Source organism: Populus nigra, chromosome 16, assembly GCF_951802175.1.
Source record: "Populus nigra chromosome 16, ddPopNigr1.1, whole genome shotgun sequence".
In the NCBI taxonomy this organism is placed as follows: domain Eukaryota; kingdom Viridiplantae; phylum Streptophyta; class Magnoliopsida; order Malpighiales; family Salicaceae; genus Populus; species Populus nigra.
The window spans coordinates 13413673-13521579 of record NC_084867.1 but is presented as its reverse complement, the minus strand read 5'-3'; the positions used below and the strand labels follow the sequence as shown (position 1 = coordinate 13521579).

At 32.8% G+C, this 107907-nt stretch overlaps 13 protein-coding genes, 1 long non-coding RNA gene and 1 pseudogene across 18 annotated transcripts; 8 read left to right on the top strand and 7 right to left on the bottom strand.

Annotated features, from left to right (window-relative positions):
* Positions 1–13083: 13083 nt before the first annotated feature.
* Positions 13084–14459, top strand: LOC133675008 (protein EXORDIUM-like 3). Its single transcript, XM_062096271.1, has one exon. It carries the CDS (start codon positions 13239–13241, stop codon positions 14265–14267), a length of 1029 nt encoding a protein of 342 aa, XP_061952255.1. The 5' UTR covers positions 13084–13238; the 3' UTR covers positions 14268–14459.
* Positions 14460–21203: 6744 nt separating this feature from the next.
* LOC133675546 (protein LPA2) lies at positions 21204–23003 on the bottom strand. The gene is made up of 2 exons (XM_062096959.1): positions 22528–23003; positions 21204–21504 (listed from the first exon to the last, which is right to left on the bottom strand). The coding sequence occupies exons 1-2, from the start codon at positions 22955–22957 to the stop codon at positions 21359–21361; spliced, it is 576 nt and encodes a 191-aa protein (XP_061952943.1). The 5' UTR covers positions 22958–23003; the 3' UTR covers positions 21204–21358.
* Positions 23004–23910: 907 nt separating this feature from the next.
* Positions 23911–28663, top strand: LOC133675145 (uncharacterized). The gene is made up of 14 exons (XM_062096433.1): positions 23911–24317; positions 24553–24686; positions 24841–24990; positions 25087–25198; positions 25306–25609; positions 25904–26117; positions 26278–26367; positions 26534–26789; positions 26922–27034; positions 27632–27730; positions 27813–27860; positions 27949–28059; positions 28184–28274; positions 28367–28663. The coding sequence occupies exons 1-14, from the start codon at positions 24068–24070 to the stop codon at positions 28465–28467; spliced, it is 2073 nt and encodes a 690-aa protein (XP_061952417.1). The 5' UTR covers positions 23911–24067; the 3' UTR covers positions 28468–28663.
* A 1512-nt stretch (positions 28664–30175) lies between these two features.
* On the bottom strand, positions 30176–31255 carry LOC133675146 (fasciclin-like arabinogalactan protein 12). Its single transcript, XM_062096434.1, has one exon. It carries the CDS (start codon positions 31180–31182, stop codon positions 30460–30462), a length of 723 nt encoding a protein of 240 aa, XP_061952418.1. The 5' UTR covers positions 31183–31255; the 3' UTR covers positions 30176–30459.
* Positions 31256–32130: 875 nt separating this feature from the next.
* Positions 32131–32942, top strand: LOC133675147 (uncharacterized). Its single transcript, XR_009835349.1, has 2 exons — positions 32131–32458; positions 32547–32942. It is a non-coding gene; the product is annotated as an uncharacterized LOC133675147 (long non-coding RNA).
* A 59-nt stretch (positions 32943–33001) lies between these two features.
* On the bottom strand, positions 33002–40986 carry LOC133675144 (mitochondrial intermediate peptidase, mitochondrial). Of its 2 annotated transcripts, XR_009835348.1 has the most exons (18): positions 40688–40986; positions 40130–40211; positions 39990–40042; positions 39839–39893; positions 39575–39713; positions 39331–39385; positions 38986–39208; positions 38596–38691; positions 38066–38185; positions 37832–37957; positions 37463–37618; positions 36372–36488; positions 35659–35784; positions 35505–35572; positions 34678–34813; positions 34417–34582; positions 33713–34127; positions 33002–33236 (listed from the first exon to the last, which is right to left on the bottom strand). XR_009835348.1 is itself a non-coding variant. In XM_062096431.1 (17 exons), exons 1-17 carry the CDS (start codon positions 40894–40896, stop codon positions 33874–33876), a joined length of 2181 nt encoding a protein of 726 aa, XP_061952415.1. In that variant the 5' UTR covers positions 40897–40986; the 3' UTR covers positions 33449–33873. The 2 variants fall into 2 exon arrangements, 1 of the variants encoding a protein (XP_061952415.1); XM_062096431.1 differs by lacking the exon at positions 33002–33236 and having other exon boundaries at positions 33449–34127.
* Positions 40987–43856: 2870 nt separating this feature from the next.
* On the top strand, positions 43857–54966 carry LOC133675616 (probable serine/threonine protein kinase IRE). The gene is made up of 17 exons (XM_062097045.1): positions 43857–44545; positions 44956–45023; positions 45133–45312; positions 45433–46767; positions 47741–47913; positions 48448–48697; positions 49843–49935; positions 50023–50163; positions 50268–50360; positions 51273–51474; positions 51588–51673; positions 52134–52222; positions 52487–52538; positions 52619–52675; positions 52784–52942; positions 53798–53878; positions 54253–54966. The coding sequence occupies exons 1-17, from the start codon at positions 44065–44067 to the stop codon at positions 54340–54342; spliced, it is 3630 nt and encodes a 1209-aa protein (XP_061953029.1). The 5' UTR covers positions 43857–44064; the 3' UTR covers positions 54343–54966.
* Positions 54967–60936: 5970 nt separating this feature from the next.
* LOC133675630 (MYB-like transcription factor ODO1) lies at positions 60937–63581 on the bottom strand. The gene is made up of 2 exons (XM_062097060.1): positions 63250–63581; positions 60937–62085 (listed from the first exon to the last, which is right to left on the bottom strand). The coding sequence occupies exons 1-2, from the start codon at positions 63510–63512 to the stop codon at positions 61524–61526; spliced, it is 825 nt and encodes a 274-aa protein (XP_061953044.1). The 5' UTR covers positions 63513–63581; the 3' UTR covers positions 60937–61523.
* Positions 63582–70381: 6800 nt separating this feature from the next.
* Positions 70382–73496, top strand: LOC133675156 (UMP-CMP kinase). 4 transcript variants are annotated; one of them, XR_009835352.1, is made up of 10 exons: positions 70382–70767; positions 70888–70944; positions 71188–71245; positions 71427–71544; positions 71642–71798; positions 72128–72208; positions 72284–72391; positions 72591–72654; positions 73022–73118; positions 73189–73496. XR_009835352.1 is itself a non-coding variant. In XM_062096446.1 (9 exons), the coding sequence occupies exons 1-9, from the start codon at positions 70702–70704 to the stop codon at positions 73030–73032; spliced, it is 720 nt and encodes a 239-aa protein (XP_061952430.1). In that variant the 5' UTR covers positions 70382–70701; the 3' UTR covers positions 73033–73496. The 4 variants fall into 4 exon arrangements, 2 of the variants coding, with proteins under 2 accessions (XP_061952430.1, XP_061952429.1); XR_009835351.1 differs by having other exon boundaries at positions 72591–73118; XM_062096446.1 differs by having other exon boundaries at positions 73022–73496.
* Positions 73108–78619, top strand: LOC133675373 (protein RMD5 homolog; annotated as a pseudogene).
* A 7166-nt stretch (positions 78620–85785) lies between these two features.
* On the top strand, positions 85786–87922 carry LOC133675564 (pentatricopeptide repeat-containing protein At4g25270, chloroplastic). The gene has a single exon (XM_062096987.1). The coding sequence runs from the start codon at positions 85948–85950 to the stop codon at positions 87538–87540; it is 1593 nt and encodes a 530-aa protein (XP_061952971.1). The 5' UTR covers positions 85786–85947; the 3' UTR covers positions 87541–87922.
* A 3299-nt stretch (positions 87923–91221) lies between these two features.
* On the top strand, positions 91222–92055 carry LOC133675659 (21 kDa protein-like). Its single transcript, XM_062097110.1, has one exon. It carries the CDS (start codon positions 91291–91293, stop codon positions 91888–91890), a length of 600 nt encoding a protein of 199 aa, XP_061953094.1. The 5' UTR covers positions 91222–91290; the 3' UTR covers positions 91891–92055.
* Positions 92056–96704: 4649 nt separating this feature from the next.
* LOC133676155 (protein RMD5 homolog) lies at positions 96705–99284 on the bottom strand. Its single transcript, XM_062097762.1, has 2 exons — positions 99116–99284; positions 96705–98142 (listed from the first exon to the last, which is right to left on the bottom strand). Exon 2 carries the CDS (start codon positions 98090–98092, stop codon positions 96935–96937), a length of 1158 nt encoding a protein of 385 aa, XP_061953746.1. The 5' UTR covers positions 98093–98142; positions 99116–99284; the 3' UTR covers positions 96705–96934.
* A 1593-nt stretch (positions 99285–100877) lies between these two features.
* Positions 100878–101684, bottom strand: LOC133676249 (21 kDa protein-like). Its single transcript, XM_062097894.1, has one exon. It carries the CDS (start codon positions 101602–101604, stop codon positions 100978–100980), a length of 627 nt encoding a protein of 208 aa, XP_061953878.1. The 5' UTR covers positions 101605–101684; the 3' UTR covers positions 100878–100977.
* Positions 101685–106308: 4624 nt separating this feature from the next.
* LOC133675588 (21 kDa protein-like) lies at positions 106309–107196 on the bottom strand. Its single transcript, XM_062097013.1, has one exon. It carries the CDS (start codon positions 107125–107127, stop codon positions 106513–106515), a length of 615 nt encoding a protein of 204 aa, XP_061952997.1. The 5' UTR covers positions 107128–107196; the 3' UTR covers positions 106309–106512.
* Between the last annotated feature and the right edge of the window lie 711 nt (positions 107197–107907).

Sequence of the window (107907 nt, the reverse complement as noted above, 5' to 3'; positions counted from 1 at the left end):
AGAAATTTGTCCCGTTTTTCCCCTTATGCTGGCTATATAAGAACCTACGATTTTGCAGGTGCTGCGGCTATCTTCTGCCAAGCAATCTGTATCCATCCAGGTGATTTAATTGTCATGGAATTGATGAACAGTTGGGTGCATAGCAGAGGAGCTTGCCATTCAGAAAGAAAACTGTGCTCACCTCCGATGCCCGTCGAGGCCAGACTTTCTTCACATCCTGACCCACCTTGAACATGAAAGTCCAACCTTCCAGGCCTTAACCCATTAATACTCAATCTGTCAGTTGTGTATCTGTGTTGAATTTCAAACCTAGATATTTTTAACAAAGTAGCTCAGTAATAAAAAATTAAAACTAGAAAGTTTGTTTTTCTTGCATTTTTAAGTTTGAATTCTGTGGTTATTAATATAATGACAATTAAAAGCTTGCATAGTCATTAACTTCAGAGCTCGTGAAATTAGTCAAGATACACACAACCCGAATCCTTTTCAATTGAGTGGAAATTGAAGAACATAAAATGAGTTTTTTGTAATTAGATTATAGAAATGTGGTAGAGATTGTTTTTCAAGGTGTTTTTTTATGTAAAAATATATTAACATAATATTTTTTAAAATTTAAAATTTATTTTTATATATAAATACATTAAAACAATTAAAAAAATTCAAAAATATTATTCAATCGCACGACCACAATTCAGAAAAGAGCAAAGAAATGAACGCAGTAGAAGGACCCGTGATGAGATGATCAAGGCAACATGATTGCTATGGTCTAAAAAAAAAACTAGGACAGGATATGAATTGCCATCTTCTAATTCCTGTTTTTTTTATATATATAAAAAATGGCATCCTGTTTTTTAAAAGTTGCAATTATTAAGTCTGATATTTTAAATAAATAGTTAAAACGGACAATATAAATTCTTAAAAAAAAATATGATTGAGACTTTAGTGTCACATTAAAGTTTTAATAACAATACTAATGATTTTATTTTTTTAAACAGCATACTCTAAAAGATCTGCATTATTTTTAAAAGTTGCAATTATTAAGTTCCATATTTTAAACAAATAGTTAAAACGGATAAATATAAATTTCAAAAAAAATATATGAACAAGACTCTTGCGTCACACTGAAATTCTAATGATGGAACTCGTGGTTTAATTTTTTTAAATAGCAAAGATCCATGTGATTTGTAAAAATTACAATTATTAAGTTAGATATTTTAAATAAATAGTTAAAACGGACCGATATAAATTCTAATAAAAATAGTATGATGGAAACTTTAGTGTCACTTTAAAGCTCTAATAATAACACTTATTTTATCATGAAAAAATCTCGATGAATTGAATCCAATAAAAACGCCACAAAACATGTACTGCTAACCACCCGCCATCCACGGTGGCCCACAATGTCTGAGAGGAAAAACACCCCTAATTCCAAGAATTTCCAAACACATATTCAACCAACTAGGCAACGTGTGCCGGGTTGTTTTTGTTTTGGCCCTTGAATAATTCACGCAGAAACAGGAACACTGACTGGACTCAAAGCCACGATTTGTTTGGTGTTCTTTCGGTTCCTTTTCAGTCACAGAATTCCAGTCCCTTTTGTCAATTCATGTCACACAGCATCATTATTTGCAGTTAAATCACACTGTCACAATTGTCATCTCTTTTTTCCAGTAAAGACGACTACGTTGAATGTCGTTTTAGCCTGTCAAGAAAAAGAAATCATTGAAGCTTTGCAATAATTCTCATCACAAACAACTCTGTAACCTGAAGTCCAGCAATGAAGACTCTCATCCTGCTATCATCATTACATCTTCGCCAACTTTTTATCATTTTATTAAAATAAAAACAAGTTATTTACTTTTATTATTTATTTAGAACACGCTAATCTTATTTTAATATTGTTTTTTTATAGGTGTGTATATATATATATATATATATTGTGTTTAGTTTAACGTGGTTTCGGTTATTTTTTAAAATATTTTTTTATTAAAATATATATTTAATTACATTTTATTTTTAGAATTTTAGCTAACGGGGATTAATTTGGATTTTTCAATGATGATATTTGATTTGTACATCTTTAAACGCGTGCACTGCCTTAACCCTCACGTTTAACATTTAAGTTGTACTTGGTAGGAGAAATACATTTTTTTTTTATCTTTTATCATATAATTAAAATAAAATCATATTATTAAATCTGATTCTTTTGACTTTTGAGAACGATGACATTTTATCTTTGTTTTTTATCAAATTATATTTTACATGCCAGATCATTATATAATTTAAATTTTGATGACCATTCTAAACCAAAATTATAATACTGACGGTGATAAAGATAGCAGATACTTGTAATTTAATCATTAGGCCAATATTCATAATTATTGAAGGTTAAAATGTATACTTTTTACTGACCTTACAAGGGAAAATTATTGACATGTCTGTTGATGACTGGCTAATTTAGCTAGGTTAATAATTAGTGATTACACAATCAATGCGTGATGAAGGCATTCAATTTTCATAGTAGGAGGAATTACTTTTTTTTTTCCTTCGTTATTTTGCCCCCTCTGTGTTGAATGTGCACCTTCATAGCTCATAAACATGGCAAATAATTATCCAACCACCATACCAATGAGTACAACTAGGGAATATTGATCCAGACATCCTTCTTGGTACATTTTTAAAAAATGAATTTGAAATAGGAGTTATTGCTTTCATCAACCATGCACTAAAATTATATTTAGTTAATGTTCAGCGGCAAATTAAAAAAAAATATAAAAAATATATGTAGATGATAAAAACATGTTTAATTAAAAAAAACAAAAAAGAAACACATAAAAATATATATATATATATATATATATATATCCTCTATCTTTGCCCTTTGTCATTTTTCTTTTTAAATTATTTTTTATATTAGTACATTCAAATAACAAAAAAAATTAAAACAATTTTTAAAAAAAATTCTGCCTACCCTCCGGTTTGGAACACAATGGCAAACGAGGGTCAGTAATCTCTCAACTGTTTTTTTATTTTTTATTTTATTTTCCAATTAAGTTCATCTTTATGTGTTTCTTTTTAATATAAAAAGATCATCCATAAATTCTATGATTATTAATAAAGAGGTCCATTTGTCTGCTACTAGAGATATAAGATATAGTGTTACTAAATTTTATTTATTTTCATGTTTAAAATATTATCATTTTTTAAAAGGACTTGATAAAATTATCCCAAGATTAATCGAAGACAATGTATTTCACCGGGACCTCGTTCTTGTAGTGATCATGGCGAGCACACTAACACAACAAAAGAGAAAAGGACGGTACTATAGGGATCGCAGTAGAAAAATATCAAGTGAGCGGGGATAAAACCGACTTTAAACGGTTTAAAACTTTAAATCCCACCAGAAAGTTATCGACTCACCAGCAGCATCTATGCATTTGAATGTGGGGCCCAGAACACTGACAAAAGTAACCAAAAATCAGTTGGTCGAGCCGACCTCAACTTGCCAAGCCTCTGCAAATTAACTGTGACTAGAATGGCTTCAAATCTCCATGGAACTCCTTTACTGCACTAAACTTGGCGTGTGATCGCTTTTACGGTTACATTTTAAAAAAATTAAATAAAAAATATATAAAAGGCAGCATTTTTATGAAATTGTGAAATTGTGATGCGTTTGGATTATAATAGTGATTGAAATTATAGTAATGGACCAGTAATGAACTGGTGGTTATTTTTTAAAATATTTTTTTATTTAAAAATACATTAGCTTTTTTATATATTTTAAAATTTATTTTTGACACCATTATGCTAAAAATAAAAAAAATCAAATTTCTTGAAAAGTGTGTTTGTATTAAAAAAAATATTAGCACGTCAAAATAATTAAAAAACACTAAAAAAACATTAATTTTATATTTTTTTAAGATAAATATACTTTTAAAAATATCAAAAAAAATAAAAACTACCTCACTTTCTAACAATATCCAACCAAATATTTTCAAAACTACAATTAAAATAAAATAAAATTCCAATAAAATCTCATCACAAAGCAAAGCAATGTCCCTTAAAGCTTGTTTATTTTTGTATTTTAAAAATATTTTAAAAAAATTAAATATTTTTATTTTTTTCTTCTCATAATATTAATTTTCTTTGTGTTTTTAATGATTTTTTACACACTAATGTAAAAATATATAGTATTTTAATAAAATAAAATAAAAAAACCCACCAGCCATCCAATACAAAACGAGTTATGCTACCCCCTCCTCAAATCCATATTTTGAGGACAAAACTGACGGGTACACCCTCCAATAGACGTCTCCCGCCGACCATGGAGACCGACCTTTCTTGCCCTTCCGCACAACCCAGTTGTTCCTGGTGGTTTTAAATGTTCCATGCCTGAAACAACGAGTCCTTGCACTGTGGCCTGCGGTGCTGGTACAGAGTTCTCATTTATGCTACTGTGTAAATTCGGTGGAAAAGAGTGGATGCCTGTGGCCATCATTGTGGGAATGCATTTCTTTCATGAGCTAGAGCTGCTAACCTCAATGATGGCATTTCATCACTGGTGGGCCATTTCTACATAACTGTTCTTCCTCACCTAAATTAAACAGTTTGGAGACTTTTCTTCAATACTTCACTGATTTGTCAATTAAAATTAAATACTCTCTTTGAATGATTTTAATAATTTTCTTCAATAGAAACTAAACTTTTCTCCTGTCACATCTTAATTTTTTTTTATTTTAATTGATTAAAAATTTAGCTTTTTGATAAAATTCAGATCTAAAATTTCACTAATTACAAATTTTAATGATTAGCTTAATATTAAAAAGTTTGTCTTGGTTTATTTATTTTTATTTTTTAAACTCATGTTTTTGATAAAATTCAAATTTAGTTTTTTTTTTTATTTTAATTGGTTGAGAATTGAGATTTTTGATAAAATTAAAGTTTAAAAATTTACAAATTACAAGTTTTAATAATTAACTTAATATTAAAAGGTTTGTCTTGCTTGGTTTATTTTTTCTATTTTATAAATTCATGTTTTTTAATTTTATTATTAATTTAATTAAAAATTAGGCTTTCTTTATTTTTTTTATTTGCTTTCTATATATATATATATTTGTTTATTGCAAGTATAAGATGTTCACTCTATATTTTTTTTAAAAAAATATTTTTATTGGATAGACATCTCCATATTAACATGAATAACTGTTCAATTGAAAAAAAAAATATTTTAAAAAACAAAATTATTAGACAAAATTTGTTACATGTTCGTGTTGGTTTTACTTATTATTAATAATTTTTTTCTTAAATTTACTTACACAAATAATGTCATTTTTTATTTACCTAAAACAATCTTTTTTAACATGTGATCTAAATATTGGATCAGTTCATATACCCGAGCAAGTTTAAAAACTTTGCATTAACACTAATCTCGTAAATATATATAGTGGGCCATTGAATAAATCGAAGTAGGCCCCGTTATCACCAAAATAGAGCTTTAAACTCATACTTCTCCTTGACACGTGTCGACTCACTTCCCCACGTAGACCCCAAAGTTTCCGCTGCAATGTCTCATCCTAATCGGGATACATGTCAGTGACATGCACGCGTAATATAATTCGATTTAAAGACAACGCGTATTATAGGAAGAAACCAGTTAAAAAAATAATCCATAGAGTTGTTTTCCGATTTCTTTTTTTTAAAAAAATAAAAATAAATAAACAAACGTGGAAGACTAGTTATAAGAAAAGGCTCAGTCTGCGCAAAGTTAGTAGAATTAGATTAACCTAGAGATGCTCCTGACATCCTCTGGGTCGAATCATATTGGGTATTGTATTTTACAATATACTAAAATAAAAACGATAAAAACATTGTAAAAATTATAGTTTCACGTTTTTTTTATACTGTAACTGTAACAAAGTTATAACTTTTTATTTTTTTACTGTAGCATGTACTGATAACATATTATTTATTTTTCATTAGAATTTCATTTTATTTTTTTTTACACTTGGCATATCTATTCTTCTACCCTTAACATTTTTATCACTATTTTTTTCACTCTTCGTTGTATTTTAAACTTTTTTTATTTTTGTTTCTTAAACAATTTTTTAGAATAAAATATTATTTTTTATTCTTGACGTATTGAATATTTACCACCCTATACTTGAAGGTTCACGTGCATGAATTTTTGTTTTTATTAATTGGATAAACAACATGTTATCCATTTATTTTTAAAATTACTTAGGTGTGTATGTTTGATTTGTCATGCTTAGTAGCGCTAAATATTTTTTTTTCTAATAAATAACTTTATTTTTTTAAATAATTTTAAAATTTATATCTATATTAATATTCATTCTCTTTGTTTTCTTATATTATTTGTTTAACCTTTTTTAAATATAAATTATTTTTTGATTAATTTGTATGTATTTAACGTATTTGACAGATTATTCACAAATTTTGAGATTTATCTTATTTTGAGTGAACAACATCTTTCCATTTCTTAGTAATAGAATTAGGACACAGTGAATCGACTGTGAATACGTGTGAAGGTGACTACGCGTTTAACAAGAAAGGGGGGTGGGGTCCCAGTTTAAAGCCTCCTTCATGGTTTTCTCAGATTTGTGGACCCCACAAAACTCATATCTCTTTCAATCTCAGCTGTGCGATTGACACCCTCTTGTCTTGATATCTCATTGATATATATATATTTCATTTAGAGCCGCGCAATTTACTCCGTGATTAGAAGTATCCATCTGCTGTTCTTACATTCCTTCCAAAAGTTTGCCTGTTTTTATACGCTACCTGTCCTTGTATTGTTACATGGTACAGCAAAAAGTCTTGCGCTTCCTTAGGCCATGTTTGTTTTCTGGAATTCATTTTTCAGGAAATCATTTTCCAAACTTTCCTGTGTTTGTTTGCTATTAAAAAAGTTGGTCAATGGAAAACACTTTCCGATCAACAGAAAACACTTTCTGGTCAACGGAAAACACTTTCCAGTCAAAGAAAAATTTGGTTTGATTTCTAGGAAAGTGTTTTCCCTTTTGGCTGTGTTTGTTTTCCGGAAAGTGGTTTCCGGGAAACCACTTTCCAAACTTTCTTGTGTTTGTTTACTATTGAAAAAGTTGATCAACAGAAAACACTTTTCAGTCAAAGGAAAATTTGGCTTGGTTTTCAGGAAAGTGTTTTCCTGAAAAATTTGGGCGGAAAACACTTTCCGGAAGTTGTGAAAAATTTAGAAATGTCATTATTTGCTAATTATATCAAATTTAATCCTCAAACTTTTGATTGTTATATATAATTTGTTTTGAATATTTATTTTTTAATTTCATCTCTTAAAATTTAATTTTTATATTAATTTTGGTCTTTATTTTTATAATTGCTATTTGCTTTTTTCTTATCATTTTTTTATTGAAATTTTTTATCTATCAAATTTGGTCCTCATTCTTTTGATTTTTACTTATTTTATTTGAAATAATTTATAAAATGTTAATTATTATTATTTTAATTTCTTCACCTTTCATTTTTTTTAATTTTTTAGATTTGATCTCTATTATTTTGATTATTATTTATTTTATTTGAGATAATTTATGAAATTATATTTTTTTTTTCAATTTCATTCTCATTCAACTTTTTAATTTGTAAGATTTGTTCCTCATTATTTTAATAAACTTGAAAAAATAAAATATTAATAAGTTATTTTCCAGCTCATTTTCCATAACATAACCAAACACTGGAAAGTATTTTCCAACTTATTTTCCATTACACTACCAAACATCGGAAAATACTTTCCCGGAATTCACTTTCCCCGGAATTCACTTTCCAAAAGGAAACTACTTTCCTGCAAACAAACGGAGCCTTAATCTTCCTTCACGTGGTGCTCTTTTTATTATAGCCTAGCCTCGTTGGTCTACGTCGAGTTTTTGTGGTTGGTTGTAATATATTTTGTTTTCAAATATATTAATATAAAACGTGTTTTTTTAAAAAAAATTATTTTTGATATTAATACAATAAAATAATATATAAAAAATATATATATATAAAATAATACGGAAAAAAAAATCAATTTTTAATAGAAAACATATTCAACCTCAATACCAAACAAGTATAAAAAATATAAAATTTATTTTCTCATGCTTGACTATAATTTAAAACACAATTACTCACAAATATTTACTAAAAATGTAATGATTTTTCTTTTTTAAATTATTCAAGTTTTTAGGCTAGTTCTTAAAGAGTAATATAAATTTATTTTTAAAATCTCACTTAACAACTTAAATTATTAAGTTGAAACTATTTTTTTATAAGATACCAAAACTTTAATGATTGTCATGAGTTCAAATCTCATTACTCACATTTTAATTGATTAAAAAATTAAGTATGATGTGGTACGAGCCTCTGCAAATTTTAAGTTTAAAAGACTTTCATTTGAAATAGTGTTTTATACAGTAATATAAATTATGTATTAAAGTCTCACGTAACAATTTAAATTTCTTGGTTGAAATAATTCATTGACATGATATTAGAAACTTATTAACTAAAATGGTTACAAATTCAAATCTTATCACCTTTATTTTACTTGATAAAAATTAAAAACAATATCGTGTAAATTTGTACAGTCACGAATTCAAATTCTTATCACCTTTAAATATTTAAATGATTATTTGACATCAAATAACCAAGAGTACATGCAATAAACCTTCTCACGTGTCTTCTAGCATTAATTATATTAAGCTTTTATTTGCTGCTTGAATGGCTAGTGCCATTGAACAGGAGAAGCTAGAAGTTATATGAAAAATTAAAATGATTATTTGACACCAATAACCAAGAGGACATTTAATAAACCTTATCGTGTGTCTTCTAGCATTAATTAGATTAAGCTCTTATTTGCTGCATGAATTGATAATGCAATTGAACAGGAGAAGCTAGAAGTTATCAGAAAATTTAAATTTAAAGTTATATTTTAAAAATTTTTAAATTTTAATTCCACAGACTTTGAAATTAATGACCATATAAGTTTCTGGTGGCTATTATATTAGCAATCATAGAACTCGAACCTCAGATTACAGGAAAATAAATCTTTTAGTGCCAAATTTTTATTACTAGACCACCTAATAGATAGTTAAAAATAAAAAATAATAATCTTACTTGAGTTTACTGTACATTGACTACAGGATCTTATTTAAATTATTATTTAACTAGACATAACAATGAATTATATTATTTCAATTTCACAAGGTTATAATACAAATAAATCAGATTTATAATATTAAAAACCAGAAGCGACAATTTTTCTAAACAGGCACGAGTTACAGAGCAACAGTGTTGTACATCCGTGTACAAAAATTGGGAAAGTAGAGCACGAAAGCAAAAAAATAATCCAAAATAATAATAAAAATTGAATCTGCAAGAATGCCCTCATTTTAAGGAGTGTCCGGAAACAAGAGGACAGCACTAAGGTCCCATCCTTGTCACCATTCTTACAGTACAAAAGGACAAAAAGGTTATTACCGTAAATCAGCTTACGGCGCCATTTGGTCCGGCAACATGGACCAGTTCCAAAGATCCTCTGTTTCACGGAGCCTCCTAGCTTTTTCTTGATTAGCCATTTCATTTCAACTATTTTAATTACTTTTTTATAGCTTGGCTAAGAGTTATTTATTTAAATATTAATTAGTGAATTTATTAAAATTATATTTCTTGCATCATTGATTATTTTTATGAGAAAAAGAAATATACCCCTTGATCATTTGATTCATCTCTCGTGTTATAATTTAATACATATTCCCTGCTTGGATCAAACTTGGAGGTGAATTTTATTAGAATATATATTTTGACCACCGAGCTTCAAAACCCACGTCAAGTAATATAAATGAGATAGGTAGAACATAAATTGCCTCCAACAAGTAGATTAATTTTCCAAACATGCCTTCACTCCACGCTATTAATTGTCACATTTAAATATCGGTTCAAAAGAAAAAAAATGTCACATAATTCTTCTGGATGATATAACAACTAAGAAACTATACAATCATTATAGTTTATTTATTTATTGCGCCGTTCAAATTTAAAACCATCATCTTATTCATTTATTATAAACTAATAAAAAACTATTTCATTAAAAAAAAATCATCAAGTACATAAAAAAAATTATTTTTAGCCAAATAAAGAACAAAAAGATCTATGAAGTAGAAAAGTATAACATAAGTGATATCATAAATTTAGTGAGTATAACATGAGAGTAAAGTGTAAATACCTAAAGGATGATAAGCTCAAATTAGTCGAGCATGGAAAATGGTATCTGAGGTACTAGGAACCTGTGATGATATACTATCAGAATCCTTACAAAAAGTATATGTACGAATAATATCAGGTTTAGTCAAGTTATGAGTAGTTGATGGAATAGAAAAGAAAGATATATGCTCAAGAAAGACAACATGATAAGACACATAAAATTTATGAGTTATTGGATCAAAACAACGATACTTCCTTTAACATTCACCATAACCCATAAAGATACAAATAGCAGAACGAGAGGACAACTTACTGCGTTCTGCATGAGGACAAAGAATAAAACAAATACAACAAAAAACTCTAACAAACCTGAACTATGAGAAGATGATATTGTATTAATCAAACTGACAGCAGGAGTGACAGCGGTAGCAACTGACACTTTTAACTCATCCAAAATATATAGTCCATTCTCCCTACGACCTGTCCCCATCAACTTCTGAGACTACATATCCTGTACACAACAAAAAGAATCAGAAAACATGACTAAATAATCACTAGAATCACATATTTGACCAACATAAGCAAAATTCAATTTGAGGTTTGGAATAAGATAAACATTAGATAGAGACAAATGAGGTGTGACAACAGAACCAAAACCTGCTAAAGACATGAGAGTGCCATCAACAGTCATAACAGAAATGGAGGATGAAGGGGACACAAAGGTAAAAGATGAAGAATCTTGAGACATATGACGGGAAGTACCAGAATCTAAGACCCATTCAGAATGTGACATATTTGAGGAGCTATGAGGCAACTGACCTATGGAAGAAGAAGCAAACATTGCTTGTGGTTATAAAGAGAGAAACTTCTGAAATTGCTCAGCAAGAGTACTAGGATCGGTGATGAAGCTACTGCTGCAATATTACGGTATGGTGGTTTATAACCCCGAGGTGGTCTATGAGCATTAGATTGTGACTGACTACCATGCTTCAAAGCTTGATTCTGTTGTCTCAATTTGGGATACTGAGCTTTCCAATGACCTTTTTACTTGTAGAAACTACATTCATCAAAGCCAACTCTCGTGCAAGGCTTATTCAAATTATTATAGTATGGCTTAGAGGGTACTGCTAATACAGAAGTATTTGAAGCAGAAAGAATTTTATTTTTAGAATTAGACTGAAGTCGTATTTCTTCAGCCAATAACTCACTAACAATAGAGTCAACAGAAAGCAGTGGAGAATGATGCAGAATTGAACTTCTAATTAAGTCCTTCAAAATCATTGCGAAGTGTTGTTAAAAACTATATCAAACGTTGCTGATTTCTACGCTGAATGTAAACGTCACATGCCTTTAATTATGTCAATTCTGTAAAAGCCAATTGATCCCAAAGATATGTCATAGCATAATAAAACTCTTGAATACTCATATTCTTATAATGAAGAGCTTCCATGTCATTTTCTAATTGATACTGTTTTGCAAAATTTGATTGTGTGAATAACTTTTGGAGATGATTCCAAACCTCCTTTGCTGTCTCATACTTAGCCAACTGCGTACCTATAAAATGCTCAACAGAATTGTTGATCAAAGTAATGATCATTGCATTGTTTGCTTCCCATGTATCTATCAAAACAACATCCCCCCTCAACATTTTTAGGTATCACAAAAGTTTTATAACATACCTCCACATCTTCTTACCCTTGAGAAAATTTATCATTACATAACTCCAATATGAATAATTCTTTCCATCCAACCTCACACTTACAGATTGAAGTGAATCATTTCTTTCAGTAGCCATAATTAACAAACAAACAGAACCAGAATGCAAAAGTAACGAAGAACAAAATACCAGATTACAAAAACTAATAGATATCACAGATACTCGACAAATATCCTCTTGAAATTATACGATTACTCCAAAACACAACACAAATTGCAGAAGATGAAATACTAAAACAATTGCAGAGACAGAACAAAAATACCAAATTGCAGAAACTGAAGAAAAGTCGAAATACTAGATTTTGTAGAAGCTTCACCCCGAACCTCGGCAGGGGTGCACTACCCCGTGCAAACCCCCAGCCAACTCACCGCAGGGTTGGATCCACGAAAGTTGTGTTTAGAATTAAGCCTCGTTCCATAAAACCAGCTCTGATACCATGTTAAAACAATTCAATTAACACAAAAATAAATACGAACATGAAAGGGAAGAAGGCTATAATTCTCCTTAGTTGATTTGTATTGTTGTTCTTACTTTAACATAAATACAAAGAGTTTATATATAGGTTAAGCTGAAAATACTATTCTACCATTAATAAATAAAACAAGATAAATATATTATTTAACAAAAATATATTTTAAAATATATTAAAATATTTTTTTTATATCAACATATCAAAACTTTAAAATAACACTAAAAATTATATCATTTTAATGTTTTTATATATGAAATATATTTTTAAAACAAGAATAGAAATAAAAATTACCAAAATTATTTTATTTTATTTTTAAAAACCGGGAATACAGAAACGCTATCGATCATGCCACACCCCTGAATTTTCGTTGTGAGAAGAAGTATAATTCTTCTTGAAAGTACTCTTTCCCGAGAAGGAATATAGAATCCTCACCGTCCGCCATGGTCCGTACAAAAATCTGTCAAATCCCAAGAATACCCCTCACCACAATTTTCCCGCGCAATCAGAAACAAAAAGTGTGATGAGATAATATATGATCAGATGACGATCACCATCATGATCACATGATGTCCCCACCCATCTCTGACCTGCAGGCCCCACTCCCTCCCATTTCACTTTTAAGAACCCACCTGTCTTCCATTACCGCAAATCAATGCAACCCTCTATAATTTTTGATCAATCTTACAGCACAAGCCCTCCCTCCGTTCCCCCCTTCCTCTATATAAGCACAAAAATCACCTCGTGCCCCAATCTGCCTCTCCTCGAACACCATGCCCTTGTAATATAACCCACCCTTCATAGTCCATCCCTTCTTCCTCTACAATGGCACCGAGTACATCTCGTACTTCAGTGTTCATCACCGCCGCCATACTTACCCTACTCTTTGCCATCACCCCCATCACCTGCTGGCGTCCATGGCCGCACCTAAACCCCAACAGCTCAGACCTCCTCTATGATTCCTCCAAAAAATTTGAAGGGTCATCAGAATTTGTTCACCTACGTTATCACATGGGCCCAGTACTAACTGGGAACATAACGGTCCACACAATCTGGTACGGTAGATGGCAAAAGTCCCAGAAAAAAATCATTCGAGGGTTCATCAACTCAATCTCAGATGTCCATGCACGGCATCCATCAGTTGCTGGTTGGTGGAGAACTGTGCAACTCTACACAGACCAAACTGGAGCCAACATCTCACATACTGTCCAATTAGGACAAGAAAAAAACGACAGGTTTTATTCTCATGGGAAGTCGTTAACAAGGTTGTCTATACAGTCGGTGATCAGGAGTGCTGTGACTGCAAGAACTAAGCCGCTGCCTATCAATCCAAGAAATGGGTTGTATCTTCTGTTGACTTCTGATGATGTGTACGTCCAGGATTTTTGTGGGCAGGTTTGTGGGTTTCATTATTTTACGTTCCCTTCAATTGTAGGGTACACCTTGCCTTATGCCTGGGTTGGTAACAGTGCAAAGCAGTGCCCTGGTGTGTGTGCTTATCCTTTTGCCGTGCCGGAGTTCAGGCCAGGGTGGAAGGCACTAAAATCACCTAACGGTGACGTGGGCGTTGAAGGAATGATCAGTGTGATTGCTCATGAGATTGCTGAATTGGCAACAAATCCATTGGTGAATGCTTGGTATGCAGGACAGGATCCGAGTGCTCCTGTGGAGATAGCCGATTTGTGTGAGGGTATTTATGGAACTGGGGGTGGTGGGTCCTATACTGGACAAATGCTGACGGACCACGATGGTGCCACTTATAATATGAACGGGATCAGACGGAAGTTTTTGGTTCAGTGGGTTTGGAACCATTTGGTCAGTTATTGTACTGGCCCTAATGCCCTCGATCAGTAGCGGTATTTATTATCCTATTTTGATTTTGTTTTTTGTAATTTTGGGTTTCAATGCTTCTTCTTTGTTTTTTTTACCGTTTGTTGGTTTTTGAATTTGGGGTTTGGGAGGTTGGTAATTAATGCATATGTTAATTAAGGTAGTTAAGGTTGTTAAAATCTGTAATAATTCCTATTATACTATTTTTGTATACCACCTTCTTGTCTTCTTCCCACCTTAAAAATAGGTAGCAGCCTGGCTGGAGATATTTTATCATCTTTAATGGTGATTTAACGGTTTAGCGAATGTTTTTAACCGCTTTTTAAGTTGTCGCATGAGCCTCTTTTTTTTTTTTTTTTTTTTTAATGGCCCCTATTTAGCACACTTGTCATCCTGTTTGAAAATTTTTAATTTTTCTAGTTTTAAATTGATTTTTTGATTTTTTTATTATTTGAATATGCTGATATAAAAAATATTATTTTAATATTAATTAATAAAACCTAGAATTTAGATTCTGGCAAAGTAGTTAAGCTGAATTGAATTTGATAGAGAAAATTAATTAGACATAGTTAATTTCTAGTGTCCCAAGTTGTCTAATTAAATGCAATATAAAATCTGGAATCAAACTCGATATAAAATTTGATATAAACATGGTCGGATCAATCATTGAATAAGAAAGAAAAAACGAAACGCTGTCGTTCAAGATCTCGTTGTTTTATTCATCCCCATTCGCCGTCCAGAGTCCTAAATTGTAAAATCAAAATCCTTAAACCTCGCAGCTACTTGCTAGGGAAGGAGGTACGCGAACTGTTGCCTAGAAATTGAAGCATTGTAGGATGGTAAACAGTAAGCTTCTGTTCTTTCAATTAAAATTGAAATAAATAAATAAATTTGAAGGAAAGGGAGAGCTTCGTGTGCTTAGGAAGGTGGGGGCTGACGAACAGAGATTTCAAGACGAAAGGTGACATCATTTCGCCATTGCTGTTCCATGCACTTCCTTATGAGAGAGTTTGATTTTGTGTTTTTATGTGCGTATGATAAAAATATATCTGGCTTGAAAAAAAAATTAGACTATTACTTTCTTTATAGACCAATCATCCATTAACTGGTCTATACTAACATATTAAAAATATTATTGATGCTATTAAATTATCTAGAATAACATGCGAGGAATTATAAGGAAAACTTACTCTTTGTTTTTTAGATTGCTATGGATTCTGTTCTGGGTGCTTTTTTTAAGTATGTTTGTCTTAAAAAATTCATTAAATTAGATTTTCTAATGTTTTTTAATAATTTTAATATGTTGATATAAAAAATAAAATAAAAATAATTTTAAATAAAAAATACTATTAAAAAATTAAATACACCATGTCAAATTAACTGATTTCTTAGATTTAGAACACAACTTCCATGTTAATTTTTTTAGATTAATATAGATATTCGGTTTGTTTGTATATATTTTAAATAATCTTATAAGATTTAAACTCGAAATTAAAAAAAAAAATATTTAATCTCAAGTTTTCCTCGCTGACCACCACTGTAGTTCAACTGCCATGTTAATTAACAAAGACGAGAGAGAGAGAGAGAGAGAGAGAGAGAGATTGTTTGGAGACTTGAGTGCTATAAAATCCAAGCTAATACAAGAGTAATAATGGTGAAGTAGAGACAATAGAGTTGCTGCTGCTTCCATGTTTCCTGTGGGGATTGAATGGAGGAGGGCTGGTTACACGGCCTAGTTACTTGGAAAAACGTGCGCAACCTTTCAAAGAAAAGAAGCTGTCGTTGGAAGTCGGAAAATATGGTACCATGCATCATATCAAAGCCTCGCAGCTCAAGTCCCAACAAAGTTTTCTTGGCTAGCTCTTGAAAAAGATACTCACAGGGGGGTCCTTGAGATAGGCTAAGCTCAGTGGCTTTAGCTAATACCATAGGTGCGCAGGTTCTTTTGGGAGTGACGAAGTGTAAACCTAAAAACTTGGCAAATCAACTTGCTGGGAGTTGCATGTCCTGGTGGCTCTAGCATCTTCATGTAGCCATGGACAGTCCAAGATATGCTAGAGGGCAGCGTCGATTTGCAATTACCATTTACATGGGTTGGAAATTCGATTGGTTTTTATTCTTCAATTACTTGACATATTTCTCACAAAATCATGATTTGAGTGGGAACAGCAACGTTCATATAAAAGTGTATTACATTGTTGTAAAATGTTTCTTTTCTCAGAGATAAATATATATTTACACTATTTTTCATAGCGGTCTAATCAAAGGATGGAAACCTAGAAAGAGATAAAAGTGATTGAGTCATCGGATTATAATAGGTTATTGGGTCATCTTGGTGGGTTTGCAGTATATTACATTAAAAATAATTTAACATATTGAATTTGGACATTTCTCAATCTCAACACGGCATTTAATTAATAAAAAAGAAATACAATTTAAGAAGTTAAAAGTTTGAATTAACTAACATAATTCAATATATAAAATACAAACCAAACTTAAACTCTCAAAATTGAAAGAAATATCCAAGTGACAACAATTATAGATATAATTTAAATATCAAACTTAGCTTTAACGTTATTGACATTTAGCTTATATATTAAAAAATCAATATTAATCAAGTCTATAGTGAAAATACAACAAATAAATATATATTATTTATTGAAAAATAATTTATTTTAAATATCAAATCTATGTATTTTTTATGTACTAATTTAAAAAAATAATAATAAATATTTTAATAAATTTTAAAATAAAAATCACTCTAAAAAACAATCTCGTCATATTTCCATATAGGCCTAAAATAGAGTGCTATCACCATATCCAGAGCCTAAAAATTCAATGAATTGATTTTCAAGGGTACATTTGAAGATATTAGTTGAAATTGTGTTTTGCTCCCTTATAGTTTTGAAAATACTGATTAATCAACACAAATTATAATTTTGTACAAGTTCCACCAGAAACTCTCTCTTAAAACATTAATTACATATATATACACCAGAAACTCTCTCTTAAAACATTAATTACATATATATACACCAGAAACTCTCTCTTAAAACATTAATTACATATATATATATATATATATATATATATATATATATATAAACAGTAACAACCAAAGCTATTATAGTGCCACAGTATCTAGCTAACAGCTCTATGGTCTTTACCTGGTGCCTAAGATTCCTATATGTTCCATCCACCTTTTTAATCAGATAGGCCAAGCAGCAATCAGATTAAATTTTGGGAACCAGCTGGCTGTGGGAATCAAGTGGGGCATCAAAGAACAAATCTTTTTCCCTTTCAAATGAAATAAAAACCAATACTTTTGACTTAGGTAGGAAGGTTGGAACTCCTTAGAGTAGGTAAGGTTCGATGAAGTCACGCTAAAGAACAAAAGAAGAATGAAATATTTAGCATTGCATTATCTTAATCATGATTACCAGAAGAAAATTATATACTAATCAGATTCTTGAAACCTGAATAGCAAGTAATGGAGATAGTCATGAGTAGCAGCACTCAGACAGCGGTGGAAAAGTGGTAGCCGCGCCTGAACCCTGATCTTTGACCTACAAGAACACAAGTCATGCCCCCTGTCTTCCTTTACCATAATCTATTACCAAAAAGTCAGCCCTAAGCAAAGAATCCTGAAACCTATTTATACTTTCTTCTTAGCAAAGTTGTTTAATCCCGCGTGCGAATTAACCCTCGTCGATTAGAATGATGAAAAATCAATCCAGGTTTTAACTATTATAATCGGGTCATGGGTTGAGCCATTAAGTCTCTACCAAATCAACCATGAATTGAATTTTTTTTGAAACCCGACCTAGGGACTGTCGAGTCCTGGTTTGACTAGCTAGATAGGGCCGTTGTTGTGCTGTGTTTAATGCACCTATCAACCAAGCTGGTTCTTACCAAAACGAAGAGCTAATTACACTGCGTACGAGTTTATCATCCTGCTGTGGTAACATTGCTACGGACTTAGCTGTATTCTCAACAGCCCCAGAAAGAGGGCAATGATGTTTACAGCAGCTAGCTGCCAGTTCTAAATCTTGGGATTGAGGGTAAAGCTTGTAGCAACCACCTCTCGCTTTCTCTACATGCTGTAAAATTAGCTAAAAGCAAGCATTTCATTATCAATATCACCATAAAGGAATAAATGATGATCAAAAAAGAAGAAAAAGAAAAGAGAAAAAGAAACAAATTCCTTGAAGACTGTCCATATCATAGTCCAGCTCTTTTGATTTCAATGCAATAACTTCTAAACAACCTATTAAAAGAAGGGAAAAGAAATGGAGGAAAGCCATAAAGAACTATGGTGCAGATTGATTAGAGCATTAAAAAGAAAGGAGGTGCGAAGGAAGAGCAAGCAATAATTAGAAGAGCGGGGGACCTCTGAGAATCATGTCATCTAATTTTCACGCAACTTTGTTGAAGAAGTGACACAAAGAGAACTTGCAATGAATGGAATGAAAATCTGAAACCAACTGATATGCGGGGGGGACTAGTGATTCGGTGACGCATTGGCGATGACCCTGAGATCTTCTTGAGGGACACCAAATGCATGATATTCGATTAACAAGTATAGAGCTGTGGGGATACATAATGGTCCAACCATACGGACTACAACAATCCCCGGAGCACGGAGGTAAACAAGATGGGGTCATCATGCAGCATATGCAAATGCACATACTCTTCAATCGAGCACACTGCAAGGATATTATTAGCCCCACATAGTAGACTGTATATGCAAATATAATCATAGCATTGAATTCCCAACTCATAAATCTCACCTTTCTTAAAAGCATCTACAATTGCCTGCAACTTCAATTAATCTTTCCCTTTTATATACTCACTCGTTGATCTTTACTGCACATGATCAAACTACTCTATTAGCTAGAATTGAAACCTTACAACCTTGTTTCCTTGATGGCATATCAAGAACAAGAAGGTACATGTACAGATACACCTAGATAAGGACAAAGTATGAAACCCACAATTGACATCTAACAGCGAAAATCACTGTTTTGCAATCAATTACTAATTTTGAGTAGAAAATACTGTACTGCCATTTATGAATTGCATGCATGTACAAGCGTCTCAATACAAGGTTGAATGACACCAAAAAAAAGAAGGGGGGGGGGGGTTCCTTTGGTAACAAAACCATCCATCATGACAGCTAGTATTGCACAATAAACATTTATGAGACTACGTAACTGTCTGGGAAATTCATTCATTGAACGATTACGGTTCTGGAAATTTTTTTCACTCTGCCTTTATAGTACTTAAATATGGAAGAATGATCTCATTACTCGAATTTCCAGTCTAATCAATCATTAGCTTGTTATTATTTAACATAGAGTATATATCATTCAATACTAACCTCACTGCCAAATTGAAGCTCATACCTGGCGGCAAAAGTACAACCCTCCACGAGATCAACATCAATAAGGTGTCAGTAAGATTTTCTACAACTTCTGCAGTCTGCAAACAGATGACGTTTACTAGAAAGACAGACTTCAAGACAGTCGCTTATACTTGATAGTGGCGGATTCAACCAACAAACAAGGCAAAATGCGAGCTGAGGTACTACTGCAACACGACAGTAGGAGTATCAAGAGCATCATGGTTCTCAGAAACTACAAAACTGTCTGCTCTAGTATCTTCTACGCCCTTTCCTTGAGGGAAAAGGAGAATGAAGATCATTGAAGTGTTCATATTCAACGAGAAATATTTGCAAGAAACAGACTTAAAAGTAGGCACAGTACCCAAATCGAAAGAAATAGTTTGATAAACGACACCAGTACACCACTGCATCATCCATAAAATTGTTGAGAAATACCACCGTATCAAGTTTGCTTCAATCCCTGCACTAGTAACTAATAATAACACAAGTCGTTCTAATTCCAGAAACAGATGATGTGAAAATCCAAGGAAGTGTGAAGTAGACAAATTAAGACCACAGTTGACCAATTACTAGGGTTCCTGCCATCTTTAGTGTTTGGTGCAAGATTGCTGTCTTCCTTTATCTAATAGGCAAAAATAAGCTAGCCAGTGCTGCAGTACCTTATAAATCGTGATGGTAACAGAAGACAGTAAATCTATTAAGAAATTCGAGAAATTAACCAAATCCGACATCATAACATAAGAAGCAATACTCACACAATCACACAATCAGTAGTGTTTAATTAAGTTTTCATAGAAGAAATTCGGGACTGCAGTTTTCAACAGCCATATCAGTTACAAGTAGCCTATCTATCTTTCATGAAAAATAAACTTATTTTATTCATTAAGAACAAAATTTTTAATCCTCAAAAGAGCAAATTTTTATTGTTCATGAATCACAAGACCATCTCATTAGGTATGCATTATGAATAGGCCATGTGAGTTTTTCTTGTCACAAACCTCATGTCCAAGATTGCAGCAATTGACAATGCCTATTTCTGAAGTTATACCACATTTGGTTTTTCTAATTTGTACGACCACCATCCAGATATCTTGTAATGCTGAGACCCCTCAGTCAGAATGGGTTATAAAGAATCAATATGCTGATAATATTCTTAATATTTACCCTACTTGTTTGGAGAAAACTATCGATCAGAAGCAGGTCCAAATGAAACCAGCACAACAAAGGATGGATTCCAACTCTCAAGCTTTGAACATAGAACTGCAAGCATTGATTCACAATGCTGGCAGCACTACCACGGGAAAGTGACAATTAAATTTCAAATTAGACTATCATGGCTTTAGAAAGTTGAAGCAAAAAATCTGGTCCATGGAATAGAAAACTTGTCAATCATTCTCAGTCTCAAATTTCAACTTAACTTACACAGAGAGCAATAACTGATTACACCTTACCCTATTATCTAGATCACAGAAGCCAAATGCTAGACAATATGACGAGCAGCAGAATATGACATGCAGCGGAACTCAAATAATCTACTGCAGGTGGCTATCATTCCCTTGCAGAAAGATAAAATTTTATCTTATTCGATGTATCTTCATCAACTCATTAAAATACGTCAAAATACAGCCTAAAGAAACAACATATAACAATCACCCATAATAGGTAGATTGCTCCTCATACAATATGGAGATATTAGTTTGTATTCCCAAAATCATTTTAGGTCTTTAAGATTCTCATTCTGCAGGTACTTCGAAACTCCATACGCAACAGTTCCAGCGACAAACAAGCCAACTGTAGGGGTGAAAGATGGGTATAGATACTTCACAAAAAATTTATCCCATTCTTCTGGTAGGAAGCCTGTTGAAGGAAAATGCTGAGTTATTTTTTTTTTATATAGGAGCTAAGAGGTTAGTATTCATATACAATATGAGTAATAACTATAAAAACAAAGTAGAATCATTGCCTCATTTTCTTTATAATAGGAACAAGCTTTAGACAAGCATGTTAATGCTAGGAGGCATTATGCCTTCTTTTTGGTTGTTTTTCAAAATGGCACCAATTTCCTAAAGCATCCAGTCAGGCTAAGGGGAGTCTTAGGACGCATTGCACCGTTTCCTATACGTTGAATAATTTCCAAGTGAAAAAAGGAGAGAATAAAACAGAGGAAATTGCATCAACCTAGTAGCAAAACAAGCTCCTTTGTGAAAGAAATAAATTCCATTAACTGTACAGTCACCCTCTTATGGAGGACTAGCATAATCGTTTGGTTATGAACTAGCTATGCCAAAGTCATATTCATTGCTAAACAAATCAGGCAGCTAAAATTAGGCTATTGGATACTTTGTTTTATTCTTTCAATGAAATATATTGCTAATCAAGCCATGGTTTGACAAAGTTTAAGAATGTAAGAAAAACATCATCATTTTTCTTGTGGTGAAACTAAATTCGTTCATAGTAATCATCGCCATAAGGAGACACGATACCAAGCATAAACATTGAACACCAAAAAAGTACCAATACTAAATACGGATGATTATACACTATCTATAATTAAATAGAAATTGCAAACAAATTAGCAAAGCAATTTGATTTTGAGAAAATTGGCCATGCCAGTAGATAATCAATAATTTCAACAAAACATTGTCTAACACTATTGAATCAAAGAAGGTCAGTATCCAAATTGATTTGAATAATCTAAAAACACTTTTGCTTTCAGAAAATTTTCAAATCAGAGACTTTAAACTCAATCTAATCTCGAAATTCTCCAAGATTTTAACCAGATTTTGACATTTCTAGCTTCTTTCAATTCATCCAAATATAACCAAATTCCATAAAAATAAAATAAAAAAATAAAGAAAAATCCCATAAATTCAGACATACCTGAAGCAGCAAGCAGAATGCCCTCAACAAGAATGATCCCACCAAGTCCTAACCAAGCAAGAAGAAAAGCAGTCTCATTTCTACCCTGTTCTTTAACTTTAACCTCATTTTCTTGGCTTATAAAAGCTGGTTTCTCAGCTGGAGCCCTTCTAATTATTGATGCTCTCTCTCTTCTATTACCCTTTGGTTTATTTTTACTCTCGCTTCCACTGGTTGTCTTGCTTGTAGTAGCTGCTGCTGCTGATTGTGAGCCAAACCCTTGACCAGGTGAGACTGTGGAGGGTTTTTTCTCCGGTGGGGTTGGGTTATTTGTGGAGGTCTGGGCTATGACTTTGAGTTTGGTGGGTTTTGTCAATGGTGAGAGAAGCAGAAGATGAGAGGGTTTTTTGAAGAGAGAAGAAGATGAGGGCGAGTGGATTTGTAGCGCCATTTTCAGTTTTGTTGGTTAACTATGATATCTGTTTTGCTGTTTTAACTGCCTTTTAGCTTTTTGGCCATGTAATTTGCCTCCCCTGTAAACTTGAAAATTGTACTGGCCTCCCCCAATTATACCATGGGTTTTCTCCCCCCCCCCCCCCTCTTTGTTTTTTTGTTTTTCAAAATCAAGCAACGAAAAACACAAGATTTAACATGATAGTCAATAAATATGTGGAAATCACAGTCAGCAAGATCCTCGTTATAGCATGATACTCAATATATTAGCATGCAATATCTGTAATATAGCCAATTAGGAACTCAATTATACAATATTGTCCAATTTTAGAAGCAGTATCATACTGCACCTAGGTAGAGATTTCACCTGGAAAATAGCTCAGATTATTCTATTACCGGATCAATTCATCGAGTCGGATTTATCAAGAAAACATGTTTTTAATTTTTTATATAAAAAATTCATTGATGTTTATCTAAAGAGTTTAAATTAAATTTAATCAAATTTTTATCTAAAATTTAATTGAGTAATCGAAACTCAACTCAAGTTAATATGTATATGATATTATAATAATTTTTATTGTTGTGATTAAAAAATATAATTTAAAAAATTTTGGTTACATTTTTAAAAATATAGATTTAAAAAAATATTTTGTTAAAATTATTATGAGATGGATTTTTTATGAGAAATAAATAAAAATTAAATCTTCAAAAATAAAAAATAGACTATTCGAGCAAAAATTATATAAGAGATATAACACAAAAATTAAAAATTATTTCACTAGTTAAATATATTTTTTTCTATGATTGAATAAAAAACACAATACCAGCCAAAAACAATTTGAAGGGTTTTTTTTTTGGATCAATCCGGTTTTAAAAATAAACTGGATATAAATTAATAATAAATTCACCTGTCAATTCCCGCCCACAAAACCAGACAAGAAAAAAAAGAGTAGTTTTCTCACTCTCGTGGCTCCCTCCTCTGCCCAGCCAAAAAAATAAAGAAATCCCCAATTTCTCTACTCCACAACTCCACGCTCTCTCCTCTCCCATGTCGCCTTAAACTTCCACCCTATCCATTACTTTATGGACCTTTTCCCTCCTCCTCCTCATGTCTCTCCTTTCTCTCCCTCGCTCTTTCTTCTCCCTCTCCCTCTCTTCGCCGTCTCACGCGATCACTTCCCGCAGAAACCGATGCTTCAGCTGCTCTCTCTCTGTTTCTAAAACAAGCAACGCCACCTCGCCTGCGATTCTCTGGTTGAAGCAGGATCTTCGTCTCGATGACCACCCTGGCCTTCTACAAGCTTCCAAGTTTCCTGCTTTACTCCCTCTTTACGTTTTCGATCACCGTATTCTCTCCCGTACGTCGTCGTTTTTCATCTTTCCTCTCTTTCAAATTGCTGCCTCTTTTCTGACTCCTTTCCTTTTAGTTCTTAGCAAATGAAAATTGGAGTTCCAGATAAAAAATTTAAAAAATCATGACTCGTCGTCTTAGGACAGTAAAAACGACTTGTCGGTTAGAATTTTGTGTGCATGTGTGTTGATTTATATTAAGGGTTATATTTATATATATATTTTGGTGGTAATGTTGCGCAGGTTACAATGATGAGAAGCTAGAACTGGTTCTTTTTGCGTTGGAAGATTTAAGAAAGTCACTAAAGAAGCAAGGGTCTAATTTGATTATCAGGTTTGGGAATGCAGAAAATGTGATAAAAGAGCTTGTACTAGAGGTAGGTAGTTTGGTTGCTGTTATAGTTGTTACTACATTTTGTGCTTGCTCTGTAGATGTTATGATTTATAGTTGTAGTTTAGGCACTTTGAGCTGAAACCTCAAGAGCCCATTTGGTTATTTTGTTGATTTATAGAGTAGGATTGTTGGAACAGGTGAAAGCTGCCAATGTGTTTGCGGAAGTGGAGGTGGAGTATCACTTGCGTGAGATAATACATGTTGTGGAAGAGACATTAGTGAGGATGCCTTCGTTTGATAGGAGCCCGGAGATTGTGTTGTGGCAGACTCCGTTTTATGATATTAAGGTAGTCATCTTTGTCATTGATTAAGTGATGTTTTCATTCGAGGTTGTGTTTTATTGTCGGTTTTCTTTTTGGTTTTGTGGTTTGTTTTGTTTGTAGAATCTGAAGGACTTCCCTGCTTCGTACGATGAGTTTGAGAAGCTTCAATTGGCTGTAACTTCACCTCTTCTGCCATCAAGATTGCCTAGTGCAGAAATGGAACTGGACTGGGGTAAGTTTCTTTGTTCAAAAAATGGAAGAGAATGGTTGTTTTGTAGAAGTGTTTGATTTACAATTGTGATTAAAGTAAGGGGAGATGATGACTAAACCGTGGATCAGGTTTGCTACCCACTTTGGATAACTTGAAGAAGTTTGTGAATGAAAGTCCTTCCAAATTGAATGAAAGTTGGGCTTTGCTCAAGGAGATGTCAATTGAAACCATATTGCAGAAGCAATTATCAAAGTCAGGGAAAGGAAGTTTGAATAATTCAAATTTTAAGCATACCAAGAGGAAGAGACTGGATAAATCTGTTTTTGTTACACAAAAGCAAAATGTTGTGGGTGGTGGGACAAACAGTGTGCTTAATGCATTGGCTGCATACTTGAGATATTTGGAGGGAACTGCTCGGGATGACTGGCAAGAGTATGTGCTGATAATGTGCATCATTAATTTGTGAACAATGATTTAGGAAGTTATGCTCCGTATTTGAGTTTATCTATTTGACTTTATGGTTTCTTTATTGTATTAAGAAATTACAAATGCTAACTGGATGGAAAAGTATTAGTCAAATTGATGCATAGAATGTGGAAAAAAGAATAGCCTTAACGTAGAGCCCTGTTCACCTTTTACTTGTTATGTTCTGTAAAATGTGTTACATTTGTTGTTTCTGATTTGAAACTTCAAAAAACACAATTGTTTGACTTGATTTGATGCCAGGGTACATGAGAAATTGCGAACTGCTGAAATTCGTGATGGAGCTTCATTTTTTGCGCTCTTTGGCCCTGCCCTTTGTCTTGGTATCATATCTAGAAGGAGAGTTTATTATGAATCAATTAAATACGAGAAAGAACGAAATGCTGGGTTTCTATCACCCTTTGGATATTCAACTGCCACAGTTTCTGCTTCAACTGCCACAGTGTGCTCAATGGAGGTAGGGTGCTTTAGATCTACTATGCCCATGTCATTAAATGTTTTCTAGATGTGCATTCTATATTATCTACTTTGTTTTTCTTTCTTTCTTTTTCCCAGTTTTGGAATAACTTGTTTGATTTAGATAAGCTTTTGATGGATTCTAGTGAAATTTTGCGCAGTGGTATTTTCTTCGGCTTTTAAAAAGTCAATTCAGTGATGAAGGAGCATATCCTATTCGGATATGGAGATGGAATGGTTATCTAATTCAGGTTTGCAGCTGAAAACTGATCTATACATTTAATTGCTTTTCTTTGAATCTCTTCCTGCTGATAGCAGTTCATTTTATGCATTTTATACTGGAAAATATGTTAGCCAAGATTAGTAAAGGATTTTTGTAATTTTTGCTTAAGAATTTTTTTTTTAATGTAATTTCAGTATACAGTTGTTGGCAATAGAGGCCCTGCTGTTCTTCTTGTTCATGGTTTTGGTGCATTTTTGGAGCACTTTCGTGACAATATAAGTAGTATATCTAATGATGGGAACCGAGTTTGGGCTGTCACGGTTCTAGGATTTGGCAAATCAGAGAAACCAAATGTTGTGTATACTGAACTTATGTGGGCTGAATTGGTGAGAGATTTTATAATTGAAGTTGTTGGTGAACCAGTGCATCTCATGGGAAACTCTATTGGTGGTATGTTACATGTTCTAATCTCTTGCTTTCATGTCTAATTTCACTGTTTACTTATCTAAAAGCTCATATATTTAATTGTCATCAGTTGCTGCTCTCCAATACTTGCTAATTGTTATTGCTCTCTATCTCCAGGCTATTTTGTAGCTCTTGTCGCCTACTTTTGGCCTGCTTTAGCCCAGTCTGTTGTCCTTATCAATAGTGCTGGGGATATTATTCCAGCATATACTTCTCCGCAATTCTCCAAAGTGAGTTTTAAATAAAGATTTATGCAAATGTCATCCTTGACTCATAACGCATATCACATTTGTCTTTTATTTCTTTGTTTTGCTCTTAAAAAGTGCCATCTTGATCAATTGAGCTGTTTATGAAATAGTGTTCATTGATGAATCTCACCATTTTCAATTTTTTTTGGCCGTGTTTAACCATCAAGTTGTACAGCCTATTTGTCTATCAAATAGAATGTCATCCTGAGGCTGTCCACACTGTCTATCCACTTGAATAAATTATCCATATGGTGTTATTTGGATAGGAGTTTAGTAGAATAATAACTAGAAGATGCTCACATGATTTGGGGTCCAAAATGATCATTGGATGCTGTGAAGTTTGTGCATTCTCTGTATCAATATCAATGGACATGTACACGAACACACATGCACCTTATCAATCTGCTTCAATATTAGGAGTAATGGCACAATGGGAGTTTTTCTGGAAACTATGTTCCTTGCACGCCTTTCACATGTCCTCCATGTTCTCTGTTTGAGTACTGTTCAGCCTGAAATACTCAGTAAGCAGTAATTTCGTCTGTGATCTCCTTATTTGCTTGTAATCTAATAATGTTCCAGGTGAGAGCGACTTCAGGGGCTACGTGGCTTGGTGCTCGACTCCTTTTGTTTTACTTGAGGCTGGGTTTGGGAAGCATAGTAAAGAATTGCTACCCAACTGTTAGTGATATCTGTTTCCGCATTTGGTCTTACTATTCACATCCAAATGTTGCATCTTATTTCGCTGCATCTTGCCTTGCAGAAAACTGAGAGAGTTGATGATTGGCTTATTAATGAAATGCTAAGAGCTGTATCCTTGTCATTAGTGAAAGCAAGCCTTTTTGTATTCATTCTGCAGAATTTAATTTGACTTTGTTAGGCCTTAACACACACAAAAGTCTTATGATCCTGGTGTCCTAGTGGTACTAGAAAGTATTTTCAGTTTCAATCTTTCACTTGCTCTTAATTATCTCTTGGAAGGCTTCGAAGGCAAGGTTCTAATCATACAGGTAAGATCTCAATATAGTGGAAATATTACAATTTTGTGTTTTCGCTTTCTTTTCCTACTTTGCATGGCTTGATAGTCCAATTGAAATGCTGCGTATAAGCTATGGGTTGATCTATTTGCTGTAGGGAATGAAAGATCCTATAACTGACTCCAAGTCTAAAGTGGCTATGCTCACAGAACACTGTCCTGGGGTCGTCATCAGGGAATTGGATGCTGGTAATTTTATCACCCTGTCATCAAGTTGATGCTTATTTCAATCTTTTCTGCGAACCACTAACCAGAGGTCCTTAATTTGATTGTCATTTCAGGCCACTGTCCTCACGATGAGAAACCAGAAGAGGTAAATTCTATAATTTCTCAATGGATATGGACAATAGAAAGTAGAGTTCTCTCTCAAGCCTGTTCATAGTTTTTACATAGCTGCGTAGCCCAAAGGAGACATCATTTTCTTTCCCACGTCATTGCTTTCTTACTCGATTCTTTTGATTCTTTGGCCTCATCCCTGAATGCAGGGCCATTTATTTGCATGATGTAATGAATACTGTAAATCACACATGCTTGAGTTTAGGATTTGATTAACAACTTCTGATTCCAGAATTAGATCACTGAAGTGTTTTTTGTTTCATTTGGAAGTTAATTATTCAAGTTTTTGTAATTTATATCTTCAAAAGACATGGTACTCGCCAATTTTCTCAAAAAATACGTTTCCGATTTTTGGGCACCATTGACTTGGCCCCGCCATTGACAATATAAAAAGAAGAGTAGCGCTACGTGGCACGAAGCCAGCCGTTAACAAGTGTCATGCCATGAAAACGGAACGAAACTATACAGATTGTTGTCTATTTTCCTGTAGTTACCATAAAATATGCTGTTTTGAGTTTTTTTTTTAATTTATTTTTTATAAAACAATGTCGCGGAAAAACTTTTGAAGTGATTTCCCTAGAAATGATTTCAGTTTAGTCCTTAACATTCTAGGTTTGTACAAAATAATTCCTTTTAACTTCAGTTTGTGTTAGATCTGGTCCTTGAATATAGAGAGAGGAGATAGAAGGCAAGGTTTATTTTTTCGAGAAAAGGATGCTATGTCACAAAATCTTAAGGGCTTGTTTGTAAATATAATAGAAGTTGTTTTTTAAATTATTTTTTAAATTTTTTAAATTTATTTTTGATTTCATCATAACATCATTTTTCAAAGTATAATTGGATTGCAAAACCAAGTGAGGTTTTAAGTGATGTTTTGAAAATGATTTCAGTTTAGTCCTTGACATTCTAGGTTTGTACAAAATAATTCTTTAAATTCACTTGTGTTAGATGTAGGTCCTTGAATGTAGAGAGGGGAGAGAAGGAGGGAGGGGCTAAGATGAATATCAGAGTTCAAAATGAGTTTTTACATTATTTTAGAGTATTTTTAGATGAAAATAATGTATAAATTGTGTGCGCTTATATGATCTCTCTTCAATGTTGCAATGGTTCAGGAAGCAACTATGGGTTTGCACAGTGCATAAAGAGTGATTAAACCGTTCTTTCTGGTGAGGACATGATTCTGCTGAAAGGAGTTTCATCAAGCAATGATTATTAATTAAGAAAATTTCTACTAACCATCACCAAGGTCCCCAAAAATAAAGCTTTTCTTATTAAATCTGACTCGGCTTAGAACTTTAATTAAAACTGATTGATTTTTTTAAAAAACTTTTTTAAAACAAAGTTGTTTTTCTACTGTTTTAATTTTTCTTTTTTAGAATTAACCCACCGGACTTGTCAATTGTGCCTGGTAGACCCCCTATAACTATGCATAGAATTTGGAAAACAGAATTGGTATAGCATGGAGACTTTCCACCTTCTACACCTTATGCATTGTAAAATGTTCTCTTGTTTCTTATTCTAAGCTTCAAAGCGCATTTGTTTGACTTGGTATCATATCTTGAAGGAGAGTGCATTATGAAGCAATCAAATATGAGAAAGAACGAAATGATGGATTCATCTCACCATTTTGGTATCGCTGTTGGCCTGCAGCTGATGCTGTCTGCTCAATGGAGGTACTGTGGTGTTTTACAATTAGCTGCTCTGGAATTCATGGCCATAAATTTATTGTGGTACTAGAGAAACAAGGAAAAGGATCAGAGAAAGTACAATTGATACATAACCTTGAATTTCAAAAATGTTACAAAATTCCAACATACATGAAAGCTGCAAACCGGCCCCCCCCCCAAAAAAAAAAAGAAAAAAGAAAAAAAAAAGAAAACCCTCAAAATTCAATCTTAAGCATAAACTTGAATGGTACAATGAGACCATAACAACAATTATTCACACAAATCATTGGATTCGATCCGACTCTACAAAATCATAGCCCACTTAAAAAACGAGAGCAATCCATGCAATAACCTCATCAAAACCTTCTGTGTCACAAAGAATATATTGCTGCAACCATGCAAACTCCAAAGAACACAACATTGTTCAGAACAGTAAAGCTTACTGCCTCAGAAGTATCCGCAGGAGATTCTGGACTCGCTGCAGCTTTAGATCTCTTCTTTGGCTTTTCAGGTGCTGGTGCTGGAGTAGGAGGTTTAGGTGTAAAAATATCAAGAGGAAGAAGCACCTTGTCAACCTGATAAACAGCTAACTGGTTATCAGTGTAGATAGTGCCGGATACGCTTGTATTTGTAAGCCCTGTGGTTATATTCACAGAGTTTCCTGTGGTGGTTACATTAAGCTCTAACCTGCCACCTGATCCTGCCTGTGTGGTCAGAGGGTTGCTCACAGTCTGGAACTGGGAACTTGATAGAAATTGTGGTATAATGTGAAACTGTACTAGCTCAGCCTTTTCTTGATCGCTTAGGGAGTTGAGGGTGCCTGATTTGAGACTTGAAAATGCGTTATCGCTAGGTGCAAAGATGGTTATAGCATTGTTTGTGTTGTTGAGCTGGCCATTCAATGTGACATCCTCTTGAGTGGCTTTCAAAAGCCTGATAAAAACGCTAAACTGACCACCTTTTTCTAGGACTTTGGTGACATTGGTTGGACCAGGTGGTGCTGGGGCTGCAGCTGGTGACTGAGCTAGGGTTGGAGAGCTATGAAGAAGGAAGAATAGAATAAAAGAAGCTGAGAACAGAAATTGTGGCACCATTTTAGTGGTTTTTGGATGAGGTGGGCTATATTGCTGCTACTAGCTACAAGTGTTTGATGCATAGAGAGGGGACGGAGAGGGTTTTTATAATTATAGCGGTGGAAGATTAGAGTTAGGTGTAATGTACAATTTTAGTTCAGAAACTTAGCTGTTAAATGGCTTATCTTACTTCGAAGGTAAAGGGAAATCAGTGGAGAGAGAGGAACAAACACTGTTGCAACAACTAGTTTGCTTGAAAACACAGAAAACAGGAAGGAAAGAAATAGCAAGTGGGTGTCTTGACAATAAGGGTGTGCATTATTTCCTTTGCTTTTACCTGTGAACGTATTTTGGGTGAAAATTGATAATATTGCTTGCCACAATCTTAAGAAAGATTGATGGTGGCATGGTGTACCGACCACATCAATGTCATCCTCTGACCATAAATTATATGTTCTCTACAACTCTGATTGCATCTTGTGGGTTCCCTCTCCGTTGACTTACATTTCTTTTGCCTTCTTAGGTAAGCTAAACATGAAATCCCACCAAAGCTAACAGTACGTAGAAACATGATCAGATTTGCAGCTGAAAACTGATTCAATCATGTTGATTTTCTCTAACTCCCTTTGCAGCTCGTTTTTATGCATTTTATTCTGGAGAATATGTTAGCCAAGATCAGATAATAGATTTCTGCATTCTTTTTAAGATAATGTTCCTATTTCAGTACAGTTTTTGGCCATCTAGGTCCTGCAAATCTTCTTATTCATGTATCTCGGTGCATTTTTGGAGCACTACTGTGACAATATACACAGTTTGTCGAAAATGAGAACTGAGTTAGGCTATCACAGTTCTAGGATTTGAAAAAAAATCAGAGAAGGCATATATACTGAACTTTTGCAGGCTGAATTTACGAGAGATTTTTATAATCGAAGTTCTTGGTGAACCGATGCATCTCTATTGGTGGTATGTTCCTGTTCTAATTTCGCCGTTTACTCATCCGAAAACTCATCTACTTGACTATTAGTTGCCGTTTAACGCTCATCTAATGGTTGTTGCTCTTTTGCCTGCTTTAGCTCAGTCTGCTGTCCTTACCAACGGTGCTGGACTTTTCAGTGTCCTCCAAGTTGCCTCTTTGAGTTCTGTTCATCCTGAAATATTTGCACTGCACAGTAATTTCTTCAGAGATCTTGATGTTTGTTAGTAATGTAAAGATGTTCCATGAGAGACCGAATTCAGGGGCAACATGGCTGGGTTGAACACTGGAACCGGAAGGATAACAAAGAATTGTTATCCAACTGTAAGTATCCATCTATTTCCACACTGTTCTTCCAGTTCACATCCAAATGTTGCAGGGATTTCCTTTTTTACTGCCGTTCGCCTTGCAGAAAACTCAGTGAAATGCTAAGAGCTATATCCTTGTTTCTAGCGACGCATGCCTAGTAGAGATGTCTCTCAAGACTGTTCATAGTTTGTACATAGCTGCCTAGCACAGAGGAGACATCATTTTCTTTCCCTCGTTATTACATTCTTCCTTGATTCTTTGACCCCATCCCTGAATGCGGGTATATTTGATATCATAACAAATAGTGTAAATAATACATGCTTGGATTCAGTACCTAGATAACATTTTTTGTTTCTAAAATCGGGTAACTGAAGTGATATTTGTTCCATTGCAAGTAGGCTATGGATACAGGCACCAATGACTTGGTTATAGGCAGTGCCTGGTTTAGTGATTTGTGATGACACCGTGTTTTTTTTTTTAAATAAATTTTTTTCTTTAATATTTTTTTAATTTTTTCAAATTTTTTAATCTTAAAAATATTTTTTTAAATAAAAAATATTTTAAAAAATAACTACTATTATAATCTCAAACAATATCCAAAACAAACAAATGCCTGTGTAAAGAACATCAGTCCTTTTGACAAGCTCTTACCATCCGTCCTTAAAAAAATTAAGTCCAATTCTGACACCAACTCTCTTCATTGTTGCGATGGTTCAAAAAGTAGGGGATGGGAAGAAGCATTTAAGAAAAATCGAGAACTTCAATCCTCTTTTTGGGAGCAGACATAGTTCTTCTGAAAGGATGTGTACCATCACCATGCAAAACCATTGAACATGAAAAATATCAGCCAAGTATCAAAAACCAAGATGAAGAATTTAAATGCTATATCTTTGTTTTTTTTAATGAATTAAGAAAGATAAGTAATTGGAAAGAGATGAAGGCTATATAAAAAACCATGCTCTACAGAAAGAAATCAGCTAGGAGCCAAAGGAGCAGAAGGCTATATCAAGTTAATCCACTCGAATTTTTTTAGTTAATATTATTCAAAAAATCAGTGAAATTCCGTCTCTTTGTTTGCAATTACAACAAAAAATTACATCAAATAGCTAACATCTACGAACACTCTAATCTGTTTGTCAGATGAGATCGAAGCAAGGATTAAAAAAGAGCTGCGCTCATTCACATCTCAGTCCATGCCAGGTATTAGTGAGTGCTTAAATGATTGTGCTATTTTTCTCAAATTCAACAGGACTGCCAGGACAGGCTTACCTTGACAACTTCTGGTGATTGGTTGGTCGCAATTACCCTGCCATTCCTGGCTCTATCATCTTCCACATGACATAACATCTTGTTCTTCCATACACAACTATTCTCTTCCCATGCTTCCCTTGAGATTTATTTTGGTTGGTTACAAGCAGAATAGCTCCTACTCATCTCCTACCAACTACCAACCTTGATTCTTCCAAGAAACATGTAATGTCAGGAACGATCCCTCCATCACAATGCTTTAAAATCCCTTCCCCTACCAGATCGTTTAATAATTCAGCTGGTTCTTTGGATCCACCATGCTGCAACACTTTTGTTCGAAGAGCAGTTCCTGCAGTTAATGAAAGTGGATCCTCTTGGCATAACTTTTTCCATATGGTTGCAGCAAAACATTTTGCATACAAGTAGCTATAATAACCTGCACAGATCAAACAAAAATCATCTCAGAACTGCATCAACTGATATTAAACTTTGCTCGAGAAGCATCTTTGAAGTATTATATTGTTTACTCCTTATCGTGTGTTTTGGGTTGGGGGATGGCGCTTGAGCCAAGCCTAATGGCTTGTTATTCTCAAGTAATTTATGACTTCGGATCACATTGATGCACAAAAACTTTTCGCACACAGTGTATGTCCATGCACATGGAAGCAAACAAATTCAAACACATAATTATCAACACAGAAAATTCGTGTGCTCAAAGATCACACCTGCACCATAATTTACAAGATGGCTGAATCTGATCTGCCAATTTGTACCCTCCACATGTTTCCAGCTGGTGTGCTGCTTTTTGAATTCAGCAAGAATAGAGCTCATATCATTGGGTGAAGCTGGTTGTTCTCCAAAAAGTGTTTGGTCAGCCAATGCGTAAAAAACCTATTTAACACCATGAGCAAACAAAATTTGGTAAAACTTTTTTCTTTGCTTGTATATAAAATGTGCTAACAGGAACCGTTCTTAGGAAAATAAACCTGGCGTTGGAGTTCAGTTGCAGCAAACATATCTCTGGCACCTTGCATGGACTTCACCAACTTCTCAGGTATTATTTCACCAGTTGAGTAGTGCTTTGCAAATGTCCTTAATACTCTGTAGTCCCAGGCATAGTACCTAGGAATGACACCAAGAGAAATTTCAGGTTCATTACCACAAACACAATAAACTCACTCTCAGTGCTCACACACATAAATATAAGCATCTCAGTGCTCACACACATAAATATAAGCATGGGACAGGTTATTTCCAGCCATGTTAGAGCTTTGAATGGGATAGAGGTGGTGGTGAGTATGAGGTGCACCAACTTAGGAAGTTAAGAGTTATATAAGTGTGATATTCTCCAATATATTGGAGTGCAAATGGATTACTTCAAGAAGGAAGTTAGAAGAGATTCATTAAAAATCTTGGAATATTTATTATGATGCATATGAAATGACACAATCACGAAATTCTAAGATATCTGAAAGCAATTATAACTGTGAGAAAGAGGGGGAAGGGTGGATGCAAATGATGACGGGAAACATAATTATTCTTATTATACTTTCATGTCACACGCTGCTGAGCCAAATTGAGACAACAAACAGTTTCTTTCGGGACGAACTCTTGATAGAGCATTCTTATTGGCTAAAAATGATTTCAGGACACCCATATATGATCAAATCACCTAAAAACATGAACTATCCAACCAATTTTTATTTAATGTATCAACAGTATTATAATCTCCGAAAGCAATGGAGATAATCCAAACAACAAAAACAAGAAGACAAGGTGGATGGCAATTAAGAAATTGCAATATTCTACTCACTCAAAGAGGTTTGAAGGCATTTCAGCAAAGTCAAGAGCCACCCTGGTGCCTGAGAAATGTTGGTAATCCTACAACAATAATCAAGAGATGATTGTAATTGAGCATAAATCGATGGCCATATTACTTCACTTTGCAGTAAGCTACAACAATATACCGTTCTCGAGAACAATGAATGGAGAGCATGTCCAAACTCATGGAATAGAGTTTCTACATCACCATGATTAAGTCTCACGGTTGATGAGCCAGGTGAACCAGAAAAATTGCAAAGAAGGGCCACAACCTGCAGTATAACCAATACTAAGCTAAATGAGAAGGGGAAAAAACTGAATCAATCTTCAGTGAATCTATGGAAAAATTCTCTCTAAAATTTACAGTTTAGGTGTAAAACATAATTTCATGCTTAAATCTTTTAGCAAATGAACAAAACCACAGCTCTACATAATTAACTAACTAACCACTTTTAGTTACAAAAATTCACCCAAGAGTTTATACTTTAAAAGTTTACATAATTATCACAAACCACCAACCTACGTGCTCCAGGTAAAAAAGTGAATATTGAAGAATGATACCTATTAACTGAACATTCAACAGCCCTAGCATGATGGACCAGATACTAAAAAAAAAAGCTTCATCAAGGGAATATTTAGGGAAAGCCAGGGTGAGTTATAAGTTCATCTTTCTCTGGTCTTAATAAAATTCCAACACAAGAGAACATTCTTATTTATGTACTCAGGTAGAACTTTCCAATTGAAAAAGTCGGAATTCCAAATTAAAATTAATTGCCAAACTATGAAAGCACTACATTCTATGATATTTGGAAAAACAAAAGAATGCTTTGACCAAGGATGACAAAATCTATTAGCATACAGGAAGTTGGTATTCTGTCTCAGAAATGCGGCAGCCTCCTTTAACTGCAAAGTTAGCACAACCTGGATATTTTCCTTTCCTGGAGTACAAATCAAGGTATAGATATCCCAAGTCACCCTGAAACAAAAATATAATGCCTCAGCTATATTCGACAATGTCAAATCACATGAGCATAAATAAAAACTGTATTTTATGCCTACAGAAATGGTAAAAAAAAGCTGCCTGTGGATGTTGCCAGAAAGTAAGGATTTATTGAGAAGTTAATGAAATTTGGCAGTAAAAAGTAACTGATCAACTTTTTAATCATTTTACTGAAATGGCAGATCAATGGCAGCATCTAAAATAACATGAAATGATCTGAACGATTGTATGAACATCAGACAGAGTCAAGGCAGCAAGAGTTCAAACTTCAAGACATTTAGCCACGTGAAGAGAGTACAGAAACTGGCCTGGTTGCATATGAGAAGTAGCATTTTATTTACTGATACTAAAGAATGTGTTTGTTTCAACTCCACTGACTCAAACAAGTCCAACATGGGTTAACCATAAAACTGAATGGTTTTTGTATCCCTTTGGGTGCTGTTACCAAAGATTCGAAATGGAGCTTAATTTAAAGAAGGTTTAGTAATCCAATTATGATGGGTTATGCATGAATTTTCTTAATTCTGGAGAGGGGGAACTGATGTTTTGACAATAGTAGGATATATTGTCATCATGGACTCACCAGGAATAAGCGTGGAAACATGCTAACCGGTCGAACTCATGTATAATTCGATGTACTAGACACACACACACATGAGAACAGGGCAAGAGAAAATATGAATTATATATACACCTACAGAATTATCATTACTTTTGTTAGAATGGTTTACAATATTCATAAATCTGGACTTAAAATCTTCCATGTTGAAACATGTTAACCGGTCGAACTCATGTATAATTCGATGTACTAGACACACACACACACACACGCATGAGAACAAGGCAAGAGAAAATATGAATTATATATACACCTACAGAATTATCATTACTTTTGTTAGAATGGTTTACAATATTCATAAATCTGGACTTAAAATCTTCCATGTATATACCTCTTCAGGATGATGAAGAGACATTTTAAGCACATCAGGGTGCCACGATTCACCTGGTGCCATGGGGACGTTGCGAAGCATTGCACCAAATAATGAGTTGACCAGCACTTTCAAACCTTCAATACATTGTGGCAGAGGAAAATACGAGGCTACAATCTGCATCAAATAGGAAAAAATATCAAGATACAAAACCTGTCACTTGAAAGAGTGACGGAGAAGGATATCAGAAAACAGGCTCTATACTGGAAATATAAAGGTCAAATACTTCAACTTTGGAAAGTTACCACTCTGCATTCACAATGGCAACCATGAGGATATCTATTCATGAAAAAGAATTACATAAATAAAAATCAGATGGGTATGACTTACAGAAGAATCCAAATTATGAGCAGAGGATTTCATCATTGCTGTATAGTACGTCTCATCCCAGGGCTCCAAATCAATACATCTTTGACCACATTTCTCTCTCTTAAAATTCCTAATTGCCTCAAACTCCTACAGGGAGATCGACTATTCATTTGAGTGCAAAAAATGTGACTCCAACCACAATGACAAAGTATTCTAATCCACTCTTCACCATTATAACTATAGAGAACAGAATACCTCATCAGCCCTTGGCCTAACCATCTTGCTCATTTCATGCAGAAATGAAATCACAACCTCAGGTGATGAAGCCAAGTTTGGTTTCACAACAAATTCAGCATAAGATCTGTATCCCATCATCTGCATTGACCAAGTAAAAATTTAACTAATTTTGAACTGCAGGATTAACGTCAAAATTCAAAACAATAACATAGATTTCTAAAGTTTTAATTGCTAAAGTATCACCATTTTTGGTAAAACAAAATGCATGCTGATTAGAGACACAAAATTCTGAACTGAGTATATATCCTCAAGAAGCCTTTATGCCATGCCCTATTTGGGGTTCACACTGAACATAAAAAGACTGAAGAAACAACCCAATCTTGGAGGGATGACTTCTCCAAGACAGTAAATCCAAGGTCTTCACATAGATGCCAGAATAAGAAAATCAAATGCTTAAAATTACTTTTCAAATGCAACCACTTGTGTAGATGATCAGTGCCTGATTACATCATACATGATTTTCAAACACTTCAGAAACTGATAACAACCTGGGCCAGTTCATGACGAGCTGCAGCAAGCTTATCAAGTACTTCAAGGTTTGCATGTGGTACAGAGTTTCCTTGGATATATGCCATCTTCCTAACCTGAAAATAAAATTAAAAAAAATAAGGAAAAGAACTATGAAATTTAGCAATAGCAATGGAGAAGCATGTACATCACACACTTATATAGATATGTTAACAAGTCAAGATATGTCAATTTTCTTCTATTCTGTAACCTAACCGGTCTGAGAAATTTCATTTGTACAATAATGACTAGAATATCAAAGCAACAAATAGTAAAATCCAGGAGCAAGAAGACACATCACACAAACTCAACTTTCCAAACAGGAAGAAAACAAGACTGCCAAATATTTGTAACCAACAAGATGAAAGTACCTCTTCATCTGAGACCCAATGCATCACAGAAACTAGCGTACGATGATCTGTTGTTATTCGCAGTCCTTTTTCTTTCATGTTATTCCATGACCCTAATGATCCCGAGGAACTTCCAGAAGTAAAACGGTGAACGGGTTTTAGGAGATGGTGTATGTGTTTTGGGATGCGAGATGCTGGAAATATATCCACATAACCTGGATCAATAGTAATATTTTCACCAAACCTGACAGAATATGCACAAAAGGTATAAAACAGGATAAATAACCAAAGTAAATAGATGTAACAAATCAATGAGCTGATTGAGTTATAGAAGAGCCAATTGAGCAAAAGTGATGCTACACTTACTCTCTACTTAGCTGAAGGATGCTTAAATGGAGCTGATTCACTCTAGCTAACTTCTCTGCAAAGCAAAATTAATATGTTCATGATCTGTGGAAGTAAAATTTTATAAGTGGAAAATTTGACCACAACATAACTTAAAGTCAACAGCTAATAACTCTATCTAACTTAAATTTATATGTTTATCTTCTATAGAAGAAAATGTTTTACAGGCAGTGGTACAGAAAGTCAACAAAAAAAGGGTATATACCAGGAGGGAGATGAATCCCGCCCTTTTCAAAATCAATACGTAATTGATTGGCAGCCCTATGAGCCTCTTTTGTGAGCAAATGTCCATCTTTCTCTGCTCTTTTCACCGCAGCATATAACGTATGATTCGTATTGAGGTACTGTCAGAGGAGAGCATGCCAAAGTCAAGAAATAGCTAATCGACTTACTAGACAAGAATAGAACCAAATTACAAGGCAAGCTGTTAAAGCAATTCAAATACCAAATACATAATTGGTCACCTCACATGTAGATATTCATTAATCCTCATCGATGCCTTACCAGCTGCCTCAACAAATTCCCTGACACATATCAGTGAATAACAAATATTAAGCACATCTACTACATGAGACACATGTTCTGATAAAAGTTAATACTCAAGTCACAGAAAAAAAAACCTGTCTGGATGAGTATTTCTACAAAGTTCCGCAGAATCCACAACACAACATACCTTTCAAATAAAAACACAATCATTCCAATAACTAATAACACGAACAACATAACAAGGATGCAATAATGCACTGAGCGACGAGATTACCGTGTTAGAAATCTCATCCATAGCTCGTAAAACTTCAGCCGAGGAAGGCATACTGGAAATATAATTAACCAGCTCCCCTGACCTAACAAACATGAAATTCAACTTAAAACATTCTCCAAAACTCAATTTAAATTCGAGGTCAAAACTTCAAAATAAAATAAAATTGTATGATATAAAACTAAATGATATCTCAAACCCTTCTTCTCAACTGCCAAGAAATAAAAAAACTTGAAAATTTCATGCTTTACAACCTCATCATTGTATAATATACGTATTAAACCCCCATTATACACAACCAGAATTCAGACTAAAAAAAGGTCTTAAAGTTCAATAAAGAAACCGAAAGAAAGCAACTTTACATACAATACCCAATTTTCATTACCATTTAAACCTTCACCTAACCCATTTCAGCTTTAGCATCAAATTACACTAATCACATAACAAAAGCTTTCAAATCCCTTCAATTTCTCACATTTTCTCAGTAACCAAACACATGCAAGAAAATATAAAGTTCAAAACTTGTCTTATAATTTTGAACTTTCTAATGTTTTTGGTTACCTTTCAATGGCATCATCAACAAAACGTTGAAACCCTTTAGGGGTTTTTAAGTGATCAAAACCGTAGAGTCCCGTGGTGGCGGCAGCTCCGTTTAGTTGAGGGGCGACCCGGGTGCTGACGTGGCAGGTCAAGACAAGAGTCGGATAGTTTGGTTTGAGCATGCGTTTGTGACAGAGCACCGCCGCATACCGGCGGATTAGGGCGGACATTGCTTGGTCGTGGTGGTGGTGGGGAGGAGAGGCTTTCAAGAGTGGTTGTTGAGGTCTCGAGTTTTTGAATTGTGAAATTTAGAAGTTACGCCGTCGTATGAGGGAGGGTGCAGGAATTCATTTTTCGGATAACCTCAAATGAATCCCTGTTCTATAACACAGTTTCCAATTAGGTCCCCAATCTATATTATTTTCTAATTTTGTCTCAAGATAACCAGGAATTCTCATTTTGATCCTCTCATCAACACACGTGCCTAGGGTTGTCTATATAAAGCCAATTGAGAAACTGCTGTGTCTAACTGCCGACAAAAGAATCCACTTAAGATTCTTCGAGGTACATTAAGGACCTAATTAGTTTAGTTCTAATTTTACGAGATGTATCTGAACAGACCGACATAGATACGAATGGGCAGGGCTTTTTTTTTATAATCCAACCTGTTTTTCAAGTTATTTTTCATATGAAAAAACACCAAATTGTTTGAAAAGTGTTTGTTGATAGATTAAGTATGCTAATATTAAAATTAAAAAAATATTATTTTATAATTTTAAATAAAAAAAAACACTTTTAAAAAAGATTGAGGATACATTTCCAGACAAACACTTTGTTAGTTAAAAGTATAAATTAGGAGAATTCTACAGCACATATGCCAGGAGACTCGGCAGAGAGCATGGCCATCTGATCCTACAGACAGCTCCTACAAAGGGCAGAGGTGATGACTTGGAGAGAGAACTGAGAGCATTCTTTCTGTTACCTGATCATAGCTTGGAAGAAAATGCATTTAAGAGGGAATAGCAAATCCTAGATCTCGATCTGTAGCCACAGTCAACAGAAAGAAACAATCTTGCAGCCATAAACGAGAAGTGAATGCAACTGGAGATTTATTTTGGTTGCTGTAACTCATGAATCGATAAAAATATTCAACCTCCTTGTTTGAATTTACAGCTGTAGGATCAACTAGAATAATGTGACCTGGTTTTCTACTTTCTCAACCTTTTCCTTCCTAGGGCTTCCCACTTTTCCCACAGATTTCTTCGATCTTTTTGCTTCTTTTGGTCATAAGAAGCAGCAGAACTTTTCTTGCTTACAGATGTTGATGTTTTTCTTACTTTTGGATCAGTACGATCGATGTGCAGTATCTCCACTCATTTTCCACTTTGAATCCTCAAAAAGACGTCACGTCAGGAACTATTCCTCCATTGCATATTCCCTCACAATCCCTTCCCCTGCTAGATCCTTCCAACAATTCAGCTGCGTTTTTGGCTCCACCAGGCTGCAACAGTTTAGAGTTCTAAGAGCAGTTCCCGTGGCCAGTACTGAAAGTGGACCCTCCTTGCATATCTTTTCCCATATAGCTGCAGCAAAACATGCACCATACAAGTATATATATATATCCACACGACCCAGATCATTCCTAATATTTTCATCGAACCTGAGAGAGTGCTTACAAAAGTTATAAAAAAGATGAAATAAGATGAAAATCCCATGAAGATATAAAAAAGCTGATTGAGGATCGAAAAAACTTTTGCTATACTTAAATCCCAACACAGTCGATCACATTCTGATTCTAGTTGTTGCAGCTTCTCTAAAAAAAAAGGAAGAAGAAGAAGCAAAATGGCTTGTTTGTTTTTCATCAGAAAGCCAACTATGACAAGGAATATACCAGGATGGAGATCAGGTCCGTCAAGAGAGTCATTTCAGAAGCGTTTGCAGCCCCGAGAGCCTCCCTTGGGAGTAAATGTCCCTCTTGTTCTACCTTTTTAACCGCAGCATATGTAGCACGACTGCCATCAAGATGCTGTATGCCGACGAGTGAGCCTGCACAGCAAAAGTAGTTACAGGAAATAGCTGATGAAACTGATATATGTTTTAATTAAAATAATTGCTTCAACTACTCATGTGGAGTAAGCTAGTGTTAAAATGCAACTTCATACAACTAAATAGATCACTCACATCTGCATATTCCCCAACCCTTGCGAATGCCTTGTGAGCTTCCTCAACAAATTTCCGGGCACACATTACAGTATAACAAAAACAGATATTACTACAGAATCACACACATATACAGGAGGAAAAAAGCAAATTCATGGGTTATAAGAAAATGGAAAACTTGGGTGGATGAGTTTCTACACAGAGTGGAGTACTAGAACGGCGAACAGAAGTAACCTATCAAATCAAACACCATAATTGCTCCAAGAATTAATGAGGTTGAAATTAACTGATAAAGTAGTGCAGAACAATAGAACAACAATGAAAAATTACAATATGATCAAGAACCTACCGTGCCTAAAATCTCTTCTACGGCTCGTATAATTTCAACCGATGAAGGCATTTTGGAGATATAATTAATCAATTCCCCGCACCTAACACAACATAAATTTGAAAAATTAACCTAAACCTTTCATAAATCAAACCTAAACTTAAGCTTTGACATAAGATATAGATGACTTGAACTAAAACCATGTCAATACAAAAGAACCATAAGAACATCACATCACACGTAAAAAATCTTCAAATCCCCTGGTTCTGTCACAGTTTCTCAGCACCCAAACATATGATATAAAATATACAACAATCAAGGTGAAAATGAGTTGGAAAATGAATTCCCAACCCCAAAACCCCTGCTCCTATTTTCCTGGGCATCGCATGCAGTGGTGGCCGGATCTGGATTCTAAGAACCAGATGAAATGTCGTGCACTTTCGTTACGTCAAGAATTTTTTCTCCAGCATAGAATGAGAAGTAAAGCTAGTCTCCTACAAAGAATTCTCATAAACGTTATAACATTTCATAAAAAAACTTAAAAGCCTAAAAAAGAAAAAAGAAAATAAAAGGTAGTACCGTTGAAGTTTTTTTAGAGAAACTAGAAGGGCAATATTGAAAATTCCAAACTATAGGGGTAAAACAGAAGTGTAGCCTATTAAAAGAAAAATTCTCTTCGCGGCAAGTACGTACAAAATTAACAGAAAACCTCCCAGCATCGTGTCACCCTCTGTAGCTCCATTTCCCGCAAAAATCTCCTCTCTTTCTCTATCTTTCAAATCCTCTCGCTCTCTCTTTCTACGTTTTCTCTCTCTGTCAAATCCTCTCGCTTTATCTCCTTAACATTCTCACTCTACACTCACAATGCAATGAAGAACCTGATCGATTCAATCAGTACCGATTTACATCCATGTCGACAACCAATCACCATCATGAAGCTCCTTCATCGTCGTCGTCGTTAAAAACGATGCCATTTCCTTCACCATCGACTCTCAATTCCTCCTCCTCCTCATCTCCTTCCTCTTTCAAACTCCGAAAAATCCCTCCCATTCCAATCCGCCGAATCCAGAAACCCGAGGCTCCACTGATCGACACCGAATCAATCAACAATGACGACGGCGACGACACAGATTGCGGTGATAAAAATGACGACAAGGAGAAATTGGAGAAGAAAATTTATAAAGCGGACGAGAATTCGCCGATAATTATGGCGTCGGCGCTCGGGTTGAATCATATAAGGACACGTTCCCTTCCGATTCCTTCTCCGCTTAGGTTTTCGTCGTCAGCTGCTACGCCGTCGTATTTAGGGAATGCTCAGGTTAATAATAATAATGATGATGAGGTTAAAACTGGAGTCGACACGAGGCTTAATGGATCGTCCTTTGAACAAGGTAACTAACTAACTAATTATGTGATTTTGAATTTTTTTTACATGATTAACTCAGATTTCAATTATTGTTTGCTAATTTTTGCATGGTACCCATCCCATGTATTCATGTGTAGTTGCATCCATCACGACTTTTATATACCTTCATGTGGGACCCACGTACCATGAGTTCAGGAGTTAGGTTCGTGTGGGATTCACGAAAAATTATTAGATATATCAGAAATTGTAATTTGTTTTTTACAAAATTCACTATGAAATTTATTTATGAATGTTAATTTTATGCAAGAACTCAATGCTATATTTAATAATTCTTTTTTTAACAACTGTAGATTAGTAAAGGGAATAAATTGTAATGTGTTTGTTAGTGGAGGATTTATGGTAGTTTAATTAAGTTCTTTTTTGGTTTAAATACAGGGAAAAGGATTTCATGGGGTGAAGCGAAACCATTCAGAGCTCATTCGCAACTCAATCCAGCAATGGAGGTAATGAATTTGGTCATGCTAGTTGTAGTTTGATATGTGTGATGAGAGTGTGTATATGTTCATGTTAAGTGGCTAAGCAAAATTAAATTTGTGTTTTCTTTTTGGGCAGAGTAATCATGCAGCATTTTTTGCAAAGGAAATCCAGTCTCCGCGTTTTCAAGCTATATTGCGTGTTACAAGCGGTAGGATGAAGAAGAGTCCGGATATTAAGAGCTTCTCTCATGAGCTTAATTCCAAAGGGGTTAGGGCTTTTCCAGTTTGGAAGTCCCGCGCATTTGGTCATATGGAGGTGCATTGGCTTTGTGCTTTCTGTTCCTATTTTTTTTTTGTGTTTGTATTTGCTGTCCATTTGCCTTCCTTTGAAAATTTGATTGTTTGGTAGAAATAACTTGATTTGTGACAATACTAGGAAGTTATGGTGGCAATCAGGATGAAATTCATCAGGTTAAAAGAGGAAGTTGATTCTGATTTAGGTATATTTGCTGGGGATTTGGTGGGTATACTTGAAAAGACCTCAGACACTCACCCCAAATGGAGAGAGAGTTTGGAGGACTTGTTGGTTGTAGCTCGACAATGTGCAAAGATGTCTTCTAACGAATTCTGGGTGAAAGGTGAGGGTATCGTCCAGAACCTAGACGATAAGCGTCAAGAGCTTCCAATGGGGATTGTCAAACAAGCACACACTCGGCTTTTATTTATCCTCACTCGATGCACTAGGCTTGTGCAGTTCCAAAAAGAGAGTGGTTATGATGAAGACAAAATTCTGGGCATTCATCAATGTAGTGATCTTGGAGTTTATCGTGAACAGATTATTGAAATTGCACAACAGGACTTTAGCGGTCCATTGGTGGGTTGGAAGACAGCGGGTGAGAAGCAGAGAAAGAAATCCCGTGGTATTGAACAAGACACTCAAGTTACAAAGCAGGATCAAGTAGATCAGTCTTTGGAGGTTGGCACTGCAAAAAGTGTTGATTCAACTGCAAGCAGCTTTAGGATGTCATCTTGGAGGAAACTTCCATCCGCTGCTGAGAAAAATCGGAAGGACACTGATGTTGTTCAAACACCTTTCAAGGATAAATCAGAACCACTACTTGATAGAGATGATTATTCTGAAAATCTTGAAACTCCAGACCATCCTCCATCCCCAGGAACAAAAAGAGTTTCTTGGGGACTCTGGGTGGATCAACACAATGTTGCATATGAAAATTCTATGATATGCCGGATCTGTGAGGTTGAAATACCGATTGTACATGTAGAGGAACACTCTCTAATTTGTACTATTGCCGACAGATGTGACTTGAAAGGCTTTACTGTAAATGAAAGACTTCAAAGAGTTGCAGAAACTCTTGAAAAGATACTGCGCTCATGGTCACAAAAAACCACACCAAAAAGTACACCAAAAAGATGTGATACTCCAAGAGTAAGTCCTGAGGTTGAAAGAGTGCCCACATCAGGTATTCATGAGGTGTCAGATGGGTTATCACCAAAACGAAACAACTTTTCTTCTTTCTGCTCTGAAGAGATGCTTGATGTTGTGCCTGATTCTTTTGTGATGGAAGATCTCAATGTTTTTCCAGAAATTTCATGTGAAGCACGTTCCACTCAAACACCTGATGCAGACAAAATAACCTCATCAAGAGAAAGCTTGACACCTCGATCACCATTATTAACTCCACGGACTAGCCAAATTGGTTTGCTATTGAGTGGACAGAGGACAATAACAGAACTTGAGGGTTGTCATCAGGTACGTAGTTGTGTTAAACTGTTGTTCTGGATGATTCACCCTGGTTAGGGATTGATCTTCTTCTGAACATATATTGGTTATCTTTGTTAGTATGGTATCTGCCATAATCATTTTCATTACTAGCCTTGCTTTTTTTTGTTGTCATATTCTTTTAGTTGTTTCATGGTAGAAAGATTAAAATCTCGTGAACTCGAATTAGATGGCTTCAGCTCTAAAGTACTTTATCACTAGAATTGTGCATTGGTTCTACCTTCAGCCTCTCACTCAAGATTGCTCCATCCTTTTCCAAGTAAATTTTGTGCAGCATCAGGCTAGTTGTAGTTTGTTTGTTTGTTTTTTCCTTTCCTTTTCTGACAAATACTATAATTCAAATTTGACTATTTAAAGTTTCTACCACATGGTTCTTTTCCTATATTAGACAAATAAACCCATTAATACATTTAGTAATTTATCTTTTTCATCACTGAAAAAACAGATGTTCTTGGTAGTTTCCAATCCATAAAGAATTAGACAATTTGGCAGTTTGGTTTTCTGTGGTTTCCTTGATGCTTGATGAAAAAAGATTTCTTGATGTAAATTGAAGTATATGCATGTGTGCAATGACAAGAAAGCATTTAAATTAAAAAAATTGTTATCACATCTAGGTCGTACAGCCTACAGATCCAGTTGTATTCTACCTTTGATATCTCCTTTCTATAATAACCAATAACAAATGACAAATGCAGATAATTTTGGTGTCATAAGCAGCAGATCATAATTTCATGTTACCTGCTGTTCAATATACCTTGTATTTAAGTGAAAGTAAATCTGAACACTTATGGCTCATTCAGTTTACTTCTCACTGCAAATCTTCATTCTAGGTTGTGAAATTGAGCACACAATGAAATTTCAGTGAATATGGTCATTTGACTGACTGTTGTTATTTCATTGAGCTCTTTGTTTCTATTTCCTAAAATTTACTCTTGCATGACAGATAAGCAAGCTACTGGATATTGCTCGCTCTGTTGCAAGTCTAAATGACAATGACTATAGTGCACTAGAGAGCATGCTGGACTGTCTGGAAGACCTAAAATATTCTGTTCAGGACAGGAAGGTGGATGCCCTCATTGTAGAGACTTTTGGAAGACGCATAGAGAAATTACTTCTGTAAGTCAGTTTTCAAGTTCAAGCCTTGTTATCTATATGAAGCTTCAGGAAGTTTTCTTTTTAATAATTCAACTTAGCATCTTATCCTAAAAGAATCCTACTTTTAGCTCTAGTTACCCTATTGCTTCATCTTCTGTTTGTGTGTTCTGGTTGGTTTTTAGTCCGGACTCTATTAATTTTTCTGATTATTAAGATATTAATTACTCAAAAGTCCACTAAAATATAAAACAGATTGATGGATAGCTTTCACATAATAATTTATAATGGTTGTTTTCTTGCCATGTGAAGATTTCTTAAAAATGTCATCTTTTGACACACATTCAACAATTGATTAATTTGCTTATCATTAGCATCCTTTTGAATTCATTTGTGTATTTATTTTGATTAACCAAACTTTAAAATTTTAAAACTAATCAAATAATTTTAGTAATAGAATCAGTAAAAATAACCTTAAACAACCACCACTTCGAAGTTGTTTACCGAGTACTTCACCAGTGAAAAATTTATTATATTTCTTTTTCTTCAAATCTACAGGGAGAAATATGTGCATCTCTGTACCCAAATAGATGATGAGAAATCGGACCCATCAAATCAGATGGCTGATGAAGACAGTTCTGAGGAAAATGATGCAGTTCGCAGTTTGCGTACAAGTCCTGTTAACATGTCTTCCAAAGACCGAACCTCTATAGATGATTTTGAAATAATAAAACCAATCAGTAGAGGGGCCTTTGGAAGGGTTTTCCTTGCCAGAAAAAGAGCTACTGGAGATTTGTTTGCTATAAAGGTTAGCATCTAACAACACCATGAAATTGGCTGTCATAAATACATAAATGCATAGAACATGCTTTCTTAATCTTTATGATTGAACATGTGAAATTGACTATTGTCCTCTTGGTAGATATGATATCAGATGGCCAGGGATTTGCATTCCTCCATTTTCTTAAAGAATATTGCAAATTCTGATTCAATTCTTAAGAGTCTATATTGTTACATGGTTTTTATTTATCTATCTTTGAAGAGCCAAATTTCTGTATGATGAGATTGGGGATTAGATAGGGTATAGAAAGTTAGAGGGACGGATGGTACTATGTCTGATTCATGCTTGACTGTTCACTACCAAGATGAGGACAAAAGCAAGGAAGCTTGGATGATAGGCTGTTCCAGCAAAGATTTGCAGGAGAAAAGGTTTCAATCAAGAGAAAAGCTGTCTGAATAGCTATAAATTATAAGAATTAAATACTGTTTTCTTTTCTTTCACTGCTATATTGCAAAGTAATATAGGTTTGTCTTTTGTTTCTAAGAAGGAAGAACTGATATCGAAACAAAACTGCATTGCCTTTAGATTTGGCTTTCCAGTTTTGCTAGCCTATCTTTTTTATTTTTCTAATTCCATTATTTTGTATCCCTTATCTTTTTTATCCCTTATCTTTTTCCTCTTGAGAAAACACATGGATCTCCAATTCTTCCTTTTTCCCTGAATCAATTTGTTTTTTCTTTACTACCTTTGTTTATCAGTAGATCTGCTCTCCTAACCAATTTGGAAAGAGACATACTCAGTCAATTCAAACCAAGAGATCATATTATGTATCTTAAATTTGTTAATAATTTCCATCTTGGATTTTTATTATGTTTCAATTTTGTGTGGTGATGCATGGTCGTTGTTGGAGACTATTAATGGCGATTTACCACCCATTTTTTCATCAGCCTCTTGTTTCATTGGGGAAACCCAGTTTTGCTGATGAAATTGAATGCTGAAAAGTAAATTTGAGCTACTGCTTTCAGATTACCATTACAATTATACATAACTGCATGCCAGCCTGCTTGTAAATGTATACGCATCTTTGCAAGCTTGGGAGAATTAAATGCCTGTAAAAGGTTAAATGTGGTCTTTTCTTGATGTAATGATTATTTACTGAATACTTTTTCCAGGTCCTGAGGAAGGCTGATATGATTTGTAAAAATGCAGTCGAAAGTATTTTGGAAGAGCGTAAAATCCTCATATCAGTGTGCAATCCTTTTGTGGTGAGCATGCGTCATATCATATATACCCATTTTATGGGAGTATTGCATGTGAAAGCGTGTTATTCTAATGTCTATGTGATTGTACAGGTTCGATTTTTCTACTCCTTCACATGCAGTGAAAATCTTTATCTGGTCATGGAATATCTAAATGGTGGAGATCTGTACTCTTTATTGAGAAACTTGGGCTGCTTGGATGAAGACATGGCCCGTATGTATATTGCAGAAGTTGTAAGGGCTTCTTTGCATACCTGTATCTATGGCCTTTTCGTTCAAATATCAATTTATAAAACTTTCTAACAAATGGTACAAATAGTTGGTTTTCTATTTCCCAGGTTCTTGCTTTGGAGTATTTGCATTCTTCAAATGTCATTCATAGAGACTTGAAGCCGGACAACTTGTTGATTAATCAAGATGGTCACATCAAGGTTGATATTTTGAAAATTTGAAGTTTTTTTTTTATTTCCCATCACCTAGGTGGAAAAGGGAACTTCTTCAAAAGTCATATGTGTCTGTCTTTGTGCACACATCTCTATATTAGAAACACATGGGCATGCATGTAGAGAGAAGTTTTCTTGGCTCAATGTTTCATTTAGAAAATAGAAATGCTGAAGAAAGTTCTGTCTTCATATTCTACCTCCCAGAATCTTACATTCCATTAGGACCATAACTGGGTATTACAGGCTTCATATTCCATTAGGACCATTATATTCATTTAATATAAGAATATTTTTGTATGGTTTTCAAAATAATAGCTGTATGCCACTGCTTATGAGAGATCCATAGAAAGAGCAAAGGTAACAAGAGTTTCATTCTGTGGCATGATGAAGTGTCGGACAAATATTCAAGTTTATATAGAAGGCTAAAATGGATTTGCCTAATCTGTCATGACCGTGATTAGTGTTCAAGGGATACTGTATTGGAGTCTTCGGTTGAGGTTAAAGGTATATAGTATGTTCAAGAGAATAGGCATGCAGTAGACCAGATGAGAATCATCTCTTCATGCTAGGTCCACTACTAAAATATGTTTAATTGGTGTTGTTAGTTTGGATGCAATTATTATTTTGTAAATTAAATTTTATTTGAATTATTCCATATAGTTATTCAATTTGCCATCTAGTTTTTCTATGTTTCTTCTTTGTGTTCCTTTAACAAATACTTTCAAGAATGCTGAATTATCATCCTGTATTTTACTGCAAAGAACATTAAAACAATGCCTTCACTATTTGGACTAGAGTGTTTAATAGATTATTACATCTATGAAGAACACTCACTGTGCTTTAAAAGATGTTTTATATAGTATTTTAATTGTTTTCTTCTAAATGCCCATTCTGCTACAGTTGACAGATTTTGGGCTATCAAAAGTTGGTCTTATCAACAGTACAGATGACTTATCTGTTCCGTTAGTCAGTAGTTCTGGTTTTCTTGATGATGATGAACTAAAGGGTCAATCGTCATCCAATAGAGAAGAGCGTCAAAAGCATTCAGTTGCTGGCACTCCTGATTATTTGGCACCTGAGATACTTCTCGGCATGGGCCATGGTTAGCAATTTTCTTTTCTTAACTTTGATAGTGCATGTATGATGCATGGTTCTGTTTTATTTACTTATTTATTTGTTATATGTTTTTCATCATCGGACATTACCTTCTTGCAGGTGCAACTGCTGATTGGTGGTCTGTGGGTATTATTCTTTTTGAGCTGCTTGTTGGTATACCTCCATTCAATGCAGATACTCCACAGGTAGGTCATCCGAACCTTATGAATGGTTTTGGTCAGCAGACTGAATTTGGTTATTCTCCTTTTTAATTCTTCTATTTAGTTCGAGTTGTTGATGTTGGTTAAGTTACTAACTTGGTTGTAGTTACTTTCCTAACATTTTGCTGTGCTTCTAACCATTTGTCTATTCCTATTTTGTTAAAATGGAATATGGACTGTACCTTTTATACACCACTGTGGAGCATGTTATGTCATAAGTTACCATTTCTAATATATTTAGTCCTAAGTTGTATGCATGCAAAGAGTGTTAGATGGATATGGCATAGAGATCTTTAATATATTGTTTTTTAAACTATCTTTGGCTTTTTTATCCTTCAAATTGGAACATAATATGTTGACCTTCTTGGAGAAACTGTTCCTTTTAGTTTCAGAACATTTTATGCGAGTAGCTTGATGTCATACTAATGGGCCATATTTCTTGCAGAAAATATTTGACAACGTAATGAATAGAGATATACCCTGGCCCAGGGTTCCTGAAGAGATGAGCTTTGATGCCTGTGATTTGATTGACAAGTAAGATTGTGTGAAATCCCTAGATGTAACTTGTGCTACTTCTTTCAAGATATAATGGTCTTTGAAGCATATGATTGCATTCACAAGATTTTTTGTGTTTCCTACAAGCATAAGCGAGGACAGTTGGCTTCTCTCTGTATCATAAGCTCTTTCATAAATTGGAATCAATTCCATTGGTACCTTATGTAAATTATGTTTTTGGTACTATCAAGGTCCTCCTTTAATTTATAAACCATTAAATTTCTAACTTAATGTCACTTTCAGATTGTTGACAGAAAATCCACTTCAAAGGCTAGGAGCAATAGGAGCTAGAGAGGTAAACTCTTTATGGTCACTGATGAGACTTATTTGCAAGCAGAAATGATTTGAAAATTAAACAGGTCAATTTTCCGGCAGGTTAAGAATCATTCTTTCTTTAGAGACATAAATTGGGAAACGCTTGCAAGGCAAAAGGTTGTCTCAGTTTTATTTTTTAAATATCTCGAAGTCATGTTTTTTTTTTTTTTTAATAGTAGTTATCATCATATCTGAACACTTAGTAAGTTCTCTTATTCTCTCCAGGCTATGTTCATTCCATCGGGAGAAGCACATGACACGAGTTATTTTTTGAGCCGTTATATATGGAATCCAGAAGGTGAAAATGTTCATGGAGGCAGTGACTTTGAGGACTTGACAGACACATGCAGCAGTGGTTCATTCAGCAATACACATGATGACGATGTAAGTACATATTGCAGTTGAAAATTGCTCCTATCTCTTTGCATATATTGCTTTCAGTTCATTGTCACTTGAACATGGCTCTAATCTCACTAGATTATAGTGGTTCCAGCTGCCAACAACAATTATGATTTTGAAATTATTGCTTTTATTGACTTGGTTTAGAAAACCATTATTTTCTATATGATGATTTTTTTTTAGCAACAAGGTGCTGGGAATTGATTTATAGAAAAAGGTTAAATTCTGAATTCAAATTAAAGCTTAATTTATAGAAACATCTTGGATTAATGGAAAGAGATCGAAATTATTTGGGATGGGAACTCATACTTAAAGCTTACCATTGGTGATTGTAGAATGGTTTAAGAAATCTTCCATTTGAAGTCGATTCAAATTGATGCAGGTGATCTAGTACAAGGGTTAATGACCCAATTTATCCTTATATAATAAGGTAATTCTCCAATATGTTCTTATATTTCTAAGTGAGGCAATTTTATCCTTGAATACACGTTAAGTTTCTAATCTATCATTTTGGCAAGATTTTCAGGTCAAACCACTAGAATTAGTCACTTGATTTACACATGATTATTTTTATTTTCAAAATGCTCTTGTAAGCCAGAAAAAATGAAAGGCTTTTATGTGCAAATCACCTGATTAATTGTAGTGGTTTAGTCTGAAAATCTTGCCAAAAGATAGATTAGAAACTTAATGTATATTCAAGGATGCAATTGACTCAACTAGGGATATAAGGACATATTTGAGAATTACCCCATTACATAAAGACAGATTGAGCCGTTAACCCCTGATACAATCATCAGCGCTATGGGTGCATTGTCTTCTGATTTTACTCTTTTATGCCAGGTGGATGGATGTGGTACCATGACAGGGTTTGGTGCTCCAACTCTTGATGTGAAGTATTCTTTTAGTAATTTCTCATTTAAGGTGAGTCATGCTAAATTTTATTCAACAAGATTAGATGTTGCATGAAATTGAAATCATCTCTCTGTTTTTTTTTTAATGAAATATTCTTCAATGTCCCTACATGCTTGCACAATGTATCGATGCACTTTTCTATAAATTTCTGCTAATAAAGTTCTATTATGGTGTTTTAGAAAAATTTCCATTAATCTCCACAATCATTCTTGCCAAATGAGTTTTGACCTTCCCCATTAAAGTTATTGTTATCGAGTACAAACTGTATAGCAGCAGTAATTGAATGATGAGAAATAATTCTTCACGTTATGTCCAAGCTCCTAACGCCTGCTTACTGAGTTAATGTTTTTGCATTTTGAATAAGAATATACTTCTATTTTCAGAATTTGTCTCAGCTGGCATCCATCAATCATGATCTAGTTGTTAAGAGCACCAAGGAAGCAGCAGATGCTTCCAAACCACCAGTTCAATGACATTTTTACGCGGTCGTTTTGGTGAATATATGTGCTTCCACGACCCACACCAATTCTTCATTTGCTACCTGCTGAAGTTCCTTCCTAAAAATTTTACACAGTAGCTTTACATGGTCACTTTCATTTTCAATTCTTTCATCTGAAAATTTCAGAAAGAGGCTTTCCTTGAACAGGAGCAGAGTTTGAAGAAGTAGCCTACTAGGAATGCTACATGCCCCACTTTACAGGTAGGTATGTAGCAGCCAAACAAAATGATAGTTCTGCTTTTCCTTATCTCATGGCATATAAGCTTCAGCACAAGAAAGTGGAGTTTTATTGCTGCACCAAACAACAGGTCATGGACATTTTTTATATCTCCACTTGTCTTTTGTATATACATAGATCTTCCTGCTTAGAGAATGAAATTATTTGGCACATATTTTTTCACAAGCTCTCCACGATACTAGGTAAGCTAGACAAAGAGGGACTGAGAGTTTGGAGTTTCCTGAGAAAGAGGAATTCAGTCGACTGGATAGCGCATTTCTCCTTCTGGACACGATAATTATTTTTTTGAAGTTGTGTGGTGCGTCTTTAGATAATACAAAAATTAATTTTTATCTTGTTCAAGTTGTTTTAGTGGCGAAATTCTTGTCTCACTAGAGAGGATAGGATAAGCTTGTTTAATTCTCTGTATAAGGGTTAATCGGTTTGATGGAAGAATAAAATGATTATTATCATAATTTTAAAACCTGATTAGAGGGTTGACTCGGGATAAGGCCTGAGTCACAGGTCGGTTTGACCATTGACCCGGTCAACATCAGGATAAAAATAATTATTATCATAGTTTTAAAATTTGACTTAGGGTCGATTCTGGGTAAGGTTTGGGTCATGAGCCTAGTTAACCATTGACCCGAGTCAACGTAAGAATAAAAACGATTATGATCATAGTTTTAAAACTAGACTCGAGGGTCAACCCGGGTTGACCATTGACCCGAGTCAAGTAAAGATAAAAATGATTATTATCATAGTTTTAAAACCTGACTCAGGGGTTGACCTAAGGCAGACCCGAGTCATGGGTCAAGATGGTCAGCTCGGGTTGGCTCGAGACAATATAAGAATAAAAATGATTATTATCATAATTTTAAAACCCGTCTTGGTGGTCGAACCAAGAGAAGACATGGGATGGGTCACGAATTGAGAAGGTCAACTTAGATTGATCCAAGTTAATATAAGAATAAAAATAATAATTATTATAGTTTTAAAACTCAACTTAGAGGTTAATCCGGGACAAAATCTAGGTTTTTGGTTGAAAATATTAGTTCAAGTTAACTCAAATTAATAATTACATAAATAATAATAATTATTATAATTTTAAAACTTAACTTAAAAAATCAATTTACATCAAAATCTAGACCAAAAGTCGAGGGTTACACAAGACAAGACAAGAGGGTCATTTGTGTAGTGCACTCGTGTTTAGTCTATATTCCATTCAATATTCATCAGCATTCCAAAAACTGCCTTAAGAATTTGAAAAGACTTGTTGGGATCCTACCCACAGCTTTCCCAACAGCTGCACGCTCTTGCTTTCTGCAATTAGTATGATCGCACTATACCCAAGGGATATACTTTTGGAACTTTTTTTCCACCAACTATTGAGAACCACTACAGTGCTTTTGCAAGAGTGCAGTTGAAAAGCTCCCGAAGGGATCACCGGGTACAGTTCCTATCTTCCCTCACATGTGACGTGAGGATTGCCTTTTATGAGTCACACTCCAAAAAACACACAGAAATGTTTATACTTGAATTTGATGGTGACACCACTGCACTAAACGGACAGTAGGTGAGACAAATACATGATAGTTTCAGGCTGGATCTCAACTTTTTGAAAGTAGGTAGGTAAGGTCTTTCCCCCCCCCCCCTGAAATCCATAAAAGCTTGTATTAGATAGTGACAGAAAAGAAAGTGGCATTTGCTCTTCCTTTGTCAGCTTGTATGAACAACAAATTTTGCATTTATTTCTTCATTTTCTTCAGATGGTGGTTGGCACAGTATCTCTTTCGGTTTATAAAAGCTTTTCAACCATTTTTTTTGTTTTTAAAAAATATTAAATTAATAATTTTTTTCCATGATTTTCATGTCATATATAAAAATTCTAAAAAGTAATTATTTTTAGATTTTTTCAAAAACTATTTTTAAAAGCACTGTCTGCATTCCATGATTATAATCTCACTAGCAATTTGTTAAACTCAAGAGGAAATCATGATTATTTTTTAACTGCTTTCATTATTTTTTTATTTGTTTGACGTGGGTGTTCAGGTCAACTTGTACGCACCTCGATTAATTCCATGGACCTTGAAATTAACGACCATGTAAACCTCTAGTGGCTATCATATGAACAACCACATGGTTCAAACCTGAAACCATAGAGAAAACAAACCTCTTGATCCTAAACTTTATATCACTAGACCATCACTTTTAATCTTACTTCAAGTGGATTTGGCAATATGGATATTCCCTTTTCTAGTTGATTTGGAATGGCTCCAAGTTTCTTGTAACAGACCATTACTCTTTACGCATATGCCAATAATAATTTCACGAAATATCTAGTGTAAAAGTTGATGAATTAGAGCATTAATGTTCATCTTATGTGGGATTCATTCATTCAATACATGATGTATTTTATGACGTGATTCTGAGAAGAATATATATTAGGAGAGATTAATATTTTATTTTGAGTGGATTTAACTGATGCCTTGCAATTAAAAGCTCAAGCTTAGTGTCTTAAATATGCTTCTACTAGGAAGTTTTTCTTTCTTCTTTTTATTTTTTCCACTTGTGTGTACATAGTATAGAATTCGAGAATTAATACGGTCCAAGATAATCCGTGAGTTAATACGTGAATCTAAAATGTAATAAAAAAACTCATGAAATAACATCATTTTAGGTTTTTTTATTTAATATTAAAATGATATTATTTTAATAAAAAAATCAATTTAATATAAAACTTAACTCATGTTAAATTTGAAGTTGATGAATCATAGAGTTTACCCATCAATCTTGGTTTTATATCCATTACATACTATCATAGACAATGAATACATACATAGTTTTGAAATCCGGTCAGGTTGGTCAACTCGAGGCTAAAACCGGGCCGAGTTCATAAAAAAATAGAAAAAATCATGATCTGGTTGTAATTCATTGATTGTTTTTGTTTTTTTTATTAAAACAATATTATTTTAAATTTTTTAAAAATAAAAATTAATTCAATTAAAACTTGAAATTCAAATCTTGAATAGACTGGATTTGAAAACCATGAATACATATATAAAATCAAAAAGTAACGAGTCAAGTTGCACGGCAAGGAATAAGATGGTCTCAGAATAATTGATGATCCAATCTACATTTTATATCACCCTGCTAGCTAGCCATAGCCTGCACCACTGGTATCTCGTCCTTTGCGACACGATCGATCTCACTCTCATGCCAATGATAACACACTCAAATTCCACAGCCAAAAGGAGGCCATCTGATTTAGAGTTCCACTTAATTTGGTTATCCTTTTGACATTAACGTTTGAAGATTAAGGCCACCACTAGCTAGCTAGCTAGCCAAGATTCTAATTTACGTAACCATCATATATAAACAATTAATTCTAGCTAGCTTTACTCTTGGATATAACCTTTTAGACTAAGTTATATATATACCAGCTGATCTTTGAGGTGTTACTCAAATAATTAATATATTGCATTTGCTTCCTCAACTTAATTTCAATATATATAGGCCAAGCATGTCGTCTTAGTTCATCATAAAATCTGCAGAATGTTGATTCCCTTCACGAGGAGAAACGGACAATGTCGAATACCCTAAGGGTTAAAACAAATAAAATGGATATCCCATGTAGTGTTATAAAAATAGCAAGCTGGAATGTTATTTTTATAATTTTAAAACTCGGTTTGGATCGACCTGGAGCAAAACCTAGGTTATGAGTCGGAAAGGTCCATTCTAAAAATTTATATATTTTTTTTTAAAAAAATTGAAATGATATTGTATTGAAAAAAAATAAAAATAAAAGGTCAACGGATTGATGACTGAGTTTTGATCGGGCCAACTAAATTTTTTATTTTTCTTCAATCTGGATCGATTTAGATCCCGAATCGACCTATTAGACCTCTCCAGGTTTTAAAATAATAGCTTTTGACATATACATGTGTTTAGTTTTTAGTTTAAGAAAATTTTTTATTTTTTTGTTTTAAATTAATTATTTTTATGAATTTAGATAATTTTAATATATTGATATTAAAAATAAATTTTAAAAAATAAAAAAATATTATTTTTATATTTTAAATAAAAAATATTTTAAAAAACAACCCATCTATATCAAATACAAAAATTTATTTTTAATAAAATCGGCTACTTCTATTGACGCAATGTGGTGATCCCTTGGAATAAACTCTAGCAGTCGACGGTCGTCTCTTCCCAAGCAAGGAAGGTGATTTTTTTTCAAGTCGTGCTTTCATAAGCAATACTGTTTACAGTATTCCCTAGCTGGCCAGTACACGCATAGCAAATGCTAATGATAACCTCCTTTCTTTATATATATATATATATATATATATATATATATATATATATATATATATATATATTTGTGTCATCATGGGTTTTAGAATCTTGGAAGTTCTTTTTACACGGTTGAAAAGAAAGCATTTCTTTATTGTAAGGAGATAAATATTTCATCTAATTTCTCTGAAGTGACATGTATTTTTGTCTTTAGTTATTGTGCAATTTTGTCTTGCAATAATTATTTTGAAAAAAAAGTAATTAAGTTATCCAACCTGATTCCTTATACAACTTTTATTTTAGAATGGTTTATATATAGAACAATTAATTTTGTAAGCCCGTGTATTTTTCATTCCCCATGGTCCAAAAAGTTTTTTTTTTAAAAAAAAAACAACAATTATTAAACCTGGCCAATCTACTAGGTTAATAACATGATTAAAATTGTGATTCTAGTTGAAAATATTTTTTATTTAGAATATTTAAAAATTTATTTTTGAAATCAGTACAATATCAAAATGATAAAAAATATATAAAAAAATATTTTTTAATAAATAAAAATAATCTTTTTAAAAATATGAATTTTACCGTATTTCCAAACAATCCTAACTCTGAAGTCTAAACCTGATTCCTAGCTTAGAGTGAGTTTTTAATTTGTTCAGTTCAAAACTTTGAAAAAAAACGCGTACAAGAAGCAATTAAGCTTCATTGATATAATACTATTATTTTTGTAGGTTTGACCCAGATATAATATATACAGTCATGATCTATATTATCATTTTAGGTTCAAAATCAAGAAGAAATAAATAAAAATATTTCTTGTGAAATGCATCAACGTGGCTATACGTACACTAGAGCTTATATATATAGATTATGAAAAAAAATGAAGGTATAATATTCTGTAATCATGACGAGCATGCTGATATTGATATGCAATGATACAGTTGTTGACATGTCCAGTTTGAGTAAGCTATGTGATAAATTGTAATACACACACACACACACACACACATATATATTAGTATATATAATATGATCTGGACGTCGATCGTTTTCCACCTTTCAATGGAGTTTGAATTCAGGACCCTTTATTTTAATAATGATGGCGTTAGCAATGATGCTTTCTAGTATTTTTTTTTCAATATTCATACATCAACATATTTATCATTTTATATATATATATATATATATGCTCGTTGATAAACCCTGTGTTGATGAGCTATATATGCTCGTTGATAAACCCTGTGTTGATGAGCTATTTCTTATGATTTGAATTTAAAGAATGACGTACTACTTCTCAGGCATGTGGTGTCCAGAAATATATAAGCAGTATATATATATATATATATATATATATATATATATATATATATATATAGAGAGAGAGAGAGAGGTTGGGTTGAAAATATTACAACAGATATGATTCGAATCAGGAATTTCCTTGCATCCGGCCCAGAGTGCCTCATCACTATTGTATAAGTATACTTTTCAAATATAAAATAAACCATTTAACTTTCTAATGATACTTTTAGAAAAAGTTTTTTGTTTTTTTATTTGATTCTCAATTTTGATTCGAACTATAGTTAATTTTATTAATTTCATTAGTAATTATTGTCAAAGAATCATTTCAATTTAATATCTTAAGCTATTAGGTGAGACCCCAAGATATGATTTATATTATTCTCTAACACACCCCCCTTAAATGAAAGCCATTTGGACTTGAAACTTGCACAGACCAATATTACATTGTGCTTATTTTTTATTAAATAAATAGGGATAGTGAGATTCGAACTCGTGACCGTTTAGTCATCAAAGTTTTGATACCATATTAAAGAATCATCTCAATCCAATAGTTTAAGCTGTTAGGTGAGACCCTAAAATATAATTTATATTATTCTCTAACAAATTATAATATTATGCCTCTCTATAGCTGAAATACATGATAAAAATACTAAGTTTTCCTTGACAGGGGCGCAAACTTGTCTAATTATATCAAATAGGATTTGGATGAATCATATAAAATGAAAAAATCAATTGTTTTTTTAAAGAAATCGAGAATTGGTACGTAAAATGTTAGGGATGAAGACGAGGCTTCCCCATATTTGTATTATCACATATAAAGAGTGTTCCTTCTTCAACCACCCATCTATCTCTTTTATCATATGCAATTACAAGTGGTAGCCATGAAGTTTCTGGCTCCAATCAGTCAGCTATTACATGCTAGATTTAGTACACATAATGTTGTCTTAAAATACAACCATTCATGGTAAAAGTTGTAGCCACAAGTATTCTAGTGTAATATTGGGCTACATGACACAGCACCAATCCATCAACGTCGTCCTTCCTCTAAAGGAACTAGGTAACCGAAATTTTGGGAGTTTTCTCTAATGTTATAAGGGTTTTGAAACTCTTATTGGAATATTTGGATAAACGAAAGGAAAATCATTATTAAACACTTTCAATATCTTCCTTTCCCTTGTTCTTTTCCAATATTTGAATGGTGGGATGGGAAAAAAAAAAAAAACTAAGTGCAAGACTATATAGAAACTAAAATTCAGGAAGCTTGAGCCTTCAATAATCCTTGTGCTTCCATTCTTGTTACTTAGAGATACCTTGTGATCACTCTACGTACGAGGCAGTGCATTTTAATGCTTGCCACCCATGTCTAGGATACTCAAGTCCATGTCACTGAAGCAACTAAGCCCAAAGAATTCATCTCCAAGATCCTTGCAGTCTAAAAACCATGTAGAGTTACTATCCTGATCTGATGAAGAGTTAGATACCCCAAATTCACTATAATCTTCTCTCGTGGCTTGGAAGTTCCAAGATGAGTCATCAAGAAATGCCTCTGACCATATGAAACTCATTGTTGGATCAGTGTCATTATTAGGTTCTGATGACCCTACGTATTCATCCACTGAGGAATTTTCTGTCGGTGTAGTCGTAGTGCTTGAATTATCAGTACGAGAGGAGGCATGGGCGCAAATTTTGGGAAGAACCTGCTGATTATCAGCATTAATAATGGGTTGATCATAATTAGTGTGACAAGATACTGTACTTTCTTGTGGGCTCACTTGTTTAATGAGAGACCCATGTGTAACAGGATCAATTCCCATCTTAATAAGCTTTTTCTTAATGTGAGTATTCCAATGATTCTTGATCTCATTATCTGTTCTTCCCGGCAATCTTGCAGCGATTTTGGACCACCTAAAGCAAATGAAAAGTGTCAGCAAAAAGACAAGGAGCTTTCATTCTATTTAATCTCAACTTTCATAATATTGGTATGAGCTAAATATTAGTTAATAGTATTAAATGGAAATCTTTTATTTATGATTAAAATGTTAGTTAATTCACGCACTTTGTGCACTCATAAAGTTAAAGATTTAAACTGTGCGTCACCACTTAGAAACCCTAATTTTCTACAGGCCAAGACGATTCTAGGCATTAATTAGAAGAAGCAAAAGCAATGTCCATGGGAGACGATCGACGACTACTCCTCAACTTATCACATCCCACCTTGGCATGTGATGATGCAAGATGAATGCTCTAAAAAGTAACTCTGCCTAGCACTTTTGAATATTAGGCCTTTCTTCTTAAAATAAATTAATAAATTGTGTTAAATACCTAATCATTACATACTTAGTATACTTGTTTAATAATAGCTTGCATCATAAATAAAAAAGAAAAAAAAGAGTTAAAAAGCTTTATTATTATTATTGTTATTGTATATTTTTTTTTATATATTTTTTTAGATTATTTATTTATTTATTATATTAGTATCAAAACCATCAAAAATTACTTAAAAAACATTAATTTAATGTTATTTTCAGATGAAAAACACCAAAGAGATGTAACTACTACTTATAAAATCATTTGGTCTAATGTTATTTGTGTTAATAAAGTTTTTATTTGTAACTTCTTTGCTTATATAGCTATATTCTTAGATTGTATCTTGCTATGAACACACCAAGTTTAAATTTTGATGGTCTTTGAACTTGAAATATGTCTTACAAAATTGTGATTTCATCTTGTTGTATGTATATATATATAGAAAAAACATCAAAATTAAGTCATTTTAATCATGTGAATTGTAAAATGAATGGGAAAGAAACAAGAAGCATAGTGTAAAAAAGAAGTTAAACATGCTTGGTTGGACGCAATATTTAAACTAAAATGTTGAAAACTATGACAGCTATAATAGAGAGAGAGTTTTTGATGTTGAAATTTCTTAGATGCAGAAAATGATCCTCCCCAAGCATATATGCTCCACCAACCATGAAAAGTTAATGGTAATGGAAAGGTAATAAAAAATGAGACATGAAGTATATAACAATGAAATGGCTTGATGATAGCTAGATAATATATAGTTACCTATTGCCAAGGCGGGCATGGAGATCAATGACAAGTTTTTCCTCATCCTCATTAAGAAGGCCTCTCTTCAAGTCAGGCCGGAGGTAATTAGTCCAGCGAAGACGGCAGCTCTTGCCACATCGGCGGAGTCCGGCGAGCTTTGGTACAGCACGCCAACAACATTGGCCGTGTGAGAGAATAAAACTGACCAACTTCTTGTCTTCCTCAGCTGTCCAAGGCCCCTTCTTCACACCAAGTTTGTCGCAACAAGGTTGTCTACCCATCACTATAGTTCAAGTCACTAGTTGCTATATGATCACTTCCGAAAAAAAAATACTACTGGAGAGCCAAGCTCCACGCACCACCTTTATATACTTGTGATTTCCCTTGCTTCAGGAGAAATCAAAATGTTAATTTGGAGTTGAACATGTCCACACGCTTGTTGTGTATGTGAGTCACACTTACTTTGTATGAAAGTCAACTAACTTCTTCTTTTTTTAACATTCCATACTTATTAAACATGATATTAACTTGAAATGAGAGTTGACCAGATTGCAAGATTAGGATTGTGAGTTGATTGGGTTAATTTATTTTAAAAAATTTAAACAAATTTATTTTAATTTTTTTAAAAAAATCAAGTAAGGATTTAAGTAAAATATAAATAAATATATGAAATAACGAATCCGAGTTAAATGATAAGTTAATTAACTCCAGAGTTACCTATTGAACCGAGTTGAACATAAGGATGGCATAGCACATTAGTAATAACTATATCATGTCAAAGACATGCATGGAAGACATTTTAAATAATGAGTTTGATTTTTTCAATGACTATATTTTTCTCGACTTACAGAATCTTTTCTTTTAATAGAAGACTAATATGAGTCACAAATCTAATATAATCATCACCCAGAAACAATTCACTTGTAAAATATATAGTTTTTAATTATTATATATATAGTAGTTATTTCTTCATTGTCGAAGATGAAGTGTAAACACTTGGACATTCAGAATTGGGTCAAAACAAAAATTTGAAAGATGAATATTTTATATTCTGAGTAAGGAGAGCAGGAAAATATTATTGGCTAGAGCTTTTTGCGTGAAGTTACATCCTAACAAGCACATAAAAATCAATATATTGTTTATTTATTTTTTCTAATATGACTAACGAGGATTTGACCTTCATAATCAAAACCATGTCATCAATCATGAAGGAAAAAAAATATTAAAAAGATGAAATATCACATATTTTTATATGAAGCATTCTAAAGCTCGTTATTCAAGATTTTATGAAGATAAGTTAAAAAAAAATAGACTATTGTATTTAATACATGCATCATTATCTTCGTTATTATTTTTATTATTATTAAGATTTTTTTATAAACTCTTGTATATCTAGATTAAATTCATCTTTTTTAATTCATTTTAAAATATATTATTTATACTAAAATATTAGAATTCCTGACAATTCAACTCTTCATGATTGTTATCAAATTAAAAAAATAAATGTTTTAAAAAAGGTTATAAAATTTGATTTTAAAAAGAAAAACATATTCTTTTAATTTATCATATCAATATCATGTAGCGGCATCAATTATAAAATGGTGTTTAATATTGTTTGTTTAAAAATTTATTAAAATTAATATTTTTATAATTATTTTTATTTTTGATATTAATACATTAAAATCATTGAAAAATACTAAAAAATTATTAATTTAATATTTTTTAAATTTAAACATACTTTTAAATACAAATCCAAACATAAATGGTGTCTTAATACATGGTGGTCCAAATTATGTTGTGAGCAAGTCCACCGTATTCTAGATTAACCTATGGAGTCTACAAGATCTAACCAGGATAATTCCAAGTCAAGAACTAGATCAGCACACGAAACCGGGTTTAATAAATATGTGCAACCTTACCTTAGATATGGGAAAGATCAGCATTTGATTATAGCGTGAGACTCACTTGCCTAATAAATGCATGGAGGATGGAAGATAATGGACCCACCATAAGTTTTATGAAAGGAGCCCGGGACCTAAAACTTGATATGCTCCCATGGTTTAGCTCCAATGGTAGTAGGGTCCATGATTGTGACGGGACCCAACTAGATGGGCCAATAAGAAGTCGACACATTGGCATTCAAATTTTTGCCTTTCCCATTTTCTTACACCACCTCTCAACGTCCTTATTTATGATTTGAGCATTGCATCATCCCTGTCGTCATCGCAATTCAACAGAGCTGTATTCCCCATAGCACAATGTGTACTCAACAAAGTAATAGCACCAACCCATGGTTGTCAAATGACAGCAACAGCGCAGGCACATTTTGCCCAGGGCTACCAAATGACAGCAACGCCACTAGCACGTTTTGCTCACGGTTGTGAGGTTAGGACTTGGGAGGGCCGGCTTCAAGTTTTCCGGCACCAAACAGGATCGGAATCCTGTTCAAGGGGGGCACAGTACTAGACTGCTGCTGGTACAAGACTATGAATAAACCAAGGTATGAATTTGCGTATTGTGTACTGTGTAGTGAAAGATTTTAGGTTGTGTTTAGGAATGAGTTACAAATTATATATTATTAAATTTTAAAATTTTTTTTATGTTTTTAAATCGTTTAAGTTAAAAATAATTTTTTTTATTTTAATATTTTTCTAAATAAAAAATAATTTCAACAATCATTACTGTTATAATTCTAAACACATTGGATTTCTCAAGCTTAAAAATTACAATCTTAAATTAAAGAAAACTAGAGTTTCTAGTGTCTTAAAATTATATTTAGTCCTGAACTATGGAGAAAGTTTTGAATTGAAAAGTTTCGAATAATTAATTTTAAAATTATTTTAAAAAATAAACTAGATAATTAAAACTATATCTTTATAGAAAAATAATTTAGAAAGGTCAGGTCAAAAGTTGTTTGTTTTTTTAATTTTTGTTAGAAAGTTCACTCGACACGTCTTGGGTTTTTAATACATGTTTCACATTACACTCCTCATACGATAAAAAATTATGCTTGAATTCATGATAAAAAATCGAATTCTTCCATTTCAAAGGAATATGCATTTGAAATTGAACATTAATTGTAGTTAGCTTACTTGAAACCATTGACAAAATGCAATAGTCAAACTTCTATCAAATTCAACATCATAAATTGAATTAAGAAATAACGCTTGAAATTACAGGCATGAACTCCATCTTATAGAATATTGTACACAAATATTCAACATCAAAAGCAAGTTTACGTATTGTTTCTGTCATTTGGTAACTACCATACAGTAATTTTTTTTTTCATTTTGAGATATCTCATAAAAAAAAATATTCATTAAAATTAAGAATGCTTTTGTGAAAATGTTGATTTTGATCTTCTCTGAGATAAAATATGTTTAGAAACGTGGTGTAAACTGCGTTCCACTAAAATTTAATTTTTTTTATTAAAAATTAATTTTTTATATGTTTTGGATCGTTTTGATATACTGATCTCAAAAATCATTTTTAAAAATAAAAAAATATTATTTTAATGTATTTCGGCACAAAAAATACTTTAAAAAGCAACATAATCACACTAAGAAACACGCTCAAGTCTCCCAACAATTCCATCTTCTCGTCATGATTCTTATTTGCGTCTCCTTTTAATAGTTGATCTAACCAACCTTTTATGATGAAGTTTCACGTGCTATCTATAGAACTCTTATACTATCCTAAATGACCTCCACTTATTTACTGCATGATGTTGCCAATATTTATGTTCATTTAATAAGCTAATTTACTCTGCTACATATTGATGTAGAGTATATATATCGAAAGATAGAACTAGAGTTTTAATTTAAAGCTTTAAAAATTACAATCTTAAACTTTATAAAATACTCCAAACTGAAAAGGTTTTGAATAATTAATTTTAAAATTGTTATAAGAAATAAGAAATAATTCTTTATTGAAAGTTACATGGTTAATAGAATTCAAGTGGCATTAAGATTTTTAAACTAAATAAAAAAGGTAAAATAAAGAGAAATGTTGAGCATCATATATATTTTGGTCTAATTTGTACATAGATATACCTGATTTCAGTTGGTGTTGGCTTGCTTAGCTTATAAGAAATAACGCTTTTAAAATGCAACGATTGGATCACAAATTATTCTCTCTCTCTTCTTCTTTTTATCAAATAGCTCCATTGATGTGTTCATACTATATCTTGAACTTGGGTTTTTATTACACATCATGTAATCCATCTAATGAGTCAATGTGATTAATTAGACAGCTAAAATAAAAAAAAAACTATTTATTATATTATTATTTCACAAAAAAATTCTTATAATTATGCGAGCTAGAAACGAGGGATATATATATATATAAAGTGTTTTTTAATAGAGTTTAAGAATATGATTAAGGTGTATACATGCATGAACATGCTTACCATTTATTTATTTCTAAAACGTGCATGCCAACGAGAAGAGAGAAATTATAATTAAGGGTCTGGTCTGGTGGATATACACCTATATATGATCTTCTTAATATATGCTAGAAATAAAGAAATAGCTGAGCAGATGCCATCCGCCATATATAATTGATAAATTAACTTCGTATGTCTTATTTTATTTATCAAGATATGCATTGTTCAGAACCTAGCTACTCATAAATATTTAAAACATTGTTAGGCAGCGTTGCTGCTGCTGCTGCAGATTCCAGGCAAGAATTCGCTCTGGTTCTTGGTTTTTCCCCATGGTTTTTAATCAATACGAAGAGAAGCTGAACATGATCATACCAAAACTTAAGATTCCATTGAACAGATGTTTCTTAATTCTCACCTCCTATATCCCCCATGGGTTATATTAAATATTTAATCTTAGTGATTAATGATGTAATGTTAGGGTATTGAAATCGTCACAAAAGAAACTAACTATCCATTACAACGAACAAGAACAAAGATTAAAAATAATAATAATAAATAATTATTATCCTTTCAACTTGTGGAAGCTCACACATATGCAATCAAGGTTTTATGGGATGTCTCCGCTGGTTAAACTGTGGAAGAAATAAAAAGTAGAGTTGTCGTATCCTTTTGAGTGTTATGTTGGCAACACCTTTAAAATTTTCTCCATGCAATCCATAATTTCTTGTATGGGCAGAGGTTAGCCTCCCTCGTGCTAAAATGCCGTGGACCTACTGCTAGAGATAATAAATTTTAATGCTGAATCAAGGGAAAAAGATGCTGAACCAACCAACCCAAAAAAAATAATAAAAAAAAAGTAAAGAAAAAGGTCTCAATGATTAACCTTGGAATAATTGGTAAAATGTGTAGTTTTTTTTTTTGGGCTCAAATGAATATGAATTGATTGATTGTGTGATCAAAAGTGGTTGATTCTTTTTTGACTTTGTGATTTGGTTAGGATTGGATGGTTAAATCAACTAATGGAATGTCTAATGTAAGTTCAGCAATCTTACTTCATTATAGACAATAATGGTATACGAAATTTCACGTTTTATTTAGGCTCGGGTGTTCGGGAATGTAATAGTTAGTGTTTTTTGAAATATTTTTTATTTTTAAATATATTAAAATAATATTTTTTTAAAAAAAATTATTTTTAACATCAACACATTAAAATAATTTTAAAATATTAAAAATATATTAATTTTAAAAAAAATAAAAAATAATTTTTTTAAATTTTTTTCAAAAACACTTTTAAAATACAGTGCCAACCCTATTAAATGTAATTATTAAATGTGATTTAGTTCTATTCAAGACTTGATTGAATATTTCTTAAATTGAGTCGACAAATTGCCCTGTTTGAACATATTAATCTGAAAAATCAACACATGTGAAAATTAAAGTTAATATCTTTTTTAATTTTTCTCAAAACAAAAACAAAAACAAAGTTGTTATTTTTTTTAAAACTTTTTCTTGACTAATTCAACTTAACCCACTTTATCTTATCTGTGACTTGTAATTGGATGAACCTGTAGATTGGGTTTAATAACTATGGGCTTGCTATCACCGAGATTGGGCCTCCAATGGTAAATTGGCAAGGCAGCCCAGTCTGCCTTCAGGCCTTAACCAGTAAAATGGGCAAAGGACCAGTACGGACATGGGAAATTTGCTCAACAAATTCTCATGTCTGACCTTTGAGAATTGAGAGTCCAATCCATATGGAGCCTTATGGACTTCTGGGCCATTGGGTCTTGGGCCTATTACAGACAGACAGCCTGAGGGAAAACGCTCTCCCTTTCTTGATTTTTTTACCATTAATCACTACACGAGTATCATCAAATTCAGATGATTTAATTTACGAAAAACTAATAATTTAAGATCATATCAAGTAATTTTACAAAATAAACTAAACCAGTATCCTTAAATCCTAAACAATAAACATCGACATTACCAAATCTTATTTTTTAAAAAAATTATTAAATTCAGCTTGATGCATAATCCAATTTAAGTTATAAATTAAATAGATTAATTCAGATTAATTTAAAATATTATGATTTCAAGATTATTTTTTTTAAAATATCAAAATAATTTTTTCAACTCTAAATCTTAATTATAAACCCTATCCTAATAGTCTAATAGAATCTTGAATTGATAAATAACAAAGCCGATTCATTAGTTATAAACTTGTTTAGAAGTATGGTTATGATTGTTTTTTAAAGTATTTTTCATTTAGAAATGTATTAAAATAATACTTTTTATTTTTAAAAAATTATTTTTAATATCAGTGCATCAAAATGATTAAAAAATACTAAAAACATATTAATTTAAAATAAAAAAATAAAAAATAAAAAAAATTTAAACACATTTTAAAAACACAATAGCTTATTTTCGGCTGAATGATTCAAGGAGTTGTACTGTGTGAGACCAATTAATGAAAATAATAAACCTACGCTACGTGTTCGGCGTTCTTACAGATCGGTGGATGATTCTATCCAATCCATGAGCCTCCTCAAAAAATCTTGGCCAGATATTTAATTAAATCAGAGGGTTTCGGTATCAAATTTCAATCCATTTCTTTTTAATTAATGCAGGCCAGTCCATCTTTCAAAATGGCAGGTGGGATTTATTGCTGACCTTTTCTGAAATTAAAGAATTAATTATTTTTTTCATAATTTCGTTTAATTCAAAACATTATATATTCCTCAAAGGACAATTTTTTTTAATTATTCGGTGAGGAATTTGAACCAGACGCTCCAATTAATCAGACTCATTCCAAGTGCCAAATTCAATTAGCTTGCTTAATTAGACCAATTTGCCATGGGTTACTTGTACACGATTAGCACATTATTATCTTTCTGATTAGAATCCTAGTAAGCTTATATCGTAACTTGGACCCAACCAACCGCAAGTTGCCAGACCGAAAACCCCGCGACCAGTCTGTCTTTGCCTTGAGCATTAACAATTGCGCGTTACTTATTCGACGATATACCGCAATGAAACCAAACAAAAACGCTTCAACCAGAGCTAGAGATTGAAGGAAACAAAGAGACATGTGGCGGCGCGTGACTTCACTTTCTCCAGTGATCTCCACCTCAAAACCAACCTCACTTGATCAGGTGCCAAACCCACTTCTTGAATTGACAAAAAAGATATCATCTTTATAAATCTAGCAATACTCATTTTTGTCTCGTTTTGTTTTGTCTTGCTCTCTGCTTTCTTTGTTGGGTTTCTTACAGGCAGCTTCTGGCTTCAATATATGGAGATCCTCATTTAGTACGGAGACACTGACTATGGTATTGCTCTCATATCTTGTTTGGTTTCCTTGTAACTGAGCTAATGATGCATCAGATTTTTAGGCAGTTTGTGTTTACATGAATTGTGAAAGATTTTTGTTGTTTTTAACTTGTGATTATCCTTGTCTAATAGTGATGGGCAATTTTGTCAATTGCTATTGCTTATCTACAGTGTTTGATTTGTTCATGACTTTATGTTGGGAATAATTTGCTTCCTAATTGTTGCTTATTCGCATGCTGAAGGTAAAAGATGGAACTACTTCGTTCAAAGAGAGAAACCCATTTATTACTTTTGTCCTAGGTAGGTAATTAAGAATCTTGCATTTATAATACTAGTTGTTGTGTTTGTGCGCGCGCGCACGTGCCTGTTTTTTTACTTTGCCCTTTTTGTTAATTAGTTGTTGGTGAATTGTTCATATCTGATTTCCTCCCTTTCTTCTAATAGTTATGCATGAAAATTAAATTAATTCCTTAACTTTCAGGTGGTCCTGGTAGTGGAAAAGGCACACAATGCCAAAAGATTGTTGAAACATTTGGATTCAAACATCTGAGTGCAGGAGAGTTGTTAAGGAGAGAAATAGAGTCTAACAGTGAACATTGGTAATAATTTTAAGTGAAACAGAGTTGTTGAGAATCTTTTATTAGCACATTCTGAAATTAAATACATTTCCACTGATGAAGGAAATCAAATTTCCAGGTCCCAGATGCTTAACACAATTAAAGAAGGCAGGATTGTTCCTTCAGAAGTGACTGTCAGACTGATCCAGCAAGAGATGGAATCAAGTGACAACAAGAAATTTCTCATTGATGGTTTCCCACGAACTGAGGAGAATCGAATAGCATTTGAACAATTAGTGAGTTTCCTCTTTTTTTTCACAACTTTCATGAAAGATGTAGTTTCTCATCCTGATGTTTGCACTGATATTCAAAGGATCTGGTTAGTTTTCCTATCAATTTGATTATGATCTCCAGTTACGTTAAAGCTCACCAGGTAGAGTAATGGTTTAGCAGACTATCATATAAATGTTAAAGGAAACTGAGCAGTGTGATAATGAAAGGAAAACAGTGGAGAAATCAAACTGATTGGAATTTGAAGCTTGATTTGGTCAATGGATGATTTTCATTGAGTCAAATGATTTTTGTGCTGGCTGTGGAGCGTATAATCATGATGGTATTGATGCAGATTGGGCTTGAACCAAATGTTGTGCTTTTCTTTGACTGTCCTGAAGAAGAGATGGTAAAACGAGTGCTAAACCGCAATCAGGTGCATATACATTATATAGTTTTTCCCCATTCAAATATGTAAGAGCCATTGTTGAAGTATATTGTTTCATTGCAGGGCCGAGTTGATGACAACATAGATACAGTCAAGAAACGTCTTAAAGTGTTTGAAATCCTAAATCTTCCTGTTATTGACTACTACTCCAAGAGAGGGAAACTTTGTAAGGTAAGTATCTGGAAACTTAACTACCTTATAACTCGGTGTCTATAACTATCTTGTTTCTATCCTTCAAGCTTGCATTTCTGTTAGATTCTTTATGCATATTTGTCATGATTTATGTTAAATAGCAGTTCACTTCTGTTTCCGGTTACATATGAAGTAAATGAACTCTGAGACTTATAGTGGTAAATATAAATGTGTGCAGATCAATGCAGTGGGAACAGAAGATGAGATTTTTGAAAAAGTCCGCCCTATTTTTTCTGCTTGTGGTATGATGTCTCATTATTTCGCATTTTAACATGCCTTGCCATTCCGTGATTACTTTCAAATCCTATCTGCTCTATATTAATGGCCACATTTATATTAGCTTTCTCAATGTTGACTGTAATATAGGATTACTTTGAATCTGATTTTTACTGGAGGAAACACTGCAAGTCTTTTGCTCCACACTTTTAAACACTAATATGAGATATTAGGTTATCAATTCCTCTATGCTTTTGATTCTAACACAGATTCTGTGAAGCTGAAAAGGTATGTAAAAACCTCAAGGCATTTACATCCATGGAAAATTCTGCCTATCCTGTATGTTAGTCAAAGCATTAGTGTATGTCAATGATGGAGTTAATCTTTCTGCAGCTGGAAAATGAACTGAAAATTGTCAGTCAAGGCTGAGCATCAAAAGGTTCCAGTATTTAGTTGGACTTGCAACCTTTTGGACTGCAATGACTCTTAAGTAAGTTGGCAAACCTCAGTTTTCTCAAAGGAGTGAAATTATCAGCCAAATGATTATTTGAACTCCACAGTGACAAACATTTCTCAGCCTCGAGGATTAAGCTTCTTTTCAGTGTCTAGTGGTTTCACGGGTGCGTGTACATTGTTCAAGGTGCAAGAAACCCTTGAAGCCAACCTGTTTCAATAAGTGGAATAAAGAGGGTGCAGGTAAACTCCAATATTTGAATGATCAACAGAAAACAAAATCAGCTTTATACAAAGTTGTATGCTTCTAGATGCTCTCTTTTCTTATTATAAAGTTTCTGAATGGAATGTTCCAAATTATATGATCTTATTTTTCACAGCTAATGAGTAGAAAGGCATCTAGTATTTTACTTCAGACTTCTTGTATGTTATTTAATTGTGGTTGAATGTAAGATATATCGTTTTATTGCCAAAAAAAAAATCATCCTAGGGGAATCCATGGGGGCTGAATCAAGGGAAGCGCATTGCAATTTGTAGTAACAAGTGCCAAAACTTGAGAAGGTGCTGCGTTATTTGCATTGATTACTCGCTGCATGTTTTGTTAAGAGAAAAGGAAGGTGCTTTTCTCCTTCACTGCGGGTTTTAGCGGCAAATCTGCCGGGGATGAGTATTTTTGGTTTGATTTGGTTTTTATTTAAAAAAATAACTAAATTAATTTTTTAAAAAAAAAATTAAAACCGAAAGTGAATTGAAACTGGTTTAACCTAATCAATTTTAGTTTGGTTAATTGAAAGGGAAACCCAGGAAAAAAAACTGGTTTAATCTTCATCAGCAACACCACCATAAAAATTAAAAGGGGAAGCCTCTGCTGGAAGGTCTTCGAGATGGTGTGTGCAAAACCTCCTTAGTATTGGGCCTCCTTTGTTTTTAATTGTACCGAGTTTGCATCCCATGCTGCAATGAAACCGTCCGATAAGTGGTCTTCGGTAGTGAACATTTGATTATCTCTAAATCTCAACGTTCCTTTCACTGCAAACTAGCTCTCCTCCCGGAAGTGCATCAAGACTGCTGGCTTATTTTTTTATTATTATGTCGGTTTAATCAATTTTTCAGTTTTTTTTCTCACCTTTAATCAATCTACACTGTCCAGCAACAAGTCCTACAGCTGACCGCTCAACCCCATCTCCCGAAACTGTGTTCATTCTACTCCTACCAGGCATGAAACCTAACAGAGCAAAACCTAAACCAGAAACAGAAACGTTTCCTCCCAAAACCAACATAGGACTACCTTTCCTTTTCCAAAATCATCTGCTCCACACTCAAATTCTCATCAACCAAAAACTCTCTACAAATCAACTCATCATCATAAGAAACAAAGTCAAAATCAGAATTGTTGAAATCAGAAAGGAAGAAGTGGTCCATCAAATGAAGCAGGGGTCCAATGATTGGAAACTCAATGTTGAGATCAAGGGTAAATTCTCCATTTGAAAGCTAAGGAATTCAATAATTGTTTAATTATCACGCACAAATGCAGCACAATCACTAAGAAAAAAACAGTTAACAGGCTTGTAGCTCATAAATACCTTATCCCTTTACATAAGCAAAGAGTTTATAACTTCAAGTTGAACTCAAGATAAGGTAACACTACTGCATTAACAATCTAAGCAACCAATCCCTTGGAGTTGCCTCAAATTAAGTAGCAAATATTGGATCACTTTAAAATTTGTATTGGATATATGAATTGTTGGGTTGGTTGCCATTAATGTACAACAAATGGACGGCACCAACCATTAACTTTGGCAGTCACCATTGTTAAAAAAGAGATGGAGTTGGCAGCCACCTTCGTTGAAGAAGAGCTGGAGCTGTGACACCATTCATGCCTATAAATAGAAGTATACATGAGAGAGCAAAATGTGAGAGAGTGCAAAATGTGAGAGACCAAGAGAGAAAGTGAGGGGCTGTCAAGTACAGCAACCCTGTTGCCTTGTGCAGCAGTGTGTAAGAGCAATGAGAGTTGAGTTTGAGTGAAGTGAGCCTCCTTCTTCATGTGTGTTGTAACCCTTTCTCTATCCATCTCTAATAATATTGACTTCTCCCGTGGATATAGGCGGTTTTGCCGAACCACGTTAAATATTGTGTCTCAGTGTGCTTGGCCTCCTATGAGCAACTATCAGAACACCACCGGTTCGCGCATGGAGAAGCCGGTATCCCCAACATGAATGTCATTCAACTCAAATTAAGTAGCAAAATCAGTTTGAAGAAGTCAAAATCATTGGACCACTGCTTCATTCGATTTAAGCAAAGTTTAAGGACCATGTAGGATACTAATTTGCAAGGGATTTTAATTTTATATTGCTTTGTGTTGCCATGGTGATGGAGTTCTTTGCCAGTGCAAGTGAAAATGGATTCGAATCCCATTAAGGATGCCTTTGATTGTGTTACAAAGAAGCAAAAGATGTCTGGTTCTAAAACCCCAGAATATATATAGCCCTGAGCAAGTAACCAAAGCAGCTTGAGAAATCTTTCAACCCAGATATATCAAAGGCTTTTGATGCTCGCACTGTTAGCCAGATAAGTGCAGGCCATTTCTGCTGGCAAGGCATGTTTGATGCTGGTGATTGGCGATTGCTTTATAAATGAGGCCAGGGTAACAGAACCTATACTGCTGCTATGAAATCTATTTTTTTATAAATTTGTATCTGATACGTGAAACTATGAAGAACAGAAATCTAAAGCCCGCACTAAACTGGTCGCTTCCCATTCCAATAAGCTCAAAGAAATCGGGCCACCCTTCTGTTAAAACTTCATTTTGTGCAGTTTGTGGAAATACTGCATGGTGGAAGTAGAAGAAAAGCCCTCTCAATAACTGTTAGAACTCATATTTCTCCTTTTGGTGCAAACATTTTTCTGAAATCCAGAAGCTTATGGCATGTTTCCTGTGGTCTGGAAGGCTTCATCACCCTCACATTCTGATTTACCACTACCCACTAATTGGAATGTCGGGAGGATCTTCCACCTCTTTAATTTGAAGTATATGACTGTGATAGGAGGGAAGAAACAGGAGTGGCAGTCAATGAAACAGCTGCCGTCTGCCATTACCAGTGGAGTCAGATAGGGAATTCCAGTTCCATTCCATCTTTGTATGTCCTGTATCGAAGGGCTTGTGTTTGCTTTTTTGGTTTTAGTATCTTTTTGATGTAGATTGTTTTGTGTTCGTATTAATTAAAAAGACTTTCCAATTTAAAATTAGAGTTTCAGGTTAATTACTTTGAATTTACTTATAGAATAATTAAAACAACTTAAATTGTAAAATAAACTTAATAAATTAGAATAAAAAAATATATTTAAATTTATTAAGTATTTCAGATTGCATACACGAATTGAAACTTCTAGATGATAGAACTTTTTTTCCAATATTTTTGATTTATATAATTGAAACTGCAAAATTACTTAATATTTTATGTCTATAAAGTTACTGCCCGCAAGATATTAGCTATTGATTATCATCCTATTATTACAAGCTTATTTAATACATAAGTTTTGAAAATCTTGTGAACTTGATTGAACTGCAATATAGTTATTGTTGTTGTTGTAATTATTGTTATTTTGTTGAGTTATGTTGATTTTGATTGTTTTGTCTTTTTTAAATAAAAAAATTTAAGATAATTTCAAATAATTACCCATTAACCTTATTCAAGATAACTTCTAGTAATTACTCACTCACTGTATTCAAGATAATTACTCGCTTATTTTTTTTAAAAAGAATCTTATACTTTGTAGAATTTTTATACATTTCTTTCATTATCCATGTTCAAGTTTAAACTTTATCAAATCTGGTATACAATTAAGTTTTACGTGTTCTTTTTACTTCAATCTTCATAATTCTATGATAAATTTTAGTATATAAAAGTATCGTTATGTCAATTTGGAACCGCTTGATCGTTGGTTGGTGTTTATCACCATAATTCTGCCCAAAATAAGGCTATAAAGTTGACTATATATTTGAGCACCGTTTAACTTGGCTGCTGTCAGCAAAAAAGGCTCCGTAACCAAAGCTTTCCATATCCGAAGTTCAGAAAGAACTGAAAATTGCGCAAAGAAGATTATTGGAACAGATCATGGCTCTTCCTAATTGTGTGGAAGTTGAAGGCTTTGGACCTGTATTTGATAAAGATTGTGCACCTGATCTTTTGTTTTCTTTGAGTTACTGGTCTGATGTTTGAGAGCCTCTGAGAGAGCACATTCTCATATAAGTAGCTATATCTATCACAATCTGTAGTTGATGGAGCAAGGGGGGTTCATATTCTGTGAACTAAAAAATATTCAGTGGTATTTTATTAATGCAGTAGCTTTTTCTGAAAAAATAAATATCCTTCATGGTTGTGTTAATAAGCTATAAATTACATACTATTATTAAAAATTACGGTGGTGAAACTCATGATAGAACAACTCATGTATAAAAAGACCAGCTGAAAAGGTTTTATTTGAAGAACAATATTATTATGCTGTGTATAAATGATTTTTTAAAATATAGTAATTTATAGAATAAAAATTTTAAAATATAATTATTTTATAGAATGATAAGCTGGAAATACAGTCAGTAAATGAAAAACTCGGAAAAGCATCTCATTTTCTAGATCTTCCCGCTGAGGGCATTACATTCATGCATGTGACATCTCGTATCTCATGGCTTACAGCCACCATATCTTTATGCCATCTCATTCTGATTCGTTGAATTATTTTAAATATATATGCTACAGCTGCATGGACATGCATGTGCCATCACCTTCTGATTTGTTGAATTATTTTAAATATATGCTAAAGCCTCACTTGCATGCATCCACGACAGATTTTTCCTATAAATTGGGGTATTCTCACACCTTTCAATGCAAAATAGAGTGAGAGATCAAGAGAAATTGATAAAGAGAGATCATGGAAGCTAAAATATTCATTCCAAGTAATGCTTTAGCATTGCTTCTTGCTTTTCTTCTATGCATATCCTTAGCAGATGCCACCACCACCAAGAATTCTAGCGAAACCTACACAAATTACCTGAAAAAAGCTTGCAATTCTACCTTATATCCACAACTTTGCTTCGAGTCCCTCTCTTCTTACACCTCCACCATCAAAACCAATGGCCTCAAACTAAGCACCAAAGCGCTCACTGTGACCCTCAAAGCTGCAAGCAACACATCAAAACTAGTAACAAGTTTATCAAAGGGAGGGAACTTAAGCATGACTGAAGCTGGTATTATTAAAGATTGCATTGATGAAATGGGAGACTCCATCGATATGTTGAAGCAGTCTTTGAAGGCTTTAGGCAGCCTAAATGGTTCTGATGATCATATTCAATTTCAGATTTCTAACATAAAAACATGGATGAGTGCTGCTTTAACGGATGAAACTACCTGCACAGATGGAATTGCTGAGAGGAAGATAAGTGATGAAGTGATGATGAGAAAGATCAGGAAGACTATAGTGAATATTGCCATGCTGACTAGCAATGCTTTGGCTCTTCTTAATAAACTTCCTTACTAGTTTTTTTTTTTTTTTTGAACAATTAATGTATGCAAACACTTCATTTCTGATGAACTGTTATATCCAAAAAGTTTCTTATATAATAATCCTGAATATTAAGGCTAATTAATTTGTAATTTAGTCTCGAATGAAGGATTATGAACACGAAAATTATTTACAAAAAAAAATTGTCATCAGGCCCAGAAGTACATGTGAGGACAGCAACAGTTGCAAAAGAAGCCAAGGGCAAGCAAGCTCATCTTCAAATTAATGAGAAGCAATCGACAATTCCTACACTGATATGGCAGCTGGCTTTATTGAATTGTTATTTTGTGGCTGATCAAATGTTGTTGTCTTGTCTTTGAGAGGTTGCTATGTAGTATTTATAAGTAAGTGTTGTTTATTTATTTCGTCCGTGAATCACAAGCTTATAAAATGCTAAAATTAAATGTTAAGAGTGTTAATGAATGAAGTAATAAGAATATTGAAAGGTAGTTGATGGATGAAGTATTAAAAATATTTGAAAAGTGTGAAAAAATCATATGATAAATGAGATCCTTTAAATCTTAAATCAAGTTTTAATTTAAATATAATTCAAAAACTAATTAATTTATGTTTATAATTAAGATCTGATTATGCGGAAGAAATAAAGAATGAATGGTACTTCAAAGAAAGAAAGAAAAAATCTCAATCCTCAAAGTTTTTTTTATCCCACCTCAATTAACTCTTTTAAGAGTTTAAAAACTATTTGTTTTTATGTTTTCTTTTGAGGGTTTAAAACTGGTTTGTTTTTAGGTTTGATAATTATTTTAAAAAAATTGATCTATTTATTTATTTATTTATTTATTTTATTTTAATATTTTTATATTATATGCTGATATCAAAAATAAATTTTAAAAAATAAAATATAAATATTATTAATTTCAATATATTTTCAAACAAAAAAAATACTTTAAAAATCAACTAATAACAAACATGCTTTTAGTGTTATTAAGTTTTTAATCCCATCCCTAAAGTCTACAAAAAAAATGGTCAAAGAAGTGTTTAAACTTGTATTCATTACAAAAGGTTGCTTTGATAGTTAAAAACATTAGTTCCAGTCTCATTCTTTATTTCAAGCTTGAAATCATAATTCACAAAAGAATTTATTTATTTAAATGCAAGAAATCAATATAAAAAATACATCCTTAAACCATTTGAAAAAAAAAAAATATTGATTGACATTCAAATTGGTAATTGAGGGGAATCTAGACCAATTAGTGACCTAATTAAGATCTCACAAAGTCTGAAGAAAGATCCATTAATGTAATTTAATTTCAATGAAATATACACTTATGTCATGATAATCACAGCACACAGTCGAACCAAATAATAATAATAATAATAATAATCACAGCAATTTAATTCAATACGTACGTACGTCAGCTATTTTTGGCTGACGTACATGTCAAATCCACAAAAAATCGTGATTCATATTTACTGGTTATATTGCAAGCCATTTTGATAAATAATCTACAAAAGGCATCTTAATTGAATTAAATTTGTATTCTTATAGTATAATTTTTGCAACTTCAATATCTTATGAAAAAGTATTTATTTATATAACAGTACTGAAATCTACAGCATCGACTTGTAATTTTGTTTATCCAATTATGTAAATATTGTATTTTAAATAATGATCTTCAAAACTTTTGAAAATTTAGTTTGGTTGATAAGTGGATGTACATATCCTACCCATCTATTTTTATAGAGAGAATGAAGTTGAGTTAAATTATGTTAGATTAAAGTGTGTTTTTTTTATACTTTTCAATTTTTTTAAGTGGCGGGATACTTTTTTTTTCATTGTTCTTAAAAACAATCTTGGGCATGGAAGACCACATATGTGAATTTGATTGGTCAATACTTGATTAATCAATGCCCTTGAATCAAATTAACAAACTTTGGTGATGAATGTTAATAAAATGATTAAAATATTTTAAAAAATCATTTAAAAGGTTGGTATATTTCAAAATGAGATAGAAGGATAAATATAATTATAAAACAATGCTTTTCAATTAAATAGCCAAATGAATAATTGATAGGGGTAGCCTTGAGATTGGGTCATGGAAAGCCAAAAATAAAACAATACTTTTCAAATGGATTTAGAAACTTTCTCTTCCTGGTAATGAGTTATTAAAGATGATAATATTTAACAAATTCAAACTAGTGTTTGAGAATGGTTTTTTTATTTTTAGTAGAAGCTGAAGGGACATCACATCCCTTATAACTTCAGTAGACTCTATTTCTTCAGTGTTAGCCAATAACTATAAATTTGTAGTGGGAATGACACTCTAACTCGATTCTAGTATGATGTTTGGCTCAATAACTCTCCCTTAAAAGTTACTTACCCACGATTCTATATTCTCTCCACTAAATCAAATGTCACAATTGCTAATATGGGAAATTGGGAGCAAGAAGAATGGAAATGGGAGCTATCTTAGAGGAGACAATTGTTCCTCTTCGAAACTAAACAAATCGTCTACCTTCTCTCATATCTAGAAAGCTCTAGGTTAAAGGCAATAACAATTAAAACTTGTTTTTTACTTATTAACAAAATTGTAAATCCAGGGTCTAGGATTTTTAAGGCTTCGATCCGGCTAAAAAGGGTCCATTCTAAGGTTCAATCTTTCTTTTGGCTAGCTATTCAGAATAGATTATGTACTAAGAAATTCTTACTTTTGCCATAATAGATTATGTACTAAGAAATTCTTAATTTTGCCATAATATAATCCCAGTTGATCCAGCTGTTTGTATTTTTTGTGAAAATAAGATTAAGACTTCAAATCATCTTCTCCTTCATTGTAGACCAGTGTGGAAATTATTGATGAAATTTTTGAATTGATGGAGTATTAGTGGTTGTCTTCCTTGCTGTGTGGATGATCTATTACATCAGTGGCCCAACTAGTGTTTGAAAAGTTCCAGCGTAAGGCTTGGTCTATGTTTTTTTGTTGTGTGCTGGAGTAAATGGCTTATGAGGAACAAGGTTATCTTCAATGATGGAACTACGACCTTCAAAGATAGCTTCATATTGATTCTATATCGTCTCTCGAATTGACTCAAGTCTACAAATAAGTTCTTTACGATTATTGACACTAATTTAATTATGGGACCAGAAGGTATTATAGATTGATCTAACAACACCAAATCAAGGTTTTAAGCGAGGCACATCAACTCCTTCAGTTCTGATATCCTTTTTCTGATCTGTATATGTTGGTTTTTTTTTTGTACTTTTTGTTTTTGTAATTTTTTTCTTCTTATCTTTCTCTTGACTACCTTCTAATTAGTCCCACTTCTTCCAAAAAAAAAAAAAAAGAAGGATGGATATAATTAAACTTTAAAAATATAAATGTTAAAGGTAAGATGAATATTCGGAGTACATATATAAGAACATCCTTATCCAATATCAATATTAAATTTCTCACTTGTGATGGCAGCAAAACATCTGGTTTTAGCAACAAGGTTTTTTTTTTTAATTGTCCAGCATATGTAAGAGCCAATATAAAAAGAAATCCAATTTCTTTTTCTATTTAACTATTTATTTATTTTATTTTAAATCACTAAATATAAATATGATACTCATCTCTTTTATGACAGTAAAACGGAATCCTAAAATGTTATTCAATTTATAATATTAATATCAAAATATGCTATTTTTTAATTAAATCTTTTAATTTTATTTTTTATAAATCCTTGGTACATGAAGAAGTATGGGATTAACGATTGAAAAAAGAACTAATTTCTTCATTTTGGTTTGCTATACCTTAAAAATTTCCCACTTGATGGGTGATTTGGAAGGAGCATATTTTGATACTTCAACCTTGCATGTGTTTAGTGCTCATTGACTATTTCTTCTTCTTCTTTTCGTTTTCTCTTCTTTTTCAAGTTTTTGGGAGGAAGCTAAATTAATTGTTAGTTGCAGACAAGTTTTTGTAGACTGATAGATTTATTACTGTGGTGGAAAATATTTTTTATTTAAAAATATATTATTAATTCACTGATAAAATTATAAATGATGTATTTTTTTGTTATATATAGTATATTCTAGAGAAGTTAGGAAAAAAATACTGCAAATTAATGTTATTTTACTGTTAATTCACCAATAGAATTACAGACGATATTCTATCGGTGATATATTATATTTACCAATGAATATACCGACGGACAAATAAAAACACTGATTGAATTACATATGGTTTTTCTATCGATGACATGTTAAATTTACCAATAGGGATACTGATAAAATGAAGCGGGTAGTTTTTTTTCGCGTGTTTTGTTCGTATATAAATTCATCGGTATATTTACACCGACATACTATAAATTACTGACGAGAGTTTTTCCAATGAACTATTTCTATTTGTAAGTCTATTAGTAATATACATACCGATGAACTATGAATGTAAATACCGACAGAAATTTCTGTCAATAAAACTGTTAAATCTAGTAATGCCTAAGAGGTTTGTAATTCTATAAATAAATTCATAAACCAAACTAAACAAGGTTGGAAACTAAGAATCCTAATCAAAAAGTAAAAAAATAACAATAAAAATTCTAAACTAAAAAGGAAAAATAGCAAAACTTGCCTACACAACACCAATAAACTGGGCCTAACTTGGATACAACTTGATGATCTTATATAAAACTGAATTTGTAGAATATTTTTTTAATAAAATTTAAATATGAATCAATGATGAAATCAAAAGTGATAATTAAACTGCTTGCTAGAGTACGTAGTTAATGACCATCAATTAATTTAAGCTCTTGACCCTATTAACTAATTAATTAGAGCATGGCATTAGAGGGATTGATACGAGAAATTTTATAATATCCAAAAAGTAATCATAATATTTGTTTTACGAGTTCATTTTTAAAAAGAATGGCATTAGAGGTATATATTAAAAGGAGAAAATTTATATCCAAAAAGAACTTATTAATATTTATTTCATGAGTTCATTTTTAAAAGAAAAATAATTATAAAAAATTGAATAAAATAGTAAGAGTATTTCATCTAAGCTTAAAAATATTTTCTTAATAATCTCTTTTGTTTTTCAAACTTGAGAATTTTTAAAATAAAAAAAGATATATTGATATTTATTGAATAACAGTACAGGCATTATTATATTTAAAAAGACAAACACTATGTACATTGAGAATTTTATGCTTACCATCATCCACACAAATATTGATAGATAGTTAGGATGCTTTGTTTTGTGTAAAATATTTTATTGAATATATATATATATATATATATATATATATATATTAATTTTTTATGTTTTTTTTAATAAGAAAAGTGGAGAAATATTTTATAAATAATTATTCATTTAAAATATTATACAATGTATTTTAATTATCACTTTCATCTCCATGGTTGCTGCCTTAAATTCTGTTATCACCATATCAACCACCTTGCCATCATAGTAATAGCCATTTCCATCATTGTTGTCGTCATCACTTTATAATTATCATCATCTTTGCCTTTATTAGCATTAGCATATTTGAAAATATAATTATAATTATTTTTTAAAATATTTTTTATTTAGAAATATATTAAAATAATATTTTTTTTATTTTTTAAAAATTATTTTTAATGTTAGTGTATTAAAATGATCTAAAAACATTAATATATATATATAAATTTGAAGTAAAGAAAACAATAAAAAAATTAATTTTTTTAAAATATTTTTAAGACATAAAAATAAATAGGGTAATCTCATCATCTTCATCACTCACTGCTATTATAATCATCACTCCACATCATCATATATAAAACATTTTTTATTCCTAAAACATTTTATAGAAATCAAATTGTTGATGCACTACTACGTACTACATTGTATCCATAAATTTAATAAAATAATCGATTGACATATATAGTCTTTCTTTGAATGAAAATTAAAAAAAATTAGAAGCCGACTTAATTTATTAGTAGTTGCTTAAAATATTTCAAGGAGCGAAAACCGATTAAGATCTAAGCTATCAAGATTTTGTCTCGTATTAATTTAATTAATGTTATCAGATGCATGTCATTAGGGTATAAACAAAAGAAAACATTGCCATTGGGATGCATAATTTACAACTGATGATGCAATTAGGATGAATTAATTATTGAAAATATTACTTGTCCCCGAATTCCTCAAAAGACCATATTAATCAAGTGCTTAATATATATATATATATATATATATATATATTGATGAGGGCCAACATGTCCATAACTTGCCGACTAACTTGTTCCACTATTTAAGTTATTGGAAGAAACATTAGAAGTAATACTGCGGCTTTATTCCTCAAACATGTTATGAAACCTGTCATGGATGAAGAGGCTGGATTTCTTTTTTTAAAAAAAAAAAAAAACTCACAAATCTGATTAAAATTTATTGATTTTTAAAAAATAATTAACATGGTTCAACTCATCTTACTCACTCGTGACTCATACTTCGTGTGTAATTGATTTCTAAGATTAGGTTTATTAGCTATGATTTCAATAAATATAAAATTGTAGGCTAATTAATAATTACGTGAGTAATTTCCAACTATTTCTTTAATTTTATCAAAGCAATTCATAATTATAGGGAAAATAAATAGAGTTTCAAAAAGACAAAACAACACTAGATTAGCTAGTTAATTCAATCTAGATCATTGTGTGTGTGTATAAACATTTTGCATAAAGAGTATTTTTACCGCTACCCCTTTCTCCCTTTATATAAATATGGTAAATTTGATCTTTTTTTTTTAATATTTTAATTTTAAAACATGAAAATGAAAAGTTCATTCCATTTTGTCTATTTTTCCTTGATATAATTAAATTAAACCACTCAAGAATGAAAATTTTTATATATTTATTATGTTTGGAAGTGCAATTGCAAGTACTTTTCAAAATATTTTTTATTTAAAAATACATTAAAATAATATTTTTTTTAATTATTTTTTATGTCAGCATATCAAAATGATTTGAAAATAACAAAAAAATATTAATTTCAAGTAAAAAAAATAAAAATATTTTAAATCTTTTAAAAACACTTTTGAAACATAAAAATAAAATATAACCTAAATTTTTTAAGAAGTTTAGGAATGTACGGCAAGATTTAGTTTACAATTTTTCTTTTAACAGTAAGAGTATCTTACCGTAAGCATGAAAGTGCCGAAAGCGGACCTCTTGATGATTGATAGGTCCAGCTTAACATGACCTCTCTATCAAAGCTAGCAATGGCCTTCTATGGAGTATAGATTTCCATGCCATGACATAATCCATCAAAAGAAAATTCCCTCCAATTTCCACTCCTCTTCTTCACCTCTTAACATCTCCCAAAATGGTAACCATTCTCCAGCCACCAAGCTTCCACACACCCTCAAGAACTCTCCACCACTACCCTTCCATCACAAGCAAAACAAGCAGGAAAAAAAGAGAGCTAAAAGAGAAACACAAACAAACACAGTTCCAAAAAAACCTTAACAAAAGAACCCTTTCTTTCCCAAAATCTTCCCCAACTCCTCTCCTTATTAACCACAGACCCCCTCCCCAAACCCAACTAGAAGCCTTAGAAAATGTTATCAAAGACCTCCAGTCCTCCATGGAAAAGGGCATTAGAATTGATACTCAAATATTCTCTTCACTTTTAGAAACATGTTACCGTTTAAATGCTATAGAACTTGGTGTTAAGATTCATAGGCTAATACCCATCAATCTTTTACGTAGAAATGTTGGCATTTCGTCGAAATTGGTGAGGTTGTACTCGTCATGTGGGGATGTTGAAGTAGCTCACCAGGTGTTTGATGAAATGTTTAAGAGAGGGGAGTCGGCGTTTCCATGGAACTCGCTTATTGCAGGGTATACTGAATCGGGTCTGTATGAGGACGCTATGGCGCTTTACTTTCAAATGGAAGAAGAGGGTGTTGAACCGGACCAGTTTACGTTCCCTCGGGTTTTGAAAGCTTGCGGGGGAATTGGGTTGATTCGGATAGGCGAGGCGGTGCATAGGGATTTAGTTAGGTTGGGTTTTGCTAATGATGGGTTTGTGTTAAATGCGCTTGTTGATATGTATGCGAAATGTGGTGACATTGTTAAGGCTAGAAGGATATTTGATAAGATAGATTGTAAGGACTCTATATCATGGAATTCTATGCTTACGGGTTATATTCGTCATGGGTTAATAGCCGAGGCATTACACACATTTCATAGTATGGTTCATGATGGGATGGAGCTTGATTCGGTGGCTGTTTCAACAATCCTTGCCAATGTATCGTCTTTTGAGGTTGCAGTTCAAATTCATGGATGGATTGTCAGGAGAGGAATGGAGTGGGATTTGTCTACTGCTAATTCTTTGATTGCTGTCTACTACTCAAAAGGCAGGAAGTTGGATCGAGCACGTTGGTTGTTTGATCACATGCCAGAGAAGGATATTGTATCATGGAATTCTATAATTTCTGCTCATTGTAAAGATCTCAAGGCATTGACTTACTTTGAGTTGATGGAGAGGGATGGTGCTTTGCCAGATAAAATCACATTTGTGTCATTACTATCAGCTTGCGCTCATTTGGGTTTAGTGAAGGACGGGGAGAGGTTATTTTCACTGATGAAAGCGAAATACCAGATAAATCCTATCATGGAGCACTATGCTTGTATGGTGAATCTTTATGGAAGGGCAGGATTAATCAACGAGGCATACGCCATCATTAGGGATCAAATGGAGTTCGAGGCTGGTCCAACTGTGTGGGGAGCGTTGTTGTATTCTTGTTATCTCCACCGTAATGTAGATACTGGAGAGATTGCAGCTCAATATCTCTTTGACTTGGAGCCAGATAATGAACACAATTTTGAACTCTTGATGAAGATTTACGGCAATGCAGGTAGATTGGAGGATGCAGAAAGAGTAAGAAAAATGATGGTTGACAGGGGATTGTAATTGTATACATCAGTACAGAATTTGTTTTGATATAATCGCCATCTCAAGGAGGAAATATTTTTGTGTTAGCCAAGTTGCTGTCGGATGCAGCGTTGGCCGAGCTGCATCTTTCTTCTGATAGTCACGTAAATTGAGGGGGACAAAATGAAGATATCCATGGTCAAACCAGCTGTTTTACTTGTGTAGTTTGAGTATATAGGAAGCTTATTGGAGTATCAACATTGTTAGAAGGCTAGCTGTTGCGGAAAGTACATAAATGGATTTGGTGGTGTAAATTTCTCACTTGTAAAAAAAAAAAGCTGCTGAAACAACTTCTTGTGATTGTAAATGTGTAACATACGATCATCCGTGGTCAATCTCGATCCTATTTTTGTTTTCTTTAGTCACTAAATTTATAGATTATGGTTTCCAATTTTTATAATTGATTCAATAAACAATAAAAACCAGATTACATTGCCTTACAACCCTTCAAGATCACTGAATTTAATTTTTTTTACTAACTTTGTCTCTATATAAATCCATCAATATATTTATTATCAATAAATTCATTAATAATCTATAAACTACTTATGAGAGTTTTTCCGATGAGTTGTTTTTTTTGTGAACTCGTTAATAATATATATTATTGACAAATTACAAATGTAAATACTATAAAAATTTCAAATGTAAATATCAACAAAAATTTATGTCAACTTTTGTCGCTGTATTTTTTTACATTAAATATCATTTGAATTTTCCCCCCTCAAATTTTACAACATTACCCAGTGTTCTTTTTTGACATCCTTCCTCAAAGGTTTATACTCATGATAAAAAACAATTAACTCAATAGTAAAAATAAAATTATTGCCGCTACAAGAAATACGTTGTTAATGGCTACACTTTTTATAATTAATTTTTTTTATCAAACTCGCGGTAGAGCACATTTCAGTAGAGTAGTTTTACCTCCGACATGCATGATTAATTTGAGGGGCTTGTCAGCAAAGCAATCTTCCATTATTAATTTAATTGCTTGTCTTGTATGATTAGTAAAAGGGATTTTGATGAATTATTTGAAGGATTAGTATCTCTTAAGCCTTTTGGCCATCGTTTAATTTAGTCGTTATCTCTATAATGCGGCTTTTGACCCATATAATCATTTTTGCGTACAAGATTACTTTTTCTTTCCTTTCTTGAGACTCTTTTACCACTTTTTGCTGTATCTTCTACTTACTTAATCACCATTTCACATTCCTCCTTGTAAAATAATATGAACTTTCAAACCTGTTTCTCTCTTTGTTCACACACTGAGTTCTCTTCTTGTACTCTTTAATTTAACTAATTATTTTTTTGTTTAATTTTTAATATACGAGTTGAATTAATGGAATTGTTTATGTATGCCAATTAATTGTATATGATCCCTTTTGTTGTTGGACATTATAATTTGATAAAACTAGATTTACCTACCTAAATCAGATCTAAATTTGACATGTATTATTCTAATAAAAATAATTAATCTAAACTGAATTGATTCAATTACATATATTGATACAATAATTTCAGTTTTTTTCTCTTTTTTTTTTCAGGTCAATTTTCACAATTATGGCCTTAACCAAGTAACGGCAGCACGTCGGTGGCTAGTGGCCAAGGTCACCAGCATCACTGCTTCTCATCTTTCTCCGAGAGGTTATGAGGCACAGCATTTTTATTTTTATTTTGAAGTATGAACGTACTTTCAATTCGGTTTTGTGTCCCGTCGGTACACAAAAGTCAGGAACTTTGAGGTGGAGGAGGGCCACCGGCGACGCGGTTGGATACTCGCAATATGCCGTGTTTCTTAAAGAATCATAAGCTAACCTGAACCTAGTAATGCCAGTTTTGGGAAAAAACACCTCTACAATCTTTCCTCTTTTCTGTCTTGCTCTCGAGAGGCGATGACATATTTTTCCTTCTCCTATGAAAGTTGCTTGTCTCTTGGATTGAAGCCAATCGTAGTCTTTAAATATGAAAATATACATCAAAACCCTCCTTTGTTCAGGTAATAATAGGATTTAGTATGATTTAAAAAAAAATAGCATGGATGACAAAAATAATTAGCATATTTAAAAGAATTTTAAAAAATAACATAGTTCAATTAGTTGCGTACAATTAAAATTTTGAAAAACAATTCAAGAGTTATGTTACTTCTAGTAATGTAACTCTTGGAAATTAAAAAAAAAATCTCAAAGATTGTGCTTCTAGGAATAGCACACAGCCTTTGAAATTTCATATAAGAGGTTTAGATCGATCATATACAAATTAAAATATAATTTGCAATTTACCATATTTAAAAGAATTAAAAAAATAACATAGTTCAATTAGTTGTTATACAATTAAATTTTTTTAAAAAAATTAAAGAGTTGTGTTACTTCTAAGTGCAACTCTTGAAAATTAAAAAAAAATCCCAAAAATTACGTTTTTAGAAATAATACAAGCTTTGAGATTTTGTACAAAAGGTTTTGATCAATCAAATACTAATTTATTGTATTTGAACAAGTTAAAAGCCTAGAAAATATATTTTGAATCACAACTTGTTTGATGAAAATAAATATAATTTTTAATTTAATTATTAAATCAAACTCAAAGCTTTCTAATAAATTTTATTGGGTTGGTTCTACAGTGGCATGCTAAAATTTTTTCAAAGATTACTCAACTCTTAATAGCACGAATTTTAAAAAAATTTATATTTATTTTTAAAGGTAATATTACTAGAAGTAGCACAACCTTTTTATTTTAGTTGGCACATAATCTATTAAAATTCAACATTTTAATAGACTACATGACTCACAGTTAGGCCATGTATGTTTGCTTAAAAACTGTTTTTTTTTGGAAAATAATTTTTATAAAAAATAAATTCTTCAAAAATAAATTATTTTTAAATATTCAGTTATGTTATAAAAAATGATTTAGAAAACATTTTCTAGTATTGTTAATGCCATAAAAAAAAATTTAAAAAATAAATAGCAATTAAAATAATAAAAACCACATCCGATAGAAAAAAAATTCAATGAAGAAAAGAATAAGAGAAAAATAAACGATCATTATAAAAATAAAAATCAAAGTTGATATAAAAATTAAATTTTAAGGGATAAAATAAAAAAATAATTCAAAATAAAATATATAGCAATTAAAATATTGATGGCCAAATTTGATATAATTATTAAAAAACAAAAAATTCTAGAAAGTGTATTTTACTTAAAATAAAAAGAAAATATTTTTCTAAAAAATAAGTTAATTTTTTTAATTGGAAAAGTATTTTCCAAAACAAATATAAAAAAAATAAAATTTAATTTTTAAAACATTAATTTTGACGACAAAAACGCCCCTTGATGTGTGCTATTTTATATCTCTTTTTTAAATGTGGTAATTTGCAAATTTTCTTTTCATCACATGTGCTATTTGTTTTTATTTTTTAAAAAACAAAATTATGTAGAAAACTGTTTATAACTGGCACTAACAGTTCCAGGTAAGCTTAAGAGACGTGGCAATGTGGCATGTAAAGAAATGCTCGCTTTCTTTTACATTTCTTTTCTGAAACCGACAAGTGATCAAATCACCGCCCACAATTCCTACACCCACCACACTTCAACGCACCTAGCGCAAGTTAGCACACAGCAGTAGGGCATAAAATCCTCAAACTAGCCTCCTATATAAATTCAAACCCTCTCTCTCCCCTTCAGCCCCAACTCACCAAGCCACTCTGTAATCCAAAGAAGATCCGAGTTTCGGTCTCACATGGCAAAACCTAGCCTTATTTGGCTCCTCCTCTCACTATTGTACATTGCAAGCACGGCAAACTGTGCTAGCACCACCACAAAGTCAAGTTCAAGGGCTTCAAATTTCATCAAGGCCTCATGCAGTGCCACAACATACCCTGCCCTGTGCGTCCAATCTCTTTCCCTTTATGCCTCTTCAATTAAACAAAGTCCACGCCAATTAATTCAGACAGCCTTGTCTGTCAGCCTAGACAAGGCTCAGTCCACTAAGACATTTGTCTACAAGTTAACAAAGTTTAAGGGAATTAAGCCTAGAGAAAAGGCAGCCATTAAGGATTGCTTCGAAGAGATTGATGATACTCTGGACAAGCTTGTTAAGTCAGTTAAAGAATTGAAGAATATGGGGTCATCCAAGGGCCAGGATTATCAATGGCATATCAGTAACGTTCAGACTTGGATTAGTGCTGCATTGACTGACGAGAATACTTGCGTTGATGGGTTTGCTGGGAAGGCTTTGGATGGAAGGGTAAAGAATTCGATCACAGCTAGGTTTGTTCATGTTGAAAGGGTTACCAGTAATGCTCTTGCCTTGATTAACAAGTTTGGTTCTAAGTACTAAGTGACTCCAGCTAGTGGATTAATCTGGGTTCCATCTTGTGGAGTCTGGGTTTTTCTGTTTATGTATCACAAAGAGTTTTGAGTGATGTAAGGTTTTTTTTATATATATATATAAAAATACTTATGTGATAATGTACTATAATTTGTGGAGGCATTTTGAGCGATCTGTTTTTCATAGTCAAGAACAAGAATCCCCTGTATAACCCAGTTTTAGGTGGTTGGTTTGATGATTAGAGATATATTTCCCAGAATTCAAATTTTGATTAAATTATTAAAAAAGCAAAATTTTCATGAATTCTTGATGATGTATGATTTTCTTAATTTAAATGAGGAATTGAAAAAACTCCTTGATTAAAGGTCACATGACCCCAAGTCACCATCATGCACTAAATAGCTATTTAACTCAAATCAATATTTTCTTTTGGACAAATCAATTTCATTTCAAAACTATTTCCCTCTTGTGATATATACGATATGTCACTAAAAAGAAAAGATAAAAAAATAAAATCCCTTGATTAAACGGGACATGGGCCCTAATCCTTGACCCTTGAAAGGAAATAAGGTTGCATGGACCCCAAAAATATCAGGCAATCGTGAAGAAACACATTGACGGGATTGAAGGGTGTGAAAGCTCAGTGCTAAGAGCAGACATGGAGGACTTTAAGAAGCAATAAGAAGAGGAAAAAATATATTTCTTGAAATAAATTACTGAAAATTCAGAGATTTAATTAGGTAGGTGACATGTGAATCTGGTTGAAACAGGGGGATGGCACATGGATATCTTCAAGAAATAGAGCCTAATTGACCCCATAGCGTCCGTCAGCCATGGTTTTCTAACCTGTCTGCTTGGATTCTGCTTTCAGATTTGTTTGTCAGTTTGGCCACAGTCATCCTTTTCGGCTTTTGGAAGAGAAAAGCAGGCACACGGCCACAATCTACACTTTTTCAAAGGATTGTGGAATTTCAGTTATCATTTAGGTCAAAGTGTCCCAATTGATCAAGTGGATTCGTTGGTTTTCGAGGGTTAGAATATGCTTTCTCTACCTTTCAGGCAGGTTTCCAATTTGAAGAACATATTATTTTTTTCTCCCAGTTGAGTCTTTAATAGGTATTCATGACATTATTAAAGAAATGGTTGGAGTCATAAAAGAGAGAGAGAAAAAAAGATTACCTGATGTGCTGCTATATATAAATTCTATGCACGAGTCTCTTTGTTTTTTTATTTTAAAAGTATTTTTTTAAAATAATTTTTTTATTTTTTATTTTAAATTAATATTTTTATATTTTCAAATCATTTTACTATGCTAATTTTAAAAATAATTTTTATAAAATAAAAATATATATATTATTTTAATGTATTTTTGAGCGAAAACTACTTTAAAAAACAATCGCTACTACACTCTCAAACACCTATAAATAATTTAGCATATTGTTATAAAATCCAGCATAATTTGACAAATTGATTCAGTGACCCAATAACTTAAAATCTGAATTAACCATATTTTTATTTAAATTAATTTTTTTATTAAAATAATATTATTTTGTTTAAAACAACCCTAAAAAAAGCTTGGTTTTTCACCCTTAATTGCTATAATAAAAAGCCAAACCCATATGCTAATAACAATAATAATAACATATAGTAAATTTTAAGAAATTCCTACAACCTTGAATTGACTCAGTGTAACATGTTATTAATTTGATCAGTTAATTAACAGGGTCAAATGTCACGTGAAAATAGAATCATAAGATAATTCTTGTACATAATTTTTCAAAATGGTTTGCAAGATCCAGAATATATATATATATATATATATATATATATATATTAGATTTATGAATCGGGATTTTCTTGTGTGGATTTTCCCCATGCGCACTTCTTGTGTCAGCCAGAAATATTTGACTTGTTGGATTAATTAATTATTGTGTTAGCTGTGATTATCATGGCTAAGTGTTTACTTGTTGAGACTCTGTGAGAGATGGATTTGGTGGCTAATTGGTGGGGGAAGCCCTCAATAACCATTCAATAACAACTAAGCCCCTAGAATATATTTTTTTTTCTAGGCCCCGTTTGTTTACTGGAAAGTAGTTTCCTTTTGAAAAGTGAATTCCAGGAAAATATTTTTCGATATTTGGTAGTGTAATGAAAAATAAGTTGGAAAACACTTTCCAGTGTTTGGTTATGTCATGGAAAATGAGCTGAAAAATAACTTATTAATGTTTTATTTTTCTCAAGTTTATTAAAATAATGAGGAACAAATCTTACAAATTAAAAAGTTGAATGAGAATGAAATTGAAAAAAAAATATAATTTCATAAATTATCTCAAATAAAATAAATAATAATCAAAATAATAGAGATCAAATCTAAAAAATTAAAAAAAAAATAAAAGGTGAAGAAATTAAAATAATAATAATTAACATTTCATAAATTATTTCAAATAAAATAAGTAACAATCAAAAGAATAAGGACCAAATTTGATAGATAAAAAATTTCAATAAAAAAAATGATAAGAAAAAAGCAAATAGCAATTATAAAAATAAGGACCAAAATTAATATAAAAATTAAATTTTAAGAGATGGAATTGAAAAATAAATATTCAAAACAAATTATATATAGCAATCAAAAGTTTGAGGATCAAATTTGATATAATCAACAAATAATGACATTTCTAAATTTTTCACAATTTTTGGAAAGTGTTTTCCGCCCAAATTTTTCAGGAAAACACTTTCCTGAAAACCAAGTCAAATTTTTTTTTGACTGGAAAGTGTTTTCCGTTGACCAACTTTTCTAACGGCAAACAAACACAGGGAAGTTTGAAAAGTGGTTTCCCGGAAAGCACTTTCCGGAAAACAAACACAGCCAAAAGGAAAAACACTTTCCTGAAAACCAAACCAAATTTTTCTTTGACCGAAAAGTGTTTTTCGTTGACCGAAAAGTGTTTCCGTTGACTGGAAAGTGTTTTTCGTTGACCGAAAAGTGTTTCCGTTGACCAACTTTTCTAATGGCAAACAAACACATGAAAGTTTGGAAAGTGGTTTCCGTAAATTCCGGGAAACAAACATGGCCCTAATCAAGTTTTTTTTTTAAATCACAGTGTAACCCTCTATTAGCTAATTAAAAGGTAAAAAAAAATCACAAAAATTAAGAAACTTCCTTTGAACCTCTGAAGTTTCAATTGATCCAACACAAGACAACAATTCAAGCTAGCTGCCATATCTCTAGAGGAATGCGCAATTGCTTCTAATTATTTTGAACATGATCCAGCTTGCTTGCCGTTGGCCTCTGTTCCAATTATTGAGCTCCTCACTTGGGGTGCTGGTGGTTCAAATTATTGGGGTGCTAGCTCCAATTATCATACCTTTAAACCTAGATTGATATGATTGGCATTTTGTGATTTGAAGCTTGAACCAGGATTAAAAAAAAAAGTATTGATATGATAAAATTCAGTTAATTTAATTTTATATTTTAGAATTTAATTGATTTATTAAAATCAAAACTAATTCAAATCTAACGATGAAAACTAATACAGTTCTAACGACTTAATTTTAAGGATTTTTTTTAAAATAACAAATTATATTATTTTAACTAAAATAATCCCAAACTCCATTTCATGTCAATCTTCAAAATAGTGTCATTTTCATTCTAGTTAATTTTAGAACTTTTCTTGTTAATTTCAGCAGGGATGTTTAAAATAATAGTAAATATTATTTGTTTAAAAATGTATTAAAATAATATATATTTTTTATTTTTTAAAATTTATTTTTAATATCAACATATTAAAACAATCTAAAACAAATTAATTTCAAACAAAAAAATTTTAAAATTTACAAAATTATAGTTGAACCGCAGCGAAGAACACCCTCAAACCAAGTTGGGTATGCCTTGAATACCCTATTCACGATCCAGTACAATTAAATTTCATTTTTTCTGTGATCACAGGCCATGCCTTCATTAGATACCAAAATGTGCTGTTGCATAATTGGAATCGAGTCATTACTAATAAAAATTAAAAAAAAGAGATTATGATACAAGAAACTTTTGGATAAATAAGCTGAGCAGAATTGAAGAAACCGTAAACAAATTGTCCAACCAAAACAAGAATACGAACTAGTAAATTCGTTTATTAATAAGAGCCTAAGCATTGCTAGTCAGCCTAGCAACATTCACTATATTCATCATAATTTTTCTCATCACCTCATCAGATATCTTCCTGTCATCGAATCCTAGAGTGCATGTATTCTCATCTGTAATCGCAGCACTTATCCATGTTTTTATGTTAGAAATCAGAAACACAATATTGACTAAGATGAGTATGAAAATAGTGTGGATTGACTTTCATGGCTGTGCTCATGGAGCGGTACGACAGAGACTTCCATGATAGGAGTGAAGGGTAGGCGCCCTTACAAGAGTTGTGAGCCACAAATCATGACAGGCCCTCAGATTGTGAAGGTACTCTCCATTGGAGAGGAAGTAATTTTCAATGTGAAAGCCAGGCTCGCATGTGAAGAGGAGATTTGTTTGGGAATCACATGTGAGCTGGGAATTCCACTCCATTAGAAATGAAAAGTTTGATTTGTATATATATAAGATGAACCCATCTTATATGTAAACTCTCACAGAGTCACATAACGAACTCAGGTAAAGGACAAAGTAACTCACCAACGCAGGTAAGAGGAGCAGCGGAAGACAGGGTGAAAGCCAGGTGCCATTTGCCTTAACTTGCGAGCTGAAATACCCATTTCCTGCTTGCGAGACAGCCCCGCAGGCCGCAGGCTTGATAGTAGCTGTGAGGACATTTACACGAGTAACCAAAGCATTGGGAAACAAAAGCCTGTGGAAATGGCTTCCGACGGCCAACAATAAAATCCAAAGAATGTCTATTTACAACAAATTCATAGAGAAACAGTACATCACACACCAGCTTTGCCACCATCATCACACCCCTGGCTACACTACACAACACACAACCACCAGTTCTACATCATTTCACTTCACTCGGTTCATGAGAGAGTTTTATACAAATTAATGTACAAGTTTGGGTACAAATCAGAAATGTAACTGCCTACACTGTGTTGAATCGATGTCAGACGGACAGTAAGGGCATTTAAAAGTTTTGGACCCGTTCTTTGACATCTTATTGATAGACTGCTTGCATAGCACGTGGCCACACTGCATCAACATAGGGGGGTTCTCGTCAGTTGATTGCTCCTTTAACACAGGACATACAAAGATGGAATGGAACTGAAATTCCCTATCCAACTCCACTGGCACTGGTAACTGTTTCATTGACTGCCACTCATGTTTCTTCCCTGCCATCACATTCATGAACTTCAAAAGAGGTGGCAGACCCTGGAACCCTGCTGCTATTGTCACACTCAATGGGCTATCAAAAGACTGCCCCAAAAGATTACAAAACTGCCTCGTAAGCTCCTCAGCCACCACATTCCAATTAGTGGGTGATAGTAAATCAGAATATGGAGAGTGATGGAGCCTTCCAGACCACAGGAGACAGGCCATAAGCTTCTGGATTTCTGAAAAATGGTTGGCACCAAAAGGAGAAATGTGAGTTCTAACATACGAGAGCGCTTTGCTTCTACTTCCACCTTGCAGTATTTCCACAAACTGCAGGCAATGAAGTTTCAGCAGCAGGTCTGACCCATTTTCTTTGAGCTTATTGGAATTGGCAGTAGCCCAGTTTAGCGCAGGTTCTAGATTTTTGTTCTTCATAGCTTCGAGTATCAGATACATTTCTGAGAAAAGAGATTTCATAGCAGCAGTAGATTCTGGTACATTGGCCTCATTTATAAAGCAGTCACCAACATCAAACAGTCCTTGCCGGTAGAAATGGCCAGCAATTATCTGGTTAACAGTGTGAGCATCAAAATCGATGTTTCTATAAGCTTTGGCTATGTCTGGGTTGAAAGATTTCTCAAGCTGCTTTGGGTACTTGCTCAGTGCTATATTTAGTTCCTTCTGTGTGCCTTCCAGCTGACTGAGTGGAGCAATTTCTAGCAACTTTTTCTTAAGTTCACCAAAGACAGATTTACAGTCCACTTCAGAACCAAAATGTTCTGCCTTAATTATCTCTAATGAATTCTCAATCTCTCGTATCATCTGGGCAACGACTTCTTGTGTTTTAGAACCAGACATCTTTTGCTTTTTGGCAACACGATCAAATGCATCCTTGATGGGATTCAGATCCATTTTCACTTCACTGTCACTAGTTTGAGCTGAGAAATAACTATACAAAGCACCTGCAATATCAGACAAGGGAAGGTCATCACCAATCTCAATTGCACAGACCACCAACGCAACACAAAGTAATACTTAATTGGTAATATTTTCAAACAAAAATCTCAATGCTTTTCAAAAAATGTCTCATGCTGAGTTTGAAGTATCAAAGTGCGGATACGAGTATATTAGCCGTTATCACTGTCACGAGAAATAAAAGAAAAGAGTAAATGATTTTCAACTACAAGAAAACCGACGTTTATCCATTGCAAAGTAGCAGAAACCCATTGCAAGTTAGTAGAACTCCATCGCAAATCTGATTTAGCAGCAGATTGTCAAATGGATCCAGTCCATTGCAAAAAGCCTCAACACTCAAAGCATTGTAACAGATTTCATAATTCCGTTGCTAGATTAACCGTTGCAATTTTATTTATTTTTTTGCAATGGATTTACTAAAATTCTGACACTAAATTTGAACAAAAATAATAAAATTGCTGTCAATCTGGTGCAAATCATAAAAATTCATTGAAGATCCTGTCACTAGTCCATTGCAAATTAGCATCACCTTTACATCCGCTGCTAATCTGTCACCATGATCATCGTTGTACAAACAACATAGTCAACGAATCAATTCATTTATATTAAATCATAAGTTTCCAAGGAAACTTTACTAAAAAATAACAAGAACTGGAAAAATGAAACAAATCCAAATCCACTGACACCTTCTATTTCACTTTCTTGAAAAAAAAATTCAATCTTTCAAGGTATTTCAGCAATCTCATGAAAAAAACTAAGAACCAAAAACAGAAACTTTCACTTTTACTCACTATAGCAATGAAACAAGAACAGTATGATATTGGGTTTCGCCTTAATCACGAGACTATCAACCATTTTCACAATAGTAATGATTCAGAGAGCCCAACAAAATCGTTAAAAAAAACATTAAGATGAGCTACGTTAGAGAAAAAAAAAAGGAGGAAGAGAGGAGGGACGTACCACAGGATGCTGGAGGCTTGGGCGTTATGGGGAAATTGGTCGGCGGCAGGGAGGAGGTTGCTGGCGGCTTGGGCGGCGGTTTTAACGGTTGTGGAGTTGAGAGAGAGGTAGAAGATGGTAGAATGAAAAAGCTGATCTCCTTGGCCTTTGAAGATCAGATCGGTTGTTTTACAAAATAAAAAAAAAATTAAAAAAATCAATGCGTAAGTACAAATTAGTCCCTCAACGTATTATAGTTTTCACAAGTCATCCCCAAATTATATATTATGTTTCTGCGAGACTAATAGGTCAGTTAGGATACGTGAGATTTAAACTGATCCACGTTAAAAAAAAAAAAATTAAGATATTAATCCGGTTTAATTCGGTTAAAACCTAAATCAACCCATAATTTAAAGTAAAAATCGATCAAAACAGGAATCTTAACTCTAATAATTTGTTTTTGACAAAATAACAAACATTATTTTAATTTTGAATTTTTTATTTTTAAATTTCTTTTTTATCAACCAAGGTTGATCTTTCTTACCAGTGACGTGGATAGTGACGTGGATATTGGTGTGGGTAAAATTCCAGGTAGAGTTTTGTAAGCTCAACAACTCTTCCTATGAGATATTGGTGAGTTTAACCGTTGGTTCCATCATGATAGCACAGTGGAAAGCAGGTGGATTGTCTTATCGAAAGATTCGAAACGTGAAGGGTAAGAATCTAGTAGATTGATTACTTGTAGGGTAGCCCCTCAAGTTTCAGAGGTTAGTCATATTAGCCCTTTACACCTAAGACATTGTTTTTGCTGTGGGCTAAAAATGTCTCGACCAAAAATCGAAATTACAAGCATAAGAAATCAAAATTACAATCATCTTCATTTATTGGTGAATGAAACTGTTTTTATATACCCTATTGAATTTTAGAAATATACAAACAAAAATATCAATATTAAAACTAAAATTATTAAACATAGCTCGGTTAATTACTCAACTTAAAATTTAGCTTACAAGCTGATATGAATCAATCTAAATCAATATTATTTCAAAAAAAAATTTTAAATGGGAAAACAATTTCACTTTGTGTTTTCTCTTAAAAAAAGTTAGGCAAGTTTTTTATTAAATTGAATAAATTTAAACTCCGTTTGGTTATTGACTGAATTCAAAATTTAACTTACAAGCTGACATGAATTAATTTAAAACAATATTATTTCAAGATTTTTTTTTTAAATGGGGAAAACAATTTCACTTTGCATTTTCTCTTGAAAAAAATTAGGCTAGTTTTTTTATTAAATTGAACAAATTTAATTTGATTAATTATCAATTTAATTTAAAATCTAGTTGGAGTAAAGTCTTGGAACATCAATGACTTGTAAAACTGGACAGAGTTTAATCCTTTCATTTCACTTCATCAAAAGCCTAATTCTCATACCAAGCAAGCACACTTAATTTATGGAATTATAATAAAATAATTATGAGAAAGAGAATACAGCAATTAATTTTCCGTTTCACACGTAATCTGCAGAATGTGGTTCTTGAATTAAGAAACTCGGGCATGAATCTTTGGACTTAAACTTGAGATAAAAACATGAATTAAGGGTTTTTTTTATATACACTAATTCAGATATAAACTAAAGTCAAACTGATAAGGTATCTCGATGTGTAATGCTATTTAATACTAACTTTAGTTAAATAGTTACGAGACAAATCAGTTCTTACCGATATTAAACATGTAATTAAGATATGTGGAGCTTAATGATTGAGGATAGCCCACCATTAAAGACTTAGAAGAAATTAAAATAGATATAACATTCATGATCAGAATTGAAGAACCTGTATACAAATTTTGAATAAAAATAATTAAAAATAAAGGAAATAAAGTAACTAGTAACTTAGATTATTTATAAATGTCAAAGCATTGCTAGTCAGCCTAGCAACATTCACTATACTTTTCGTGATCGCGCGCTTCACTGCATAATTTACATTGCTGCCATCAAATCCATCTGTACAGGTAGTCTGATCCGTTATCGCGCCACTGATCCATGTTTTCAAGTTATCAATCTGAAATTCTCTGTCAGAACCTGTTAAGTTGCGTAGAACCTTCAATGACTGCTTGATCTCATCAATGGAATTTCCAATTTCTTCAATGCAATCTCTAATGATAGCAGCTTCAGTCTTGCTTAACCCCCTTATCTTTGATAAACTCTTTATCAATTTGGATGTGTTGCTAGAAGCTTTGAGGGCCACAGTTAATGCTGTGCTACATAGTTTGAGTTCATTGGTTTTGATGGTGGAGGTGTAAGAAGAGAGGGACTTGAGGCAAAGTTGTGGATATGTGGTGGAATTGCAAGCTGTTTTGAGGTAGTTTGTGTAGGTTTTGCTTGGAGTTGTTGCGGTGGTGATAGCTGCTGAGGATGTTTGCACATTTGATGATGAGATGCATAGAAGAAATGTAAGAAGCAATGATAAAACATTGAAAGATGTTGAGCTTGGAATAATTTTAGCTTCCATGATCGATCTAGCTCCCTTTCTTTCTTTCTTTCTTTCTTTCTATCTCTCGATCTCTATTTTGCATTGATTGGTGTGTGAAGATCCCAAATTTATAGGAAAAATCTGTCAACTGTGCATGTTACGTATCAACATATATAAAATTGTGAGAAATCAGATGGAATTTAAATAAATCAAATGGGTGGCTCTCAGCCATGCAATATGAGATGCCACACATGATCCGTGATGATGGTCGTATAAGATCATAGCTAGATGTTGGAGAGCCAGCAAGCCTAGCATGATTGAAAAACTAGAAGGTATGCTAATCACGTTATAATTTGAGATTTGGGTACTAGAAAAAAGGTTACGAGAAAAATATTTCAAATACGAATAACTTACTCTCAAATTCGTTTCGAATCAAACTCAATTAATATGCAAAATATATATATAGTTAGTTACATCAGTTTCTATGGTTGCTGGTACGTAAAAAATACCTCAAAAAATAAATTGCAAAGGTGGACTTATCTAGATGACTGCCCATATGCATATCTTTTACTCTTGTCTAATTGTAAGTTGTAATCACCCTATACATACTTTAATGTCATGTAAGTTCTAGTAACGTTTGAAACTCTTTTTGTTGATGTAGTGGGTTGTGAAAAAGATTGAAGTAGCCGATCAAAAGTCGAAAACCCAATTGCAAAATTAAGATTTAAAAATTAGCAATATACTAGTTTATATATATATATATAGTTACTTCTGCGTTAATGCGAGTGTCAAAAAAATTTCTGAAGATAAAACAAATATTTAGGATACAATGAACTATTTAACTTTATTATTAAATTTGATATAAGAAATTAATCTTAAAATTTTTTGATCTGATTTCTTATCTAATCCGAGTTTAAAATTAAATCATATAAAAATTATTTTGACATGATCTAGTTGACTTGACGAGTGCAAAAATAACCGATAAAAAATATGTTTTGGTTTTAATTTTTTTTAAGGTTATATTTTTTTAATACTAAATTCATGACATATTGGATTGGCTTACATTTCATAATTTATCCCACTAAATCAAGACTCGGGTCATGAACTAACTAGATTTTAATAACTTTTTTCTTTTTAATCTATTTTTTACTTAATTATACTATAACAAAAATAAATTATTGCAAAATCAATCCAAAATCAAATGTCAACATGTTTATTTGAGACTATGATAACTTCATAAAAAAACAAATCGAATTAAATTATATAAATCAATTCAAAGTCAATCAAATATCATAACAATTTTTTCAAGCTACAATAACCTAATATAAATTAAACTGAAATAAATTATAAATATCAATTCAAAATCAATCAAACATTAAAAAATAAAATTAAAAAAAATCCAATAAAAAATCATGAAAAATAAGATAAGGTTTTCGAAGGAATTATATGGATATGAAATATTAATATAATAATAGTGGGGTAGTGCTAAAGTTTTCGAGAACTCTTTTAGCTATTTGGAATTTGGAGTGATGTTTATGCAACTGAAAATGATGCGAAGGATTACGTTATTGGTTTACAAAATGTTATATCAATGGTTGTAATTAAGCATGAAAATAACACTTTATTCTCACTTCAAAGTGGTTAGGATATAGTCCCCCCCATGCTTAAATTTTCTAATCTTTATTCAGTTGGTCTAAATCCAAATGCTAAGATCATATGAGAGACAAAGAATTTGCTTAATTCTTTAATTTTGGGATTGGAAAAAGGCTGCGTTTGCTTTGAGGAGTCTCCTTAATTTTATGGATAGGTACTGATCAATGCACGGAATCTTTTATTTTTGCTTAAGTAGAATTTGCTTTAGATTATGAAAAGGTTTAGATCTAATCTTTTGATTGCAAAACTTTGAAAGGAATAATTCCCAATCTTAAGTCATTAATTATTTTAAAATTTGCTTTAAAGCTTTGGGAAAATTCTACAACTTCGATCTTGAATCAATTCAAAAGGTATAAAAATTCCTCAAAATGGATTTTTACAATAATTTTCAATAAACATTAAAAACCCAAAATAAATTTCAACTTTTTATCAAATATGTGTCCTGAAAAGATAAGAAAGACAGAGACAGAAGAGGAACATTTTTTCGCATCGGTCAGCAAGGCTACTGTAGAACACAGAAGGCTTTCGGAATGGAGGTGTCCTGGAAATTAATTAACCAACTCTTGAAGAAATACAAAACGTCAAACCCTATAGCTAGTCATGTGCCTGCCCTACAAGTTCTGTATGGACACATGCCTTGGGCAGATCACATGTGCCTTGAACTCCATCTTGCATGATTCGCTGCTCAACAGATGGCGCTGTCCATGCTTGGGTTTTTGGGGCAAGCTTTATTATCATCTACATCCATGTATTCTCACCATGTCAAGATTTCTTTTTCTTTTCTTGGAATATTAGCAAATACTGTGGAAAATGATTGAAGAATATATATATATATATATATATATATATATATAAAAGCTGATGTATTATCAAAGTTTCTGTATCATTACGAAAATAATCACATGAAAAAAAGAGTTTCAGAAAATATAAACCAAGACAAATCCAAAAAGAAATAACAAGAAAACAAAAAAAAAAGATTAAATTAAATATCAGTTACTCCAAAATAGAATGCGTTTTGAATCTCTAAATAGATCTGAACTTATATAAAAAAATCTACTATTGAAGTTTCTTAACTAAGATGCCAAACCATGAAGAATAAGCTCACGAAATATGGGGAAGATGCATTTTATCAAGACTGGAAAATAATGATGCACTCCATCACATTATGAAGTCACCTAGCTAGCTATTATTGGTTGAAGGGATTAGAAGCTTCCTTAGTAACGTAGAATAGATTTTGATTAGTATCACATGCTAATATAAAATTATTTTTGAAACCATTTAATAATTTAAATTTTTAAATTAAATAATTTTTTTATCTTGTATTAGATTTATTATGATCAAAAGATTAGAAATTTAAATCTTCTCATCCCTATTCTAATAAATAAATTTAAATATAAAATAGTATACATCTATATAAATTTTATTAATATAAAATTATTTTTAAAATATTATTTAACAGTTTAAACTTTTAATACTTTTAATAGAAATTTCTTTAAAGTTAATGCACCATTTTCCACGCAAATCAATGTCTTTGTACCATTGCTAGTGACTTTTCTGGTAACAATAATTTATAATGAATATCCTTTCTCTAATTGACTTTACGAAAGATTTCATCCATCAAATATCAATCTTATTAATAAAATATATTAGAAAATAATATAAATTATATTTTAATATTTTATTTAATTATTTAAATTTTTAGATTAAATTAATTTTTTAATATAGTATTAGAATTTTGATGATCAAGTAGTCACGAGTTTAAATCTCACAATCCTTATTTATTTAATAAAAGATAAGTACAAGATAATGTAAGCATGTGTTCAAATTCAAAAAGCTTTTGTTTGAGGAAATGTATTAAAAAATAATATAAATCATATTTTAATGTTTTACCTAACAATTTAAATTTTGGGGTTGAATCGATTTTTTTACGAGTGATAAATTCAGAGATTGAAATTTTATGACAAAAGAATTAGAAAATAAAATTTCAATAAGGGAGAGAAAAGTTCTTAATTTAAGATTGCAAAACTATTGTGCAAGGGGACAAAGAGAGTGACCATATCTTTAGTGTATTTCTCGAAGAAAACCTTCGACACTCAAGTCTGTGGTGGAGATGGAGAGGTGCAAGAAGGGCAGGCATAAGTAGGGAAGGATATATACTATGGTGTTTGGTAGGGCAGGATTATAATATTCTTAATTTTGGAGGTCATTTCAGAATACTTATTAGAACTTTTCTCCAAATTAGGGGGAATTTTGGCACTTTTATAAACTTTGGAAGCTTGATTCGAAGCTATGGGCCTTACCAAGATTTTAGCCCAACATACCCATGCTTTTAATCTCGAGTAAAAATGGGAATTTAGGTTTGAATTTTTGCTATGTTTCCATAAAAATAAAAAACTTTAACATTGATTTTTTTTTTCTAACCTAGATGATGTTTCCAATCTTTCATAGCTATTAAATTAGGTTGTTTGGCCAAATGAAATTTAGTAGAAGATTGAGCATGTGTGTTTTGTATTATGTTCAGGTCTCTTTTTTGTTTGGACAATGATGCAATGGCCGCTAATTGCTTCGGGGAAGAGCATTATTTGAAGACATTAGGCAGACTTTTGTGCATGAATATTAGGCTAGTGATTCAATCAGGTGGAATGGTCTTTCCCTCTCTCTCTCTTCTCGGACGTTAGGAAAAAATAGCATGTATTTGAAAAATAAATTTTAATAATTTAGGAAAAAAAAACTTATAATCACATCTAATTAGGGTCGATGAACTTGTACATGAAAAAAAATCAAAACACTAACAAGTATGATTGAAATGGAAATTAAGTTTCTCATGGTAACTTGAACATTAAAAATTCAAATATTACCTCTACCAAGAACACCTATATTTTGTTTAATTCATGCTACATTTAATTCTGGTTCCTCTAATTTCTTCAAAAATATGAATGCATATCTAGTCGTCCTAAGCTACTTTAGGAGATTTGATTTATTCTGAATTCTTTAATTTGGTGTACCTAATTACCTAATTAATTAGTGAACTCTATGCCTTGGAACATGCCTACCTAAATTAGCAGAGAATAAGGAAGAATGAGTGGTCTCTAGCACAAACAAATTAATACAAACTTTATTACAACCAACCAAATTGCTAGGGCAAACAATCCATGGGATTTGCTTTAATTTATATTGAGACACACTAGAGAAGAGGAGTAAATAACTTATGGGATTTCCTTCAAACGTAAATATTTTACAATTGAGACACACTAGAGAAGAGGAGTAAGTATCTTATAAGTTCACTAGAAGTGATTAATGAATACTGTTAATGAGAGCTAAGGCAATGCTAGTTAACTGAGCAACTGTCACAATATAGCTCCTTATAGTATCCTTAACCTTCCCATCTATGGAATTTTCTTCAAAGTCATCCATACAGGTATCTTCGTCCGTCAAGGCAGCACTTACCCATGATTGTATGTTGCTCATTTCCATATCAAAATCTGGGCCTTCAAGATCGCTCATTGCTAGCATTGACTTCTGAAGTTCATCGACCGAGTCTTTCATGGTTTCGACGTATTCCTTTATGGCGTCAGCTTCTCTAGGCCTTAACTTGCGCTTTTTCAATAACTTCTGCACCATGATTAACGCGGACTCTGCGTTTTTTAGGGTCTCAGATAGTGAGACATTGGCTAATTGTGTAGGATTATCCTGAATGGTATCAGCATAAGCTGAGAGTTTCTCGTAACACAAGTCTGGATACCTTGTAACTCCACATGAGGTTTTAATAAAATCATCACCAGACTCAACCTGAGGCTCAAAATTTTCAGCCAAGCAAGTTTTCGCTACACAAAAGAATGCTAGAGTGGTACTAAGGATGGCAAGGCTATGGCAATAGGATTGCTTTGAAACTGCTGAAGATGCCGCCATTACTGTGGAATTGTTATTGAGGGATGGTTTGTGGATGGTAAGCAAAAGGTCCTCCTGTACACCTTTTAAAGGGTAATGTGCCCTACATCAATTGTAATGAAGTGTGAAAATGTGGGGCACAATTTCTTGAATTATTGATTGGTAACAGAAGAAGCGATTGGGAAAGATGAGAAAGGGCAGTACTGATTCACATGCACTGAAATAGGATTGTCACTTTTGGAAAACGATTGAAACCTTCAGATCACTTGTAGAAGAGTTGTAGTTTTGTCTGTGGTCCTCTATTCACAATAGACAAAGGAATCTGAACAGTTTTTTTGTTCTAATGAATGTCTTATATGAATTTAATCCAGGAGAAAGGATTCAGTAAAGTTTGTGAAGCTGAATCTAATCCGAAAAACTTAATTTCATGTCTGCACAGTAATAGCACAATGAAAAGAATCTTATAGTTTTTGTCTTGTATATATTCTCTTTGTGTTTGTGTTTGTGTGTGTGTATCCTACTGATAGATCAGAAAATCTTCCCCAGAGCCCTAGGGATAGAATTGTAGAGTCTATGAAACATCAGAAATTCCAGAAAGTTTTCAAGAAATGAATTAGCTTGTCATGACCTAATGTTTTACCCTTTTTATTTTAATTAATATTATTGTTATTATTAATATTATTTTATTTATTGAAAAATAATAATAAAACAAATAAAAAAATAATGATGAAAAACAAATAAAAAATAAAAGAAATGAAAAATAAATTAAAATTTGGGTTAATGGCAACATGATTGGAAGTT

Coding starts and splice junctions, on each gene's coding strand:
- LOC133675008 (XM_062096271.1), top strand. CDS start 13,239: ATGGCACCGAGTACATCTCGTACTTCAGTGTTCATCACCGCCGCCATA.
- LOC133675546 (XM_062096959.1), bottom strand. CDS start 22,957: ATGGCGCTACAAATCCACTCGCCCTCATCTTCTTCTCTCTTCAAAAAA. Junction 21,505..22,527: donor CATTCTGCTTGCTGCTTCAG/GTATGTCTGAAT, acceptor TTCCTTCAACAG/GCTTCCTACCAGAAGAATGG.
- LOC133675145 (XM_062096433.1), top strand. CDS start 24,068: ATGTCTCTCCTTTCTCTCCCTCGCTCTTTCTTCTCCCTCTCCCTCTCT. Junction 26,790..26,921: donor CATGGGAAACTCTATTGGTG/GTATGTTACATG, acceptor CTCTATCTCCAG/GCTATTTTGTAGCTCTTGTC. Junction 28,275..28,366: donor CATCAGGGAATTGGATGCTG/GTAATTTTATCA, acceptor TTGTCATTTCAG/GCCACTGTCCTCACGATGAG.
- LOC133675146 (XM_062096434.1), bottom strand. CDS start 31,182: ATGGTGCCACAATTTCTGTTCTCAGCTTCTTTTATTCTATTCTTCCTT.
- LOC133675144 (XM_062096431.1), bottom strand. CDS start 40,896: ATGTCCGCCCTAATCCGCCGGTATGCGGCGGTGCTCTGTCACAAACGC. Junction 38,692..38,985: donor ATTGGGTCTCAGATGAAGAG/GTACTTTCATCT, acceptor TTTTATTTTCAG/GTTAGGAAGATGGCATATAT. Junction 35,573..35,658: donor ATTCATTGTTCTCGAGAACG/GTATATTGTTGT, acceptor TTATTGTTGTAG/GATTACCAACATTTCTCAGG.
- LOC133675616 (XM_062097045.1), top strand. CDS start 44,065: ATGTCGACAACCAATCACCATCATGAAGCTCCTTCATCGTCGTCGTCG. Junction 51,475..51,587: donor ACTTCTCGGCATGGGCCATG/GTTAGCAATTTT, acceptor ACCTTCTTGCAG/GTGCAACTGCTGATTGGTGG. Junction 52,943..53,797: donor GCAATACACATGATGACGAT/GTAAGTACATAT, acceptor CTTTTATGCCAG/GTGGATGGATGTGGTACCAT.
- LOC133675630 (XM_062097060.1), bottom strand. CDS start 63,512: ATGGGTAGACAACCTTGTTGCGACAAACTTGGTGTGAAGAAGGGGCCT. Junction 62,086..63,249: donor CATGCCCGCCTTGGCAATAG/GTAACTATATAT, acceptor CATTTGCTTTAG/GTGGTCCAAAATCGCTGCAA.
- LOC133675156 (XM_062096445.1), top strand. CDS start 70,702: ATGTGGCGGCGCGTGACTTCACTTTCTCCAGTGATCTCCACCTCAAAA. Junction 71,246..71,426: donor ATTTATTACTTTTGTCCTAG/GTAGGTAATTAA, acceptor CTTAACTTTCAG/GTGGTCCTGGTAGTGGAAAA. Junction 71,799..72,127: donor GAATAGCATTTGAACAATTA/GTGAGTTTCCTC, acceptor GTATTGATGCAG/ATTGGGCTTGAACCAAATGT.
- LOC133675564 (XM_062096987.1), top strand. CDS start 85,948: ATGGTAACCATTCTCCAGCCACCAAGCTTCCACACACCCTCAAGAACT.
- LOC133675659 (XM_062097110.1), top strand. CDS start 91,291: ATGGCAAAACCTAGCCTTATTTGGCTCCTCCTCTCACTATTGTACATT.
- LOC133676155 (XM_062097762.1), bottom strand. CDS start 98,092: ATGGATCTGAATCCCATCAAGGATGCATTTGATCGTGTTGCCAAAAAG.
- LOC133676249 (XM_062097894.1), bottom strand. CDS start 101,604: ATGGAAGCTAAAATTATTCCAAGCTCAACATCTTTCAATGTTTTATCA.
- LOC133675588 (XM_062097013.1), bottom strand. CDS start 107,127: ATGGCGGCATCTTCAGCAGTTTCAAAGCAATCCTATTGCCATAGCCTT.